Source organism: Oncorhynchus clarkii, chromosome 24 (genome assembly GCF_045791955.1).
Source record: "Oncorhynchus clarkii lewisi isolate Uvic-CL-2024 chromosome 24, UVic_Ocla_1.0, whole genome shotgun sequence".
Lineage (NCBI taxonomy): Eukaryota > Metazoa > Chordata > Actinopteri > Salmoniformes > Salmonidae > Oncorhynchus > Oncorhynchus clarkii.
In genome coordinates, this window is record NC_092170.1 from 16,517,402 (window position 1) to 16,661,580 (window position 144,179).

General features: G+C 43.1%; 1 pseudogene; it reads left to right on the plus strand.

The window, feature by feature from the left end:
• Positions 1-34,195: 34,195 nt before the first annotated feature.
• On the plus strand, positions 34,196-93,152 carry LOC139382206 (Fanconi anemia group J protein homolog; annotated as a pseudogene).
• The last annotated feature ends 51,027 nt before the right edge of the window (positions 93,153-144,179 follow it).

Consider the following 144,179-nt stretch of genomic DNA (forward strand, 5'->3'; position numbering starts at 1 on the left):
CCAAAACATAAAGTAAAATCTACAATGGAATGGTTCAAAAATAAAGATATCCAGGTGTTAGAATGGCCAAGTCAAAGTCCAGACCTGAATCCAATCGAGAATCTGTGGAAAGAACTGAAAACTGCTGTTCACAAATGCTCTCCATCTAACCTCACTGAGCTCGAGCTGTTTTGCAAGGAGGAATGGGAAAAAATTTCAGTCTCTCGATGTGCAAAACTGATAGAGACATACCCCAAGCGACTTACAGCTGTAATCGCAGCAAAAGGTGGCGCTACAAAGTATTAACTTAAGGGGGCTGAATAATTTTGCACACCCAAATTTTCAGTTTTTGATTTGTTAAAAAAGTTTGAAATATCCAATAAATGTCGTTCCACTTCATGATTGTGTCCCACTTGTTGTTGATTCTTCACAAAAAAATACAGTTTTATATCTTTATGTTTGAAGCCTGAAATGTGGCAAAAGGTCGCAAAGTTCAAGGGGGCCGAATACTTTCGCAAGGCACTGTATATCACATTTACGTAAGTATTCAGACCCTTTACTCAATACTTTTTTGAAGCACCTTTGGCAGTGATTACAGTCTTCTTGGGTATGATGCAACAAGCTTGGCACACCTGTATTTGGGGAGTTTCTCTCATTCTTCTCTACAGATCCTCTCAAGCTCTGTCAGGTTGGATGGGGAATGTTGCTGCACAGCTATTCTCAGGTCTCTCCAGAGATGTTCGATCGGGTTCAAGTCTGGGCTCTGGCTGGGCCACTCAAAGACATTCAAAGACTTCTTGGCTGTCTCCTTAGGGTCGTTGTCCTGTTGGGAGGTGAACCTTCGCCCCAGTCTGAGGTCCTGAGTGCTCTGGAGCCGGTTTTCTTCAAGGATCTCTCTGTACTTTGTGCCGCTCATCTTTCCCTCGATCCTGACTAGTCTCCAAATCCCTGCCGCTGAAAAACATCCCCACAGCATGATGCTACCAACACCATGCTTCACCATAGGGAAGGTGCCAGGTTTCCCCTTGGCATTCAGCCTAAAGAGTTCAATCTTGGTGTCATCAGACCAGAGAATCTTGTTTCTCATGGTCTGCGAGTCCTTTAGATGCCTTCTGGCAAATGCCTTTTACTGAGGAATGGCTTCCTTCTGGCCACTCTACTATAAAGGCCTGATTGGTGGAGTGCTGCAGAGATGGTTGTCCTTCTGGAAGGTTCTCCCATCTCCCCAGAGGAACTCTGGAGCTCTGTCAGAGTGACCATCGGGTCTTGGTCACCTCCCTGACCAAGGCCCTTCTCCCCCGATTGCTTAGTTTGGCCGGCGGCCAGCTCTAGGAATAGTCTTTGTGGTTCCAAACTGTGTTCTTGGGGACCTTCAATTCTGCAGAAATGTTTTGGTACCCTTCCCCAGAGCTGTGCCTCGACACAATCCTATCTCGGAGCTCTACAGAAAATATCTGCTCTGACAATTTTTTTGCTCTGACATGCACTGTCAAATGTGAGACCTTATATAGACAGGTGTGTGCATTTCCAAATCATGTCCAATCAATTGAATTTACCACAGGAGGATTCCAATCAAGTTGTAGAAATATCTCAAGGATGATCAATGGAAACAGGATGCACCTGAGCTCAATTTCGAGTCTCATAGCAAAGGGTCTGAATGGTTATGTAAATAAGGTATTTCTGTTTTTATTTTTAATACATCTGCAAAAAAAAATAAAAAACCTGCTTTCACTTTGTCATTATGGGGTATTGTGTGTAGATTGGTGAGGGACATTTTTTTAAATACATTTTTAGGATAAGGCTAAATGTGGAAAAAGGGAAGTGGTCTGAATACTTCCCGAATGCACTGTATTTCTCCTCTAGGTAACGGTCTCTCCATATCCCTTCAAAATGATTTCAGAACTTCAGACCCCTATCAACCCCCAATGGTAGTTCTCTTTCAAATGTAGTCTTCATTTGGCATTTGGTATTTCCCACTTCGTATACCAAAAACCTAGCAGCTTGCATACATACAAGTTATAGATATCTGACTTCCCATGAACAAAATGCAGCAGATAAGGCTTTCAAGACTTGTAGTAGTAGCAACTAAAATTGTTGAAACTCTCTAATGCGAGATTCACCTGTCGAAAGGTTGACTAGAACTGAATAGACAATGTCCTACCTCTAGGATGCAGGTCCCAGCGGCCGTGTTCTCCTTGATCGATACGTTGTAGAAGTTGGTACCGAACACAGGTTCATTGTCGTTAATATCCTGCAGCACCACATGGACCAGAGCTGTGGAGGACAGGGAAGGCCTCCCTCTGTCTGTAGCCACCACTGTCACATTCGGCCTGGGCTGAGACTCGTAATCCAGCTGGGAGAGTGTGGTGATGATCCCTGTTACTGGGTCTATGGTGAACCACTGGGCCTGGTTCTCATCCTGGCCGGCCTTGCCATCCTGGAGGAGGCTGTATGTGATGTCTCCATTGGGCCCCTGGTCTTTGTCTCTAGCCGTGACCTGCAACACGAAGCTCCCTGGGAACACCACCTCAGGTATGACCTGTCTGTACTGCTGCTGATCAAACAGAGGAGGGTTGTCATTGACGTCAGTGACTTGTATCGTAAAGGAGGACTCAGCCCTGAGAGGAGGGGTGCCTGCGTCTGTAGCCATCACCCTGAGTTCGTATGTGTCCCTCTCCTCTCGGTCTAGGATCTGGTCCACACACATCAGGTAGATGATGTTGTCCTTGGTGGTCAGGGCAAACTTCCCGTCCCCTCCTTCCAAGGAGACGTTGACATTGGCGTATTCTCCGTAGTCTGGGTCGGTGACGGAGATGCGGGCGACATACTGGCCAGGCTGGGCACCCTCGGAGATCTGTGGGGAGCCGTCTTCGCTGAGGAAGATGATGGTCATGGTGGGCTGGTTGTCATTGTAGTCCCGTACGTGGATTGTGACGAAGGCATTGGTAACCTCGGGCTGCGTGGCGTTATCCCTTGCCTGGACCACAAGCTCGTGGACCCTCCGCATCTCAAAGTCCAGAGGCTTGTTGAGCGTGATGACACCCGTACGAGAGTCAATGACGAAGTAGCTCTCCGGGTCGCTCTGCCTGCGGTTGATCTCGTACAGAACCAGACCGTTGTCTCCCTGGTCGACGTCAGAGGCAAAGACTTGGAGGATGTTGCTACCCGGCTGCAGATTCTCTGAGATAATGGCGTGGTAGCGACTCTGGTTGAAGACTGGAGCATTGTCGTTGATATCCTGAACCGTCACATCTAGCACCATCTGACCAGTCCTCTTAGGGGAGCCTCCATCGAACGCCTCCAAGGATAGCGTATAAGACGGTCTGGTCTCGCTGTCCAGAAGACTGTTGACCACCAGGTCCAGATAGAGAACCTGGTTGGATCCTCTCCGGGTCTCCAGGAGGAAAGCCTGGCCGGGGTTCCCATCTTTGATGAGGTATCCCTGGGTAGTCAGTTGGCCTTTGTCCCCGTCCACCGCCGGCTCTAGGGGGAACCTGGTTCCCACCGCTGTCATCTCCGGGATTTTGAACGTCGCTCTCCTCCGGGGGAATGTAGGAGCATGATCATTGATGTCATTCACTGTGATGGTCACTTCAACGGTCACACCTGTCATAGTCACTGCAATGAAGTTGTATCGGTCCCTCAGCTCATGGTCCAACACCTTGGCTGTCTTGATGATGCCCGTGCTTTCATCTATGTCCAGGTCACTCCCCACTCCGGTGCCCTCGTGATCTGAAATGAAGTAAAGATTTGCGGTGACACCAGGCGGTAACCCAGCGCTGATGTCTCCTACGATGGTCCCGGCTGGCTGTTCCTCGTCCAGCTGGAGCTCCAGGTTCCCCAGGACGGTGGAGGAGTGGACGGTGATCAGCTCCAGGACGATGTAGGCCAGCAGCAGGACCCCTCGGCTCCACCGGCCCTCATCCTGCAGCGACCTCGACACAGACCGCCCCAAACCCTTGGCCTCGGTCTTCATTCTGAAGGCTTCTTCCTAAACCTGAGAGGGACACAGAGAGGTGGGATAAATGTTAGTGTAGTGTACTGATCGTTACTTCCTGACAATGTGTGCGTCCCATTTGGCATTATATTCCCTACACAGTCCACTTCTTTTGACCAGAGTCAAGGTGCCAGAGTCAAGGTGCCATTTGGGAGTTAGCCCAAGAAAACCTCTCGGCTGTTTGTCTTGTTTGTCAGGTCATGTAATCAGGAAACATTCCTGGCTCCTCTTATGACCTGAAACAGCAACAAAAGCGGAATGCTTTTTATTGGCATAACAAAGAGAGGGGACAGGCTTTTTCAGTCCATTTGGTGAGCTGTGTAAAAATGAAGGAAAATGCTTTAAGGTCCGTTTTTCCATGTGCTTCACAGACAGGGGTCCCAACCAGTGCATATAATAGATCCCTTGCACCACGTCATTTCCATCCCCTCCCTCCAGTCACCTAATAAGTTCCTTTGGCATAACAGAGAACCCTCTTTTTACTAGATAACAGTCCAGACCACAGACAAGACCACCTGGGTTGAAATCTTGTTTGTGTTTGCTCTAGCCTGCCTTGAATGGCAGGTGGGCATGGTTAGCAGTTCTGGTACAATTATATTTTCTGTAAGACAGGCAAGCTCAATCAAGTGAAGATAAAGTATTTGAAATGATTTTGAATAGTATTTGAACCCAGATCTCCCGCAGGCGTACGTCAGAACCACAAATGGTCTCAACATTCAGTTCTAATCAGAGAGCTACTGTCTGTGTGTGTGTGTGTGTGTGTGTGTGTGTGTGTGTGTGTGTGTGTGTGTGTGTGTGTGTGTGTGTGTGTGTGTGTGCGGGCGTGTGTGTGTGTGTGTGTGTGTGTATGTGTGTGTGTGTGTGTGTGTGTGTGTGTGTGTGTGTGTGTGTGTGTGTGTGTGTGTGTGTGTGTGTGTGTGTGTGTGTGTGTGTGCGTGTGTGCGTGCGTGTGTGTGTGTGCGTGCCTGCGTGTGTATATGTATTTAGACAGTTTTCTAAAGCACATGCACATCTAGGACCAGGGTATGTGTTTGCATGTATGAAACCAGGTCAAGAGGAAGGGAGATTTACGAGACTGCTGACGAGTACTCACAGACAGACTGAGTGTGAGCTCTTATAGAGGGACCGTGTTTGAAAAGCTCTTTACAGTATTGAGGTCTCCCTGAGCCCATATTTCTATTGGGATGTTAACTTGAGGAATGTCCTTCCTGGTCAATGTGTGGAGAGTAAACCAGAGCCCAGAAAAGTAAAGCTGTGTTATAGCATCAGAGAGAAAAACACTCTACTTTATCCACTTGTTTTGAGAGGCGTAAAACTCCTGCCATTTCCCCTGTGATATATGCCCTTAAAATGGTCCATGAAACTTCTGAAATGTCGGTCAGCTGCCTTTCATAAATTACACCTTTGGCAAATCAGGTAATTATGTCAGAAGTGAAAGTGTCTTCTTGGCTCCTGTAACCTATATTTCATTACTCACAAGTGATTCTGAGTCCATAAATTTGGTGGATATTGAGAGCACATTTCTGCTTTTGCCTTAGTCTCTGTGATGGGTCTAACCTTTTACAAGACTCCATGGTGGCTCTGTATGGAATAAAAACAAATAACACTTTCAAGAAATATTGTTCAATAAAGTGCATGGAAGGTAAAAAGGGGCCAAATCTCTGATTCTGAGCTGAGCATTTCTTGACATAAAAGGTGGAAAAGTGGAAGTTAGAAATTGTGGAAAATCGTCAGATACATTCTAATGTATACATAACAGAGCTCTGTCTAAGGGCCACAATTACCTTTTGATAGTACAGTAAACTGTTCAGGGGGACATCCTTAACAATATGTCCTGACTCTCTCTGTAGTTCTCCGATTATTTAAGGCATAACAGCCAAGAGAGCACTACATTTGAACAACCACAAAGTGTAACTGAGAATGAGGATGATATGGATTGACACACAAAACGATGATTTCTAAAACACTGAAGAAGAGATACTATGAAATGGAGCAATTACACACTCGGTGTCCCAAATGGCACCCTATTCCCTACCTAGTGCACTACTTTCGACCAGAGCCCTATGGGCCCATATACAGAATAGGGTGCTAATTGGGATGACAAAACTGTTTCGCATTATAGATAACCCAGTTTTGGCAGGGTATCTCCCAACTGTTGATGACTTGTAATTTGTTGTAAGACCCTATGAAGCATTGTGGGATGTCTGAATGAGCTGACTGTCACCGTCTGCTGAATAGTCCAAAACCACTAAATGTGTCTCTGGCAAACAAGTAATTATTGTCTGTCTCTCATAACAAGAGGAGACCCGTTTTTTTTATTTCCAGTTGTCAGTGGTTCTGTTAAACTCAATCCTATTCATAACTCATTTATTTTGTCCTGTGAAAAAAAATCAACTTTAATATTCTCCTAGAAAACTCTGACCATGAAAACAGAAGTTTTATTGCATGTTGAGGAATTCTGTTTTTTACTAGAGGAGAATATTACTAGAGGCCTACCAGACTCCCCCTAGTGGCAGTACTGCACCATTCAGGGAAATATCCTCGCTTCAGACTGTACAGTACTACATGTGTGTGTCTGTGAGTGACTAGGAGTATGTGATCATGTATTTTAGAATGTGGATTTGTGCATGCTTGTATTGTGTGTGTGTGTGTGTGCATGTGTGTGGGATTCATGCATGTGTGTATGCGTGTCTTTGCACACATGTACGTGTGAGTAGCCTATGTGTGTGTCGCCGGCCACAGGGTGGTGTGTGTGTGTGTGTGTGTGTGTGTGTGTGTGTGTGTGTGTGTGTGTGTGTGTGTGTGTGTGTGTGTGTGTGTGTGTGTGTGCAGCATAGTGAGCGAGGGTACAGAGCAGAGCGGAAGAGAGGAGAATAGGAGGAGCGCAGAGCGAAGGAGGAGAGAGGAGGAGAGGAGAGAGGAGAGATGAGAACAGGAGGAGCAGAGAGCGAAGGAGGAGAGCAGTAGGGCTCCTTGCAGTCTGCCCTCTCCTACTCTCATCTCCTCTCACCACTCTCCTCTCTCCTCTCCTCCTCTCTCCTCCTCTCATCTCCTCTTCTCTCATCTCCCCTCTCCTCCTCTCTTCTCTCTCTTCTCTCCTTTCTCCTCCTCTCATCTCCTCCTCTCTCCTCCTCTCATCTCTCCTCCTCTCTTCTCCTCTCTCCTCCTCTCTCCTCTCTTCTCTCCTCCTCTCATCTCCTCCTCTCATCTCCTCCTCTCATCTCTCCTCTCTTTTCCTCTCTCCTCTCTCCTCCTCTCATCTCCTCTCTCCTCCTCTCATCTCCTCTCTCCTCTCTCCTCCTCTCTCCTCCTCTCTCCTCCTCTCATCTCCTCTCTCCTCTCTCCTCTCTCCTCTCTCCTCTCTTTTCTCTCCTCTCTCCTCTCTCTTCTCCCCTCTCTCCTCTTTCTTCTCCTCTCATCTCCTCTCATCTCCTCTCTCCTCTCCTGGCTTGGCTCTAATCATGGGTGCTGGAAGCCTGCCTCCACCAGATGGGATTCCAAGGCTAATTTCAGTCAGTCATGATTGTGAGCCGTCATTCAATGACACAGTACAAACTGTGGAAGACCATGGAATTGGAGTGAAATAAAAACAGAACTCATTCTAGTTCTGTGGTGAAAACCGACAGTCAGGGCATTCTTAAGTGACAACTTTTATGTGTAGACAGCAGAATTATGTTGTAGCCTGCTGTTAATTTCACTCTTTCTGTGGTTAAAATATTGAATTTGACATGCTGAACCCTTTTCTTTACATATCTTTATCTATGCATGGCTTGTAAATTAATCTAGTTGAGTGCCTTCTAAGACAGTGAAGCAGTTTACAACAAGGATCCGTTCACTGTATCTGGTGCCTATGATCCATCCCAAATGGCACCCTATTCCCTACATAGTGCACTATGTTTGACCAGAGACCTAATCTCAATGGTTTATACTGTAGTTGGCCAGGATTTTAAAAGCTTTCACTACTAATTATCCACTAATGGCAGAGTCTGTGGTAGCTCCATATATTAGGTACAATTTAAGTCCACAGAGGTTTCCATTGAGCTGCCAACATGGAAGTACTTTCGAGCAATAATGATTTACTTTATAGCCATGCTGAGGCAGGACTTCTAGGTGTTTTTTCAAAGGAACAAAGGATGACTTTTCAAGGAGGCAGGAATCTTTGTTCGAATGCCACAGCAGAAATAATGCAGGCACTGGTCTTGGTCTGGTCGTGTGTGTGTGTGTGTGTGTGTGTGTGTGTGTGTGTGTGTGTGTGTGTGTGTTGCAGCTGGAGGACCACTCTGCTGCAGCCTAATAGATCTAGCAGGCCCAGCCACCAGCCTGGGTCCGACAGCTCTACTATAGCTCTGTATGATGCCAGATTAAGCCCAACATAAAGTCACAAACGACACACTAACTCAGCATAGTACTATGGCTTTATAGCTCAAACAAAGTTCCTTATTCTTGTACTAAATGCTCTATTACATATAACACGTATGGTTTCCCCCACTGGCTGACTCGCTGACTGGCTGACTGGCTGACTGACTGACTGGCAGGGATTGGGGGGTTTGGGTTCTACTAGCTGCTGGACAAACAGAGAGCTACCTAGCTGATCAAAGATGTTTCTCCCTCCCTGTAGTCTGGAGAGCAGAGGGAGAAAGCATAAGGGGGATGACGTAGCTGTGCTGCTGCCAGGGGCTTTGGAACATGCCAAAGGGGAATCCTGAATACAGGCCAGTTAAGTGCCAGCTGGGAGCCGTAGGGAAGAGAACAAATACAGGCCTGAGCCTTGGGAAACGAGAAGTCTGTCTGGCAACACAGGACTTCAGAGTACAGTAATAAAGATGTTGATGGTCTAATACAGAGGTTGGCAAGCAAAGCGCACAGAGACAGAATTAAAAGTGTCCCCGTTTCATCTTTATCACTAAGGTTATGTCCCAAGTAGCACCCTATTCCCAATATAGTGCACAGGCCCTGGTCAGTAGTAGTGCACTATGTAGGAAACAAGGTACCGTTTGTTTCCATTTGGGACACAGCCTAAGACAAATACATTATAAAGTACGTCCATTCAAACACACCAATTTAACAAAACATTGACTCAATACTCATATCATGTCTAATAGCATTAGTGTGTGTGCGAACTTTGCCCTAAAACCCGACTAATGCTGATACTTTACTGTGTTTAAGTTTGTTTAAAGTTCTACATGGTCAGGCTTATTTGAACCCCGGTCCCTTTAAATCTCCTACACTGAGCCAAGTGTGTCAACAGGTCCTGGCTGCATATTAGCACCATATTCCCTATACGGTGCCCTACCTTAGACCATACCAGTGGCGACCCATCTTTCAGGGCAGGTGGGGCAACTGGGCAGGTGAGTCCCAACTGTTTTGAGACCAACATGTTTAGCTAAAAACAAGTAAGGCAGCTCCAAAATGAAGGTGTTTCAGCCTAGCTCAGTGCTTTCTGTGGTGGTGGAGCAGCAGAGCGTAGGTGTTGGTAATGTTCTCTAGCTACTCCGTGATTGGCTCAGTGTTCTGTCACTCATGGGACACTACGTCACCGCAGTAGAGCACAGGGTAGAGCTCGAAAATTCATACCCCCTGGGTGCTGCCATAGAGTTACATTAGATGTGCCCATCCAAGAAGGCTCAAGGTCATTGGTCACAGATAAAATGACGTCAAATCACATTATATCTTCCTGTAGCTTGATTGGACTGATCATGTCAGAAGGCATAGTGATGAAGGCACAGTGATGAGGACATAGTGATGAAGACACAGTGATGAAGACACAGTGATGAAGACACAGTGATGAAGGCACTGTGATGAAGGCACAGTGATGAAGGCACAGTGATGAAGGTACAGTGATGAAGGCACAGTGATGAAGGCACAGTGATGAAGGCACAGTGATGAAGGTACAGTGATGAAGGCACAGTGATGAAGGCACAGGGATGAAGGTACAGTGATGAAGGCACAGTGATGAAGGCACAGTGATGAAGGTACAGTGATGAAGGCACAGTGATGAAGACACAGGGATGAAGGCACAGTGATGAAGGCACAGTGATGAAGGTAAAGTGATGAAGACACAGTGATGAAGGCACAGTGATGAAGACACAGTGATGAAGGCACGGTGATGAAGGTACAGTGATGAAGGCACAGTGATGAAGACACAGTGATGAAGGTAAAGTGATGAAGACACAGTGATGAAGGCACAGTGAAGGCACAGTGATGAAGGCACAGTGATGAAGACACAGTGATGAAGGCACAGTGATGAAGGTAAAGTGATGAAGACACAGTGATGAAGGCACAGTGATGAAGACACAGTGATGAAGGCACGGTGATGAAGGTACAGTGATGAAGGCACAGTGATGAAGACACAGTGATGAAGGTAAAGTGATGAAGACACAGTGATGAAGGCACACTGAAGGCACAGTGATGAAGGCACAGTGATGAAGACACAGTGATGAAGGCACAGTGATGAAGACACAGGGATGAAGGCACAGTGATGAAGGTAAAGTGATGAAGACACAGTGATGAAGGCACAGTGATGAAGGCACAGTGATGAAGGCACAGTGATGAAGACAGTGATGAAGGCAGAGTGACGCCGAAACATTAGCTCGCTCATTAAATTACTAATTGCCTCTTATTCACTCATCGTTCGCTTATGCCATAGTTTGTACATCTCAATTGTCAGTAGAAACCACATTTGTTTAAGCAAATCAGCCATATTAGCTATGTTTTTTTTAATGAGTAAATTAGGCTGAATGAACTGTTTCACTGCTAGCCAGGTGTAGCAGTGGTAAGGTGTTGGGACTGTGTCACACCCTGATCTGTTTCACCTGTCCTTGTTAATGTCTCCACCCCCTCCAGGTATCGTTTGTTTTCCCCAGTGTATTTATCCCTGTGTTTCCTGTCTCTCTGTGCCAGTTCATCTTGTATGTTCAAGCCTACCAGTGGGTTTTCCTGCTTTGCCCTTTTCTCCTTTTTCTAGTCCTCCCGGTTTTGACCCTTGCCTGTTCTGGACTCTGTACCCGCCTGCCTGACCATTCTGTCTGCCCTGACCTCGAACCTGTCTGCCACTCTGTACCTCCTGGACTCTGATCTGGTTTTGACCTTTTTGCCTGTCCATGACCATTCTCTTGACTATTCCCTTTGGATGTATTACAATTGAGTTGTACAAACTATGGCATAAGGGAATGATGAGCGAAGTGGCGATTTTAGCATGTAAATCTTGGTGGGACAAAAACGTTTAAAAGTGGGATGCATGCCAGCAAGCCACTACACAACAATACATTAATTGCACGGTGACAAACAGTTTCCACAAACCGTTAGGGCCTACATAAAGCTGTCCCAACAGCAAGTATCATGACACTAGGCGAGACCCAGATACAGACACAGGACCCTAACGGTTTGTGGAAACTGTTTGTCACCGTGCAATTAATGTATTGTTGTGTAGTGGCTTGCTGGCATGCATCCCACTTTTAAACGTTTTTGTCCCACCAAGATTTACATGCTAAAATCGCCACTGCGCTCATCGTTCCCTTATGCCATAGTTTGTACAACTCAATTGTCAGTAGAAACCACATTTATTTAAGCAAGTCAGTCATATCAGCTATGTTTTTATAAAAGGCAGTAAATGAGTCTGAATGAACTGTTTCTCTGCCAGACAAGGCTTCCCTGATAACCAGATGTAGCAGTGGTAAGTATTCACATGGTGCTGAAAAGAAAGCTCTGCTGTTAGAACAGCTTTATGTAGGCCCTAACAGTTTGTGGACACCATTTGTCACTGTTATAGTGCAATTCATGTATTGTGTGTTTTGTAGTGGCTTTTCTGGCATGCATTAAAAAAAATTGAGTTTGCTCCACTAAGATTTAAATGCAAAAATTGCCACTGGACCAAACATATTCCCAAAATAGTGCATAGGGTTCTGGTCAAATGTAGTGTACTGTATAAGGAATAGGGTGCCAACACACACTGTTTCTCTCCCTAACAGAGCTTAACTTTTATGGTTATTGGTTTGCCATTGTCTCTGGGTCTTAGTAGGCATATACAGTACCAGTCAAAAGTTTGGACACCTACTCATTCAAGGGTTTTTCTTTATTTGTACTATTTTCTACATTGTAGACTAATAGTGAAGACGTCAACACTATGAAATAACATATGTAATCATGTCGTAGCCAAAAAAGTGTTAAACGAATCAAAATATATTTTATATTTATTGCATGAGGAATGCTTTTCCAACATATGCTGAGCACTTGTTGGCTGCTTTTCCTTCATTCTGCGGTCCAATTCATCCCAAACCATCTCAATTGGGTTGAAGTCAGGTGATTGCGGAGGCCAGGTCATCTGATGCAGCACTCCATCACTCTTCTTCTTGGTCAAATAGACCTTACATGGCCTGGAGAAGTGTTGGGTCAATGTCCTGTTGAAAAAAATATTATAATTCCACTAAGCGCAAACCAGATGGGATGGCATATCGCTGAAGAATGCTGTGGTAGCCATGCTGGTTAAGTGTGCCTTGAATTCTAAATAAATCACCAACTGTGTCACCAGCAAAGCACCCTGACGCCATCACACCTCCTCAATGCTTCATGGTGGGAACCACACATGCGGAGATCATACGTTCACCTACTCTGCGTCTCACAAATGTGTGCCTGAGAGCTATCGCCACTTGGGAACGTTTCCCTCCATTTCTCCCCACACAAATGGCCTGATTTTTTAGTAGCCTACAAACATTTCCTAACCTGATATTCCTTCAAACATTATGCTTTGTATTATATAAAAACACAATAGCCAGAATCTGTTTACCATTTAATTTATTTAGAAATGTTTAGTGTTTGTATTTCTTTTGTTTGGTACAGCCAACTTCTCTAAGTCTACTCACCATGGTTGCTGAACTGTTTTCCTAAAGCATGTTCACAGCTTTAGGTTGAGCCCTGATAAAGGTTGCAGCACTCTCGTTAGTTGGTTTCTCCGGTTTCGGTGTGTTTTCATAGTTTATTGTAAACGCTAGTGTTTATGCATAGTATGTCATTGTTTCTAGTAACTTTCTAATTGCTGTCCATTATTATGTAAAACGAGTTTCATACTATTGCCTTTCAAGTGTGTTAATCGCTGTTATTGAGAATTTTTCTGTTTAGGTGATGCATGGATTTAAATGCCAAGTTAGGGCAGGTCCTTTTAGGATGCTGTCTCCTCATTTAGGGAAGCATGGTCAAAGTTTAGCATGGTCAGCGTCATTGAGGGCTTCAACCATGCTTCTGTCATTTTAAAGTAGTCAAAGTAGTCAACTGGGTGGGGATTCCTATTGGTTGTTGCTTCAATGGCGCTGCCGATAATGGAACAGATAGAAAGATGAGTCCTCTTTTTTTATAAAGGTGAGCCCTCTGCTTTTTAGATATAACTAGCTACCACCCCCCCCCCCCCCCCCCCAATAAAAAATAAAACAATTGGGGCGACCCCCTGGAGATCGCCCCCATAGAATTAGGAATTAGAATACTAGAATGGACTTTAACCTTATGGTGGGATAAAGGTCAGCCATTTTGGTCCGGGAGATGGTCATCCATGGTTTGCCAGTGCAGCGATAAGATATTGTGTAAAATAATGAATTTGAAGAATTTATCTGCACTGTATGTTAGTTAGCAAGCTAGCCAGAGGAATGATTCCATAAATTGTGTTATTATCTGATAATATGCCAACATAACATTTAAACAATGTAGTCAATCCACAGCCTAACACTGTCTGAAATCAGTAGTAGATTATAGGATTTAGAAAAGTTGTAAATGTGACAAGTAGGCTACTGATATTGCATCATGTAATAGCACTTTCATCTTTCCAAGAAAACAAACATTTATACATTTATGGTCTGTTTACATATATCTTAAAGGCTATTTATACAGAACAGTATAAACTGTATCTATGATTATATGGGGCGGCAAGTAGCTTAGTGGTTAGAGCGCAGGGCCAGTAACCGAAAGGTTGCTAGATTGAATCCCCGAGCTGACAAGGTACAAATCTGTTATTCTGCCCCTGAACAGGGCAGGCAACCCACTGTTCCTTGGCTATCCTTGTAATTAAGATTTTGTTCTTAACTGACTTGCCTAATAAGACAATATTTTAGGTTTACAATGATTCTATTACACAATTTCTGATATATCACATGCCTTAGTTTTATTTTCCTGCATAAATACAATCTGGATTATGCTTTTAGTGCCATTCATACCAAGTAAACTGGTCTGGATTTCTCTCTAGAATAGCATGAGATTAGCTTTAAAACTGCATGTTTCTCTCTGCCCCATGGCAATGTGTGTAGAATAGCATGAGATTAGCTTTAAAACTACATATGTTTCTCTCTGCCCCATGGCAATGTGTGTAGAATAGCATGAGATTAGTTTTAAAACTGCATGTTTCTCTCTGCCCCATGGCAATGTGTGTAGAATAGCATGAGATTAGCTTTAAAACTGCATGTTTCTCTCTGCCCCATGGCAATATGTGTAGAATTGCAGGAGATTTGCTTTAAAACAGCAACATTTTCTCTCAGCCTCATGGCAAAAATGTGCATAACAACATGAGATTAGTTATAAAATTGCACATTTGCACGATAAAAAAATGTGTAGAATTGTAGGAAGTTAGCTGTTTCCCCCAATGCTGCGTCATTGCATGGGGACCCGAGAAACTGCGGTACGCCACTGCTAGGTAACATGCTGTTACTATAGCTCTGCCACATTATGCTCAGATATGTGAGTTCATTGGCATTTGCCCTGTGGTTGAGGCACTTTAGCCTTTGTCCTCAAGTTAAGATAATATTACTATTTTGGACAATTAAGTTTATTGTATTATTTTTCATAATTTTTCATGAACTACGTATTTTGTATCTTGACTCAGTCTTCAACATTACCTGTTAAATAATGACCACCTCTTTTTGATCTTGATTTAGTCTTCAACATTACCTGTTAAATAATGACCACCTCTTTTTGATCTTGATTCAGTCTTCAACATTACCTGTTAAATAATGACCACCTCTTTTTGATCTTGATTCAGTCTTCAACATTACCTGTTAAATAATGACCACCTCTTTTTGATCTTGATTCAGTCTTCAACATTACCTGTTAAATAATGACCACCTCTTTTTGCAGCTGATCCTTTGACTTTGTCTCAACTGTTGCTGTCTAACCTCACAGATAAGCGACACTTACAGACCACGCGCACACATGCACGCACGCACACACACACACACTGTAACGGTTTTGACTTGAGGTTATTATTTATAGGGGTGCCAGGTAGGATGTGTAAGCACCCTATTGGAAGGAGAAGCACTGAGACGGTTCAGAATAATTCAGGGCCGTCACAACACACACACACACACACACACACACACACACACACACACACACACACACACACACACACACACACACACACACACACACACACACACACACACACACACACACAGCACATGTGGCCCCTAATTATAGAAAATGGCCCAGTTCAAGGCTAAAGAAAATATGGACACGGCTACTTTGTAAACTGCCGCAATATCTGCTCTGGGCGGCACTGTGAATGGAAAACATGCCTCATTGTTCAAATCAAAGCAGGTTTTTTAAATAACCTTTAAGTGTTATTAACCTGTTGGCACCAATTGATTTCACATCGCCAAAAGTTATTGCAAAATGAGTCTTTACTGTGTCGCGGCCCTTCAGTGAGAGGGGGGTCACATCCTGGTTGCATCCCAAATAGCACCCCATTCTCTACATATAGCACTACTTCTGACAGGCCCTGGTCAAAAGTAGTGCACTAAATAGGGAATAGGGTGACATTTGAGACTCAGCCTGAAACACATAATCTGTCTAAACAAACGCTGCTGCCTTCCTCTATTAGCCTGAGCCACCACGTCACAGAAGGGTGCCAGAGTTCTGACATTTCCCAAGTTTAGAGCTAAACAATCTGAAATAAAGGCCACTGTCAAACATAGTGAACATTATAGGCAGCGCTGCCCACAGATGAAACAATCCCAGATGGCCGATCCACTACCAGCCTGTTTCATCTCCTGAACCACGGCAGTGTCCCAAATGACAACCTATTCCCTATATAGTGCACTACTTCAGACCAGAGCCCTATGGGGAACCTTGTGTGCCCTAGTCAAAAGTAGTGCACTAAATAGGGAACAGGGTGCTATTTCAAATCACATTTTTAAATAGTGACACGAGGAATAAATACACAGTGAATAACAAATAAAAATAACAAGTAAAAATAATAATACAGGGAGAACCAGTACCAAGTTGATGTTCCATCTTTTCTATATTCCAGCAAATATTTTGTTAGTCCCCACAAGGTCAAATGCTATTTCTAGGGCATTTAGGGTTAAGGTTAGAGTTAGTGTTAAGGTTAGAATTACGTTAAGGGTTAGGGTTAGGAGCTAAGGTTAGTTTTAGGGTTAGGGTTAAATCAAATAAAATCAAATGTTATTTGACACATCGAATACTACAGTGAAATGCTTACTTACAAGCCCTTAACCAACAATGCAGTTCTAAGAAAATACCTTAAAAAAGTAAGAGATAAGAATAACAAATAATTAAAGAGCAGCAGTAAATAACAATAGCTGGGCTATATACAGGTGGTACCGGTACAGAGTCAATGTGTCAATGTGCAGGGGCACCGGTCTCGAGGTCATTGAGGTAATTATGTAGGTAGAGTTATTCAAGTGGCTATGCATAGCATAACAGAGAGTAGCAGAGAGAACAGACTATGACTAGGGTGTGGCTGGAGTCTTTAACAATTTTTAGGGCCTTCCTCTGACACCGCCTGATATAGAGGTCCTGGATGGCAGGAAGCTTGGCCCCGGTGATGTACTCGCACTATGCTCTGTAGTGTCTTGCGGTCGGAGGCCGAGCAGTTGCCATACAAGGCAGTGATGCAACCCGTCAGGATGCTCTCGATGGTGCAGCTGTAAAACCTTTTGAGGATCTGAGGATCCATGCCAAATCTTTTCAGTAGGGTTAGGGTTAAGGTTAGGTTTTTGGGTTAAGGTTAGAGTTAAGGTTAGGGTAAGAGTACGAGTTAGGGTTAGGTGTTAGGGAAAATAGGATTTTCAATTGGATTGAATTGTGTGTCCCCATAAGGTTAGTTGTACAAGACTGTGTGTGTGTGTGTGTGTGTGTGTGTGTGTGTGTGTGTGTGTGTGTGTGTGTGTGTGTGTGTGTGTGTGTGTGTGTGTGTGTGTGTGTGTGTGTGTGTGTGTGTGTGTGTGTGTGTGTGTGTGTGTGTTGGGGTGTCAGTGTAAGTACATGTGAACAGCCAACATCTTGGGAGATGTCCAATTCTTCCAAGTGGAAAAATATGCTATTATTACTCATCAAGCCTCTCAATGCTGCAATCACAGGCATATCTCTGTAAATATAATATAATAGTTTTGTGAATAATTCATAGAAGAGAAGAAGATAGTCAAATATTGAGCAGAAGTAAATCAGTGCTTGGGAATAAGATGATCAATGAGACTCATATAAGAACTTTATTTAATCTTGTAAATCTTAATCTTATTTTACTTTATTTAATCTTGGAAAAACTCTAAACGCATTTTAAGATGTTTGATAGGAGATATTTTGTTAAACAAAAGTAAAGCTAGACAAAGCACAAGTCCAACGATATTCCCCCGATTATTCCTGTATCTCTTCAAAACATTTTGTTCCAACTATGTACAGATCTGTTTCTGAACGCTGCTTAATCAGAAAGTCTACGGTCAGAGTAGTTCTGACACATAGGCTGTGTTCCAAATGGCACTCTATTCCCTACATGGCTCTGGTCAAAGTAGTGCACCAAATGCAATAGGGTGCCATTTGGGATGCAAACACAAACTAATCACAGCTAGTCATCAGCCTGGACTGTATGATCACAAATCCTCAAAATGAGCTTCAAATTCCATGTCAAGATTCCAGCTAATTCCAATGAAACGTCTGAGCCTTGAAGAGCCGAGTGTTTGGCTGGGAGGGGGTTGGGACGCTGGGGCACTAGGGAGGGGAGCACAGGGCACGTTGGGCGCCAGAGTCTCTCCACAAACGAAACCACAGAGTGAATTGTTAATCCGGACTGTCTGGATATTAACATGACAAGCATGAAGTAAAACTACACAAACACTCTGAATACTGTATATGGAGGCCCGGCTGAAACAGAGCTGTCTGGAGCCACATTCGGAGGTGCCATATGTCTGTGTACGGAGGTAATGGGGACCAGAGAGTCAGGGATGTGTTACAAATAGGGTTGCAAAGGATCGGAAACTTTCTGGAAATTTCCGGAAATTGTCCAGAAATTTTCCATGGGAAGTGAATTTGGGGAATTTTGCTTAAATTCATCAAAAAAGTTAGCTTATAACAGTGAACCTTTTTTGTTGGATACACATAAGGCAATTCTAGGTCTTGTGGCATATTTTGGTTTAACTATCCCCAATTCAATGGAATTGCAACCCTCTGCATGCACAGCGCATTCTTCCATCACATGTACAGCTGATTCTCAAGATCTTGCACACTAATGAGATGCTATTGAGTCCACACTACTATACTGTCTGAGCCAAGGACTACATGCTTTCTGGTAAGTTTTGATTACAATACTGGGTTGGGTGAATATATTTTATATGACATACATTATTTTGAGTTAACTCGTAAATAGTAGCCTATAGCAAAGTGTGTTTAAATCATTTCTAACTTGTTAACAATTTCTGATGGTTAGTTTTTGCTACTATGTGGGTTTTAGCTTGCTTGAGCCTACTAACTGAGGAGTGTTAATTCACCTGTTTCCATACAGTTTAATTTTAAAACATAATTAACTACAGTACATCATCTCCAGCCCTCAACCAGTATTCTACAAGAGCACAGACACAAGGGACAACAGACACACCAGTCTCTACATTGCAGATGAGCTGAAGGCATTCATCAATGACCTTGGACCACAGAAGGTATTTGCACTGGTGATAGACTGCTTGGTCTAAAGTGGAGGAGTCCTACCCTCACATCACACCCATTGGCTGTGCTGCTCATGCATTTAATCTGCTCCTCAAGGACATTATGGCACTTGAAATAATGGATACACTCTACAAGAGAGCCAAGGAAATAGTTAGGTATGTGAAGGGTCATCAAGTTAGAGCAGCAATCTACCTCACCAAGCAAAGTGAGAAGAATAAGAGCACCACATTGAAGCTGCCCAGCGACACCCATTGAGGTGGTGTTGTCATCATGTTTGACAGTCTCCTGGAGGGGAAGGAGTCTCTCCAAGAAATGGCAATATCACGGTCTGCCAATATGGACAGCCCCATCAAGAGGATCCTCCTGGATTATGTATTTTGGGAGAGAGTGATAAGCAGCCTGAAACTCCTGAAACCTATAGCCATTGCAAGGTTTGAGGGAGACAATGCTATCATGTCTGATGTTCAGACTCGGCTTGCAGATGTAAGAGAAGAAATCCGTACTGCCCTGCTCACTTCACTGTTGCTCCATGCAGAGGAAACTGCAGTTCTGAAATACATCAAAAAGTGTGAAGACTTCTGTCTGAAGGCCATACACGCCGTAGCGTGCATGATGGACCCCAAGTATGCTGGCAAGAGCATCCTGTCTGGTGCAGAGATCAACAAGGCCTATGGTGCCATCACCACCATGTTTCGCCACCTTGGCCTGGATGAGGGCAAGGTTCTTGGCAGTCTGGCAAAGTACACTTCCAAGCAAGGGCTTTGGGATAGAGATGCAATATGGCAGTCGTGCCAACATATCTCATCAGCCACCTGGTGGAAGGGACTTTGTGGATCTGAGGCTCTTTCCCCTGTTGCCTCCATCATCCTCCAAATCACGACATCAGCCGCCTCAGAGCGCAACTGGTCCTTGTTTGGGAACACACACACCAAAGCATGCAATAGGCTGACCAATACAAGGGTTGAAAAATTGGTGGCCATGCGGGGAAATTTGAGGCTTTTTGAGCCTGACAACGAACCATCCTCAACTAGGTTGGAAAGTGACAGTGAAGATGAGGCCTCAGAGTCTGACGTTCAAGAGGTGGACATTGAGGAGGTCCAGGGAGAAGACATGGAAGCCTGAGAGGAAGACAACCAAAGCTTTTAGTTTCTGGACTATCATTTTACAGATTTATGTTCGAAACATTTTGGGAGATGCGATGGATCATTGGGGATAATTCAATATTCCCTTTCTTTTGTTGTTCAGTGAAATCATCCCATGTGAAGAGTCAACTCATTTAATTAAAATTCATAACAATTTTTTATTATTATTTCTATTGGAAGGATTTAATCCTTTGCAATTATGTCTACTTGTGATAAGGTAAAATGTTTATGTTTCTGTGTCTCCATATGATATGGTAAATAAATCCAATGCAAAAAACATCTACATTTAAATAGTATTAATATTAATTTGCATATATTTCTGTTAATTCCCATATATTCCCGTTAATTCCCATATATTCCCATTAATTCCCATGGAATGTTTCCACCTCTGAATATTCCCCAAGATGTGCAACCCTAGTTCCAAATGGCACCCTATTCCTCAAAGCCCTATGGGCCTTGGTCAAAAGTTGTACACTATAAAGCCCTATGGGCCTTGATCAAAAGTAGAGCACTATAAAGCCCTATGGGTCTTGGTTAAAAGTAGTGCACTATAAAGCCCTATGAGCCTTGGTCAAAAGTAGTGCACTATAAAGCCCTATGGGCCTTGGTTAAAAGTAGTGCAATAGTATGAAGCGAATAGGGGTCCATTTGGGCGGCAGATAAAGTGCTTCCACAGTGGCAGGTCAAGGGGCCAGGGAAAGCCATCCCCATCATAGAGCTCTGACTTGCGTGCCGTGTGTTCCCTGGCTATCCATGCACTCCCTCCCCTGGCCATAACAAACACACAGAGCATTGGAAAAACACAGGGCTTCTCCTTTCATGGTGAGGCCATCACACGCACTCACTCACACACACACACACATACGTCCAAGAAAAGCAAGATCATCTCTTTCCTACATGAACGGAGACAGAATCAGACGGACCTGCCTACGGTATTTGATGGTCTGGGTGTTTGTGTAAGACTTTGTGCGAGCGAACAGGAAAAACATGCACTTCTCCCAGCAGGCCTTTGAACATGATCCTGTCTGATTTGATATTGCTATGGGCGTGGGAGTGTTGGAGCGGTTGCATCATTTGAAACACATGGGCACAGTGATGAGAAAGAGGAGCTGGAGGCTGGCTCCTGACCACATACAGTAACAGCTGAGAGAGGAGGTCAACTTCTATGGTTTTGTTTTCAGATGAATGACTCACATGTCATCCCTACTGTACCATTAGTAGCATGACCAACAATTCCATGTATTCATATTCCATTCCAGCATTTCCACAACAAGCCTACTTTAAACGTTATATAAATTGACTGCCTATGTATCACTTCAACTGCAACTAGCTATTACAACAGTTATCTGTTGTGTCAACATAAAGGTCTGTTATTATCCCTAGTCAACACAATAACAAGATGAACTCATCTCTTGATCAAATATAAACTGTGCAGTTCTGAAGTTATCTGTTGTGCCATCTTAGATAGGTCTGTTATTCACTTTCTAGCATCTCAGTTTCAGATTAAATATGTATGTGCGGGATATGCATGGTATACAATAAACCATCTGTCATGCCGTGTGTGTAGATGGCAGGGAAGTCAGGTGCAGGAGAATCAAACCTAGTATAATGGAGTAATTAAATAACGTGAAACAAAAACTCCAAAACCAAAGTACATAATAAAATAAACGTGGGTACAAGAACCCGTCGCACACCAATCCATAAAACACGAACATAACAACAAACAATCTCTGACAAGGACATGAGGGGAAACAGAGGTTTAAATATTCAACATAATAATGAATGGGATTGGAACCAGGTGTGTATGAAGACAAGACAAAACCAATGGAAATGAAACATGGATCAATGATGGCTAGAAGACCGTTGATCGCCAAGCACCGCCCGTACAAGGAGAGGCATCGACTTCAGCAGAAGTCGTGACACCGTCCAACGAAACAACAAAATGCTTACTTGCAGGTTCTTTATCAACAACGCAACAACATTAAGAAATAATAAAAGATAACAATATGAACATAAAGTAAATGGCTCAGTAGAAAATAATACATATCTTAGCATAAGTAAAATACAGGAAGGAACAATTTACTGTCCAGTATGTGCATGTGTATTGGGGAAGGGGGGGTCAGGTGTATAAATTGAGCATTATAATAAGAGTCAGGTAGCAGCAGTTGTGATGTGTGTGTAGGCTGAATGTATGTGTGTGTGTGTGTGTGTTTGTGTGTGTGTGTGTGTGTGTGTGTGTGTGTGTGTGTGTGTGTGTGTGTGTGTGTGTGTGTGTGTGTGTGTGTGTGTGTGTGTGTGTGTGTGTGTGTGTGTGTGTGTGTGTGTGTGTGTGTGTGTGTGTGTGAGTGAGTGAGTGAGTGAGTGAGTGAGTGAGTGAGTGAGTGAGTGAGTGAGTGAGTGAGTGAGTGCATGTGTACTAAGGTGTGGAGGATCAGAGCAGCTGGTCAGTCCAGTTCATGTGTTCAGCAGTCTGATGGCTTGAAGATAGAAACTGTCAATGAGCCTGTTGGTATCAGACTTCATGCTCCGATACGAACGGTAAGGGAGATAACAGCTCATGGCTGGGGTGTGTGGGGTCCTTGATGATGTTGCGGGCCTTCCTCAGGCACCCTTTCAAGTAGATGTCCTGGATGGGTGGGAGCACAGTTCAAGTTATGTACTGGGCCATCTTCACCACCCGCTGGAGGGCCTTGCGGTCATGGAAAGAGCAATTCCCATACCAGGACGTGATGCAACCGGTCAGGACGCTCTTGATGGTGCAGCGGTAGTATTTAGAGAGGACCCGGGGACGGCATTCCGAATTTCCTCAGACGCCTTAGGAAGTAGAGCTGCTGTTGCGCCCTCTTGACAAGAGTGGTGGTGTTGTGGTCCATGTCAAGTCTTCAGTGATGTGGAAGCAGAGGAAGTTAAAACTTGTGACTCTCTCTACTGCAGTTCCTTTGATGTGGATCGATGTGGATTTTGTTTGCTGACGTTGAGGGCGAGGTAGATGTTTAAAAGATGAACTCGTCACTAACCATTCACAGTTTCTACTAACAGATGTTTGAAGTCATACTATTATAACAGACACATGTTAAGCAGATCATGACTTGTGGAATCATTGCCTAATCTAAAACCTCAGTCTGAGTGTCTGAAACACTGACGATGAGGGGCCTATAAACACCTAGCTGTAGGTACTGTAGGTAGCTAGAGTTTCCTTAAACCACTAGCGTGAGTGTGTTTGTGTGTGTACTGTACCAGTCCAGAGGCACGAAGGCTCCACTGAGCAGATGCTTCACGACTCTCTGTCTTGGGGGAAACATACTCTGATACACCAGGGGCCAGTAAAACTATGACAAACCATACCAGGAGCCCAAACTAGGTCTATGTCCCAAATGGCACCCTATTCCCTATTTAGTGCACTAATTTTGACCAGTGCCTTTTGGGACAAACTCTAGGGCATGCCTGGCCAGCTTTAGAGGAAAATGTTCTGGCTGTGTTGTTACAACAATCCTGTCAAAAACAACCAGGAAATCCATAAATGATTGGCTTTGCTGTGTCAGACCAAGACTAGAGACTGCCAAGTAGATATGACCATCAAAGGCTGGCCTGTACACTTTCAAAGTACAATGTAGCTGTATACTTCTGTTATTACTATAGTTAGCTTCCATACGATGTTAATATATACTTCTGTTACGGCTGTAAAAAAACAACAACCAGGAAATCCATTGGAACGTCTTGGCTCTACTGTGCTGTTGTGTTCATTCCCCTCCATACAGTAAGTTATAAACCCTTTATCCTCATCATCACCCCAGGCACAAAGGCACACTGCAAATAAAGTCAAATAATTACTTCATCATGGAGCTTCTGGGACTTGACTGATGACATAATCCTTGGATTGTCATGAAAGCCACAGCCGAGGTCTCAGGCTGCGGTTTCATCCAACAATTCTGCATCATTTCCTTCACTGTTTTCTTTGTAAACTATATACAGTTTTTCTCCTCAGTCCAGCCACTCTACATTGAATGGCTTTAGCACAACTTTTTCCTTGGCTTTAGTCTCCTGTGATTGGAACGCATCAGATTTAACCAATGGCTGCTTGCAAACTCATATTCAGGAAATGAATGGGCCAATCATCAAAGCACTCAGACGATGCACCTAGAACTCAGGCCTCCCAAAGATACAGCCTATAGGCTTTAGCTCAGTGAGCTAGCATAGTCTTTTGGCATGCACTATCTTTCTATAAGAGAACACCAAATTATACAATGAGCTCTATCTATCTATCTATCTATCTATCTATCTATCTATCTATCTATCTATCTCTCTATCTATCTATCTATCTATCTATCTATCTATCTCTCTCTCTCTCTCTCTCTCTCTCTCTCTCTCGCTCTCTCTCTCTCTCTCTCTCTCTCTCTCTCTCTCTCTCTCTCTCTCTCTCTCTCTCTCTCTCTCTCTCTCTCTCTCTCTATCTATCTATCTATCTATCTATCGCTTTGAGCTTCACTGATATGAGACATACTTGGCATTCCTCTCCAGTGGGAGCTAATGACTGTCATTGTTACCTCAACTATTATTATCGATGAGGACCAGGAATGTGCCTTGGCCCTCCCCTCATAACTGACAACATGCTGCAGGGTTCTCTGACACAACACTGGCACCCAGGAGGGAAAACACCAACATTATATATTAACTGATGAATGGGTGGAGAGAGAGGGAAGAAGAGAGGAGAGAGCGAGAACAGAAGGGAAGAACGTCAGCGTACTGGTCTGCCAGACAGTGCTCCAAGACAATCCAGAAGGAGGATGACTTTGGAGCACCATGGGAACCAGCATACTAACAGATAGTGGCAGAGTCCAGAAGGGCACCTTATTCCCTATATCTAGTGCATTACTTTTGACCAGAGACCAATGGTCGGAGAATATTGGCTATAAGCCTACGAGAGGAGACCTATGGGCTCTGGTCAAAAGTAATGCACTATATAAGGAATAGGGTGCCATTTCGAGTGCAAACAACCTGTTTAGGGATATGGAACCCAATTGAGTTGAAATGAATGAATTAGACATTAGTGAAAGGATTGCGAGGAACACAGTGATTCACATCAAACCCCAATGAACAGAGAGAGCCCTGTTGACACTGTAATGAATATGACCTACTACAACCTTCTGACTGTCAGTATGTAGTAATCTACAGGACCAACAGTGAATTGTGACACAATGGCACAGCATTACACCCCAGCCAACAATAGAATTCAATGGATAAACCAATTTGAGAGGAATGTTTTGTAGAGAAAGGGGGAAGAAAAAATACCCAATGGCACCCTATTCCCTACATAGTGCACTAGCCTACTTTTGACCAGAACCCTATAAAGTGCACTATATAGGGAATAGGGTGCCATTTGGGAAGCACCCCAAGTACAGTGGAGAGACATCCTAGTGAATTATTTGACTGGTGGACAGAGTATTATTAAGCTAATTGGTTGAGATTGGTGTTGTGTTGTTTGTCTTTGACTGCATGGTGACGTTGCCAATGAAAATGTGCTCTAAGTTTAGACCATGACGGGTAGCCTACCACAGATTTGAATTCTAATCTAAAACATAATATTATTTCTCAATCATTTCAGAAAACCACAAATAATCGCTTTAAAGGTTTGATGTGTTTTGTTATAATCATATTATTGTTGTGTGGTTGTGTGGTTGTATGACTCTGACTGCCTTTAGAATGTCTTAAATTATATTAACTGGCAAAGCAAGGAGAGCTAGACCTCAGAAATGTATATGTGTCATTCTTTGTTACATAATTAGTGTTTGCTTGGAAGGTTTTTCTAAAAGTTCAAACGGTTTAAATAGTATAGCCTAGAGTTTAGGATCTCAGCTAGAGCTATTGATCCTACAGTCTGTGTTCTCTTTTCTTGCATACAGTGCAATATAACGTAGGGCCTATTGTTAAATGGCCTGTTGTTAAATAGCCTAAATATCCATATTTTTTCTCTCCATTTTACATCCAATGCTTAAAGCTCCCCCCTTCAGGAGAGTTGGCAGCAGTAGCCTAGTGTTATGCCGTCTGTAAGAAGTGATTGCCCCCACAGAGGGAAACAAAAGTTAGAGTTAGAACAGCAATGAGCAGAGAGGAGAGCATTCAGTCAGGGACAGATGGTTTGGGTTATAATGAGAATCGGTTTTCAGGCAGCCGTTCCACGGTCCTGCCTGCCTGTCGATAGAAGTTTCACTAGTCGGGATAATCATTAGACGATACATAATGTGTCAAGACCTAAACATCGCTGACAGCTGTCCCATCCATGGGTCCTGCTGACTTCTCAAATATACATCTATTTAAGCTTTTTTTTTAAACAGCACTGTTTGACAATAAATGTGATGACTGTATAACTAATCAGGGTCAAATACCCCAAATAAAGATGCAAAAACAAAAACCTGGAGTAAATGATAGAAAACTTATAACATATTGTAAACACTTAAAAAACGTTAACTTTTGCACTTTGGACCCGAAATAATAAAAACAATGTGTATGGGAAAAGAAGAGGAAAGAAGACAAACGAAGAGATTCATCTTTAAAAGCATCCAAGCTTTAAAATTGTCTCGTTAACTTAATGATTGACTGTGTGTGATGAGGTACATGATAATGTGCTAGCCTATTCTGCACATGACAACAACGCAACGATTTGCGCTCAAGTTTTAGCCTAATAAAACGTCCATGTAACTAGTGCAATGTATAACAACGTATAAACGTATCGCAACAATGTATCGCAACAATGTATAATCATTACCCCGTAGTCTTCAGCTAGCGAGGTGAGACAGACATTTGACAGTAGTAGAACACTGCAACGAGGACTTACATTCATCTGCTCCTTCTCTGCCACTGAGCGCACGCACGTCCGTTATCAAATATCCCAACAATAACGGTCGCTTCTTTAAACAAATCCCTTGTGGAGTGAAAAAGGCAGAGTAAAAATCTAAACTAAAGTAAAAAAACTCCTAAATTAAATCCATTTCCAAAAGACAAAGCGGTATCCTTTCTAAACGATCCTTTAGGATGGTGAATGCGTTTTCACTCCAGCAACCTCTTGTGATTTATTCTGTACCCTATTCCTTGTCAGGTGGCGAGGAATAGGCAATTCAAAATAACTTTTTCCGCGACCGTTTCCTTAGTATGGTTAAAATGTTGTAGTCAGGACGTTATCAACTTCTCGGCATCGGGACAGCATCCACACTAACAATTACTGCAGCGTCTTTTTGCAGAGCTGCTGCTGCCTCCCCTTGCGCGGAGTGAAACCCGAAACCTCTCTATGGCTATGGACAGCCCTCCTTCAGATTGTGCTAATTTATTAAACACGTGCAGAAGTGCAAGGTTATGTTGCTTGACAGCGCCGTGGTAGAGAGAAATGCCTCTGAGAGAGCAGAGGAGAGGAGAGGTGGACATTTCTGAACTCTGGTGCCACCAAGCTATGTAAAAGGGAAGTGCAAACCAATCTTCAGAATGTCTTTCAGTTCTAAATATCTCATACTCGATGAGCTGATTGGACTACTCTGAACCATCTGTATTCGGTAAATTACCTTTCATTTGCATGGTGAAGTAGGCTAAATGAAATGCTTCAGAATCACAATTATGTAATTGATTGGCAACATATTTTTTCTTATCATAACCATCGACAAATATCACACAAAATCACCGAAAAGGGGCCGTAATGTTAACTGTTAATTTTTTATTGTTTATTGTTTATTTCACTTTTGTATATTATCTACCTCACATGCTTTGGCAATGTTAACACATGTTTCCCATGCCAATAAAGCCCCTTGAATTGAATTTAAATTAATTGGAGCATGCCAAAATTCAGCTCCAGTTGACCTCCATGACAAGTTTGACATTGTTATGAGAACAGAAGGGTTTTCCCCTCTCAGACAATAAAAGGTGTGAAGGACATCACATGTAGAACGCCCAGACAGACACAGCCCTGTTAGAAAAAGAGAGCAAGACTACTGGGTTGTGTCCCAAATGGCAACCTATTCTCCATATATTGGACTATGTTTGACCAAAGTCCTATTGGTCCTGGTCTAAAGTAGTGCACTACAAAGGGAATAGGGTGCTATTTGGGACGTAGCCCTGCTCTCATGTTTTGTCACCGAGCCCTGTTCTTCTCTCCATCTGGCGACTGCTTGGTTGAGAGGAGCATGTTACAGCTCCGGTCGTTCATGCATCCAAAATGGAACCCTATTCCCTATATACTGCACTACGTTTGACCAGGGCCTGTAGGGCTCTGGTCAACAGTAATGCACTATACAGAGAATAGGGTGCCATTTGGGACGCAGAATATATGTTATTGCTCTATGTTCCTGATTCAGTTTTCTCTCTGGAAGAGCCATTCTTTTATCCTCTACAGAGCCGGAGCCATGGCCTTGGATACCTTCCTGGTGCTATCAATCAGTAGAAACTCAACTTAAACCTATGTCGTTCTACATTCACAACCTGACAATCATAAGAGTATGGGCGAGTTCATTTTTCATTCACTTCCCTTACTGTGACAGCTGCTTGACATGTCTTGGCTGTTCAAATCCAGGTCTGAATAGTCACATAATATGAATCTGTTTTTATCTGTGTCCCAACTCCTCTAGCTGCCAATACTGTGAACATAGTCTTCAGTTATTTCCTACTATGGAGACACATCCATATATTCCCATTCATTTATGTGGCTCTATACATTCAAATGAAATGTTTTCTCACTATCTGGCCATCAGAAAACAGAAACTGAAGACCAATTTGCGCTTGGCCACATGTCAAGAACAACTAAAAGGCTTAAATAACTATTACAGCTGTCTTCCTGGTATGTCTGCAGATGGTAACTGTGTTTTGGCATGAGAGAGATCAAGAGGATATGTCTCAATGTGTTTACTAGATTGAGATACTATATGCTTTGGGGTATTAAAATAGAAAAGTTATCCTGAAAAACACACTGCTCAGTTTATTTATATGAATGGCATTTGGAAGAGAGACAGAGCTGGCAACGACACACAAGCGCTCGCTCGCTTTCTCTCTCTCTCTCTCTCTCTCTCTCTCTCTCTCTCTCTCTCTCTCTCTCTCTCTCACACACACACACACACACACACACACACACACACACACACACACACACACACACACACACACACACAGCAGTATAGTACATTGTCATGGGATGTTGGATCATAAAGAAAATTATTGGTTTTGGATGCGTCTTCTGCTAGACAGGACATGCAGGAGTGTTTCCTCCTTCCGACTGGTTTTCTTGTAAATATATTTCAGTACATTTTTGTTAATACTCAAGTGGGAAAATAATAAACATTTCAGAATGAATCTGGCACAGATCATCTCTCACATTGAACTCTGTAATAACACAATAACATCCTTCTACATTTATCCTCATCAACGAAACGTTATATCACTCTTCACAGTCATTTACAGTGCCTTGCGAAAGTATTCGGCCCCCTTGAACTTTGCGACCTTTTGCCACATTTCAGGCTTCAAACATAAAGATATAAAACTGTATTTTTTTTGTGAAGAATCAACAACAAGTGGGACACAATCATGAAGTGGAACGACATTTATTGGATATTTCAAACTTTTTTAACAAATCAAAAACTGAAAAATTGGGCGTGCAAAATTATTCAGCCCCCTTAAGTTAATACTTTGTAGCGCCACCTTTTGCTGCGATTACAGCTGTAAGTCGCTTGGGGTATGTCTCTATCAGTTTTGCACATCGAGAGACTGACATTTTTTCCCATTCCTCCTTGCAAAACAGCTCGAGCTCAGTGAGGTTGGATGGAGAGCATTTGTGAACAGCAGTTTTCAGTTCTTTCCACAGATTCTCGTTTAGATTCAGGTCTGGACTTTGACTTGGCCATTCTAACACCTGGATATGTTTATTTTTGAACCATTCCATTGTAGATTTTGCTTTATGTTTTGGATCAATGTCTTGTTGGAAGACAAATCTCTGTCCCAGTCTCAGGTCTTTTGCAGACTCCATCAGGTTTTCTTCCAGAATGGTCCTGTATTTGGCTCCATCCATCTTCCCATCAATTTTAACCATCTTCCCTGTCCCTGCTGAAGAAAAGCAGGCCCAAACCATGATGCTGCCACCACCATGTTTGACAGTGGGGATGGTGTGTTCAGCTGTGTTGCTTTTACGCCAAACATAACGTTTTGCATTGTTGCCAAAAAGTTCAATTTTGGTTTCATCTGACCAGAGCACCTTCTTCCACATGTTTGGTGTGTCTCCCAGGTGGCTTGTGGCAAACTTTAAACGACACTTTTTATGGATATCTTTAAGAAATGGCTTTCTTCTTGCCACTCTTCCATAAAGGCCAGATTTGTGCAATATACGACTGATTGTTGTCCTATGGACAGAGTCTCCCACCTCAGCTGTAGATCTCTGCAGTTCATTCAGAGTGATCATGGGCCTCTTGGCTGCATCTCTGATCAGTCTTCTCCTTGTATGAGCTGAAAGTTTAGAGGGACGGCCAGGTCTTGGTAGATTTGCAGTGGTCTGATACTCCTTCCATTTCAATATTATCGCTTGCACAGTGCTCCTTGGGATGTTTAAAGCTTGGGAAATATTTTGTATCCAAATCCGGCTTTAAACTTCTTCACAACAGTATCTCGGACCTGCCTGGTGTGTTCCTTGTTCTTCATGATGCTCTCTGAGCTTTTAACGGACCTCTGAGACTATCACAGTGCAGGTGCATTTATACGGAGACTTGATTACACACAGGTGGATTGTATTTATCATCATTAGTCATTTAGGTCAACATTGGATCATTCAGAGATCCTCACTGAACTTCTGGAGAGAGTTTGCTGCACTGAAAGTAAAGGGGCTGAATAATTTTGCACGCCCAATTTTTCAGTTTTTGATTTGTTAAAAAAGTTTGAAATATCCAATAAATGTCGTTCCACTTCATGATTGTGTCCCACTTGTTGTTGATTCTTCACAAAAAAATACAGTTTTATATCTTTATGTTTGAAGCCTGAAATGTGGCAAAAGGTTGCAAAGTTCAAGGGGGCCGAATACTTTCGCAAGGCACTGTACCTCCCTGTTCTAATAGACAAACCAATGGACTGGCTTTCAACCCAGATCCTCTGCATGCCTCAAGACTGTTAGCCCACTGAGCTAGGAAGTAGCTCTGGGAGGTTAACAAACACAAGTCTCCAGGTCTCAGGCAATGTTACTCATCATGCGAACGTAGTTTTTCAAACCACCTCTGTTACAAAATCATCGACACATTATCACATTTGCACCAGTTTACAACGTAACATCTACTTCCTTTGCATAATCTTCTTCTTTAGATAAATGGGGCGAGGGTCCTTCCTAGCTAGCTAGAGATAGGGCCATCGCTGTGAAGTCACATCATTGCGTTTGGACCTTAAACACACATACATCACTGCATATTTGTTCTATTACATTACCAGGATAATAAGCCCAGTATCCAGCCAAGTTATTTTATGTGCTTCTCCTCTCTAGTCTCTACCAACAACCTGTCAGAGCCTTGTGCTGATGGGACCTTTATTCAAAACAGACTCCTCAACCTGGAACCACTCATAACTGGGCTGCATGTTGTACCGCGTACTAAATGGCACCGTATTCCCTACATTGTGCACTACTTCTGACCAGAGTCCTATGGAGCTGCCGCCATGGGCCCTGGTCAAAAGTTGTGCACTATATAGGGAATAGAGTACCATTTTGGACACAGGCTTAAAAGACTAGCCTCCTCCTCACAGGATACCATTAGGGAGGACCATTGCATGCCTCAGTTAGAACTGGAGGTAACTAAGCTTGTGTAAAAGAGCAACAGCAGCAACAGATAAATCTCCGGTTGGATTTGTTGTTAGTTTGTAAGATGACAGCGATCTGATTGGAGACATCTATCAGGACATAGAGGAGAACAGATGTTTACAATGTAGCTGAATACTGGAGGGAAATAATGCAAACAAATAGGCTCAGCTCTCTGTCTGTCTGTCCTTTATCTCTGTCTGACTCTTCTTTTTTTTTCTTTTTTTTAACTAGGCAAGTCAGTTAAGAACAAATTCTTACTTACAATGAAGGCCTTCCCCGGACAACGCTGGGCCAATTGTAGACTGCCCTATGGGACTCCCAATCATGGCCAGGTGTGATGCAGCCTGGATTCAAACCAGGTACTGCAGTGATGCCTCTTGCACTGAGATGTCTGTCTGTCTGTCTGTCTGTCTGTCTGTCTGTCTGTCTGTCTGTCTGTCTGTCTTTCTAACTTCTCTCTTTCTAACTTCTCTCTCTTGCTCTCTCTCTCTGCCTCTCTCATCTCTCCTCATTTCTCTCTCTTTCCTTTCTATTTTTTTCTCTCTCCATCTACCTCCCTCTCTCTACCCCCTCTTTCTCTCTCTCCATCTCCCTCCCTCTCTCTAACCCCTCTTTCTCTCTCTCCATCTCCCTCCCTCTCTCTACCCCCTCTTTCTCTCTACTCTCTACTGTCCTGTCAAATAATTCAATAGCGTGTGTTTTCCCAGTGACACTGTAAATACCTTGAGACATGACTAATTCCAAAACAAATATCCTCAACAGCATTTATTCAAAGGTACTGACAACCTTCCATACAGTACACCTGCTACAATGACCATATTTTCATTACATTAGGGGAAATATAGAATATATTTATTGTACTAACATGCTCCCCAGGTTGCAATAGTGAATCTTTTGGCTCTGCCTCTATAAAACTATACTGCGTCCCAAATGGTGCCATATTAGTGCACTATGGGTAGGTAAAAAGTGCCACTTGGGACGCATACTATCATGTATAAACATAGGACAGTCAGTACTGTTGCAGTTGCATCCTCATCTCTTTGCTGCTGATGGGTTCTCCATCTTTCATAACAACTCATATTTTAAATGATGCCCCTGTCACACGGCACCTCCTATAAGATAAATATTCAGTTCCATTTTCATACACAGCGGCGGCTCCTTAGTGGTCGACGGTTGCTGGGACACCGGAGTGGAAGCCTCATGTTGATCAGGCAGTAATGTATTGGAGCAGTGGGCTGTGTGAAGCATCACTGAGGATCACACACACATGCACATGCACATGCACATGCACACACACACACACACACACACACACACACACACACACACACACACACACACACACACACACACACACACACACACACACACACACACACACACACACACACACACACACACACATGCACTGTGGAAGGAAGATCAAGGTGCTATAATGTAATAGAGTAGAGATCTGCTTTTCAACTTTGTAGTGCGTTGTCGTCCACATCACGGGGCTGTGGTCGGGGTAATGACGGTGTACTGGAAGTACCAGAGGGAAATAATAAACACGGCTAGCCTAACCAGCCTCATCAGGAGACAAAACTAAGACTGCAGTCTGAAACCAACAAACCTGGTGGCACTGAAACTTATTTTGGTAAACGGCTGAGGGATGCAGAAATGCAGGCAATGTAACCCCTCTCAAGTTTCTAGACAGAGCTATGGATGCTAGGACTGACAGTCATCATATCAAAATGATTGTCTTAAGCATGTTTTAAAGCTGTACAGTGTTTGTTTACAATTGCAAAATAAGCTTTTATTTTGAGCTCTGATTAGGTAAAACAGTTGAACGAAGCTCATGAGGCATGTATAGTTTAGCTGATATTCTTCAACAATCAACCTCTACATATCATTCATTTTGTCACGCCATGACCTTAGTTATCTTTGTTTTCTTTATTATTTTGGTCAGGTCAGGGTGTGATGAGGGTGGTATGTGTGTTTTTGTCTTGTCTAGGTTTTTTTGTATATCTATGGGGTTTTGATATGTCTAGGTATATGTAGGTCTATGGTGGCCTGAATTGGTTCCCAATCAGAGACAGCTGTTTATCATTGTCTCTGATTGGGGATCCTATTTAGGTTGATATTTTACATTTAGGTTTTTGTGGGTTATTGTCTATGTGTAGTTGCATGTCAGCACTCGGTTTATCATAGCTCCACATTTGTGTTGTTGTTTTGTTTGTTTAAGTGTTCTTCGTTTATTAAAGAAGAATGTATTCATATCACGCTGCGCTTTGGTCTCCTCATTACGACGACCGTAACAGAATAACCCACCAAACCAGGAACAAGCAGCGTGAAAAGGAGGAACAAAGCTCAATGGGGAAATGGACCTGGGAGGAGATATTAGATGGAGCAGGACCCTGGACACAGCCGGGAGAGTATTGCCATCCTAAGGAGGAGTTAGAGGCAGCGAAAGCAGAACGGCGATACTACGAGGAGAAATACAGGAGAATAGAGGAACAGCGACGATATGAAGGTACACGGCTAGCACGGAAGCCCGAGAGTACAGTACCCAGTCCCGAGCGTCCGGCGACAGTACCCAGTCCCGAGCGTCCAGGCGACAGTACCCAGTCCCGAGCGTCCGGCGACAGTACCCAGTCCCGAGCGTCCGGCGACAGTACCCAGTCCCGAGCGTCCGGCGACAGTACCCAGTCCCGAGCGTCCGGCGACAGTAGTTTAGGTTTGGGGCCGGGAGTCCGCACCTTTGGGGGGGGTACATTTAAAAGTAAAAAAAAATGGATGTACTAATTGCAAACTGTAGCTTTAATAAGTGTATGACAGGTTGCTTGGTAGAGAGAGTCATAAAAGTGCGGAAATAGCATGGAGCAGACCAGCCCTGATTTCAGACTGGGCAGTAAAACGAGATGGGGGCTACTTTCCAAATGGTATCGTATTCCCTTTATAGTGAAAAGGGGGCCATTTGGGAGGCAACTGGAGTCTGTCTTGTGTACATATCACTGTCCTCATAACAAACCCACAAACAGAGTGTTGCTTTGAGTCATCTCATATTTATATTTGAGAGGGGTATGAGCAGATAATAGAACAAAGATTGTTGTGATCATCATCACATATTGGAAACCTGCGCTTGGCAGAACTATACAGAGACATGCAGCCTTTCTCTGTCAACTGGGTTTACTGTGAAACAGAGCAGGCACTGTTGGAGCAGTGTATCTAGCAATGCCTGTGTCCCAAATGGCACCTTATGCCCTATTTGGTGCACTACTCTTGACCAGGGCCCAAAGTAGTGTGTTATATAGGTATTAGGATGCCAGTTGGGACACAACCAGTGCTCACAGTACACAATGGAATATATTAAATTGTGTTCAGTAGGAAAAAAATCTAAATACAAACATTTTATGAAAATGAACCGGCTAACAAATACTGACTGTATTAGAGCAAACCGTGCGTGAAAAGACCCAATTATAATGTATTTTTAAATCTGTTTGTTGTTGGGTTGTTTGACATTATATCCTGCTATATATAAACAATTCTGTGTTTTGGGGTAGTACCAAACATGACTATAAAACAGGTCTAGCAAACAGCAGTTTTCAGCACATTCCAGATTTAGAAACATGTTCAGTGCCTGCGTCCCACAATGCACCCTATTCCCTATGTAGTGCACTACTTTTGACCAAAGCCAAGGAATCAACGGTAGTGTGCAAAATAGGGAATAGGGTGTCATTTGGGACGTTTGGATTCGGGTCTACATGAACATAACACATGGCACTCTCTGGTTCTCCATCAAAACTACAACCAGAGAAGGTTGTTGACTATCTCTGTTATAACCCCCATACACCTGGCTGTACACAAACGGACATATATTTACACAATCCACAAACAATCCACAAACATGACTCCATGTTTCCTGTGGTTAACTATAGCAAGTTCATTGGTCCATAGAGTTGGTGGGTCAGCCAGTCTCTCCATGTTGGGGATTTGTTTCTCATTGTTTCTCAGGTTCATTAAACTGGCCTATAAACACTATGGCTGCACATGCACACACACTAGTCAGAACACACTCATAAACCCACCGCTTTCAGTGGCTGTGGTCCCAAATGGGACTGCATTCTGTATATATGTAGTGCACTACTTTTGGCCAGGACTCATAGGGTGCCACTTGGAACACAGACACTGAAAGCTGTGGGTTTATGAGTGTGTTCTGATTAGCCTCCCTTCTCATCTCCTCCAGTCCAGTGACTAGCTACAGCACTATATTACGGTAAGAAGTTGAGAAGTCCCAGTCCAGGTTTCGAGATTTAGTTCCTGATCCCACTGATGTTGAGGGCCCCCGTCCTCTCTATTGGGGTACCGTGGTGTGTGTGTGGGATTTTGTTTGACGAAACATGAAGCAGAAGCAGGGGGTGGACGGTTGGTTCCCCCTAGAATACTGTTGGTTATGAGGTAACCTGAGCCTGGGTCTGTTATTGTTCTCTTAATAGCTGTGAGAACCATGTGTGTTCTGTGTCTCAAATAACACTATATTCAGTAGGTAAAAGTAGTGTACTAGGGTGACATTTGGGACGTACATTCAGACGTATTGGTGTGGCAGGTTGTGTGGATAAATACTTTCATCTCTATGTTGTGGTGTGAAATATAAACACGTCACACACACGGCGGGGCTATAGGATAGAAATCAGATCTTTAATAGAGGAAAATGAAGCACGGCACGTTTGTGATGTAAACTTCCAGAGCAGGTACATTTGGCATGATCAGTGGACTTATGTGTGTGATGTGTGTGTGTGTGTGTGTGTGTGTGTGTGTGTGTGTGTGTGTGTGTGTGTGTGTGTGTGTGTGTGTGTGTGTGTGTGTGTGTGTGTGTGTGTGTGTGTGTGTGTGTGTGTGTGTGTGTGTGTGTGTGTGTGTGTGTGTGTGTGTCTGTATGTGTGTGTGTTTGCATGTGGTTGCGTGTGTGTGTGGGTGCATGCCTGTGTGCCTGCATGTGTGTGTGCATGTGTGCCTGCTTGCTTGCTTTGCGTATGTGTGTGTAGGGTTTGAGAGTGGGGTAATAGGGGAAAGGAGGGCACAGACAGAAACAGGATTTCTTTAGAGACGACTACACCAATTGGTTTTGTTTGGCTATTTTTGAGAAGTCTGATCTCTTACTAACAGTGGCCTCAAGTCTATTCTTCTTCTTCTTCTTCTCCTTTAGAGCTAGAGGCCCTCCTCCTACCCTGAAGAGTGGTTAACCTCAGAGGATAAAAAGACAAGCAGTCCATCATCATATGAGTCATAGGTTAAGTCCAAAATAGTACCTTATCAAAAGTATATATCTATATATACTATATAGGGAACAGGGTTCAGGGTGCCATTTGGGACACATCCATAATGTTTGTCTGAGTCTGCCCTGGGCAAACTAAATATGTCTCTTCAGCCCACTGTAGCAGAGGAGGACATGAAATGATGTCTGTCTCTCCTTTCTGTCTGTCTGTCTGTCTGTCTGTCTGTCTGTCTGTCTGTCTGTCTGTCTGTCTGTCTGTCTGTCTGTCTGTCTGTCTGTCTGTCTGTCTGTCTGTCTGTCTCTTCTTTCTACCGTGGTTCACAGCGACACACCCTCTTTGGGGCCACAGCTCTGTGATGTCAGCAATCCAACTAACTTCATTGCTTGTATTATCTGCTATTATGGGATGGAGAAAAAAGGGAGATTATTGGTTCCTCGCAGTGAGCCAAGTCACGGTTGACTTACAGTTAGGGTGATATGGTGATCACACACACACACACACACACACACACACACACACACACACACACACACACACACACACACACACAAAGAGTATAGACTGCAGTATCAAAATGCATGCATCAAACACCCTCTCCCTGTTTATACAAGACATAAAGTGCTATATAAATAAACACTGTGTCAGCTGCTGTGTTCTGCCCTTTATTCTGCTTCCCTCCAGACATACAGTGTTCCCCATTTCCCCTCGCAAAGTTTGATCTTTATCCTACTCCCTCATTTACCTGTTAATGATAGTGTGTGCAATGTGTTGAATTCCTTCTCTGGATCTATCAGTGACACCTACCACCATACAATGTAATGTATTGGCTATGTACTACTGGACCATGCTATTATTCTCAGAAACTATTAGAAGTTAACTTACAATGACAAAAAACAAGCTCTATCTCCTGTCCTTGTTTTGTACCTCTGTCTATGTCTCTTCCCCAGGTAGTGTCCTGGTGGCGTCTGCGACCCTGGGCTGCTACCATCCGTATCCACGGGAGACTGCAGGTGGCTGAAGGCCAGGAAATTGCCTTGGGTCTTTGTGCCAACCCCCTCCTCCCCATCCCCCAAACACACACCCTCCTCCAGTCTTCCAAAATGGCACCGCATTCCCTATATAGTGCACATCATTTTGACCAATGCCTATATTCCTAATAGTGCACTACTTTTGACAAGAGCCCTTTGGGTACTACTTAAATGTAGTAGACTATTTAGGGAATAGGGTGCCATTTGGGATAAAGCCTTCATCTGTAGTGAGCACATCCATCTGTCTGCAGAGGTCTGATTCTTCACACTCAGTCAGCACCCTCCCTTTGGCAGCAGCAGCACGGACTGGCAGAGCCGCTACACTATCCATCCGTACAGTACGAACCTCGCCAAGGATGAGGATATCTAACTACTGTATCAGTGGGAACTGGGAAACAATTTCTCTCGTCCAGGGAAGCGGCTATAATGTGATGCACCTAGAGGCAGACAGACTGGCTGTGGGGGGTTTTAGATGCAGAAAACAGACAGTCATTCAGGCCACCAGGATCAATTCCAAACAGGCTCCTCCAACTTGTCCAGTCAAATCATACTCTTAGTAAAATGATAACCTGGTCCCAGATCTGTTTGTGCTCTTACCAACTCCATTGCTGTCATTGTCAATCCATGTTTGGCATAACAATGAGTGACAGGGAGTTTCATGATTAAAAATAAACAGATTTGCCTTCAGGCTAGTCAAATTATGCTTTTAGTCAAAGGATTTAAGCTTTGGTGGTAATTTATCAACCATTAATCAAATATCCATATATTCTGACACTAACGTTCCAGGGACTTTGTTCTGAGTCTGAGTACGATTCTGATGCAGATCTCTTTAATTCTCCTCCTGGAATGTATTCTGTTGTCTAGCAGTCTAGCAGTAGAATGAAGCCCCCTTTCACGGACGGGCTCAGGAATTCCCTAGCAAAACAATTCAATTGTTCAAGTAAATATTTCTTTGCCAGGGACCAAAACAGAGAGAACAGAGAGAAAACGATGGCGCTAATCTCATTACTTTGAAAAGTTGTCGCTTCACAGAGTCTGGAAAGTTCTGAGTTCTCAGTCCTTCAGCAATCACAAAGTCATGACAACAGGAGTTGGCATGGTAATGGTAATGAACACCCATTATTTGGCCTATGATGTCATTCTGCGTCCCAAATTGCACCCTATTCCCTACATAGTGCACTATGTAGGGAATAGGAAACTTCAGATGCACCTTTGTTTGGACCCATGCTTTAATCTTTAGAGACAGACAGACAGACAGACAGACAGACAGACAGACAGACAGACAGACAGACAGACAGACAGACAGACAGACAGACAGACAGACCTACATAACCTACAGTCATTCAGACAAGGGGATCTCCAGACAGTATTGCGCTCACTACCAACCCACATTCAGGCCTCACAAGTGGTGCTCAGCTAGTGTTTGTGATATATGTTCATATGCATTGTGCTGAGGAAAGAAGAGGATAACGCTATGCACTCAGGATCATCTGCTGGACTAGGGCCCAGAGTTTTTCCTGCCCAGGATATTCGTAGTCAGGGAAAACACTGGGCCCTAAGCATTAGTGATGTGCAGTTCACAAATGATTTGTTCTTTTTGACTGACTCTTTTGACTGACTCGAGAGTCATGATTTGTTGATTTGTTCTTTCGAGTGACTCATTCGTCGTTAATTTGACCTGCTGACTCATTCATTTTGGTAGTTTGTTTGATACACGCTCCTCCGGCTCAGTGGCTTCAGAGACGTGCTCCGACCAACAGCTGTCTATCATGTGTGTGCAGGAAAATGTATCATGCAGAGCAGATCTGAACACATGTTGAGAACTGATAATTGATTGCATGGTGCAATAATTAATGCAATGAATTATTAATGAATGTTATGATGGACACAGCTTTGTAGAACCAAAACATACAAGCTTACACTTGATTTGGATAGTCCATCTGTAGATACTCTACAGACTAGCTACAGACTATCAATAACATTGCAACTATCTACTAACCCTAACCCTAACCCTAGCCCTAACCCTTACACTAACCTTAACCCTTATCCAAACTCTAGACTTAACCCTAACTTACCCTAACCCTGGCTCTAAACCTAAACGTTAACCTTATTCTAAACATTAGCCTAACTGCAAGCAGTTGCTTATCAACAGATTTGTTTGTTGATAGTATGACTGTCATTAGAGCATCTACAGATTGACTATCTAAAGTGTGACCACATTCACTGCCTCTGCTCATCAAACTTGAGAATTAACCATTTGGGGATGCTACACTTTGCAAACCACTATTGTGCTTATCACCCTCACGGCAGTCTAGCTAGTCTAGAATTCCACAAAGCCTGGTCTCTGCTCCAGTCCGTTGGTGGAGTTCATCAGAAACTTCCTTCAACATGGAGTGGAGTTTAGTCAGCCAACGGCAGTCAAACGACACATTAGGCCAAGAGTCGTTCACAATCTAGTTCGGTTTGCAGCCACAACTAGACCTCGTTTCTAATGTATCAAGAAATAATCTTATATCCATGCCTAGCAATCAGCAAATGTATATTGTTTAAAGCTCACTTTTACAAGTCTCAGTCACAAATGAAAGCTCTAATAAGCCCCCTGGTGAACTACGTGAACAAGAGGCTTGTAGAATCATGACTCTTTCCAGTTTTCGGTTAATCGTTAGCCGGTAGGGGATCCTGCGTGCTCTGGGCATTACTGACTCAAATGAACAAAATTAGTCTAAATATTTGTTCTTTGGACTGAACAAGTCAAAAAGATCAGAGTCAGTAAATAGAGCTGAACTTCCCGTCACTACTAACCATAACACCCCAGAATAGTGCTAATTATTTGACTATATAGTTGAATGCATCAATGTGCCTCATACTACACAGTCCAGAGGTTATATGTAGTCTAGTGGCAATCAGGATACAGATGTAGAATCGTAATTTCATCACTCTTTTGTTGCTGAGAATTTTCCTGCAAAGCAGGAAATGCAAACTTATAGTGCATTTGAGTTTTTAAAAGGCTTTTAAAGTATGTCATTTCTTGATTTGCCCTAACAACATGTTTTATCAACCCCTACAAACATTTCCATTATTTATAATCCACACAACAATTCACATTTCCTGTTGCTGCAGGATTATTTTCCTGCTGTAGCAAACTGGCTCAAATTAAGATCCTACATCTGTAGGGCATTAGAGATTAGAGATTGCCCTGAACTGATCTCACCCTATAGGACCTTGTCACTCTGAGTGTTTTAGGAGAGGCCTGGTTTGATTCCATACTTTGCAAACAATGGGAAGAAGTCAGATGTAAATAAGGTTGTGGTTAACCTCATGACTTGGCCCATATGATTGTGCAGAACAACAACTATATTTCATATGGTAAATGCCATATGGGATGGTACATCTTTAGCCCAGTGAGCAAGTTTAAATGTATTTTTTTAAACAGATTGATCATTATTTGGCTAGTAATGGGAGCTGCAAGTAAAGAAATGGTCCGATGTGTTAGAAATGCCCATGTAGATTTCTGCGTCCCTGGCCGGAAGGGGGAGAAGACACACATATCAGGACTCTAGAGTGGTTGTTTTCCTAACCTCACCAACCAACACATTGTTTTTCAGGTCATGTGACACACACGGGGTGCATCCCAAATGGCACCCTATTCCCTATATAGTGTACCTCTTTGACCAGGGCCCACGAGGTGCACAATATAGTGCACTTTTTAGGCAATAGGGTGCCATTTAGGAGACACGCATGGTCATGGCCGCACATTAACATAATGAGAAACAGAGGAGGTGAAAGGAGTGAATGGTCAGAAATGATAAATAGCTCTTTACTGAGCAGCTGGGGACAACGGCCCTGCTTCAGACCTGCATGGGTTCAGGTGGGTTCAAATACTATTTGCATTCTTTCAGCTACTTTTAGCCCTGCTTTAGCCTGCATGGGGTACCAAGTGGGCAGAGTTTGCACTTCTCCATTGACTATGACTATTGTATTGGTTCCATTATGCCAGGCAAGCTCAATTAACCCAGCTCATTTTTGAACCAATGTCTGTGTGGTTGACTGATTTAATCCCAGAGTCAAATACCAAGGAGAAATTACACTTGCATTTAATTCCAGTTCATTCAAAAAAACAACAACGATGTGTTCAATGTTCCTGAGCTACAATGTAGGCCTGCAATGTGTAAGCAGTATAGACAGTAAATCAGCCATCCTTCATATATGTGTTGGGAGGATTGATGCCCGGTCCCCACCATTCTGCCTTTGAAAACACAAGGGGCAAACTTCTCTCCCTAAATCCTTTAGAAGCTTCATTCTCTGTGGTGTGAGTGTGTGTGAAACCACATGCACACACACGCATGCATGGTCACACACCCTACGTACCAGTACCCATTTCCTCCCTCTGCTGTGGTCCAATCCTGGAGCATAGACAGATGGTGTCCCTCCCACTCAACAGGATCAAAACAAACCACTCCAAAGGCTTCTGGGAATGAAGAGCTCTGTCCGTGGTTAGTTCATCTAAATGTGTCATCAAATACATGAAAAACCCGTTTCTTTCTATGTTTGTTCCTTTACTGATGTTCTCCAACAGGGATATGAATGTGCACACTAGCGAACACACATACCCCACATGAAAAAATGTTCTACTATAATATGGTATATATTTATATACTATAGCATTCAATGTAGTGTTTTTGTGAACATGACCGTAGTATACAGAAGTATTTACTATAGTGTTTTTGTTCCTCCTTGAGGAAACCTACTGGACAAATACTAAAAGAGCAAATTTTCTATAACCAGTACACTCTTAGAAAAAAAGTTGCTATCTAGAACCAAAGGTTATCCTATCAGGACAGCCAAAGAACCCTTTCAGAGCCCTTTTTGGTAGGACTGGAGTCTGACTGGATAGTCCAGAATTTCTGCTCGTTTCTATAACCTGTAGGGAACACAGCATATGGTCTATTTTGGCATGTAGGTTTCTCACTCATGGGTGGCACAAATTGAGATACGGGGAGGAGAATGGGTGGGGTATATGCAAATTAATACTATGGTATTAATATAGTTTAAAAACAGTAGTGTTTTTGCGGACGTTACAATAGTATTTACTATAGTATTCTAGAGTATACCACATCATTTTATAGTAAGTACTAAACATGATCAAGGGATACATACTACAATGTGTAGTACAGTATCTGCAGTATACTTCAAAATTATATAGTAAGTACTAAACATGATCAAGGGATACATACTACAATGTGTAGTACAGTATCTGCAGTATACTTAAAAATTATATAGTAAGTTCTAAACATGATCGAGGTATACTACCGTGTGGAGTATATTATGTTTAGTATTATATAGTAAGTACTATAGTATTCTATAGTAAACTGTGGGACTGAAAGTCTAAGTCTCTGAATCCAGCAGGGTAGGGTGAAGGAAGCTACAGATGGTAAAGTTGTCTGGAGGTGATGTAGAGATTGCAGAGAGACTGGAGGCCTTATACAGACTAGTTGGCAGGTAAAGGTAATCTTCTCCATAATTATCTTAGTCTCTTTCTGTCCTCTCTCTCCTGCTCTCTTTCTCCCGCTCTCTGTCTCTCCAGGTGACAGCACCTCATGAGCAATTGACACCACAAATATAAATAACAATGTCCCCATTTCCACAACAATAAGCAGTAATCAATTTTCCTTGCTTTAAACATGGCAAAGAAATCAGTCCTTAAAGCTGTCGTTGGGTAATATAGTTGTAATTGCTCCTGTCCCTGATGGAGCCTAACCAAAATACTGCTCATGTTACCTTGGAAAATAAATCGCCCCACTAGCCTCTGGTTTGATCCCAACTGAGGGCAAGGACAAAGAATGTGTCCCAAATGGCACCCTATTCACTATGTAGTGCACTACTTTTGACCAGGACCCATAGCTTGGTCTAAGGTAGTGCACTATATAGGCAATAGGGTGCCATTTACCACACACTGTAGCCAAAGACAACATCCAGGAAAATGAAAATGTTGTCTGAGTTCTATTAAAGTGCTTCCTCTGTGGCACATAGCTACATGACCTGAATGGACGACATTTATATTCTATAAATCCTATGAAAATAAATGATTCTTATTGGGGCCTCAATGTCTCTCTTGTTTAATGTTAGTGGGCCATAGTCTTCCGCTGCACGACGTAGCCTCTCTGTGGCCTTACAGCTGCATGGCCTCAATGCATCAGACCTCTACTGCCAGACATTTTCATGCTGCTGAATAGTTCAAATCTGTGCAAAAACTTCCGTAAAACTCAAAGTAAACTGGCAGTGTGATTTAATTCAACACTTTTCTTCACCAAGTGTGCGATTGTTTAACTAGTTTTGTAAACTGAACAATTCATAGACCTATTATTGCACATTTCCAAAGAAAAGTTTCAAATGAAATCTCGCTGCCAGATTATAGTATGGTTTACAGTACTTTTGCACAGATGTGTGCTCTTTTGCACTACAAAAATGTGATTCTATATACTGTGTGACTCTCAGGAATATACTATGTGACCAGGGCCTGCCATGAGTTGTACAATGCAACAGAACAGAACATCCGAGCAGCTCTGTTGTCTATATTTTTATTTATCCTTCAAATCAACATCTGCATCCCAAATGGCACCCTATTCCCTACTACTTTTGACCAAAGCCCTATGAGCCCTTCCTGACCTTCGATATTTCATATTGTGAAAAGTCATGCTTTTGACATTACATGCAACATTGTACTGAGTAAGAAAATCCCATTCTTCGAACGAGTTTAGGAACCGAACACGACAACTGTAAAGTGTTGGTAAAGCAGGGAGTAGCCAGGAAGAGAGGTACTAGGGTGGAGTAGGAGGTATAGTAAAGTTCTGTCCCAAATGGCAGCCTATCCCCTTCTGTATATAGTGCATTACTTTTGAGTAGAGCCTTGGTCAAAGGTAGTGCAAAAGTAATGCACCACATATAGTGTCATTTGGGATGTAGCTATCTCTAATAAAGAGAGACTGGGCCAGGGGAAGGCCTAACGTCAGCATGTCATGTTTCAGTATTAGTCATACCCAGATGGTGTATATAGACACACAGATCTGTTATGATACAGTCAAGGCCACATGAACAAACACTGAAATCAGGCCAGGTCTGTGTCCCTAAAGCCACCCTGTTCCCTATGTACTATAGTGCATATAGCCTATAGGGCTGGTCAAAAGTAGTGCACTAAATAGGCAATAGGGTGCAATTTGGGATGTAGCCTAGGACTAAAAATACATTGATGGGTTTATAAATCAGGAAATTACAGATAAATATATAATTATTTGAATGGTCATGAAGATTAATGGCTTTGTAACCGTGGAAACAGTAAATCAGGACATCACTCCTTGGTGCTTTGATGGGTAGACCTTTTCTCCGCCCATCCTGCCCAGTCAGGCGGTCGACAGAGTTTGGATGAGAGTCCTCATCCTTCGGGTAGGGAGTCATCTTACGGTGTGACTCACCATTCTGGAAATATAGAGAAGAGTTCCAGCCAATTCATTAACAGAGTGGTGAGAGAGGAGAGAAGCTGGAGATTGGGAACAACCGAGTGCTTCTGCATGTCAACAAGGTCACAGAGGACTTATCAATGACCATCATTCTGGAGATGGAGACTACAGTATGCAGAAATACCTTTGAAATAGTGGTGATAGTTGGAAGGTGGCCTGTTATTTATTTTGACTTAATCTGCACTTTAGGCACACACAAAAAAAGCCACGGTAGAGCTTTGCAAGACTGGAGTTGAAGCACGCTTATAAAAGTTAGAGAAGTTAATATATGACAATTCTTGAAGACAGCAATCTCCGTCTTTGAGAGCAGACTAACATTCACACCAGAGGGTTCATCGTCATAACAATAAAAACAAATAAAAGTTTATTTGACATTCCATAACATTTCTCTTCCTTACTCTACGTTAACGTTAGATAAATACATACACTCAAAAGTTTGGAAATGTCCTTGATTATGAAAAAAGAAAAAAGAAAAGCACATTTTTTGTCCATTAAAAAAAATTAAGTTGATCAGAAATACAGTGTAGAAATTGTTAATGTTGTAAATTACTATTGTAGCTGGAAACTGCTGATTTTTTATGGAATATCTACATAGGCGTACATAGGCCCATTATCAGCAACCATCACTCCTGTATTCCAATGGCACGTTGTCTTAGCTAATCCAAGTTTATCATTTTAAAAGGATCATTAGAAAACCCTTTTGCAATTATGTTATCACAGCTGAAACTGTTGATCTGAATAAAGAAGCAATAAAACTGGCCTTCTTTAGACTAGTTGAGTATCTGGAGCATCAGCATTTGCAGGTTTGATTACAGGTTCAAACTTTCCTCTGAAACTCGTCAGTGTATTCTTGTTCTGTGAAATTAAGGCTCTTCCATGCGAGAAATTGCCAAGAAACTGAAGATCTCGTACAGCGCTGTGTACTACTCCCTTCACAGAACAGTGCAACGTGGCTCTAACCAGAATAGAAAGAGGAGTGGGAGGCCCCGGTGCACAACTGAGCAAGAGGACAAGAGCATTAGAGTGTCTAGTTTGAGAAACACCAGTCTCAACGTCAACAGTGAAGAGGCAACTCCGGGATGCTGGCCTTCTAGGCAGAGTTCCTCTGTCCAGTGTCTGTGTTCCTTTGCCCATCTTAATCTTTTCTTTCTATTGGCCAGTCTGAGACATGGCTTTTTCTTTGCAACTCTACCTAGAAGGCCAGCATCCCGGAGTCACCTCTTCACTGTTGACGTTGAGACTGGTGTTTGCGGGTACTATTTAATGAAGCTGCCAGTCCAGGTCTTGTCTTATATAAGGGAGAGGCTGAGTCACAGTGCTTCTCTCAACAATAGACCTCGTCATCATAAACCACCATTCTCCCAGGGCTGGACCCACCTTAAAACCTAAACAAACAAACAAACAAACAGACAGACAGACAGACAGAGACCCCAACCTTTTCTTCTCCCCTCCCAGGTGTGTATCTCAGGTTCACTCTAACTCTATATGGCTGTTTGATATGTCTAGTTCCACAGCTGAGAGTCTCCTGGTAGGAGGAGGTATAGGATTAAATTGGCTTTGGATTTCCTGTCGGGGGAAGTGTACATTATAGCCCTCCCCTCTGGACTTCTCTTATTTACTCCAAACTGAGGCTCCACGTCCAACTTCCCTCCCATTCTCTCTGTTCCTGTGTCAACTGGTTGACTCTGAAGCCTTTTCTCAGCATACTCCACTCTAATCTGATTATTGGAGGTATTCCCAGTACATCATGGGAAAAGGCTGTGTTGAAGCCCAGCAAGCCTCCACGACTCCAGGCCTCAGAGCGACAGAGGGAGAGAGAGTTTCATGGAGAAGAGGAAGGGAAGAGGATCTGTCTTTTTCCGTTCCTTCCTCTCTCTCTCTCTCTCTCTCTCTCTCTCTCTCTCTCTCTCTCTCTCTCTCTCTCTCTCTCTCTCTATGTCTGGTGCTGTGGAGCATCAAACTCTGTGTCTGTGACTGGGAAACCCCACACTGACCACAGACTAACAGCAGATGTACAGGAGAGGAGAGCAGGGTTACAGTAACAAACTACAGGTGGAAAGATTAGAAACATAGCTAGCATGGCTCTAGCAAAGAGATCATCTCTAAGAAACTAGCTTCTCAAGGAGACCATCTCGAAGAAACTAGCTTCTCGAGGAGACCATCTCGAAGAAGCCAGCCACAAATTCCTGCATTTTACTTTGCATCTTATCTGAACCGTCAAGAAACAAACAGGCCAGACATGTAGTGAAGTTCCTCGTTAGTGTGGTAACCTCGTTTCTTCCTGATGGTAAGAGCCTGGGCCAGCGGGCCGTAACCGAGCCTGGAAGGCATTGTTGTTTCACGCATGAGGAACCATCAGTCGTATTGCCTCATTACAGACTGGTAGTGGAGTGCTCGGCCATCTCCTCCCTCCTCTTCACTCTCTCCTTCCTCCTATCCTCCTCCCCCTCTCTCCTCTCCCCTCAGCCCTCTCCTCTCATTTTACAATGACATTTTAGTAATTTAGCAGACACTCTTATCCACAGCGACTTACAATTATTTGTCTTAATATAGCTCAGTGAGACAACAACATATCACAATCGTAGCAAGTACATTTTCCCTCAATAAAATAGTTATCAGCAAAGTTAGTGGTAGCAGGAAAAGACAAGTGCAATTTCTCCTCTCCCCGAGGGGCTGGGAGTGTTAGCCTCCAGACTACAGAGGAAGCAGGAGTGGCTGGGCCATGCAAAGCCTTTTCCGGACCATAAACGACAGGTTTATTTTTAATGTTTTGCCCCAATGTGCCTCGCTTCCTAAAATACCTTTCATGCTAAACAAAACGCTGGGTGTGCAGGGCCTGCCAGAGCCCTTTCTCTCTGCCTGTCTGCCTTTTGGAGGACTGGCTGGCTGGCTGGTTGGTTGGTTGGTTGGTCAGGCAGGCAGGCAGCAGGTCTTGGTTTCTGGGCATTGGTGGAGAGAGACAGGGGTAGTCACCTGGGCCCAAATACCCAGCCACAAGTGGCCTATGCATCATGTCATCATGTTGTCAATGGGTGGAACTCTGTTTGTGTGTGTCAGTGAGTGTGTGACTAGGTGTGAGCGTGCTTGTGTTTGTGTGTGTGCGTGTCTTTGCTTGTATTTGTGTGTCATTGCAGTGGAATGGCGAAGCGTCGCGCAGGGGAATGAATGGAAGAGAGAAGTATTATTTAATGTGTGGGTCTTTTCCATGCCACAATATGCTACAATACTCAGCTCTGATGTAGGACTTGAATAATATTTCACAGTTGAAATAGAGCAAAGCAACATGTTGCTAAATACATTACCACTGCCGTATATTTCAAGTTAAGGTTTTTGCGGCGCTTGCAAAGACAATGCAAAGTTGGCTCTTAATAAATATCGCCTTCACGTGACTTAAAATCCTTGTATGTTTTACTGTATGTTATTCAGACTGGATATTCAGACACTTTTAGGTGCCTCTGTGATGATGAGGGTGTAGAATTGGTATTTCAACTTTATTTTATTCATTTGACATTTGTTAAGAATAACCTTATATTTACAACTTATTTCCAATATGTTTTATCTCTTATTTTACAACCCCAGTAGCTCCAGTGAGGAATGAGGCTGGTTCTGGGCCTTTGTCTGAGTTTGGTTTTAGGTATGGGTTTGTGGCGGGTGCTGGTGGAATGGGTCTGGGTTTGGGCTTGACTCTGTCTGGATTTGAGTTTGGGGCCTGGTCCTGCAGGTCTGGGCCTGGGTCTGGGTGTGACTGCTGGGTGATTTCCAGAAAGTTCCTTCTCACAGCTGAAGTCTCTCTACCCTGCCTGTTTTCACCCCGCTGCACCACAGGCCTCTTTATGAGGTTAATCCACTTCCGCTGAGCTCTACACCCTCAGAGCCTGTCACGATAACACTGCCGCCAACGCAGCCGAGCCAGCACATCAAACACGACTCCACGCCTAACAAACAGACACATCTGGCCTAATCAGAAACATGATGGGAGTGGATGGGGTGCAGCTGTCTGCCGCTACAATCAATGCCCACACCGCTTCAACCGACCGGCCTACAATTCTGGGCCACATGTGGAGAGAAAGAGGGGAAAGAGAGAGAGGCTAGAGAGAGAGAGGGAGAGAGAGGAAGAGGACCATCTCACGTAAGGTGCAGATGTTTCCCTTCCTTCTTATTCCTGCCTCAGAATCACCACCACAAGGAAAATTGTGCTGCTGTGTGACTATGAAGTGGTGCTAGAAAATTGTGGATGTTGGTGCTCCACCCAGATCTGATTCAGTACTGGAGGACAAACAGGACAAACCGCTGGGCTGAGGGTTGCCACCATGCAGGATGGAGGGGTGGAGGAAGGGAGGGAGGGATGCCTGTCACCACGCAGCAAGCTGAGTGAAAGCAGGGAATTTGAGAAAAACATGTTTCCCCTTCTAGACAAAGTAGTGAGTGTGCACCACTAACCACCCCCTCCACTCTAAGCTCTGCTGATAATACCATTTATATAGTAGCCATCTGACACTATTCTGTATGTGACATTTAATATGACGGTCTTGTCTCTTCTTCTTATTGGTGTCCTTGAGTATTGGTTTCTTAGCAGCGATTCGACCATGAAGGCCTGATTCATGCAGTATCTTCTGAACAGTTCATGTCTAGATGTGTCTGTTACTTGAACTCCGTGAAGCATTTATTTGGGCTGCATTCTGAGGTGCAGTTAACTGAATTCTCTGCAGCAGAGGTAACTCTGGATCTCCCTTTCCTGTGGCGGTCCTCATGAGAGCCAGTTTCATCATAGTACTTGATGGTTTTTGCGACTGCACTTGAAGAAACTTTCAATGTTCTTGAAATGCTCCGTATTGACTGACCTTCATATCTTAAAGTAATGATGGACTGTCGTTTCTCCTTGCTTATTTGAGCCATTTTTGCCATAATATGGACTTGGTCTTTTTTACCAAATAGACCTACCTTATCACAACACAATTGATTGGCTCAAACGCAAAAGAAATTCCACAAATGAACTTTTAACAAGGCCCACATGTTTATTGAAATGCAATCCAGGTGACTACCTCATGAAGCTGGTTGAGAGAATGTAGAATGTAGAAAATGTAGAAAATAGTAAAATATAGAAAAACCCTTGAATGAGTAGGTGTGTCCAAAGTTTTGACTGGCACTGTATATACTTGTTATATATTTGACCCTTTTCTCGAAGTTGAAATTCCACAAGTTGGTGTTTGGTGTTTTCTGTATGTAATTTCTAGTATGGCTGTTGTGTTATATGCTGCTAAAGCTTCTTTACCAGAAGTCCTCTGTCTTATTCTGGTCTCATAGTGTAATTACAGTGTTGGACTCCCGAGGCATTTCCCTTACTAAACTGACCAGGATTTTTATTCATTCAAAACAGGCTGTTCTTTAAGTGCCTGCTAGTCACATAGAATCCTAAAGCTAACTGACACAAACGACTTAACTGACTACCTCTCCTGTTAATTTGACATGTCGAACAACAGTGATGTTTCTTAGTATGCATCTTTATTGTATCACTAGCCTGGTCCCAGATCTGTTTGTTTGCTTTCTAACTGCATTACTCATTCTCAAGCCATACATCTGAGGCATGACAATGAGTGACAAGGAGTTGGCATGATAGCACAAACAATGTTGATAGTAAAATAGTATGTTTGAATCAACGTCATTGTTTCAACGTTGTGCTATGAACCTAATATTAATATTGTAATATTGAATATTGAAATAAAGCGACAGTCCAATGATTCCTGCCTGAACATTGACTCCTACTGGTATATGAGGGGTAATGCACTTCAGAAAAAATAAGTCTACCATCCAGATTTTTTTTGTTTTTTTGTTTTTATTTCACCTTTATTTAACCAGGAAGGCTAGCTGCGACCTGGCCAAGATAAAGCAAAGCAGTTCGACACATACAACAGCACAGAGTTACACATTGAATAAACAAGCATACAGTCAATAATACAGTAGAAAAAGTATATATACAGTGTGTGCAAATGAGGTAGGATAAGGAAGGTATAAGGCAATAATTAGGCCATGGTGGCGAAGCAATTACAATATATCAATTAAACACTGGAATGGTAGATGTGCAGAAGATGAATGTGCAAGTAGAGATACTGGGGTGCAAAAGAGCAAGATAAATAAATAAATACAGTATGGGGATGAGGTAGTTGGATGGGCTATTTACAGATGGGCTATGTACAGATGCAGTGATCTGTGAGCTGCTCTGACAGCTGGTGCTTAAAGCGAAGGGGATATGAGTCTCCAGCTTCAGTGATTTTTGCAGTTCGTTCCAGTCATTGGCAGCAGAGAACTGGAAGGAAAGGCGGCCAAAGGAAGAATGGGCTTTGGGGGTGACCAGTGAGATATACCTGCTGGAGTGTGTGCTACGGGAGGAAGCTGCTATGGTGACCAGTGAGCTGAGATAAGGCGGGGCTTTACCTAGCAGAGACTTGTAGATGACCTGGAGCCAGTGGATTTGGCGACGAATATGAAGCGAGGGCCAGCCAACGAGAGCGTACAGGTCGCAGTGGTGGGTAGTATACGGGGCTTTGGTGACAAAACGGATGGCACTGTAATATACTGCATCCAATTTGTTAAGTAGAGTGTTGGAAGCTATTTTAAAAATGACATCGCCTAGGTCGAGGATCGGTAGGATGGTCAGTTTTACGAGGGCATGTTTGGCAGCATGAGTGAAGGATGCTTTGTTGCGAAATAGGAAGCCGATTCTAGATTTAATTTTGGATTGGAGATGCTTAATGTGAGTCTGGAAGGAGAGTTTACAATCTAACCAGACACCTATGCATGTGTCTAAGTCAGAACCGTTCAGAGTAGTGATGCTGGATGGGCGGGCAGGTGCGGGCAGCAATCGGTTGAAGAGCATGCATTTAGTTTTACTTGCATTTAAGAACAGTTGGAGGCCATAGAAGGAGAGTTGTAATGGCATTGAAGCTTGTCTGGAGGTTAGTTAACACAGTGTCCAAAGAAGGGCAAGAGGTATACAGAATGGTGTCGTCTGAGAGTCACCAGCAGCAAGAGCGAAATCATTGATGTATACAGAGAAGAGAGTCGGTCCGAGAATTGAACCCTGTGGCACCCACATAGAGACTGCCAGAGGTCCGGAAAACAGGCCCTCGATTTGACACACTGAACTCTATCAGAGAAATAGTTGGTGAACCAGGCGAGGCAATCATTTGAGAAACCAAGGCTGTTGAGTCTGCCGTTAAGAATGTGGTGATTCACAGAGTCGAAAGCCTCGGCCAGGTCGATGAATACGGCTGCACGGTAATGTCTCATATCGATGGCGGTTATGATATCGTTTAGGACCTTGAGCGTGGCTGAGGTGCACCCATGACCAGCTCTGAAACCAGATTGCATTGCAGAGAGTGGGTTTTGAAATGGTCGGTGATCTGTTTGTTAACTTGGCTTTCGAAGACCTCAGAAAGGCAGGGTAGGATAGATATAGGTCTGTAGCAGTTTGGGTCTAGAGTGTCTCCCCCTTTGAAGAGGGGGATGACCGTGGCAGCTTTCCAATCTTTGGGAATCTCAGACGGACGAAAGAGAGGTTGAACAGGCTAGTAATAGAGGTTGCAACAATTTCGTCAGATAATTTTAGAGAGGGTCCAGATTGTCTAGCCCGGCTGATTTGTAGGGGTCCAGATTTTGCAGCTCTTTCAGAACATCAGCTATCTGGATTTGGGTGAAGGAGAAATGCGAGAGGCTTGGGCGAGTTGCTGTGGGGGGTGCAGGGCTATTGACCGGGGTAGGGGAAGCCAGTTGGAAAGCATGGCCAGCCATAGAAAAATGCTTATTGAAATTCATAATTATAGTGGATTTATTGGTGGTGACAGTGTTTCCTAGCCTCAGTGCAGTGGGCAGCTGGGAGGAGGTGCTCTTATTCTCCATGGACTTTACAGTGTCCCAGAACTTTTTTGAGTTTGTGCTACAGGATGCAAATGTCTGCTTGAAAAAGCTAGCCTTAGCTTTCTTAACTGCATGTGTATATTGGTTCCTAACTTCCCTGAAAAGTTGCATATCACAGGGGCTATTCGATGCTAATGCAGAACACCACAGATGTCTACGTACCATGCTTAGCTTTGGAAACAAGCTGTGCTTAATTCCACTGCGCTATTATGTCAACACATTTAGATAATAAGCAGCTTCCATACTCATTTGAATAGACTAACTAAATAGCATTGAATAGTTGAAAGTAACTAACTTTTCTTACACAAGCTGAATGTGAAAGTAAATTCGCAGTGAGGTTGGGTTATGTATGCTACATTGACATCTGATTTGCACAATGGACACAATCATTTCCATAGCTACAGGTAACTGCCAAAATAAAGGAAACACTTGAGTAAATGAGGGATACAAAGTATATTGAAAGCAGGTTCAGCCAAACAAATCAAAACAAATATTTTTTGTCACATACGCCGAAAACAACAGGTGTCGACCTTACAGTGAAATGCTTACCTAACCAACAATGCAGTTTATAGAAAGATGAGTGTTAAGTAATAATAGATAAGTAAAACTTAAAATACAAATAAAAATAACAAGTAATTAAAGAGCAGCAGTAAAATAACAGTAGCAAGACTATATACAGGGGGTACTGGTACAGAGTCAATGTGCGGGGGCACAGGTTAGTCGAGGTAATTGAGGATATTATGCACATGTAGGTAGAGGTAAAGTGACTATGCATAGATAATAAACAGAGAGTAGCAGCAGCGTAAAAGAGGGGGTGGGGGGGGGGGGGGGTAGCCATTTGATTAGCTGTTTGGGAGTCTTATGGCTTGGGGGTAGAAGCTGTTAAGAAGCCCTTTGGACCTAGACTTGGCGCTCCGGTAGCAGAGAGAACAATCTATGACTAGGGCGGCTGGAGTTTTTGACAATTTTTAGGGCCTTCCTCTGACACCGCCTGGTAGGTCCTGGATGGCAAAAAGTGTGGCCCCAGTGATGTACTGAGCCGTACGCACTACCCTCTGTAGTGCCTTGCGGTCGGAGGCCGTGCAGTTGCCATACCAGGTAGTGATGCTCTCGATGGTGCAGCTGTAGAACTTTTTGAAGATCTGAGGACCCATGTCAAATCTTTTCAGTCTCCTGAGGGGGAATAGGCTTTGTGTGTTTGGACCATGATAGTTTGTTGGTGACGTGGACACCAAAGAAATTGAAGCTCTCAACCTGCTCCACTACAGCCCAATCAATGAGAATGGGGGCGTGTTCGGTCCTCCTTTTCCTGTAGTCCACAATCATCTCTTTTGTCTTGATCATGTTGAGGGAGAGGTTGTTATCCTGGCACCACACAGCCAGGTCTCTGACCTCCTCCCTATAGACTGTAGGCTCAGGAACCATACAGGTGTGATTCCTGAGTTAATTAAGCATTAACATACCAAGTGTGATTAGGGTTATGTATAAAAATGCTGGGCAGGCCATTATTTTGGCTACCATGGCTATTCCCCTGTGTTACAACCCCCATATGATTACAATGCCCCCATCCATAGGGCATGAGTGGTCATTGCATGGTTTAATGAGCATGAAAACGATGTAACCGATATGCCATGGGTGTCTCAGTCACCAGATCTCAACCCAAATTGAACACTTACGGGAAATTCTGGAGCGGCGTCTTATGCAGCATTTTCCACCACCGTCAACAAAACACCAAATGATGGAATTTCTCGTTGAAGAATGTTGTCGCATCCCTCCAATAGAGTTCCAGACACTTGTAGAATCTATGACAAGATGCATTGAAGCTGTTCTGAAGCTTTATGTTGGTGTTTCCTTTATTTTGGCAGTTACCTGTAGACACACTATAATTTGTCCATGGTTGATTGGATCTTTTGAAGTTAAGAAAAAGTTGGCAATAGCCCTATAAATAGGATGCCAAATTCTTGATGTGAACAATAAACTTTTACCTTTTGATATTGTGTTTTATATATGTAATTCATAATATACAGTATATATACTATCCAAGAAGAATATACATCTCCTTTAAATGGTGATATTTGGTTGTGTTCACAATTCAATATCCAGTATGTCTACAAATTAATGGTTGATATGGTAGTATGTTCACATCTCCATCTCAACCAAAAATGTATGTTAAAGAATAGCACTAAATCAAATCAAACTTTAAATGCACTTCGAATAAAGTTAGATTTGATTTAGTCCTATTTTTCAACTTTGATTTTTACTTTAGATGGAGACTTGAATCCAACATATTACTAACTTGTAGATTAAATTGGAAATCATATACAAAACAACAAAAAACAAAAAATATACAAAAGGTAGACATGTGTTTTAAATATCATGAATTTGGCATCCTATTTGTAGGGCTAATGATAACTACTTCTAAACTTCCAAAGATCCAATCAACCATGAATGAATGATAGTATCCTAGCTACATGTTGAAATGACTGTGTCCTTTGTTGGGCAAATTAGATGTCAGTGTTGCCTACATAAACCCAAACTCACTCCGAATGTATTTTCATAGACAATTGCATAAGAAAAGTTAAAGAAATTACTTTCAACTAGTCAATGTTATTTAGCTTGTCTACAGTGCCTTGCGAAAGTATTCGGCCCCCTTGAACTTTGCGACCTTTTGCCACATTTCAGGCTTCAAACATAAAGATATAAAACTGTATTTTTTTGTGAAGAATCAACAACAAGTGGGACACAATCATGAAGTGGAACGACATTTATTGGATATTTCAAACTTTTTTAACAAATCAAAAACTGAAAAATTGGGCGTGCAAAATTATTCAGCCCCCTTAAGTTAATACTTTGTAGCGCCACCTTTTGCTGTGATTACAGCTGTAAGTCGCTTGGGGTATGTCTCTATCAGTTTTGCACATCGAGAGACTGAACATTTTTCCCATTCCTCCTTGCAAAACAGCTCGAGCTCAGTGAGGTTGGATGGAGAGCATTTGTGAACAGCAGTTTTCAGTTCTTTCCACAGATTCTTGATTGGATTCAGGTCTGGACTTTGACTTGGCCATTCTAACACCTGGATATGTTTATTTTTGAACCATTCCATTGTAGATTTTGCTTTATGTTTTGGATCATTGTCTTGTTGGAAGACAAATCTCCGTCCCAGTCTCAGGTCTTTTGCAGACTCCATCAGGTTTTCTTCCAGAATGGTCCTGTATTTGGCTCCATCCATCTTCCCATCAATTTTAACCATCTTCCCTGTCCCCGCTGAAGAAAAGCAGGCCCAAACCATGATGCTGCCACCACCATGTTTGACAGTGGGGATGATGTGTTCAGGGTGATGAGCTGTGTTGCTTTTACGCCAAACATAACGTTTTGCATTGTTGCCAAAAAGTTCAATTTTGGTTTCATCTGACCAGAGCACCTTCTTCCACATGTTTGGTGTGTCTCCCAGGTGGCTTGTGGCAAACTTTAAACGACACTTTTTATGGATATCTTTAAGAAATGGCTTTCTTCTTGCCACTCTTCCATAAAGGCCAGATTTGTGCAATATACGACTGATTGTTGTCCTATGGACAGAGTCTCCCACCTCAGCTGTAGATCTCTGCAGTTCATCCAGAGTGATCATGGGCCTCTTGGCTGCATCTCTGATCAGTCTTCTCCTTGTATGAGCTGAAAGTTTAGAGGGACGGCCAGGTCTTGGTAGATTTGCAGTGGTCTGATACTCCTTCCATTTCAATATTATTGCTTGCACAGTGCTCCTTGGGATGTTTAAAGCTTGGGAAATCTTTTTGTATCCAAATCCGGCTTTAAACTTCTTCACAACAGTATCTCGGACCTGCCTGGTGTGTTCCTTGTTCTTCATGATGCTCTCTGCGCTTTTAACGGACCTCTGAGACTATCACAGTGCAGGTGCATTTATACGGAGACTTGATTACACACAGGTGGATTGTATTTATCATCATTAGTCATTTAGGTCAATGGATCATTCAGAGATCCTCACTGAACTTCTGGAGAGAGTTTGCTGCACTGAAAATAAAGGGTCTGAATAATTTTGCACGCCCAATTTTTCAGTTTTTGATTTGTTAAAAAAGTTTGAAATATCCAATAAATGTCGTTCCACTTCATGATTGTGTCCCACTTGTTGTTGATTCTTCACAAAAAAATACAGTTTTATATCTTTATGTTTGAAGCCTGAAATGTGGCAAACGGTCGCAAAGTTCAAGGGGGCCGAATACTTTCGCAAGGCACTGTACCTGCCAAATATGTTTTATGTTACTATGTGGAATTTTCAATGCAATTTCAATGTATACATAGTTCTGATGATTATTTTGAAATTAGATTGTTATTCAGGTTAATTCAATTTATTTAAGTTGAAGTTTTACCCTAATTTAAATTTACAACGCTGGTTGAAATAAGATTTTTAAAAAACAGTACTGGTTGATGACTTTTTTCAAATCCAAAGTATTTTCTACTTTGATTCCAAAAACAACATTGAATCAACCAGTATGTGCCCAGTGGGAGGATACTGTATTAAAGATCTCAAACCATAATTTCTCCATTATCTACTCCCCTGTGGATCAGATCACCATTTAATTGCATTACTCTGAGTGGGAAGTCTGTTGAGACTAATGTGATGGTGATGAATGTCTGGTGCAGGAAATAGGTTTGAATGTTCCTCCTTCAAAACCTGCATGTTCTAGCTGACTCAGCTGGCTTCTGTCAACCAATATTTAACAGTGTCTATTTTGCACTTTCATCAAACCCTTCCACTGAAGGATACAATTAAGTACCGCTGTTCCTTGTTAGGGCAGGATACACTAACATTTTGATCTAAAGAGAGACTCTTGTATTTAGAGGTCAACGTGGCTATTTAAATTTATGGCCAAGCACAAACATCATCACGTACAATTTATCTTTAGGTTCAGTCAGGTTCTGTTCCATTGCTGCTGGGTCCAGAGCTCAGGAGAGTAGAGGGGGAGGAAAGGAGAGGAGGAGGAAAGGAGGAGATGAGAGGCGTGGAGCCTAAAAACAAACAATAGATAGCTTAACTGAGCAGGAGGAGAAGAGAGGAGAGGAGAGGAGAAAAGAGAAGAGGAGGCATATGGGAGGATGCATAGCGAGTTATGAAGGGCCTGACATTTTAATGCAGTGAATATGAGAGAGAGAGAGAGAGAGAGAGAGAGAGAGGGAGAGAGGGAGGGAGGTAGAGAGGGAGAGGGAGCCTTCCGCTCCCCCAGCCTCCCTGTGGTGACTAGAAAAACACTTTGGTGGATATTACACCCTGTTATTCTTTCTCTCTGTTGTCTGTCTCTCTCTCTCTCTCTCTCTGTCTGTTTCTCTCTCTCTCACTCTTTCTCTGTGCACCATTAAAAAAACATCTCGAAGCCAGGTTCACTGAATGGTACATCGGAAGCAAAGTACCCTTACTGTGACCTCTCCCTCCCTCCATCCCTTCCTCCAAAGGAAATACATGCCTTTATTATTTAGATCAAAAAGCCATGTTCTGTTTTACCCTGCTGCTAAAGCAGGGGTGGGTGAAGAGTTGTAAACAACTCTTACTGTCGTGGGGTTCTGATGACAGCAGTAGTTAGACAATTATGGCATTTGTTTTCAGTCTTACATGTAGATGTTGGCTTTGTCCCAAATGGCACCCTATTCCCTATGTGGTGTATCCTGAATCCAGGAAGCTTTACAATAACATCTAATAGATTTACTGTCCCCTGAGAAGGAAATCATTTTAAACACAAAGGAACCACTTATCACCGAGACATGTGGACAGCACTGTGTCTTCTGTGTGTGTGTGCGAGCAGGAAGGGAGATGGCACATTAATGAATAGAGCTTTTCGAAGGGGATCCACTCAACAGAGGTGATTTAAATCTACATTCTGCGATTCGATTAACAGCATTCGCAACTTGCGAGGGATGGCAATGACAGTTCATAATCAAAATGATAGTTTCAACTATGTTTTGAAGCTGTAGAGTGTTTGTTTACAAACAATAAACAATAAAATACATCAAACAAGCTTGTATACCTTGAGAATCAATGGCTATACGTCATGAATATATATTGTCCAAAATTGGATTTATAAACCCCGGACTGTAGTTATAACAAGACCTCCTGACATTGATGTATCACCCTGAGCCTCTGTGGGGAGAGCACAATGTTTTCATTGTGAAGCTAGCTATGCTAAAAAAGTTTGGGGTCACTTAGAAATGTCCTTGTTTATGAAAGAAAAGCACTTTTTTTGTACATTAAAATGACATCAAATTGATCAGAAATACAGTGTAGACATTGTTAATGTTGTAAATGACTATTGTAGCTGAATTTTTTATGGAATATCTACATAGGCGTACATAGGCGTAACATAATTGCAAAAGGGTTTTCTAATGATCAATTAGCCTTTTAAAATTATAAACTTGGATTAGCTAAAACAATATGCCATTGGAACACAGGAGTGATGGTTGCTGATAATGGGCCTCTGTATGCCTGTGTAGATATTCCTTTAAAAATCAGCCGTTTCCAGCTACAATAGTCATTTACAACATTAACAATGTCTACACTGTATTTCTGATCAATGTGATGTTATTTTAATGGACAAAAAAAATATTTTCTTTAGAAAACAAGGACATTTCTAAGTGACCCCAAACTTTTGAACGGTAGTGTATGTCTACTGCTGGCAGCCAGGTTTTAGTGAGAAGAGGTGAGACTGGCCAACTACAGAGCAATCACCGTCTTTTCTCTTTACAGCACAGCCTAGCCTACTGCACTTATAGCTGATGACAGCATTTATGAGAATTCACTGTAGCTGCACCAAGACACAACCTATTAGTGCAACGTTTGTGCAGGGCCTGTTCAAAAACTGCAACCCAAGGATGTGTCCCAAATGGCATCCTATTCCCATATAGCTCTGGTCAGAAGGAGTGCACTATACAGGGATAAGGGATTTAGAATGCATCCCAACTCCTCAGTAAGACAGTGTGGTTGTCCAAGCCAGGAAATACCACCAATGCCCATGCTTCTAATACACAACCCATTGTGCACAGACGTCAATTCAACATCTACTCCACGTTGGTTCCACGTAATTTTGAAATGACGTGGAAACAATGTTGATTCAACCTGTGTGTGCCTAGTGTGCCTAGTGGGATCCCTGTTTCACTTCGTGATGAGATTAGAAAAAGCACAGAGAGAGAGAGAGAGCGAGAGAGAGAGGGAAAGAGAGAGAGAGAGAGAGAGAGAGAGAGAGAGAGAGGGAAAGAGAGAGAGAGAGAGAGAGACCCTGGCCCCAGCAGCCCTCCTGGACCAGAGCTGTGATGAAGAGGTCAATGGGCCCTGGTTAAAAGTAGTGCACTAAATAAGGGTGCTGTTTGTGCCGCAGGCCATTTCCTCTGCTGACTTGTGTTCTGGAACAGGAGGCAGATTGCAGGTGTGACAGAAAGCTGAGGGGGGATCGTTTGGAAATTAAATAAAGACGGGTGGGGGTATGGCACCACACTAAAACATACAGTGCTAAGAGGCTGTAAGGGTTCACTATTCTCTGCACCAGAGCTGCCGTCTGTCTTCTACTGTATAAAATCAAATCAATGTGGACCATACTGCTGCAGTCTGACTGTCCACATTAGCAGTTCTATACAAACCATGCTCTCTCCTCTCTGACTACCTGCCTCTGGACCTCTGGACTCTGTCACACTCACAGAAAGCCCATCACACCTACTTAAACACTGAGCACAGAGCCAGACAATGACATTACATTTACTTACTTTATTCATCCTTTATTTTATTTTTCTTTCTCAAGATGGAAGGAGTTGGTGTTGGTTAGTGTGATGGAATAAGGAGTTGTGGTTGGTTGAGGCCTGTGTGATGGAATACGGAGTTGGGGTGTGTTTGTGGCTGTAGTGTGCTGTGTTTTTTTACAACTTGTGTTTTACAGCTGCTGTTAAACAGCATTTGGTCCACGGTTCCTGCAGTCGGAGTTATTAGATAAGAAGCCTAATATAAATCAGAGTGGAGGGGTCTGGCAGGTTGGGGGAAGCAGGGGAGATGGAGAGCCGTGGCGCTGGGCGACAATACTAATTATTTCAGTGCGTCGGGGTTGCCGGGACGTTGCTGGGGGGTTGCCGGGAGGATAAGATGATATCTGCTGTCCAGCCTCTGGTTCTGTCGCCTAACCTCGAGTTTCCTATGTTTCCCCTCTCTCCTCTTCTTCCATGTTCACTATGTTTCTCTGTCTTCTATCCTCCTCCACATTCCCTGTTCAACTATTCCTTTTTATTATCCTTCTCTGTTTCTCCCTCTCCTCTCTTCTGCACCTCTAACTTCAGTCTGTTTCTTCCTTCTCCTCTTTCACTCAAACTTCCCCCTCTCACAGACATCCCAGAAAGAGGAACAACCCTTGCTGGACAAACCATATACTAACACTATGCGTGTGTACTCACAATATTGTATATTGCAACCACCAAGCTGAGTGAGGTCACGATGTCCTGTCAGTGGTGTTTATTATAGACAACACTGACATCCGCTGGCCATTGGCTTGAATTTGAACTGATATTATAAAGGATTATAAATGGAGTGTAACTACAAAACAGCTGACTTTATCCACATCTGTATTTTCTGTTTTTCAAATCAGCACACTTCAGAATGCAAATAGAGAAATGGTAGGTTGAATGTCCATTTCGTTGGCAAGCCTGGTGTCTGCAGTAGTAGCAATTTGCTTGAAAGAATAACTGAGCCGAGCAAACTGGTCTTAGATTGTTGTTTTTTAGACTGCTGCTTCAAATATAATGTCAAACCACAGATATGTTCAATTGACCTCAGCAGCAAAACATAATGCTTCAAAAGACAAGGGATGCTTCCCTAATGGCACCCTTTTACTAATATAGTGCATTACTTTAGGGTGTCATTGTAGTGTACTTTATGGGGAATAAGGTGCCATTTGCAACACACATAGGAGCTTCCAAAATGTATTGTGTGTGGTTTTGTGGCTTTGTATCCTGTCTCTAGAAATAAGGACTTCTGGTACTAATCTCTATTTTAGGCACTAAAGGAAAAATATGGGCCACGGTTATGAACAAATATGGTTTTGTGGTGAGTCAGCTATCTATCTCAGAAACGTGAAAGTGGGTGATATATGCAATACAGGCCGTATACTGTACCCTTGCAATACAAAACATTACACATAAATAAATAAAAATAACAATTTAGAAATTAAAGAAATATCAGAACGAGCAGTGTCAGTGTCTGGACTATAAATATACAGCATGAATATAATGGTGTGTATCGACAGGATCTGTTTCTGTTGTTGATTTTTTACATTTATTTAACTAGGCAAGTCAGTTAAGAACAAATTATTATTTACAATGACGGCCTACGCTGGCCAAACCCGTACGATGCGGGGGCCAGTTGTGCGCCGCCCTATGGGACTCACAATCACCGCCTGATGTGATGCAGCCTGGACAGTGTATGAATGTGAAAGGTTTGTACACAGCAGTAGTTGTATGAGGTCCTTGGTGATCTGCTTGGCCTTTCTGTGACATTGGGTGCTGTAGATGTCCTGGAGGGTAGGCAGTATGCCCCCGGTGATGCATTGGGCGTGTTAGAAACAATTTACATACATTTGTTGACACCCCCTTATTATCGGATTGGAGGAAAAAATAAATTCATTATATAAATTAATAAAATGAATGAAAGTGTGAATAATGATTTATCTATACGTGTGCATTCATTCACACAATTATATGTACATTTATTTATTCATAATTATGGCAGGTTTGGTCCTCCGTGGAAAAAAAAACAGCGTTTAGCATGATAATGCATATGGTAATAAGAACCCTTTTGTAATGTACACAACTATTCATTGGTTGTGCATATTTTGCTAGCACATGGGAGACCCCCAGCAAATGCTCTGTGGTGATTGGCTACTATCATTTTGCGTGAAAATGTTATCCCATTTGATTGGTTTGTGGGACTTCTCTTCCACGGCGGGAACTTCTAGCTCGTTAGTCAGGTATGTTTACAGTCAGCTAACGAGCCGTGTACGTCTTCTCCTTTTTAGCTAGAAACGTAACCCCATTCAAGCATGAAGTGTATTGAAATTTTAAATAGCTCGTTCGTTTATGCTTGCTAAAAGGTGTGTTAGTTGGAGAATATACAAGCTAGCTACATAGTTTGCTAGTAGCAAGGATAACGTTATCTGGTACTGACTTGGCAACTCAAACAGATACAAGTGAAATGGGCTAGTTAGCTAAGTTACTAAGCTAGCTAAAGAAGCAAACAGTCTCTTTCCAGTTGCAAACGTCACATTTTAGCGCTTCATGTTAGTTTTGATGTCTTTAGCTCTACTCAGAGGGTGGGTATCATTTGTGGAGCGTTCCAACAGGAATCTGTTCCAAAAACTGCGTAAAGTACAAGTTTGCCAACTAACAACGCATACAAAGTAGCATGATCAATTCAACTAGTTGACGAATAGACATCAACTCACCACGTAGCTTATTCTTAATGTTTGACCATAGGCCACCAGAGTGAGGACAGACATTTTCCGGAATAAACGTGGTGAGTGAAAAACGTAATTAAATAGCCCACTCCCTACCTGGTATCTGCCGCTATACAATTTTGTATGCGTTGTTTGTTGACATCCTTGTTATTTACGAAGTTTTTGGAACAGATTCCTGTTGGAACGTTCCACAAATTATACCCACCCGTACTTAGAGCCACATGTGAGGGGGATGTGACCAATCGATGTGAATTACATTGTCATTTGCAGCAACATTTCTTTCCAGTGTGTATACCATTTGGTCAAGGCAGTCTCACCCTGTGGAGTACACCATTGCAGAGGTGAAGATGCAGTTCCCTTGGACTAGAACAAAGATGTCCACCCCGTCAGGATCCTCTGAGAAATGGATTGAGAAAAACAACTATCTGTACTGTAGATGCACTTAACTGCAGTTTAAGTCACACTCCCAATCCTCTAGCTCAGCTCAGGTTTGATATTTTTCAATTCAATACAAATGCTGATACTTGTCTGTGTCTATTCAGTGCCCCCTCCACCAGAGGAGTACAAGCCCAAGTCTCTAGCCTCTCGTCTGTCTGACAGGTTCCAGACCTCCCTCACCTCCGAGAAGGATGATGACTTCCAGCCTGATAGGAAGTGCATCCACACCCCAACCATGGAACAGAAGTTCGGTAGCCTTATAGAATTCAATAGAATGTCATGTATTTTTATGGGTAGCCATATTAACAATGCTTTCACAGACGAACCAATAAGTCTAACCATTCTGATTTGTCCCTGTTTCAAGTTGCATAGCCTTGTTCCAGCAGATTATCAGCTCTTTACTGCCTTGACTGTCTAAAGTATTTGACATCTAAGGAACTGCATAAACAAGATATTATGATCTTATAATCTACGCAGGCCTTTGACACCCTTATTATTTTATAAAAATGTTCTATTCATTTTTTATAGGACAATGTACAAAATTCACTCAATAACAAAACCCTTACTCTCTGTTCCCCTTGGGGTTGTAAGAGGAGGTGCTTGGAGCAGTGAGTGGTGTTTATAGATGATGAGCCAGAAGGAGAGAGACCAGTGCCTGGAGCACAGACATGGAAAGTGGAGCTGAATACCCAGGCACAGACTATAAACCTACCCCCTGAGACACACTGCTGTGTGAGTACATCTATCTAAACTAAGGATATGTTGCCACTTGCTGGGAAGTGCTGATCTTGGATCAGCTAAATTGATGAACCTTCCCCCCCCCCTGAGGCTCACTACTGTGTGAGAATTTCTAGTCTAAACTTAGGATATGTTTCTTTTTAGTGCTGATCTAGGATCAGCTCAACTGATGGTAGGGCGGGGAAATATTTTGTGTACAGTATACCGGTACGGATACTCATACCGGTAGGGAATTTTAGTCTACAAAGATATTTTATACAGTGCTAAATTTAATGAAACGTTCTAGAAATTGGACTACTTTCAAATGCAGTTGTATCCTTGTTCTGACATTTCTTTAATTTTGTTTAGTATTTTTTATTATTTTTATTATTGTGTACTCTTTGACATTTTGCTGCATTGTTAGGAGCTAGTAACATAAGCATTTTTCTGCACCCGCTACAACATCTGCTAAACTTTGATTTGATTTAGTTTGGTTGAGCATAAAACCATCAGAATGTAGAAAGCCCATTCAAATCACTTATAATTAATTTTCTGCCATCCTAGGGTCATGCACTACTCATAAAACATATTTAGAACTTGTATTATTCAGAAACAAAATACAGTCAAATACTGTTGTACAGTCAAACATTTGAAAAATATTCTGATATGATATTTTGGCAATATCGGCCAGCCCTGACCGATGGCCCTGCCCTCTGAGGCACAGTACTGTGTGAGTACATCTATTCTAAACTAAGGATATGTTGCTTTTTAATGCTGATCTAGGAACAGCTCAACTGACTACCACCTTAACGCCAACCATTAGAATCCATGAAGATAAATATTTGTGTTGTACAGCCACCCAAATACTACTTTGTCCACTTGGTGGCAGCATAGCCCACTTAATCTGTGGCTCTGTTCCATCACATACCTTTGGCATTGTTCTCATATTTCTTGTGTGCCAAGTGAATGTGTCATGCGATATAGGTTGTGTTTAGGCTGCATACGGCAGGAAGAGGAGTGGGAAAAAGGAATAGTTAGGAGGAGAAAGTCCCCTCCCGCTGTTCGTCTTGGGTTTCCCCGTCTGATACCTGACCGGCTGCACTCTGCTGTGAGCTGCTGACTGACGTCCTGAATGGGGCTCTTTGAATGGACAGAGCTCCACTTTTTAATTAAGAGGGTTTGCCTCGCTGCTGATCTGTGAAAGCCAGGCATAAATATTGAATGGGGGTCACCCGCTGGTTACTGAGCCCCGGGACCTAGAGGGATAAACCGCTGCTTTATGAGGAGGGAGGGCTGGGTGGCCATTCGGGGCAGAGCAATGTGCATCCCAAATGGTGCCCTATTTCCAACATAGTCCACTACTTTTGACTACAGCCCTATGGGCCCTGTTCAAAAAATAATGTATTATATAGGGAATAGGGTGCCATTTGGGGGATATACCAGAGGAGAGGGTTGATGCCTAGTTTGTGTCATGCTCCTAAGGTATTTGATCAGGATGGCACTGCAGTCATCTACTTGCGACTCAGCCAGCCCACCCCCTGTGTGTGTGCGCACATTTTCATGTGTATTCGGAACCTTGAAGGCTGAGGACTGAGGAGCGAATTGGCATCCAGCGAGCCAGCCTGTCCCCGTCAATCCCCACCACCATCACCTGGCCCACCCGGAGTGTAAGACTCCTCAAGTGTCAGCTGTGCAATGCTGAAACTCAAGGCACACAGGGCTGGAATCAGCTAGGTCTACCTGGCCAAGAGTATACTGAGTGACTGAGAACCACACTACCACCACATCCAGGGCATGGTTCTGACTGTCACTATGCCCAGACAATAAGGATGAGACTAGTACTGTTTGGAACACACCGGGTGATCTCTTTAAAGAGGGGTTTTCTTATGAACACTATAGGCAGAAGCAACGTAATAGGGTACAATTTAGGAGGCAGCTCCTGTGGGTTAAGGGTATAAAGAGCCCTGAGCTGACATGATGAATAAACAGAGGGGCACCTAGTAGGATCAAGTTACAGAAGGGCCACATCGTTGGAACAGACCAGTTATACTGCTCAGCTCTGCGGATCCGCTCCTCGCCTGTGCAACAGAGCCCGATCACCTTAACTGCTGCTGCCACGTTTAAATAGGCCCCTCCACATATCCCTCCTACTGCGAAATCATGGCAAATAATTACTTATTCATAGACAGGTGGGAGGATGGATGGCGGGGGGGCACTGCTGAATAGAGGCCCTTGTCAAGAGGCAGGAGCAGGAAACCTCTGACAAGAGTATCCCTTTACGTGCCCGTCCCCGTCTGAGATGCAGACCGACACGGTTTGGGGCTCTGCTGGGCTCATAGGAGCGAGCAGACACCCCCCTGGAATGGAATGTAGATAACTAACCTGATGGTGTTGGCTGCCCTCTGCAACAGACACATACCGGCTCATTCAACACTGGACAATTCCACCCAGTGCCGCTGAGAGCGAGGAAATCGGTCTACCACCCAGAGTGAATACCTGTTCAATCAAGGGAAAAGTGGCTGAGCTCGTTTCGGGCCCCGTAACACACATTGTAATATTTAATGGCAAACACTTTTGGAAAAAGAGCGGAAAGGAGGGTAACCTGAAACGCCTGGTCCTTCTAGTCTCCACTGAAGCACCACAGGCTCAGCTTGCTTGAGTTGTAACCCACACCCTGAGCGTTCCTTTATATGGTGAGGCATATCAACCGGTTGGTGCCAGATTGTAAAAGATGGAAGAGATGAAGAGAAGAATTTCTGAGAATTTAAGACTTGTGCAGTCAATAAGCTCAAGGTTTAGATTCAGGGTTACTTCAGCAGTGTCATAAGAGAACATTTGACTTCCTCTGATGGAAACAGCTGAAGGACACTGTGGTTAGCTTAGAACTTTGCGGTGAACAGTACTATTTGAGGTTGGCTTGTTTAGTCTTCATGGTTTGATACCCCTTTCACTAACACCAATGCCAATTATTTGCGTTAGTGAAAGGGATGGAAAGTGTCCTACTTTAAAGAACTCAGCACCTGACTGGTATTGGTTTCAGCAGCGCTGCTGGCTATGCTTCACCTGTGTGTCAAGAGGAGGTGACGCCACACATCCCCTGTGGTTACTAACAGCCAATTAAAAAGCAGCTACACTTTCACATCCCCAACAATGGTAACCTATCAGCTTTCAGCAGTCAGGTAATGTAATCTAACCATGACTGACAGGCAGTATTGTGTGCATATACACATTCTTGCTATACTTTATTATATGTTCACTAATGGAGCATATAAAGTTCACCAGTTGTCTGGTATTGGTGATTTTTGTTTGGTCTCAATATTTTTATAGTGAGCAATGTAAAATAAAAAAATGTTTTTCACAATTTTCTGAAGAGAACACTCTTGATATCTTGTTATTTTATCTTCCTTCTCCCTCCATCTTTCCCCCCCATGTGTCCACCAGTCGTCCGTGGTGTCCTGCTCTCTCTGTCTTGTGCCTCGTCCAAAGGCGGCCGGAAAGTAGCCGAGGGAAAGTCTTCTAAGGAGAAGGCCAAAGAGAGCAAGAAGAAACAAGTTCCCAAGATAATCTTCGGCACTCGCTCCCACAAACAGATCACTCAGATGGGCCACGAGATGAATCGTACGCTCTCTGCTCTTCCACCCCCATCACCATCGTCTCTAGTAGGGACCACACCTGTGTCCACCCAGAGGTGGTGCCTCTCTTCAACTGGGTTTCAGCATTAAGTATTTTTTTACACACGTGTATATTTTACTATGTCAGTATGTATTTGTTGTCAATGTTTCGGCGTCAAACTGATGGCAGTTGTGAAAAAAGTTAATAGTTTGAAGAGTTGCAGAGTTAATAGAAAAATAATGCCATTGTTGATTAAATACTTTTTTTCATTAATTAGACTATTTTCTCTTGAAACATATCTACTAGAAACTCACGGACAATATAGACACAGATATAAAAAAATGAATTCTATATATGAATAATTTAAGTGATTCAAAATTACGATAGGTTGCCATAGTTTTATCTTATTTTTGGTAAGCTACCGGTAGCTGTAGAATCCTATACACACAAACCTGGGATTTGAACTGATGACTGTCCTGTTGCTGGCCCGTTCCCTAACTTCTAGTATCACCAATTTAAGGATCTTGTTGTGTAGAGCCGAGGTCAAGGCCTGCTCCACCCCAGGGCTTAGATCAGCTCAGCTCCTAGCTAGGCTACATTAGTGTTGCCCTCTTACCTCTCATTGGAGGTCGTTGACTATTACTGGGCCTGAATTTAATTATTTTGAACTGAGATTCACCCCAATCCAGCTGTGAAAACCATGACCTCTTCAGACATGGAAACACACACACCTCCGATCATGAGTTTGAGTGGTGTTTCTAATCCCAGTGACAGACACTTAAAGGGAGTGAATTTTAGCTGCCTCTGAGCTCTAGAAAGAAAGGCTTCGTAACCCAACCCCACAGTTAAAGGACAGGCAGACAGCCCCCATCACTGTCGCCCCAGGTGACAATTACACCCCATAATATCCCCAATTGGTCAGTCTCTCTAGCACGATGACGTGTCACGAGGCTTCAGACAGGTTTTGTGTCGGATGGGAGACTTTATAGCCAGTGTTACTGTTACAGTCCTAACTCCTGTTCTCCTCAAGGTGAGGGGGCTAGTGTAATGAGCACACACATACAAACACACATGGGTCAGCCTGATCGTATAATAAGCCCCTATTTCGCTGTCACCAGAGGTGTCTATCTGTCCTGTCCACCTCAGCCTACAGTCGCCACGGTGACAGTGTTACATCCTGATCTGTTACAGAGAATAGATGTCCCCGCAATAACCCCAGAGGATAGAATGGCCACAGCTCCATCACACTCATTCTTCCATCAGCCCTGTTTATCCCTCCACTCTCCAGTCCTCTAGGCCCTGTCTATAGCCAGTCTCTTGTTACATACACCTGGCTCTGACTGAGCTTCGTTGGGTAAAGACTCCCCTGTTGTGTTTTCTCTTTTTGTGGAGTCATGAAGTCAAATCACACCCCTAAGCTGCCATTGAGCCAATATAAGAATTACTTGAGTGGACGCTAATCCTTTAACCTTCGCCACACGCGTGCTCGCGCACACACACTGAACCGTTTGAAACAAAACCGTTTTAAGTGCAAAAGTTTATCCATGATGTGTTGCAGAAAGTGAGCACCCATCCACCCCTTTGATAGCTGCCTTTCTTTCCATGCCTTTGGCGGTAACGGAGTATAGTCGTCACGTGTGTGTGTCACCGGGGAGCCGGCTGGTTGTGACATGGTGGTAGATGAGGCGCCTCTGATGACCGGGTAATGAGCCTTAGTACATGAGACTGAATTACCCCGAGCTATTGGTAATGCCAGAAGAGTTGTTGTTGGTACTGGGCTATATTGAGTGTGTGTTTGTACATGTCCTATGTGTATAAACCATGATGAAGGTATTGATCAGTGTTGGTTCTGAGAGGTCCTCAAGGTCACAAGTAAGCTGAACTTAATTTGTTTTCATGTGTGTATTGTCAAGGATGAAAACAACTCTTCCTCCTCTCTCTCTTACGTACCACACACAGGGAGTGTCGGGCTTGACCAGGTAGTGGTCAAGGAATATGTGCAGGGCGTGTTGTACCGCTTCAAAAATGGCGTGCACAAGATGCAGGACCAGAACACTGCACTGGGTCCATGGTCTCCATCATTTGGCTGGGGGGAGGCTGAGGACCTGCTCCTACTATGCTGCCAGGGACCTCATGCCTGTATCCTATTCTGTCCCCACAACTATCTACTGGACCCCATCATCGGGGAGAGCTTGGGTCAGGTGGGAAGGGCAGGCATGGTGAGGGGAGCAGAGAGAAGGATAAGGAGGAGTGAGAGATGGGTGTAGTCTTCTATCCCTAAAACGACCTAATGGACCCCATTATCAGGGAGAGCATGAGTCTGGCAGAACAAGGGATGCAGGGAATTGTTGTTGGAGTTAGAGAAGGAGTGAGTGATGAGGATGTAGGCCTGAAGAAAAGGTGGTTTCACACATTAAAGAATAGATGTGTCCTTTTACTTTTATCTGAACATATTCCTTGACAACTACCTGGTCAAACCCACTGCATGTCTACTAGGGTGCAGTGGGAGGGGAGGCTATCTCCTTCCCTCTCCTCCCCTGCAGATTCACATCAACCTGAAGGGTCAGATTGGGGTTCTGGATGAGGCCCACAACATAGAGGACTGTGCCAGCTACACCCTGAACAAACCCCAGCTGCTGTCTGCCAGGGAGAAGCTGGATAACATCAGGTGCTCCAACCACGAACCGCTGCTGGCCTTCTGCTGTTCCCTGCTCAAGTAAATAGACCCTAAATTCCTGGAGTGAGTTAGACCTTAACCCATCTAGGTAGACCCTAACCCCTCTGGGCCTTCTGCTGCAACCTGCTCAAGTAAGAGCTCCCTCATCATCACCTCCCCGACTGAAACTACAGTAGTGTTTCTCAACCTATCTATTCCTGGTACATTCTTTCTAGGCCAGCACAAGCACAACTGGTCTACTAATCAACCCATCTTGGTTAACAATTAAATGTAATCAATACTTGTAAAGAATGTCTTCACTAGCCTTGCTTTCCTCAATATCAAACAGTAGTTCTAAGATGGCCACTCTCACGCTCTCTCTGTCTGTTTGTCTGTTCCTCCTGTGGTGTAGTTGGATGCAGGAGAGCTGCAGTGTTCTGGCTGAGAGGGAGTATGAGATGTCCTGTCAGGTGTGGAATGGCAAGGAGGTTTCTTCCATACCAAGGTCATCACCACTGACACCTTTGCGATGCTGCAGGTCAGATAATGTTGTTGACCACCTAGGTCTTCTCTCACCTCTGTCTCTGTCTCAGTCCCTGTCTTTTGATCTCTCACATTCACCCCCTTTTTTTGTTGCAAGACTTGTGTGTTTAGAAGGGAGGCCTACAGCATCTCTCTTTTCTCTCCACATTTCTCCTTCCCTCCCTCATCTCTCCCCCTGTATAGAAGCACCTAGCAGCGGTGTTGGAGAAAGAGGGGTTGGGCTGGTGAATGGGAGAGAGGACACATTGGAGGTCCCCACCATCAGCTCAGTCAGCTCCTCTGTCCTCAAGAGTCTCTTCATTGTGCTAGACTTCCTCTACAGGGAGAAGAGCAGGTCAGAACCAGTCTGTGAACCAGTCTGTGAACCAGTCTTTAACAATCAGTCAGTATTTGTATTGTCCTAATTGGGAAATGTGCATTGTAGTCAGGGTGGAAAACAAGATCAACATAACGACATACTACAAAATACATTATACTAACACTTTCGATCACTGACGAAGACTTCTGTCCTGGTCATGTTCCCGTGGTCAGGTTTTCAGAGGACCACTGCGTGGTGCTGCAGCAGTCCTACACCTGGACCACTGCTCCAGACGTGCCAGATGCTCAGGGCTTCTTCGCCAGGCCTAACCGCTGACGCCACAGTGCCAAGACCCTTGTACACACACTCAGCTTCTGGTGCCTCAGCTCAGCCATGGTGAGTAGCAGGGGAGGATGTACTGGAGTGTAAATGCTGTGTATACAACTTTTATACTAGGGGACAAAAGTACATGTTACTCATAGCGTATTATTACATTACGTGGAGCGCTGCCTGTCCTAAGGGGTGTGGTGGTGTGTGTGTGGTGGCAGGCGTTCTCAGACATCTCGGACAGTGTTCACAGCATCGTGCTGACCTCAGGCACATAGGTCTCCTATGGGATCCTTCTCCTCAGAGCTGGGGGTCAAGTTCTCTATCCAGCTGGAGGCTGGCAGCCATGTCATCAGCAAGTCACAGATCAGAAGAAACCTCCTACCTTAATTTCAGCCTCACCACTGATGTTATGTTTCATGATTTTTTTCATAGTATCCAGAAACAATCTGATGGTTAACGATGCTCAGAAAGGAATTGGACTATGTAGTCAAGCATAGTGCGCTTTGAAAAAGTTCAATAGATTTTCTTTTGCCGTTGCAAAACATTTGCTTCAGAGTGCCATAGTGAATACGACCATTTCTCCTTTAAATAATCTTCAGTTCCTACCATTTACCACCAGGATGGGCTAGAGACCACATATTGAGGTTGAGTGTTTTAATGTACCCATGATATCCTTGCTGTGTGTAAGCAAGTTTGGCGCAACTGGTATGAGGTTGAGATAAGTAGAGAGTAAAGACGTTTTGTTTGATTTCAACAGAATGCCAAAGGAAGAAGTCCTAAGAGTCCAGCTGTAATATACACTACCTTTCAAAAGTTTGGGATCACTTAGAAATGTCCTTGTTTTTGTCCATTTAAATATCAAATTGATCAGAAATACAGTGTCGACATTGTTAATGTTGTAAATAACTGTTGTAGCTGGAAACGGCAGATAATTTTTTTATTTATTTATTTTTTTTCTTGCTCAATTGTGCCTCCCACTCCTCTTTATTTTCTGATTAGCGGCCGTTTGTGCTGTTCTGTGAAGGGAGTAGTACACCGCTTTGTACGATATCTTCAGTTTCTTGGCAATTTCTTGCATGGAATAGCCTTCATTTCTCAGTACAAGAATAGACTGACGAGTTTCAGAAGAAAGTTCATGTTTCTAGCCATTTTGAGCCTTTAATCAAACCCACAAATGCTGACACTCCAGATACTCAACTAGTCTAAAGAAGGCCAGTTTCATTACTTCTTTAATAAGCACAACAGTTTTTAGCTGTGCTAACATAATTTCAAAAGGGTTTTATAATGATCAATTAGCCTTTTAGAATGATAAACTTGGTTTAGCTAACACAAAGTGCCATTGGAACACAGGAGTGATGGTTGCTGATAATGGGCCTATGCAGATATTCAATTTAAAAAATCTGCTGTTTCCAGCTACAAAGGTCATTTACAACATTAACAATGTCTACACTGTATTTCTGATCAATTTGATGAAAAATGTGATTTTCTTTCAAAAACAAGGACATTTCTAAATGACCCCAAACTTTTGAACGGTAGTGTACAGTGCCTTGCGAAAGTATTCGGCCCCCTTGAACTTTGCGACCTTTTGCCACATTTCAGGCTTCAAACATAAAGATATAAAACTGTATTTTTTGTGAAGAAACAACAAGTGGGACACAATCATGAAGTGGAACGACATTTATTGGATATTTCAAACTTTTTTAACAAATCAAAAACTGAAAAATTGGGCGTGCAAAATTATTCAGCCCCCTTAAGTTAATACTTTGTAGCGCCACCTTTTGCTGCGATTACAGCTGTAAGTCGCTTGGGGTATGTCTCTATCAGTTTTGCACATCGAGAGACTGACATTTTTTCCCATTCCTCCTTGCAAAACAGCTCGAGCTCAGTGAGGTTGGATGGAGAGCGTTTGTGAACAGCAGTTTTCAGTTCTTTCCACAGATTCTCGATTGGATTCAGGTCTGGACTTTGACTTGGCCATTCTAACACCTGGATATGTTTATTTTTGAACCATTCCATTGTAGATTTTGCTTTATGTTTTGGATCATTGTCTTGTTGGAAGACAAATCTCCGTCCCAGTCTCAGGTCTTTTGCAGACTCCATCAGGTTTTCTTCCAGAATGGTCCTGTATTTGGCTCCATCCATCTTCCCATCAATTTTAACCATCTTCCCTGTCCCTGCTGAAGAAAAGCAGGCCCAAACCATGATGCTGCCACCACCATGTTTGACAGTGGGGATGGTGTGTTCAGGGTGATGAGCTGTGTTGCTTTTACGCCAAACATAACGTCTTGCATTGTTGCCAAAAAGTTTGATTTTGGTTTCATCTGACCAGAGCACCTTCTTCCACATGTTTGGTGTGTCTCCCAGGTGGCTTGTGGCAAACTTTAAACAACACTTTTTATGGATATCTTTAAGAAATGGCTTTCTTCTTGCCACTCTTCCATAAAGGCCAGATTTGTGCAATATACGACTGATTGTTGTCCTATGGACAGAGTCTCCCACCTCAGCTGTAGATCTCTGCAGTTCATCCAGAGTGATCATGGGCCTCTTGGCTGCATCTCTGATCAGTCTTCTCCTTGTATGAGCTGAAAGTTTAGAGGGACGGCCAGGTCTTGGTAGATTTGTAGTGGTCTGATACTCCTTCCATTTCAATATTATCGCTTGCACAGTGCTCCTTGGGATGTTTAAAGCTTGGGAAATCTTTTTGTATCCAAATCCGGCTTTAAACTTCTTCACAACAGTATCTCGGACCTGCCTGGTGTGTTCCTTGTTCTTCATGATGCTCTCTGCGCTTTTAACGGACCTCTGAGACTATCACAGTGCAGGTGCATTTATACGGAGACTTGATTACACACAGGTGGATTGTATTTATCATCATTAGTCATTTAGGTCAACATTGGATCATTCAGAGATCCTCACTGAACTTCTGGAGAGAGTTTGCTGCACTGAAAGTAAAGGGTCTGAATAATTTTGCACGCCCAATTTTTCAGTTTTTGATTTGTTAAAAAAGTTTGAAATATCCAATAAATGTCGTTCCACTTCATGATTGTGTCCCACTTGTTGTTGATTCTTCACAAAAAAATACAGTTTTATATCTTTATGTTTGAAGCCTGAAATGTGGCAAAAGGTCGCAAAGTTCAAGGGGGCCGAATACTTTCGCAAGGCACTGTATGTCTATGTAGACCTAATAGGTGTCTCTTAAATAGCTGTAGGCTGACAAATACCTTACATAAAACCCGGTATTCTCTTTCAGTTAACCAGACACTTCTAAGGGCCCGTTGATAAATACTTTGTCCTCCTTTGTTTGTTATGCTTCCCTCCATGAATAATAGATTTCCATTCAGGCTCTGTGTCTCTGTCACATCACCACCACCAGTCCACTTAGGGACCAGCTGGCTCTCTCATGTCACTGTGGCTGTGTGTTAGTGCTTGCACGTGCACAGATACGTGAGTGTTACATGTGAAGGTTTGTCTGTGTCTTTGCATAGTGCTGCATACCTTTTTTGTGTGTCTTCTTGTGTGCCTGTTTAGTGTCTTACAATGCACACATTCTTTATGCTTATTTACCATAGGCCTATGTTTTGTATTTGACCCTTTGATGTTGTCAAAGCTCAAGGTTTTCCCTCTAGTTGACTATCCAGTTGAGACTACATCAGTGCTATCAGAATATGAATGATTAAAGTCTCCTATTAGGATCCAGTTTTGTCTCTTTCCCCCCAGCCATGACGCCAGGCAGGCAGAGACAGCCACAGAGCAACTCTAGGTGGGTATTATTGATGACTAGTGTAGGAGCTCTATGCCCTCTGTGCATTAATATTTAATGTGCAGACAGACGTCTCTTAAAGATGATGAAGAGATGAGGGGTATTAATTGTAGAGTCTGTTGAGGCCCTCTGGAGCCGGTGAGCCGTGTGTGTGAGTGAGACAGAGGATGGGTCGTCTCCAGGTGCCCCTGTCCAGTATGTCTGGATGATGCCTATCTGAGAGGCAGCGGTATGAAGGACACAGAGGCCACAGTCACACAGTACTAAGATCACACAGCAAGGCCACAGAGGCGTCCTTCTTTCCTTCCGGCTCTGTCAGTCGCCCTCTGACAGACACACGCACACACACTTCTGGCAGACACAGTGAGGGTGCATACGCACACTGAACATACAGTACAACTCAAGAACACACAGTTAAAGGTACTCTCTCACGCATGCACGCACACAGGCGTGTGTGTGTGTGTGTGTGTGTGTGGCCATGCACACACAGTACTTGCAGACATTACACACTCAGACATCTCCCAGAGCCCTCCTGGAGCTGTGGTTTTGTAGCACTTGAGCCTCAACAGCCCCCCAGTTAATGCCCATTAAAACCACGGTACCCCTCTGCCCGCGCCTCGCAGTCTGGCTGCACCGCAAGAGGAAAGGGACAAAACTCAGCGCTGGGGGTTGGAGAGGAGAGGTGGGCTTATTAAAAAGTGTTTTCCAGAGGTGAAAAGATCAAAAGGAAACGCAAGATGCTTTTAAAGCAGACTGAGATAAGGGCCATTAGGGGTGATGTCACCTAGCTGTATGTGTGAAAAGGCATCCACGCTGGCGCCTGGAGGAGGCTGGGGGCTGAGGAGGAGGCTGGGGGCTGAGGAGGAGGCTGGGGGCTGAGGAGGAGGCTGGACACACACGTTTGCCCTGCTGTCTTCCAGCCACGCTCCAACATTATTACTCGGTGTAAGGTGTGCTGTCATCTCTACAGGCTGTGTCTCTCCTCTATCTCTGGGTTTATGGGTCACCTTGCTCAGACGGGGATTTATCCATCTTTACTGTTCCAGCTGAGATGTTTTATATGGCCTTTTACAGTGGAAACCTGAGGTGCACTGCTGCTGCTGTTGTAGGCTAAATGTTTGCTAAGCTACAGCTTTGAGGAGGCAAAGCTTTAAAGGGGAATTCCACTCAAACAATATTTTGGTGGGGGGTTTTCATTATTGATACAATCCCAAAATGTTTTAAATGTCAGCAGTCAAGTTTTCAAGATATTGGACTTTCAAGAAGCAAAGTGTCACCGACCACATCATGATGACCCTTGTCTGTGCTCACTAACAGCTAACCCTTCTGGAGAGAAAGACTACAAGTAGAAACCAAGAAGATCTTCTTCCATGCTTAACTTTGACAGCCCAAGCTTCACTCTCGAGATGTGGACACCAGGGGAGGGGTTGGGAAGGCAGGTGGTCACTTGGTTGACACCGCCCTTGGCGTGATGATTGCAGTCATATTTAAACGGAATCATTTAAGGCTGCAACACATTTCCCGCTCTCACCCACAAAGCAGCGTAGGAGCAGGCAGGCCTGCATGTTTCATTAATGCTACAGTTGCCCAAGACCCCTTCCATAATTTAACGGGCGCTACCAGAACAGTGACGTGTCGCAACACAGCCCACCGACACCAGGGATGGGGGGCAGACAGAGGGAGTGGAGAGGAAAGAGGTGAAATATGGAGATTGTGGGTCCATGGAGGGAGGGAGGGAAGACGTGCACAAGAGAGAGGTGTAGAGTTCAGTGCCTAAGAGTGGCATTCGTCCCTCCAGAAGTTGTTTGTTGCCAGAACCTGAGCGTTGCACACACGCACGCACACACACACACACACCATACCCAGAAATCACCATGAATTATTCACTGTTAGTTGTGCCTGTTGGTTACTCTGAGACTGGCTAAATGCTGTAGTCCTCCTCATGTCATGTTGCCTGGACCCTTATTGTGTGCCTTGTAGAATGAGTGGCCATGCTAGCACTGGCCTGCTGCCGATCCAGTGGTTGTGGACTACACATTGCCACTAGGGGCGGGGGTTTGAGTCACACGTTTCCCACCTTCAGTTTGTTTCCTCTTCATCTATTTCCTTCATATTTGTTTAAATGAAGTACACAACCGGTAAATTCAGAAGGAGACATTTTACTTTAAAATGTCTGTGTGTGGTGGTTTTCCCCTCTGTGGGTCGTTCCTGTTGTGTTTGCACCTGGGCGCCAGCCGAGTGTGCAGATTGACATTTACAGTAGCGCTTCAGCAGACCCTGTGGATACGCCACCTACCCGTCAGATAAAATTAGTCATGAAGTTACACACACACTCACACCATGGTACACAACGGCATCCTTCCAGTCATACTCTGTGTACTACGTGTGGACTCGGCCACATAAACTCTACACAGGTCCTCACTTTGGTGTGCACCGATTGCTTGTGCATAGTTCTTGCAAAATGATATTAGCTGTCATTAGTTTGGTCAGATCAGTTAGAGGTCAAGGTGAGCTGTCTGGCAGAGGAGACTAGCCTTGATGAGTAGCTAGGTGACTGTCATGTGTCTGCCTGCCTCTCCATAGAGTAGTGTAGCACCGTCTCCTAGACCTAGCCAGCCCTCCTTGTCTCGTCTCCCTGCCAGGCCCCAAGTGTCCAGTCTGGAGCGTGAAGTCAGAAGCACTGCTGGTCGGCTACTGCGTAGCAACCTAGCGGCGCCAAAAGCCCTGGTCTGCCCTAGAAACCCTATGTATGATCACCAGACCGGCCAAAATGTGTTTTTTTTATTGCGGTCGTTTTAGGCTTTAAAATTAGTTTATTATGATCAAGTTCGAACCCCACTGTGAATTCTTTCAAGTTGAATTACATTTAATTAAAATTGCACTAGGCAGAAATCGCTCCTCCCATTGCCTGACTGCTGAAATTGGAATAGTTTGCCTAATTTCAGTTTGTGACAAAACTAGCAAGTATAGTGTAGAGAATCATTCTACCGTCTAAACCGATGTGAATTATGTTTTCAACAACTCAAAATATAGTATGTTTGAACCTGGTGTACAAAACGTAAAGTAAAAGATACAAAACTTAAAAACAGGAAGCTTAGAAATAACGCAGATAGAACAAATCTGTCGCTTCTTAGACTTGCTTTCAATGAGAGTGACGGATTTATAACTCACATTTCTATGTGAGTTGTCAGAATGCCCCAAAAGCTTAAATTAAATAGTGACTACTAGATTTGTTGTCACACAGGACCACGTGCTGACACAGGCAGGCTACGAGGAGGCTCCCGGTTGACTCTCAGGCAGAATGAAAACAACCTCATCGACTATAATTCTTTGCTAGTTGTGGCCACTTTCACCATGATCCTTAACAATTGTTTGTTGCCATTCAACCCACTGAGGTATAAGATTCAGCAATATGGCACATTTCAAATAGTTCATGAACAATCGGGAGCTTGCATAGGAATACTTGGATGACGTCAGCACTATCACCATCTACTGATTTTAATATTTATGCTCCCTGCCTATTGTCTGCCCTGCCTCGCCTCGTCGCCTTTGAACCCAGCTCTACTCAGTCAAGATTAAGGAAAATGTGCTCGTAATTAAATGGCAGCATCAGTTGGAGCAACGAGACAGAAGGTTCATCCTAAATGGCACCCTATTCCCTTTTAAAGTACACTACTTTAATGGTCAAAAGCACTGCACTATGTATGGAGTAGTGTGCTATTTGGAATGCAGTCAGAGTGATGTTTACTCTTAGTGTCTGAGAGATAAAAGCATTAGGGACCATTACCCTGGGCCCTGCTGCAAGCCAAGGGGCTCCTGCTGGAGTGGCATTGACTGGATTGTATTTCGCCCCCCGCTTTTATAAGGGCTTTACAAATTACAACTCGGGGAATATAAACGACAAGCTCTGCACAAAGACTGTTTGTGCTGCTCAAGTGCATGTGTCTCTTCCTGTGTCTCAAATGGCACCCTACTTCCTTTATAGTCCACTACTTTTGACCATGTCCCATAGGGGGGGGCCTAAAGAGCTCTGGTCAAAAGTAGTGCACTATATAGGGAATAGGGTGCTATTTGTGACTTACACTCTGTGTTTTAAGAGCCCTGGCTGGCGTTTTATTATCGGGTTACTCTTCCCTTGTTATCAGGTTACTCGCTGTTCCCTAGCAGAAGTTTTACGTCGGCTGCATAAAGGACAATCTCAACAATCCAAGATGCTGACTACAGTGACCCAGTCCATCAATTAGATCAGTGAGAGACTGAGCTTCCTCTTCCCTTCCTCCTTGAATCGGCCTCTCCTCTGGTCTTCCTCAAGTGCAGTGTGGCAGATAATGGCTGTTTTGTTTCCCATCCTAAAGTATATAACATGAATAATTCACCCATTGTCAGTCAGGATTGGATCGGAAAGCAATTGTTGGGACAACCAGTTTTGTGGAGGAGTTGTGGTGGTGGTTGACGAATGAAGCGGAAGGCCCTTGTCAATGTAACGCTTTGGCCTTTGTGAAAATGTTGTGTTTTATTGATGCAAATGTTCCTGTTTCCCGGCCCTCCCGGTTGTTTTGTGGCACTGAGTGAGGCGACCTGATTAAATACGCCTCTGCTTCATTTCACAATCACAGGCAGGCTGTAGCTAGTCAGTCATCTTGGTGTGCCAGGAACTAGAGGAACCATCCATCCATCCACACGTCGTAATGTTTCATTTCCCTATCTGTCCCTGTGTTGTAGTAACCAACTAACTGCAAACAGTGTTTTAATACCACTACTTCTTTGTCCCAGCTCTGATGTGAGAAGTTGTTCTGCTGACTACAAGAATAACTTCTACTTGACCCTTCAAACACATTTCCAAACCAATGAAGATGCTCTTTGATTGTGAAGCCATGCAAATAATACGCTACGGTGGAGACATGGCTAGATCTCTGCTAGGAGCTGACGAGGAGAGGGCTTTTAGATCAATGTTCCTCCCTGGAGAGACTGTGACTTTTTGCACTAACAGCAACAGCAGCAACAGTGATTTTATTATGGATGGAGGAAGAGTGGGGGGGGTTTAAACGCATCAACTTTGTGGAGGAAGGCGAGGGGGAAACTGAGCCACAGGAGGGAGAACGACAGGCTGGGGGGCAGAGGAGCTTCCAGTGCCATCATGATGTGAACTTTGTTTCAGACTTTAAGACACACACACACCTGCAGTGTCTGGATGCCAAGCTGTTAGGACAGTGTACTGGACTGTTTAGCCCTGAAAGGATTGTGCCCCCTCTAACTTCCTGGAAACCTGTTTCTCTGTATGTCTTGTGAGGGGAGAGGTTGCTGCTTTTGGCTGGCAGACAAACCTCAGTATTTATGCTGCTATGTGAAAGGTTTTCTCAGGGGGCTCTAATGTGGACCACATTTCTTGGTGTAATATGGCCATAGTTTTTCTCCTGTTTACTGTAGTCTCAACTCCTGCTCTGTTGCTTCATTAGGCCATTAAGACCCATGTGAAGAATAGCTTCCATCCCATAGTGGTGCCAAGCCTGATTCATGTTAGGCCCAATTGATAGTTATTTATTTATTGGAAGGCTATGTGGTGTATTCTTCAGGAATCTGCTGATAGCTGAGTTTTGAAAAGTATGCGATGTCTACCAGCCAATGTTAAGAAAAAGATTAATTGAAAAAGATATGAACAAATCACACGGTTTATTATTTTTATTGATGCATCCATGAAGCCCTGCTCCGTTTGCTGGTGTTCTGTTTTCTTAGATGCTTGACAAGCTGTGTGACTGCATTAACCAACACAGGGCTGGGGGAGAAGCTGGGGGACAGGAAGACGGTGATCACAGAGCCTAGAGGAGGAGAGAACTATGATGCCATCAGAATCAGTGGAGAGTTTGCATGGGACAGAGGTGAGACTGGGCTGTCTCACTCTCTCTTCTTCACTCTCTGTGTCTATCTTTGTCAGTCTGTCTGTATCTCTCTTGTGCAAGGGATTGAGCACCAATTGGTTTGGTGTTGGGTACCCTTTTAAATGTGGAAGAATTATAGTCATATCTGTTTAGGACAGATGACTGGGTTGATGTTGGGGTTGTTTCTGCCCCCCCCCCAAATGGAGCTCTGCTGATGGCTGTGTGTAGAGGGAAGGTGAGTGAAGGACTGGACTTCACAGACGACAACGCCAGAACATTGGTCAACGTCGGCATCCCCTTCCCCAACATCAAGGACCTGCAGGTAAGAACCAGAAACAAGTTCTTGGTGGTGAGCCCATCAGGTCTGTTTCACAGCAGAGGACCCAGAGAGAAAGACCCCTGTTTACCGTTGTGTCCAGTCAGTCACATACAGGTAGGTGTAAGCGCTTCACAGAATCTGCTGGCTACCAATGTGTTTTCCTACAGACCTCCACACTGAAAAAGTTCTGAACACACATACACACACTGGGACACACACACACACACTGGGACACACACACATACACACACTGGGACACACACACATACACACACTGGGACATACGGACACACACACACACACAGGGACACACACACACACTGGGACACACACACACACACTGGGACACACACACACACACTGGGACACACACACTGGGACACACACACACACACACACACACACTGGGACACATACACACACACTGGGACACACACACACACTGGGACACACACACTGGGACACACACACACACTGGGACACACACACACACACACTGGGACACATACACACACTGGGACACACACACACATACAAAGTGCATCCTCCATCCTCTTCTTTTTCTGGTGCTCTGTAATATAATTTGCCAGCAGCATACCACCCTGCCTACCACTGCTGGCTTGCTTCTGATGCTAAGCAGGGTTGGTCCTGGTCAGTCCCTGGATGGGAGACCAGATGCTGCTGGAAGTGGTGTTGGGGGGCCAGTAGGAGGCACTCTTTCCTCTAGTCTAAAAAAATATCCCAATGCCCCAGGGCAGTGATTGGGGACACTGCCCTGTCTAGGGTGCCGTCTTTCGGATGGGACGTTAAACAGGTGTCCTGACTCTCTGAGGTCATTATAGATCCCATGGCACTTATCGTAAGAGTAGGGGTGTTAACCCCGGTGTCCTGGCTAAATTCCCAATCTGGCCCTCAAACCATCACGGTCACCTAATAATCCCCAGTTTACAATTGGCTCATTCATCCCCCTCCTCTCCCCTGTAACTATTCCCCAGGTCGTTGCTGCAAATGAGAATGTGTTCTCAGTCAATTTACCTGGTAAAATAACGGATGAATAAAAAATCATCCCAAAGTGATTGTTCTGTCTGTCCTGAGCAGATAGTTTCTACCTTTGTCTTCCTCTCACCCTCCCTCCATCCATCCCTCCTCCCTCCGTCTTCCCTCCATTCTTCCTTACCTTTTTGTCATGGCCCAGTGTTGCCTAATAAATCTGACTGTGATGCCAGCTTTCTGTGTACACAGTCTGAATGAAAGCACTGCAAACACTTGGAAAGTTTCCTTACAAGCCAGAATGTTGAATAATGTAACGTTTGAACTTGCTCTACCGGTTGTCTGTGCGGTTGGTCCTTCGGGTCGAAAAAATATCCATAGGAATGTATTATTAAACCGACTTTTCAAACACTGGTACTGCCGTGGAGATTTCTATCACCTTGTACACAAAACCATGTAAACCCCTGTAAGACTGGTTAGTATGCATGCATCGCGTGCGGGTACTGACTTTATTGTGAGAGTGCCTTAGGTGATGATGAGCAAATCTTGATAGCCACATACAGAGGCAGGAGGGTTAATAACACCTTTCTGTGCATTTTTTGTCTCATATTTACACCCGAATAAGGACGAAATCAGAAGACGATAGGTAGAGTATGTTCAAATTAAGGTCAGGGTCGCGAGGCCCAGCATCAGCATTTAGCCTTATCGTGTAGCCCGATCGCATGCTCCCTTTTTGCAGGCTACATTTTGAGTAGCCTTGGAGGGATGGGAGATGAGTAGGCTAGATGTGGCCAAAGGAAAGAGGGGGCGGGGGGAGAGAGAGAGAGAGAGCGTGAGCTATGGGCTTCTGGGGGATACTCATGCTGAGAAACAGGTTCACCCAACAGCACAGCAGATATTTTCTGAAAAGTTCTCTTTCCTCTCATCTATGGTGTAAATGGCAGTCCGCATGTCAGCTCTCTTGCTCTCTCCTTTTTATTTTTTTCTTCTCCTGGTGTGTCAGCTGCCGGTCCTGGCCCCAGAGGAGCCCTGAGGGGGTGGTAAAGTCTGCTAGCTGACCCCCATTACCAGAAGAGGGAACAGGACATGACACTAATGACTGTCAGGTCCAGGTCATTGTGACTGTTTGTCCCCACGGCCCCTCTGACAGCTACGCTAAAACAACCAAGCAGGCGCCGGGCAGGCAGGAAGCCACAGGTACACAGCAACACAACGCTGCCTCGGCTATGACGGGGATCTTAGAGGGGTCAGATACACACTCACATGCACGCATGTTCATATCACACATGTAGTGCACACTTTCTCTCACAACTACACTTATACTACACTCAAATGGTCTCGCTCACTTGCCCACAGCCACAAAAGTACATATATTCTTACTCTCCCAGCTGTTTAACATTTATGCCTTTATGGAAGCACATATAGACATTCCCTTCTCAGTACACGTTAACTTGGACTCACTGACCCTGTCCCACATTTCAAACATGCACCCCCTATAGCTTATGTAGAGCCCTCATGTATTGTGGACGCCTACCTTCATGCCTAGACTGCTTTTCCCAGACCCAACTCTCAGCAAAACTTTAAGGTTTTAACCAAAGCACAGAGCAGCCCTGCGTTTACTAGCCTGTTATCGTGCCTGAGATCAAAGGTGAACTGTAAACAGTCCTCCACACCGACAGCTCTGCTAAGCTACTATTACATTTTAAAGTGCATCCCAAATGTTACCCTATTCCCTATTTAGTGCACTACTTTTGACCAGAGCCCTGCACTATATAAGGAATAGGGTGCCATTTGGGACGCACACAATGTTACATTATACACATGTAGAGTTGTTTTTTCCACAACAGGCATGTCTTACAATACACAGTCGTGTGTGAGGGAGAGAAACAATCCTCTGGTTCAACAGGCAATGAAAGGCCACTGATACGGCATCTCTGTTTTCTTAATGAGGAGTACAGCAGACATTTTAAGACACAAACATAGTTTTATAGAGACCTCGTGTCTCTGCTTTGATACTTTATGGAGGAGGAGGACCAGACAGTTTAGGGGGTGGGGGGTGTAAGAATGTGTGTGTGTGCTGGTTGTGTTCACGTCTTACACTCACACTGAGGACGAGGCACCCAGCTGTCAGCTCTGCCACATTAGGCAGATGGAGCGCTCCACAATCTCACTGACAGGCACAAGATGGTGGACTGCCAGGGGGGCACACGCAAACCGGTCCGCTCAGCTGCAAACCATGCTTGCTGGTCAAATGTATGTTTTTAAGCATGAACAGGTAGCGGTGGGAGGACTGGGCCAAAGCGAATGAGCGACTAGCGATCTCCTGACATTTTAACTAATCTCTTCTATCTGGCAGTTTCTTTCACATTTAGAAGGAGATTCGCTAGAAGCTAGAATTGGCTTTTTCACATATGCATCCTGTCATGTCAGATATGGTTTTCACTTGGGGTGGGACGCTGAAATGGACTCCCATTGGATTTCGATGACATTGGCTGCTCGGGGATACTGGCCATTTTCGTTCGTGGTCTCAGAAGCAGATGCATCAAGCCCTCTGGTGTTTAACAGACAGGAGGAGACATCTCATCTCACCATACAGCCATTAAACCTGCGCCTCGTGAGCCCCCATGACATGAGTGGTATACATCTGGCCCGGAAGAAAATGGAGTGGCTTCTGCAGGTCCATTTTGACATGGTCTAGTGAGGCGTTTCTTTCTTTATTTTTTAAATGAATCTAATTCCTGTTCTTTATTTGGCTCAGACCAAATATGGACGGACTCATCCAGACCATGATGACGTCCAGTAATGACACACCTCTCTGCCAGAACAGAAAGCAGAGAGGGGAACAGTGTGTACATGCCCGTGTCGTTAGGGGACATGGTGCTCTGGGCTGTGAACACACGGCACCTGCCTGTCAGTTCCTGTTGTTCGCTGGCATGTCCCATATGTCCCCCCCGTCAGACGCCACATGAACTTTTCACTTGTCAATCCCAAAAGGTTAGCGCTGAAAATCCAGGAGAGATTAATTGATGGATGGATGCAAATTGATGGAGATGGATGCTTTCGTGGTCTTTTTGTGGCATGGCTTGTTGCTCGTCTTGTGTTGACTGGACCACCTTTTCTGCCCCCCACCTCTTGTCTCACCATCTCTTTGCCTTTTGCTCTATCCTCCCATCTTTCACAGCAGATCTGTTTTCCAGATCAACTTCATCACTTGTGTTGCCTAGATCCCCTCCGACCTCCTGTCTCTGCTCTTCTTCATCTCCTCTGTATGCCCCCTTTATTCCCCCTTTCACAGCAGATCTGTCTGAGGGGGAATTCTGGGCAGGCAATAAACCTCTTCAGGCTCTTTTTTATTTTTTTGTTACAGGGGGTTAGCGTCTCCCCCTGAGATTCCGATCTGCCCCTCACCTTCCCACTCCACAGCCCACATGAATCACATTAGTTCTCAATGGATGTGCCCTGCCTGATGCCTGAAAGGTGCTGGATGGCAGGTCCGAGCACAGGTGATGGCCCACAGCTATGGCTAGCCTGTCAGCCACTGGAGCACATTTGGTGGTTTTGGGGTGTCTGACAAGTAGCGATTTGTCCTTCTCACTTCATGTCAAAGATAATGCTCTGGGCTACACAAGATTCAGTCAAATGTTATGATTTTGTGTAGATTGCTGAGGATTTTTTTTATTTAATCCATATAATTTTAAAGCTGTAACGTAACAAAATGTGGATAAACTCAAGGGGTCTGAATACTTTCCGAAGGCACTTTTCCCACATTTTGTTACGTTACAGCTTTTTTTTAAATTGATTAAATTACAAAAAATCGTCAGCAATCTACACATAACACCCCATGATGACCACCATGCTTCTCCATTCCGTCTGGCCACTCTACCATGAAGACCTGATTGGTGGAGTGCTGCAGAGATGGTTGTCCTTCTGGAAGTTTCTCCCATCTCCACAGAGGAACTCTGGAGTTCAGTCAGAGTGACCATCAGGTTTTTGGTCACCTCCCTGACCAAGGCCCTTCTCCCCCAATTGCTCAGTTTGGCCGGGCGGCCAGCTCTAGGAAGAGTCTTGGTGGTTCCAAACTTCTTCCATTTAAGAATGATGGAGGCCACTGTGTCCTTGGGGACCTTCAATGCTACAGAAATGTTTTGGTACTCTTCCCCAGATCTGTGCCTCTACACAATCCGGTCTCGGAGCTCTACAGACAATTCCTTCGACCCCATGGCTTGGTTTTTGCTCTATATATAGACAGGTGGACTCCAAGTTGTAGAAACATCAAGGATGATCAATGGAAACCGGATGCACCTGAGCTCAATTGAGTCTCATAGTAAAGGGTCTGAATACTTATGTAAATAAGGTATCTGTTTTTAATAAATTATCCAAAATGTCTAAAAACCTGTTTTTCGATTTGTCATTATGCGGTATTGTGTGTAGATTGATGAGTAAAAAAATATATAAATTAATTTTAGAATAAGGCTGTAATGTAACAAATGGTGTAAAACGTCAAGGGGTCTGAATACGTTTAGAATCCACTGTAAATCTATTCAACACACTGTCGTTCTTAGAATTTCGATTTTACAAAGAGAGTTTGTGTTGTAAGACATTTTAGGAAGACATGCCATTTGGCTGTAACGTAACAAAATGTGGGAAAAGTCAAGGGGTCTGAATACTTTCCAAAGGCACTGTATATGTGATCATATCCAAATGTAAGCTAGGTTTGAAATGATGTTTTAGTCAAATATTATATATGTGTGTTTTTTTCCGGTCAATTTGAAGTCTACAAATTATTTGGAATAATGTTTCGGCCCCTGACCATCCTCCAGAAAAAAAATTGGCCCGTTGAATCTGAATTTGAATCTGATTCCTGACCTGAAGACAATTTCAATGGGGGAACCTGACATTTTGACCTTGCAAGGGCACGCACCATTTTTGACCAGGGTGCTAAAAGTAGAGAATACAGTGCAAGGAGGGAGATGAAGATAGGCTAAGTGAGGACATTTAATGTTGACAATGTTTGCTAAAGTTAAAACCAGTTTGCTTATTTGTTACATTGTGGTTAAAATTATGAATGTAAATCATACTCCTAATGAATTAATCAGATGCATTTCGTGAGCTTGTCATTTTTCCAACGCACCTATAACGTTCGAAATTCATCAAAACTGTCAAGTACAATCATATTGAGGCTATAATAAAGTTCAGATGAATGATTTGATTATAATGACATGTGTGAAAACTTTTGTTTACCCTATCACCGTCTTGAACTGACCCACATTTTCCTGCATTCTAGAACACTTCGTGGACTAGTATTTATTGTCTGTTTAATTAGAATGTAGGTGAAACCTATTAAATCTATTTTTAAATGTTGACCTTTTAAAGCTAACGGGAAAGGTCTGTAAGAAATGTGCCTTACGTGTAGACAGTGAACTACATAACTGGAATACAAACCGAGCTGAAACAGATGGCCAAAAGTCTGGGGTGTATCGATCGACTAAATATCGATTAAATGTTTTGCTGGTCTTAGCGTGTTGCCGGTATTCACACTAGCGATTAGTATTTTGTATCTATGCGCTCTCTTACGAAACTTTCGGTACGGTGTTGAACTACATTTTCTTTAAATCAATTAGTCATCATGTTAGAGAAGAATTGTGCGCATAGCGGGAAATATTTTTATACATTGTTCACGTTCAATTGAATTTACCACAGGTGGACTGCAATCAAGTTGAAGAAACATCTCAAGGATGATCAGTGGAAACAGGATGCACCTGAGCTCAATGTAGAGTCTCATAGCAAAGGGTCTGAACCTGTTTCAGCTTTGTCGCTATGGGGTATTGTGTGTGTGTATATTGATGAGGAAAACATGTAATTTTAAAATAAGGCTGTAACATAATAAAAGTACATTATTTATACATGTTCATTTTTACAAGCAGACAGATAACAGCAAACAATACAACAATAACACCCCCACCCTCTGGAAGAAGACAGGAAAAACAAAAACAGTGCCTTGACTGAGTGGGAAATAATCGGCACCATTTTTTAAAATTGAAATTGGACACAAAAGTCATAAATAAGTATGCTACTATGGATCAGGGTGGATTGCAGACTCTGTGTCATGTTGCCCATCACATGATAGATGAAACAGAAAGGGTTGCCATATCTTATCGAATGTGATGGATCTGCCAGAGATATGCTAAATCCTTGCCATATGAAACAGACTAGTGACTTCAGATAACCAGATTTATAAACGGGACAAATGTTTTCTACTATTAATCTTTCAATGTCTTTGTAAGCATACCAGTCTGTCTCCCGTTGTCTGTTCTGCTCTGTTTCAGCTTTCATTTGGTCTGGTGGCAGTATGGCAGTGTCCTGATAACCTGTCCTGTGACGTGTCTCCATCTAACATTCCTGCTGTGTTTTCAGGTGGAGCTGAAGATGAAGTATAATGACCAGCACTGTAAAGCCAGGGGTCTGCTGTCAGGCTCCCGCTGGTATGAGATCCAGGCCTACAGAGCCCTCAACCAAGCCCTGGTCAGGTACGGGTCTCTTTGTGTTCTTGTTTGTTTCTCTGTCCTCGACTCATCCTATCACAGGAGGCTTCTTCCTAGCTCACAAATCAGGCTCATGATCAGTAAGCATAAAATGTTTGATCATTTTGAAAACCAGGAGGTTACTACCTGAACTTGAAGATGTTTTTACTACCACAGGTGTATTAGACACAAGAATGACTGGGGAGCCCTCATTCTGGTAGACGACCGGATTGGGAACAACCCCAACAAATACATTTCAGGTACTGAAATTAATGATCGCAGGTTGCAGCCACTCGAGCTTGAATTACTCAAACAAACCCTCTGTCTCCGTTGCCTGACACAATGTGTAGTTTCTTATCTTGGGCACTTGGTGGTGATGCTTGTCCACAAGATAGAGGTGTGTTGTGGTTTTAAGGATTGATAAATTAAGTGTTGATAAATTAAGTGTTATTAGAAAAGTAGGAATAATTTTGTTTTTATATTTTATTTTCCACTAACAAGATTGGTCTCTGTTTACACCAGGTCTGTACAAGTGGGTGCATAACCTTTTCAGGCACCACAACGCCTTCATCTGTGCTATGCAGTCGCTGATGACCTTCTCCAGGTGCCAACAGGGGGCAGGAGAGACCCATGGAGCAGGGAGCCAGATGTTAAACAGCACCACCATCCTGTTCAGCCAGTCAATCTCTAGTGACTGTGGAAGATCTGTCCCACTGTCGGCCCAGTCCTAGCCCCAGCTCAGACAGCCTTCTCTGGGCCACGATGCACCACACTACCATACTACCACCTCTCAGGTCCCAGAGCCCCACACCCAGCTACAGGGGGTCAGGTCCTGGGTTCCCCCTATGGTCTCTGTCCCACCTGCTCTGTGGCCTCTGTCCACCATCAGCCATGGAAACACAGATGAGATGTATAGAGATGTATTACATTAGATAAATAAGTTATGTCAGGGAAGTTGGTAGATTATCAGAGGTTTGATTGGTGCATAAAAACATACGAAAGCTTCATCCAGAGCTCTTTACGTTAACTCCTTGTATAAGTGGTTCCTAATGAGTCCATTGCATCAGTCAGTCTTCCACAAAGGTCTCCCACTACCTCGACTGCATGACCTCACTGCAGACCAACATCTGGTGTGTTCCTCTCTCTTGTTATTCATGATGGGATGGTATTATATGAACAGTCCTGTCCCAGTAAAGTGGATGGGAACAGGGGAACAATGTGTGAGGCTTTTTGGATCTACTTCTCTGATAAATAAATGTAATGGAACAAGGATGTTAGGGGTGTAGAGGAGCAATGCCCATGCCGTTTCCTCCTGCAAGGGTTTCATTTGACCAATGTTCAGGATTCTTAGCTTCGGTTTTAGTCAAATCATTTTACATTTCTTCCTCTTTAGGAATCTTAAGACATGTTGATGTACAAAATGCTGTGTATATATGTTTTAGGTCCGTTTTGCTTCTGATCCTACCCTCCGCTGTTTGTTACAGCAGAACCTCTTATAGGTGTCAAGCTAAGTGAGTGTAAATGCAGCGAGATATCAGGCTTCATATGGTACCTTGGACCTCACTGGGGATGGATCCATAGAAAAACATGGGGTCTGAACCTAACGGAATGATAGTACTATGAGGTCACTGGGTTTATAAATTAAGTGGATACACTCCGTTCTAGAGCTCTAGTCTATTGTCTGTCTCGTTACTTGGGTCGCTGTAAGGCTGAGCTGTTTGGTCAATTGCGTTTTGAGGGGTGGGTGGGGGTGTCAGGAGCTGGATCAGGTGGGGGGAGTTTGTATGTGCACCAATCTGTCTCATTACTACGAGACCTTATACATGGCTGAGTGATGCTGGGTTGGTCTGAGGCAAGCAGCTTGATGAGCAGATGTTAGACTGTTGCTTTAAATAAATCACATTGCCCATTGTTTGTGTTATATTGAGCGTGAGACGGTGGTGGTGATTTCTTCTCCACTGCACTGTTCTGGATAAGAGTCAGAAAGACATCCTTTGCCCACACCCCTAAACCACTAAACATGTGCAGTGTACTGCACACTAACCTAGCTGTTACGGGCCCAGCATATAGGATCCTTGAGGCCAATGTTGGCATCGTCAATGTACTTTCCTCGTTATTTTCTCACCTTTACTGTCAACACTTGATGACTGCTCCAATCAGCTCATCTGAATGTCTAAATATATTATAAGTCTTCATACAACTGTGTTGTCTTTCCTTTCTATGGTTTCCCATAACGTGTGTATTCTCTGTGGGCACGTGACCAGAAGCAGACACAGCAACACCCCTCCACTCATCTGAAGAGTGATCCCAAGGCCCCTCCCCCACTGTCTCCACCACCCACGGCCCCTGCACCACCTCCACCCCTGTGAGCTCCACCCACTTCAAGACCCCCCCATATTCCGGGACCCAGGCCGGCGTTGTGGTCCTCTGGTCGTCCCGCCGCGGCCTGACTCTGTGGAGAAGGAGAACCAGGAGAATGTAAGTCTGGATCCCCTGCCCAGAAAGGAAGGCCCGTAAGGGGACGGATGGACCGGCAGCTACCCCTCCCAGCCAGGACCAGAGCCCAGACGATCCCACCCTGCTAGAGGAAGACCAGAGCATCTTCACACCTGAGATGTTTGATGATGAAGAGGATGTGGACCGAGCCTCTCCCCAGGACATTGCATTGGACGATGAAAGGGGAGGGAACTGTGCTTGCGGCCAGCCTTGCTCTATCTACCGGAACAGCCCGGGCTGTGTCTGAGGACCTGTTTGGCCCAGAGCAGGGGCACAGGAACGGTCATTACCACTGATACCCAGAGGGGCGGCGCTCTTGCTCCCTCAGCTAGTAGAGACTGTGTCAGTGTGAGATGGGAACAGGACAGGCAGCGAAAGTGGTGACAAGGCCCAACAGCAAGAGACCCAGAGACAGGAGGACCAAGGTCAGGGAGAAGGACAGGAGGTGAACCAGACCCAGGCGCAGGGTCAGACCCAGGGGGGACCCAGGGCCAGAACAGGCAGACAGGCAGCAGGACACGCAGGCTGTCCAGGTCCAGACAGAAAGCATCCTAAACTAACCAGCTAATTCTCTGTTGTCCCTCAGGTTATATCCATAGATGACTAGACACCAGTTTATAACTGTAGATGACTAGGCACAAGGGCCTGTATTCAGAGGCTCACTAGTAGTGCAGATCTAGAATCAGTGCTTCTTTTTAAATCATTATTAAAATGATATGGACAGGGGAGACATGATCCTAGATCAGCATTCAAACTGAAACTCTTTATAAACACGGGCCCAGGTTCCAGGTTATAACCATAGACTATAGACAATTAGACAGACACCAAGACGCTCAGTAAAGCCAGTTCTCAGATCATCATGTCTCATTATCTAGCGTGACAGCGGTGCTGGGTCATCTCGTCTGACCGACATTATCTGTTTAAACAGTCTGGAGCTAACGAACGTTGCACAAATTGCAATGTTAACGTGCAGTCTTATATTTTTGTCTTATATTTACACATCATTAAAATGCAAGAAGAAATGCGTCTTTATTTTCCTGTAAACGCGATGGAAGCATTGTCCCGTTATGTGTTTTAATGAGATGTGTTATTTGGAGTGAGGAGAGGAGTGGGGGGTGAGGCAGCATGTCTGACTTCACACAGATAGAACTCTTCCGTTTTTACCCCAAAATTACTGTACAATCCTATGATAAAGTAATTGTCTGATGTAAACTAGAGGGGGGAGGTGTGGTGTGGGATGTGTATCGTGTGTTTAATGACTTGGGGAAACACACAAAGGCCTTTCCAGCAACACAAGAAACCTCAGAAACCCCATCATCCATTTTGAGAACAGCTCCAGGGTGACTATATATCAGTAAATATAAATAATTGTGATATGGAAAATTGATGAATAAAATAATGTTTGCTGGTTTTGGTTTGTGTTGATGTGGAAGAGTGCAGATGGGTAGATTGAACTGTCAATAAAGCACCTTGTATTGGCAAGGTGTACAGTGCTTTGTTTCCCCCCTGATCTATCTACACACAATACCCAATAATGACAAAGCAAAAACTGTTTTTTAGAAATGTTTGCAAAAGTATTACAAAATAAAAATGGAAATATCACATTTCCATAAGTATTCAGATCATTTACTCAGTAGTTTGTTGAAGCACCTTTAGCAGTGATTACAGCATCGAGTCTTTTTGGGTATGACGGAACAAGCTTGGTACACCTGTGTTTGGGGAGTTTCTCCGTTTCTTCTCTGCAGATCCTCTCAAGCTCTGTCAGGTTGGATGGGGAGAGTCACTGCACAGCTATTTTCAGGTCTCTCCAGAGATGTTTGATTGGGTTCAAGTCCGGGCTCACCCTATGGGACTCCCTATCACAGCCGGTTGTGATACAGCCCGGGATCAAACCCAAGTCTGTAGTGCGATTACCTGTTTTTATGTTTATATTTTATTAGTTCTACCTGTCTGTCTTTGCTATGGTGGCGGTTATTTTCTTAATTTCTGGCTTGCAGCCCTCTTTGCCAAAGCTAGGTAGTATTGTGTTTGATGTGATATTATGGCTTCCATTAAACCTTGGTAAATATGTATTTATTGCCTCACATATACGCCTGTAATCTATGTTTACGAACAGTTAAAGCAAATGGCATATATTGTCACATACATGCTAACCGTTCCTCTTAATGGGGAAAATGTTTTAACGATGTTGTGAAGAGTAAAAGGTAATTTACAGTGTTAGGAGGATTAGTTGTGATCATGGTTTTAAGGGCCTTGTTTGGATTATTGGGGTTTACCGAAAATGAGCAATCATGCCATTGGTTAAAGAAGCTAAACTTTTGATGGAGGGAGGCGGGAACAGTGATGTCTGGCAAATTAAGCCCCATTAGCTTGACAGGATGTTGTCTCGTTAGAACACAAACCTCCCTAACGATCCCTAACCTGTGATTGGTTGACAGAGGAGCCCAAAGTGGTCGACCGAACCATTAAATTAAAGCTCTCCTCTCTGCTCATCAGCCTCACTGTACGACAGTGCCTTAGCATCATTAGTTAATGTAATTGCATGGCTGAACGTGACTGGGCACCTCGTTAACATCAGTATCAACAAGCGTGCCATGGGAGAGGGTAAGCAGATGTCCTAAAAGCATCCTAATAGGCGGTTATTCTGTTGTTCTGTAGCACTGTACGGTTATTGGAGTATTTACTGTGGCTTCCCTAAGTCCCTTTAATATCTCGCCATTGATTAGCCTAAGTTGGGCTTTATATATTCTTACGAGTTTGAACAAATTAAATCAATGAGTGTGTTTATTCATGCAGTAGGCTAATTGGAATTGCATTTGTTTTGGTCCCAGGTTGATGATAATTGGAAAGTAAGTTTGTTTCCATTGTTTCAGCTTGTTTGAGATTTTTCCACTAAGCAGTATAGGGCGACTGGCATATTGACATAATTTGCTTTAATTGGCAGGTTAAGGTGCTGTGGCAAGACCCAGCCATGGAAAGGGAGAGTTCTTTCCTAGACCCAAGCTAAGAACCAGGCCCAGACCCAAGTCAGGTGCAGTCAGAGGGGCAGAGGCAGGACCAAGGCAGGGGTGCCCTTAGCACCCACCTCCAGTGTCCCAGACCAAAGACCAGGGCCTATAGGTCCATGGCAGGACAGCCAGAGTCAGATCTGCTAGTGTGGCTGGTTCAGGTCCAAGGCTGAGGAGACTGAGGGAGAGCAAGCCATCACAGGATGGAAGGACCAGGCCTCTACCAAGCCTTGGACTAGTATTAGGGCCAAAGCCCTAAATGTGAGGGCAGAGTGTGTCCCTCAGGAAGTCCTGGAGGTGAACCTGAGACTGAGCGTAGCCCCACTGGTCTAACAAAGGAAGGGCCTGGTAGTCAGAAAGGTTACAGACATCCCGAGTGGCACAGCGGTCTAAGGCACTGCAGGAGTCACTACAGACCCGGCTTCGATCCCGGGCTGTGTTGCAGCCGGCTGCGACCGAGAGACGGCGCACAATCGGGTTAGGGAAGGGTTTGGCCTGCCGGGATGTCCTTCTCCCGTCGCGCTCTAGCGACTCCTGCGGGTGGCCTGGCGCATGCCTGCTGACATGGTTGCCAGTTGTAGTGTTTCCTCCAACACATTGGTACGGCTGGCCTCCGGGTTAAGCGAGCACTATGTCAAGAAGCAGTGCGGCTTGGCAGGGTCGTGTTTTGGAGGACGTGTGGCTCTCGACCTTCGCCTCTCTCGCATCCGTACGGGAGTTACAGCGATGGGACGAGACTGTAACTACCAATTGGGGAGAAAAAGTAATAGCCCGTACGTGTCACAGAGTAATTTTGTCAGGGTGTCCTGTTTTTGTCAGTGAATTTATCAGTGCTCATTTGGAAATGAAAACAAAACCATCCATCCGTTGCTTGCTCCCTCTAGGCATAGGAGCTGTAAGCAGGATAGAGGGGCCAACGGGGCCTCTCGGAGGAGAAAGGCGAGTTAGAGGCCACTGCATAGACCATGGTTGGAGCCTAGATATCTGAGGTAGTGATGCACATTGTTTGTGTGTAACAGGTGATACGATGCACATCATGCCAACTCAAGTCTTGACTTCCACATGACTAATTACCAGAGACCCTGTTCCAGAGGACTGGACCGTGTACCTTAGGTGAGCTGCAGAGCACTCTGTGATCTGGAGAAGATAGCCAGGCTTAAATGCACCAGAGGGTGGGGGACCACAGGCCCAGCCCAGTGTCCATCTCCCACCCAGGCCCCCCATGTACCCCCTACCCTACTGATGGTCCGGGGAATCGTGGCCATACAGGCCCCCCGAAGCAGTCTTCAGCCTTACAGGGACAACAACACTACAGGTAGACAACACTACATCTGACTTTATCTTTCATCTTTACATTGTTGCCTAACCTACAGGAATTAGTTCATTTGTGATTTCACTGTAGGGGTTTGGAATAATACAGCCACATTTGAAGAACCTGCTATTACAAACTTTCCTTGTTCAGGCTTGTTTTAGTACCTCTTTGGGGATGCCGAAAAAGAGAGGGAAGCTGTCTTAGGAGCTAAACACTGCAGTCAGCAAGATGTTTCCATAGTCACAAAACCCCTGCTTCATTGATGCCATAAGTCTATGCTGGGGAGCTCCTCTTTCTTTGAAGTGGGGGTGAGCAAAACCAACCTGTCTGAACGATGTCCCAACTCTGAAAGGCTCGAACCTGGATCCATCCAAATCACTGACTCGGTAGATTAGTCAGGACAAAAGAAGCCATGGTGCCTGCTAGAATCCCCTAGTCACTTTTCCCTTTGACAGTGTTGCTATCCAAGCCAAAGAATAAGAATGAATCATTCTATTTCTCTGATCCAAGCACCTTTCATCCATACATACAGTACACACTTCCTCAACAGCATTCTATAGTTCCAATGGAAATGTATTTACAGTCCCTTCAATGTAATGATCCATTTAAACTATCTGTCATTAGAAAACAGCAATCAGTGTCACCAGCCAAAGAGCGTTTGTACAAATTCACTTTCCCCCGGGATTATGATGTATGCCTTCCTGTGCTGAGGAGTGGGTTAATGAGTGGCTAGCTGCTCAGAGGCCTTTGATGCTTTCTCCTTGCAGGCTTTTCTGTGGGTGAAATGGAGCATTTAGTTGTTTTTTACTTTACTTTACTTTCTCTAACACACACACACATACCGCCTACAGTGCTATCTGGGACCCAGTGGCGTGCTCTGTGACGAGGCTACTACAGTGTAGAGGCTGTGCCTTCCAGAACCCCTCTTCCTCGTCTGCTGCTGTGGTGGAAGCTGAGATCCAGCACCCACGGGACCCCACCCTGGACCAGGTAAGCCTCAACCTTACAGGGAGGGACACAGCACCTTGTACTAGGTCTGGTTGGCCTCTAGCTGGTGCTCCCCATATACACACATACAAACAATTGTTGATTCCTTGAAAGCAGTTTATGCACAAGGAGAGACTAAAATCCACTATTTGGGTTTGCTTGGGGCAATTACATGGTAACAGAATGATGCTGAGAATTTTTCACTTTAAAATGTATGTCAAACAAAAACCAATGATGGCAAAGTTAATAAAATCATACAATTATATACACAAGGAGTACTTTTAACAATTTCCACAGAACATTCTACAAAAACACATTTTCTTGAACAGTGCAGATGCCAAGTGTGTTTGTGCCATTATTCTGTTCCCAAAGTTTGCACCAACCATTAATATCAGCATTTTCTAACCAAAAACCAATTGAAGTCAATGTGCCCCAAATGTTTGCATCATAATCAGGACAGTAACGTAAAGCTGACCATAACAGGTCTAATCGGTTCTAGGAATGAGAGGTATAACATATGTAATGACATATCTTTTGTTCTGCACTTAGAAAATAACAATGTACTATCTTCATATGTTACTGTGGGTTTGAAGTGTGACAGATGGGGGTGGCATTGTAACCAATATCTGTCCCTCTCTTTAGTGTTCAGAAATATGCTGTAAATATGTAACTTTATGATAAAATGACCGTTATGGTACCGGTTTGTTTATAAATCAATATGTGGACACCATAGATGGAAATGTCTTGCATTGAGGGATTGCCCTGATTCTCATGGACACAGGCGTATGTCTCTACTGGGATGTCCATCAACTCCTGGCTGAATCTTACGGCACTTGTTAACGCATCAGGAGAGTGTGGTTTTATCGCAGTTGATTTATAGCCAGTAATTTAAAATTATTGGTATACTGAACAAAAATATGTATGCAACATTCAACAATTGATTTTTGATTTTACTGAGTAACAGTTCATATAAGGAAATCAGTCAATTGAAGTACATTTATTAGGTCCTAATCTATGGATTTCACATGACTGAGCAGGGGTGCAGCCATGGGTGGGCCTGTGAGGGCATAGGCCCACCCACTTGGGAGCCAGGCCCACCAACTGGGGTGCCAGGCCCAGTCAATCAGGAGTATTTTTTTACCACAAAAGGCCTTTATTTAATATATTTAACTAGGCAAGTCGGATAAGAACAAATTCTTATTTACAATGATGGCCTACCGGAGAACAGTGGATTAACTGCCTTGTTCAGGGGCAGAACGACAGAATTTTACCTTGTCAGCTCGGGGATACGATCCAGCCGCTTTATTACAGACAGAAATACTCTTCAGTTTGTCCCCAGCACAAGGTGCACCTGTATCATTCTGTTTAATAAGCTTCTTGATATGCCACATCTGTCAGATGGGTGGATCATATTGACAAAGAAGAAATGTTCACTAACAGGGATGTAAGCAATTTGCGAACAACATTTTTGAGAAATACGCTTTTTTTGCTTGTGGAAAAATTCTAGGATCTGTTATTTCACCTCATGAAACATGGGACCAACACTTTACATGTATTTATATTTTTGTTCAGTATAGATTTTAAACAAACACTTTGTCATAGATGGACAAGATTTAATGAGATGAATGGTGAATTTCTAACAAGTTCAGGAAGCCAAGCTAGAGCTCTGAGAAGTTCACAGCAATGAGATGGATGTTTTGATCAAGAGAACTTTAGAAAATATGCATTTTTCTCAACTCTAAATATACAAATCTTTTCTACAGTTATAAGGAAGGTGAAATCTTAGTCAGTCATTTTATAAATGGATTATACTATATTTAGAAAACATATAACTGATTTCAAGCCTTATTCATGTAGTTTTGTTAGGAAATGCATCATATAAAATAAGTAATATTTTCACATTATTTTCATGTACTTGAGCTTGTCCTCAAAAGTAACATATTTTACCAGAAAGGTGATATTTTAACCTTTCTTAGATTATGCAGCATTACTATTTATTGTTTATGACCCTGTCATGATAAATAATTAATTTGGGGGATTACATGCAGTTACATTTAAGAGGTTTAATAACAGGCCATATGTTTGATGTACTCACACTCCAGTACATGTGCTAGACAAAGGGCTACTGTACTGTTTTTGTTGTTTTTTTTTAGGGCAGTCCGTTTCCATTGGTGTTTGTCACTTGTGCCTCTGTGTACACATCCCAAATGGCACCCTTTTCCCTATATAGTGCACTGCTTTAGACCAGGGCCCATTAGGTGTATATAGGGCGCAATTTGGGACTCTGTCTCCTGCCAAGCGTCCATATGCTATGCTACGCTATGCATGGGGTAGAGTGGCGAGACATTTGGTCGAATAAATCAATACCAACAACACAACAGTGGCAGGATAATTATTTAATTATATCTCCCATAATCTGTCTGATATTGATGACGGACTGAAAACTTCTTCCAAGTTGTCACGCTTCTCCCTGTGACTGAGTTAACAAGCCTTTATTGACCCGTCGGTAGATGCGGCTGCTGCCAGGTCTTAATCGATTGCGATGGCTTAATCACTCCTAAACTGCTTTTTTAATGGTTCAATTGAGAGAAGAGAGATTAGAGATGCCCCTCTGCAAAAGCTTGGAGGTGAAGGCTAGCACATTTGTCATTAACAATACTGTTTTTAGAACAGGATTTTAATGACTTGTTTCGGTGTAAACTGAGAGGTTATAGCTTATATTATTTCTGGTTTATTACCTGTTATGCTAATTATATAGGCTAGAGCACATGTGTCAAACTCAAGGCCCGCTAGCCAATTCAATCCATCCCACGGGTGGTTAGGAAAAATAAAATAAATAACAATAATCCATTTAAAAAAAAATAAATTTAAATCACATTGAAATTACTAAAACAAAATCAAAACTGTGTAGAAATGATAGACCTACATTTATAGTCTCTTCACTCTGTCCATCTAGATACTCAGGGAGCATCAAATTCCAAAAGCGATGGATAGAGGACTATGATTTGCACATTTTGACACAAAGGAAATAATCCATACTAAGTATGGCCCTCCTGACCTTGGTGAAGAGTGAATGCAGCCTGTGGGGAAAATGAGTTTGACACCCCTGGGCTAGAGGTAAGACCAGGCTGTACTCTCCAGCTTTCCTCTTTCTGATCGAAAGGCTTGGCCTTGATTGACTGGTCAACTCAGGTCAGAACAAATTCGCTGCAGTGTCTCGGAAAGTTCTGTCCTGAATTGACCAAACAATAACTCTGATTATAACTGGGATGGTTGGCTAGTTGTAGAAAATTAGAAATGAAAGTTTTGATTTTCTCATATGTGAATAATGTATAAACATTTCCTGCTATGCCCACAATTCTTCTCTAACATGATTACTAATTGATTTAAAGAAAATGTAGTTAAACACCGTACCAAAAGTTTCGTAAGAGAGCGCATAGATACACAAAATACTAATCGCTAGTGTGAATACCGGCAAAACGCTATGACCAGCAAAACGTTTTTTTTGTGTATGTTACATCGATATTTAGTCGCTCGATACATCCCTGTCGATCGATACACATGTTTTTCAGCTCGGTTTGTTGTTCAGTGTGTCTACACGTAAAGCACATTTCTTACAGGCTGACTAAACCGCTCGCGTCGTGTTGCAAAATACATTTTGTAATCTATATTATTAAATTATTGCACCCACACTGCTCGTGCGCGCCAATGAGCGTCTGCGTTGCCAAGGGCTAAAATAGAAGTCAGTTCTATTTCTGACGCAGATCACACTGCAAGTCCAGCCTCTCCCATTTCCTTATTGGTTTATAGAAGCAGGTACACACGTGCCATCGCCTCATTGGTTATATGGTGACTGAAAGACTGAAGGTCGGTGACTGAAAGATGACTGAAAGATGAAAAGATGAAAGTCAGTGGCGGTAATGCACCTAATTTATGAAAGTTGCCTATCGCAATATGAAGTCAAGAGAAGAAAAAGCCTAGAAGGAGGAGAGATGACTAGAAACGATTCGGGTTGACCGTTTGTGTGGATTAATTGTCGGAGTAGAGGACCTTGTGCATTTCAGGTAAAATAACTCCATGTTTATATCCCAGGACAAATTAGCTAGCAACAGCAAGCTAACTAAATAGGACAAATTAGCTAGCAAGTGCAAGCTAGCTAGCTAAATTGCCATAAAGGTTTAATGCTCTTCGACCTGTCGCCAAATGAATGTAATTGGTTCAGAGTTTGTTTTGATATTTTAACCTGCGTGTCGTGATCACGTTTGGTGTGGGGGGACAACATGTATGCACGATGGTACACACACACAGCTGGTTTGGGTTCCGTGTTACAGGCCTTTCCAGTTAGCTTTAAAAGGCCATAATTTTTTAATATTTTAATCTGCTTTTTAATAGATTTCACCTACATTCTAATTAAACAGACAATAAATACTAGTCCACGAAGTGTTCTAGAATGCAGGAAAATGTGGGTCAGTTCAAGACGGTGAAATGTTTTCTTTACCCCATGTCCTTATAATCCAATCATTCATCTGAACTTTATTATAGCCTCAATATGCTTATACTTGACAGTTTTGATGAATTTCGAACGTTATAGGTGCGTTGGAAAAATGACAAGCTCACGAAATGCATCTGATTAATTCATTAGGAGTATGATTTACATTCATAATTTTAACCACAATGTAACAAATAAGCAAACTGGTTTTAACTTTAGCAAACATTGTCAACATTAAATGTCCTCACTTAGCCTATCTTCATCTCCCTCCTTGCACTGTATTTTCTACTTTTAGCACCCTGGTCAAAAATGGTGCGTGCCCTTGCAAGGTCAAAATGTCAGGACTCCGGTTCCCCCATTGAAATTGTCTTTAGGTCAGGAATCCGATTTTAACCGCGGGCCCCAAAAAATTCTGGAGCAGATGGTCAGGGGCCGAAACATAATTCCAAATTATTTGTGGACTGCAAATTGACCGCAAGAAACCACACATATTGTGTTATTTACATAAGTATTCAGACCCTTTGCTATGAGACTCAAAATTGAGCTTGTGTATCCTGTTTCCATTAATCATCCTTGATCAGTTATACATTATAATACATAGACAACAGATTTCACAACATTAAGTGTGTGCCCTCAGGCCCCTACTCTACTACCACATATCTATTGGACACAATCCATGTGTACGTGTGTATAGTGTTTGTATGTGTGTGTCTATGCCTATGTTTGTTGCTTCACAGTCCCAACTGTTCCATAAGGTGTATTTTTTTATCTGTTTAAAATCACATTTTACTGCTTGCATGTGTTACTTGATGTGAAATAGAGTTCCATGTAGTCATATCTCTGTTGTACTGTGCATCTCCCATAGTCTGTTCTGGACTTGGGGATTGTGAAGAGACCTCTTATGGAATGTCTTGTGGGGTATGCATGGGTGTCCGAGCTGTGTGCCAGTAGTTCAAACAGACAGCTCGGTGCATTCAACATGTAAGTCATGTAAGCCTCTCATAAATAAAAGTAGTGATGAAGTCAATCTCTCCTCCACTTTGAGCCAGGAGAGATTGACATGCATGGTATTAATGTTAGCTCTCTGTGTACATCAAAGGGCCAGCCGTGCTGCCCTGTTCTGAGGGCCAGCCGTGCTGCCCTGTTCTGAGGGCCAGCCGTGCTGCCCTGTTCTGAGGGCCAGCCGTGCTGCCCTGTTCTGAGCCAATTGCAATTTTCCTAAATCCCTCTGTGGCACCTGATCACACTACTGAACAGTAGTCCAGGTGCGACAAAACTAGAGCATGTAGAACCTGCCTTGTTGACAGTGTTAAGAAGGTAGAGTAGCGCTTTTTTATGGACAGACTTCTCCACAATTTAGCTACTGTTGTATCACTATGTTTTGACCGTGAAAGTTTATAATCCAGGGTTACTCCAAGCAGTTTAGTCTCCTCAACTTGCTCAATACCACATTATTCAATATAAGATTTAGTTGAGGTTTAGTGAATTATTTGTCCCAGATACAATGCTTTTAGTTTTTGAAATATTTAGGACTAACTTATTCCTTACCACCCATTCTCAAACTAACTGCAGCTCTTTGTTAAGTGTTGCAGTGGTTTCACTCGCTGTAGTAGCTGAAGTGTATAGTATTGAATCATCCTCTTAGATGCACACTGAAAAGCCAGTGGCATGTCGTTAGTAAAGATTGAAAAAAGTAATGGGCCTAGACAGCTGCCCTGGGCCCTCATTTCTCAATGTTGCGAACGAACAAATGATGGTAAACCATGCATGCGATCATTTCTAAGCAAAGTGTGGGATTTATCCATTTGTACTTATACTTGAGAATGTGTCTAAACTTAAGCACACCTCGGACCATGCGTATGCACAGCACCTTGTGGTATAAAAGTCAAACTGCTAATGACCATCCACCAAATGGAGAAAGGATTGACATACTGGATCAAATCATAAACCATGAAGTAAAAATATCATACATTAATAGTTTATTCATTTATTTTATAAACACTTAAGCTACTAATAGTTTTCTCAGGATGCTATCGAATTCATAAACATGAAACCATTTAAGCTTAATTGAATAATAAAGTCAATTAGAAAGAGAGTGGAATGTAAGGTTGGAGGCAATTTAGTTAAACCAGTTAAATAATATAGAAGGCTACACTGAGGCATTGTGACTTGTCCAAAATGACAAATCTTTCATTGCTGGAGGACCTGGCACAAGCTGCATTACGCAGGGAGAGTGTTTTCAATGAGCTTGCAGATGTTTTTGCTGAGAGCGACGCTTGGCTTATTAGTAGATTTTGTTTTCCAAGGCATATTTTATTGTCTCTGCATCCAACTCTCTCCAGTATTAGAAAGGGAGAGAAATCGCACCAATACCATCCCAGTGCAAACCCAAGTCCTCTCCACCCTGGGATTTTTGGCCACTGGAACATTCCAACGGGAGATTGCGGATCGATCTGGCATTTCACAACCAACCATAAGCCGAATATTGCCTGCAGTCCTTCATGGCATTATTAATTGACCCCACAATACATACAGTTTCTGTACACTGCTGTGCAACAGGACAGAGGGAAAAGGGATTTCCATACCATAGCTGGATTTCACAATGTCATTGCAGCAGTTGACTGCACCCACATCGCAATGAAAGCATAGTCGTGAACGAATTCAACTTCGTCAACAGAAAAGGTTTCCATTCTGTCAATGTGCAGGTCATCTGTGATTCACATTTGGCTTGTTGAATGTAGTGGCCAGGTGGGACACATGATTGATTCATTGTGCAGAACAGTTCAGTTGGCCTTAACCTCCAGGAAGGAGCTGTTGAGGATGGATGGCTTGATTTGCCATGTTAGACCTGTACTGGGAAACAACATCTGAATGTTGTGTTCATAACTGCATGAGACCGGGGCTACCCGTTTTGAACATGGCTGATGACTCCCCTCACAAACCCCTCAAACCAACAAGAGTCAAGGTACCACCAAGCCCACGCACAAGAACAACAGTGGAGCGCACCATAGGCCTGCTGAAAGGGCGTTGGCTGTGCTTGTCTGGGACAGGAGGCACACTGCAATACCAGCCTAGCAAGGTTGCTTCTGAAATGACATTCTTTCAATTGCCATTATGTGAAAGTAATACAATGTGCAAATTCCTTTTTAGGTTTGCTACATTGTCAATGCTGGCAGTGTGCTTCAAAACATTGCAATCAAAAATGGCATTCCACTGAATGATCCACCCAGACCTGTACAACTGGGTACTGGACTTCCTGACGGGCCGCCCCCAGGTGGTGAGGGTAGGCAACAACATTTCCACCCCGCTGATCGTCAACACTGGGGCCCCACAAGGGTGCGTTCTGAGCCCTCTCCTGTACTCCCTGTTCACCCACGACTGCGTGGCCACGCACGCCTCCAACTCAATCATCAAGTTTGCGGACGACACAACAGTGGTAGGCTTGATTACCAACAACGACGAGACGGCCTACAGGGAGGAGGTGAGGGCCCTCGGAGTGTGGTGTCAGGAAAATAACCTCGCACTCAACGTCAACAAAACTAAGGAGATGATTGTGGACTTCAGGAAACAGCAGAGGGAACACCCCCCTATCCACATCGATGGAACAGTAGTGGAGAGGGTAGTACGTTTTATGTTCCTCGGCGTACACATCACAGACAAACTGAATTGGTCCACCCACACAGACAGCATTGTGAAGAAGTCGCAGCAGCGCCTCTTCAACCTCAGGAGGCTGAAGAAATTCGGCTTGTCACCAAAAGCACTCAAACTTCTACAGATGCACAATCGAGAGCATCCTGTTGGGCTGTATCACCGCCTGGTACGGCAACTGCTCCGCCCACAACCGTAAGGCTCTCCAGAGGGTAGTGAGGTCTGCACAACGCATCACAGGGGGCAAACTACCTGCCCTCCAGGACACCTACACCACCCGATGTCACAGGAAGGCCATAAAGATCATCAAGGACAACAACCACCCGAGCCACTGCCTGTTCACCCCGCTATCATCCAGAAGGCGAGGTCAGTACAGGTGCATCAAAGCTGGGACCGAGAGACTGAAAAACAGCTTCTATCTCAAGGCCATCAGACTGTTAAACAGCCACCACTAACATTGAGTGGCTGCTGCCAACACAGACTCAACTTCAGCCACTTTAATAATGGGAATTGATGGGAAATGATGTAAAATATATCACTAGCCACTTTAAACAATGCTACCTAATATAATGTTTACATACCCTACATTATTCATCTCATATGTGTATATACTGTACTCTATATCATCTACTGCATCTTTATGTAATACATGTATCACTAGCCACTTTAACTATGCCACTTTGTTTACATACTCATCTCATATGTATATACTGCACTCAATACCATCTACTGTATCTTGCCTATGCCGCTCTGTACCATCACTCATTCATATATATATTTATGTACATATTATTTATCCCCTTACACTTGTGTCTATAAGGTAGTAGTTTTGGAATTGTTAGCTAGATTACTTGTTGGTTATTACTGCATTGTCGGAACTAGAAGCACAAGCATTTCGCTACACTCGCATTAACATCTGCTAACCATGTGTATGTGACAAATAAAATTTGATTTGAGACCTGATGAGCCCATGCCTGACAGGGAGTGTTTCCCACTACCCATAGCCCTGGCACTGAGGACAAGAGTCAATACAATATCATACAACGGTTTTCGGTATCTGTTCTTCCAAATATTGTAATCAAGTCGACAAAACACATTTACATTGCACCAGAATTTGTCTCATGTTTGACACAGTCAACAAGTTCTTTCAATGATTGATTTCTCAGGCCGTTACATACATCCTCCAGCTGCTGATTGAGTCCAAGAATTGATGTGTTGATCTCTACTTGTTGTTTCAGGACTGCGTTAGTCAAAACATGCGGTGCAGCTGAAGCACCTACCAGAAGCTCCCCTTCTGGTAGGCCTGGGAATGAGGGGTCAGGCAATTTATTGTTATTTATTGTTTTTTAGCTTTTATTTAACTATGCAAGTCAGTCTCTCCTTCAGGGTCTCGGAGAGGGTCCTCAGTATCACCATCAGTTGGTGTGTCTGGTAGTCCTTCAGGGTCTGGGAGAGGGTCCTCAGTATCACCATCAGTTGGTGTGTCTGGTATTCCTTCAGGGTCTGGGAGAGGGTCCTCAGTATCACCATCACAAATGATGCCAGACACTGAGGTCTCTCCAATTATGCTGCCAATGCGCAGGTCCATAGCAGACAGTGAAGAGTCACTCTGCCCTCCTACGGTTGCACTTATATCCCTTTTGTGGATCATGTTTTTGTTGTTGAATATGATTTTAAATCAAACCATTTTATTTTTAATTTCATTAACTGTTCTTCACTCAAGTGAGGCAGATTTTACCACAGCTCTAACTTGCTCCCAAGCATTGCTGAGGGCTCAAACATATGGCTTGTTTTGCTTCCACTTCGGTGATCAAAAGTTATATTTCTGTGTCCGAAAAGTTTTTTTTTTTCTTCTTTGATTTCTCCATGTTGGCTGACAGAAATTTGTGACATTTCTTGCAGCTTCAAAGGGAAGGTTTGTGAGCATAAATAGTCATTTAGGGAGGTTATTTATGTAAATGAGACTGTACGTGCACTAGCACAGTGTTTTAGAATGTCTGATTTGTCAAGGCAAAATACTTACAGGTGTGTGTTAGTCAAGCGTACGAGCAATTGATAAATACCAACTTTTTTGTACTTGCGAACATTCTACATTTTCTTTGAGTTCCTTTAGAAGCTTTTCTATGCAACATTGATAAATGAGGGCCCCGGGGAAATCCTGATTCTACCTGGATTTTGTTGGAGAGGCTTCCATTAAAGAACACCCACCCTTAGACATGTAACTCTTTATCCACAATATAGCAGGGGGTGTAAATCCATAACGCGTACAATTTTACAGCAACAGACTATGATTGATAATGTCAAAGCCGCACTGAAGTCTAACAAAACAGCCCTCACAATCTTTTTATCATCAATTTCGCTCAGCTAGTCATCAATCATTTGTGTAAGTGCTGTGCTTGTTGAATGTCCTTCCCTATAAGCGTGCTGATTGTCTGACAATTTGTTTACTGTAAAATAGCATTGTATCTGGTCAAACACACATTTTTCCAGATGTTTACAAAGGGTTGGTAACTAGATTTAGTTTTTTAAATTGAACTGTTATTTAACTAGACAAGTCAAATTCTTATTTACAATGACGGCATACCCCGGACTACACTGGGCCAATTTTGCGCTGCCCTATGGGACTCCCAATCATGGCCGGATGTGATGCAGCCTGGATTCGAACCAGGGTGACACCTCTTGCACTGAGCTACAGTGCCTTAGATCGCTGCGCCACTCGGAAGCCCCACAAGCTGATTGGTTGGCTATTTGAGCTAGTAAAGGGGTCTTTACTATCCTTAGGTAGGATAATAACTTTTACTTCCCTCCAGGCCTGAGTGAACACACTTTCTAGGAGGCTTAAATTAAAGATGTGGCAATATCGTACGCTATTATCTTAATTAATTAAGTAATTTTCGTTAAGTTGTCATACCCCGGTGACTTGTCATTGATAGACAATTTTTTTCAGTTCTTCCACACTTCATGGAATTCTAAATTAAAATGCTTGTCTTTCAGAATTTGGTCAGATATACTTGGATGTACAGTGTCAGCATTTGTTGCTGGCATGTCAAACCTAAGAAAAAAATCATTAAAGAAGTTGGCAATATCAGTGGGTTTTGTGATGAATGAGCCACCTGATTGAATGATGGAGCGAAAGGAGCCTTTTTGCCCAAAATGTCATTGAAGGTGCTACAAAGCTTTTTACTATCATTCTTTGTTTTATGGTGTTTCTTTTGATTAATTTTAGTCACATGATTTCTCAATTTGCAGTACGTTTGCCAATCGCTTGTACAGCCAGACCTATTTAGCATTTTTTTGCCTCATCCCTCTAGTCATTTTATTCATGGGTCCATGCTTATTAGTAACTAGGTTAAGCAATTTCATAGATGTGTCAAGTGCAGCATCTGGTTGTTCTTCATTACACACCGCGGACCAACAAAGATTCTTTACATCCACAACATAGGAATCACTACAAAACTTATTCTATGACCTCTTATACACTATTAGGCCCAGCCTTTGGAACTTTGGTTTTCCTTGATATGGCTACTATATTGTGATCACTACATCCGATGGATCTGGATACTGCTTTTAAACACATTTCTGCAGCATTAGTAAAGATGTGATCAATACATGTTGATGAGTTAATTCCTGTGCTCTTGAGTGATGAGCCTGATGAAAGCCAGTCAATATTTAAATGACCCAGATAATATACCTATCTTGATATCACATTATCAAGCGTTTCACACATTATCCAGGTACTGACTGTTAGCACTTGGTGGTCTATAGCATCTTCCCACCAGAATGGGCTTTAGGTGAGGCAGATGAACCTGTAGCCATATTACTTCAACGGTGTTTACCATGAGATCCTCTCTAAGCTTTACATGAATGTGGTTCTGAATATAAACAGCCACACCTCCACCTTTGGCATTTGTCTTTTCTGTAGATCTTATAACCAAGTATTGCTACCACTATCATCAAAGGTATTATCTAAGTGCTTTTCAGAGACTATCATAATATGAATGTCATCTGTTACTAGCAAATTATTGATTTAATGAACCTTATTTCTTAAGATGCATATGTGACCAACTGCTTCGATTTGGTCTTGTGTAGCAAAATTTGAAATTGTGTTTTTTACATTGGATAAAAGTAGAGACTCAGAGCTATAAAATTGTATATCGTACACTGCAGTTGAGGAACAATGAGAAAGTATTTCTGCTTTGTATGTTAATAAACATGTAACCCCCACTTTTGAGAGAATGGCCCTTGAATGTTTTGGTACACCTACTGGAGAGCTCTTGTCTACACCCTTGCAGCATCATTCACACCCTCTTAAGCCTTAGTCCCACACATCCCTTTAAGGATTCAAATGTGAGGCGTTGTGGTAAACACGTGCTATAGCAAATAAAATCTAAGTTTATTTGTCATATGAGCAGGATACAGAAGGTGTAAATAGTACTTGCATAGTGGCAATATCAAAGACCGAAAGTGTCCAGATAAAAATATTTTGGAGTTTGTCAAAAGGCACCTAAAGGACTCTCAGACCATGAGAAACAAGATTCCCTTGCCTGATGAAACCAAGATTGAAGTCTTTGGCCTGAAAGCCAAGAGTCACGTCTGGAGGAAACCTGGCACCACCCCTACAGTGAAGCATGGTGGTGGCAGCATCATGCTGTGGGGATGTTTTTCAGCGGCAGGGACTGGGAGACTAGTCAGGAGCGAGAGAAAGATGAACGGAGCAAAGTACAGAGATCCTTGATGAAAACCTGCTCCAGAGCACTCAGGACCTTAGACTAGGGAGAAGGTTCACCTTCCAACAGGACAATGACCCTAAGCACACAACCAAGGCGATGCAGGAGTGGCTTTGGGACAAGTCTATATGAATGTCCTTGAGTGGCCCAGCCAGAGCCCGGTCTTGAACCCGATCAAACATCTCTTGAGAGACCTGAAAATAGCTGTGCAGCAACGCTCCCCATCCAACCTGACAGAGCTTGAGAGGTTCTGCAGAGAAGAATGGGAGAAACACCTCCTACAGGTGTGCCAAACTTGTAGTGTCATACCCAAGAAGACTCAAGGCTGTAATCGCTGCCAAAGGTACTTCAACAAAGTACTAAGTAAAGGGTCTGAATACTTATGTAAATGTAATATTTCAGTTTTTTATTTGTAATACATTTGCAGACCTTTCTAAAAACCTGTCTTTGCTTTGTCATTATTGGGTATTGTGTGTAGATTGAGAAATATATATATTTTTTAATCCATTTTAGAATAAGGCTGTAATGTAACAAAATTAGGAAAAAGTCAAGGGGTCTGAATACTTTCCCGAATGCACTGTATTTAGGGAAAGTCAAGGACGGGGGACATGGCTGAAAATGGCAGAGTAATAAAATCTTCTATTCATATGACCTCAACACACTCCACCCAGCATGTTCATGTTTGCTTGGCATCGGCAACCTCTTGTCATTTTGACATGTTAATCAGTTTTACCAAGTTAAATAGGAGTTACTCCATATGGCGACTGAGTGCGTGTATGTGTTTTATTCCTGTCATTGGTGTGATGATTGGCATCTGTTGCGTTGGTGTGAAGATGAAAACAATGACACCTCCCAGTAGCTGCCCCACGCCAAATCAGAACTGGTGTAGCTGCTGTGTGACACACACATTAAATAATGACTCATTACTTCGCAGTAATTAACAGGGCTCGAACACGCCAAGTGTGTTTTCTTAATGTGCTTTGTTACAGCAGAGATGAGAGACTGGCAGCTTGCCACTGGTGGTGATTCAGTTGCAACGACCAGGTAGGATCATTTCTCAGTCCTAATAAAAGACCCAGGTCCTAAACGCCACTCTATTTGCTGTCAGGGCAAACCCAATAGGCTTTATTTATATATAATTTTCACTCTTGGATGTTAAATCACCAGGAAATCTCAAAGTGATTTTAATTAAGGAAATCTGTCCCCAAGTATTCCCACTGATAACTAGAATGGCATATAAACTCAACAAAAAAAGAAGCATCCACTCACTGTCAACTGTGTTTATTTTCAGCAAATGTAACATATGTTCATACAAATATTTACACAAGATTCAACCACTGAGACATAAACTGAACAAGTTCCACAGACATGTGACAAACAGGAATGGAATAATGTGTCCCTGAACAAAGGGGGGGGGTCAAAATCAAAAGCAACAGTCAGTATCTGGTGTGGCCAGCTGCATTAAGTACTGCAGTGCATCTCCTCCTCATGGACTGCACCAGATTTGCCAGTTCTTGCTGTGAGATGATACCCCACTCTTCCACCAAGGCACCTGCAAGTTCCCGGACATTTCTGGGGGGAATGTCCCTAGCCCTCACCCTCCGATCCAACAGGTCCCAGGCGTGCTAAATGGGATTGAGATCCGGGCTCTTCGCTGGCCATGGCAGAACACTGACATTCCTGTCTTGCAGGAAATCACGCACAGAACGAACAGTATGACTGGAGGCATTGTCATGCTGGGGGGTCATGTCAGGATGAGCCTGCAGGTAGAGTACCACATGAGGGAGGAGGATGTCTTCCCTGTAACGCACAGCGTTGAGATTGCCTGCAATGACAACAAGCTCAGTCCGATGATGCTGTGACACACTGCCCCAGACCATGACGGACTCTCCACCTCCAAATCGATCCCACTCCAAAGGACAGGCCTCGGTGTAACGCTCATTCCTTCGACGATAAACACGAATCCGACCATCACCCCTGGTGAGACAAAACCGCGACTTGTCAGTGAAGAGCACTTTTTGCCAGTCCTGTCTGGTCCAGCGACTGTGGGTTTGTGCCCATAGGCGACCTTGTTGCCGGTGATGTCTGGTTGAGGACCTGCCTTACAACAGGCCTACAAGCCCTCAGTCCAGCCGCTCTCAGCCTATTGCGGACAGTCTGAGCACTGATGGAGGGATTGTGCGTTCCTGGTGTAACTTGGGCAGTTGTTGTTGCCATCCTGTACCTGTCCCGCAGGTGTGATGTTCGGATGTACCGATCCTGTGTAGGTGTTTTTATACACAATACAGACATAGCAATTTATTGCGGCATGTCTAAGGCACATTCACGCAGATGAGCAGGGACCCTGGGCATCTTTCTTTTGGTGTTTTTCAGAGTCAGTAGAAAGTCCTCTTAGTGTCCTAAGTTTTCAAAACTGTGACCTTAATTGCCTACCGTCTGTAATCTGTTAGGGTCTTAACGACCGTTCCACAGGTGCATGTTCATTAATTGATTATGGTTTATTGAACAAGCATGGGAAACGGTGTTTAAACCCTATCCAATGAGGATCTGAAGTTATTTGGATTTTTTAAAACAAATTATCTTTGTAAGACAGTGTCCTGAAAAATTTCTTTTTTTTTGCTGAGTTTAAATAAAATATTATTTTTTTTACCCCCTTTTTCTCTCCAATTTCATGGTGTCCAATTATTAGTAGTTACTGTCTTGTCTCATCGCTACAACTCCCATACGGGCTCGGGAGAGACGAAGGTCGAAAGCCATGCGTCCAACCAAGCCGTACTGCTTCTTAACACAGCGCATCCAACCCGGAAGCCAGCAGCACCAATGTGTCAGAGGAAACACTGCACTGCGCCCGGCCCGCCACAGGAGTCGCTGTGCGCGATGAGACAAGGATATCCTTACCGGCCAAACCCTCCCTAACCCGGACGACGCTAGGCCAATATTTAACATTTTAGCGGCCTTTTAAGCATTCTAAGTACAGTTAAATAGTTAACACACACACATGGATGCAGCGGTCTAAGGCACTGCATCTCAGTGCTAGAATATTATGGTTTTGCGCCGTTATTGACTTGATAAATACAGACTCTGTATGATTTGGAAATGTTGGAACTTGGCCACGATGACAGTTTCTAAAAGAAAGCACAATGGTAAATTTGATCTCATTTCTGTGTAGAGGTGTAGGGAGAATGTTTTGATATTGAACGGTGACTTTTTCAAACTAAACATGCGTATGCCAAACACTGGTCATGCATTCTGCAATTAAATGCTACAGCCCACACGTCTATGCAAAAACAAACTATTGCTCAATGTTACATTTTTCGATATATGATTGTTTTTCTGTCTCCTGCTTTGGTACAGGCTCTGAGATTTAATATGCTGATGTCACGCTCCTATCGCACAGCAGTACTGTAACCTACCTATTGTCAAATATTTTTAATAGGATACTGGTCTATTTACTTTCAATCAGGCTTGAATGAATAAATGGTCATATTTGTTGTATAGTAGCGGGAATAAAACAATGTTAGAAAAGGAGAGACTTATCCTGCAGTATGATTATGATTTATATAATGAAATAAACATATTAGCTTAGGCCTACAAGCCCAGTGATGGGATCTCCTTGCCAACAGCAAATGCATATATTTTTAGATGTAAGTTGTATTTTTTATTACCATTTCATTTCTTCCATGCGTGTCAACAAAGACCTACATTTCCCCAAAATAACAGTATTTACTTGCAATTCAATTCTTCAACCACTAGAAGTTGTGCGTACTCATGGTTTGAGGTGTTTGTGGAAATACGCCCAAATTCCCATCAAGTTCAAATTTGATCAATCCCAACCTTTGGAGGAAAACTGGAGCACACAAGGTTGACTTTTTTTGTGCGTACGCACCTTTGATAAATGAGGCCCCGGGTGTGGAATAATCTGTGATTAAAGGTGGCTAATCCATGTAATCTGTCTGTTATAGCTACTTGACATGGCGTGGCCTGCATCCAGGTTTTTACAGCCAGAAAACAGAAAAAAAAAGCTTATCGGCTGTAGAAAATAAGATTGGGGATTTAGACTGGTAATCTTCTATCAATGGTCTTGTGACCAAAGACAAAAGATAAGATGGGATAAAGAATATGGTTGGTTGGATTCAATGCTCCATTTTGTATTTGTTTGCTTGGTAAAAAACAACAGTATTGTAGAACTAACCACAGACAGTTTTTTTCGTGTCAGAGAAAATTCAGAGCTTTCCTGTTTTATTGACATTAAATAGAGAATATTGTAGAATAAATAGAATATCTAATAAAATAACAGACAAAATAGTTAAGTAGTTTATTGGATAATTGTGGACCTTGTCTGTGTGAATGCCCCTGGATAACCCTACCATACAGGAGTGATGTGGCTGAGGATGGATTAATGCCCGTTCATATTGCTCTCCTGCTGTCTCAGGAAACAAACTATGCATCAAGTTTTTTTAGATTAAGGATCCTCCTTAGCTGAAAAATGGTAGTCGCAATCACACTTATCTTATTAGTGAGCTTACGGAGTAAACACCCTAAGAGGAGCCCAAACAGAGGATGTCTATACCAAGATCAGGCTACTTATGAAATGGCATAGGCAGATTAGGTGTCTAATTCCATGGAATCTCTAATATAAATCTTGGGATTATTAGGGTTTATTGGCCCATGGGCTTCAAACCTATGACCCAAGCCAAGATCTGGCGGCTCTGGCAGCTGTGCATGCAGACAGATTGCAAAAGGCCCTTAACAACTTAGAGATGATGATGATCCACCCCCACAGACCCAGCTATCCAGATCAGCCACTTATTATAAATTACACCATTTTCATTGGCAGACCAGGACAATGTGAAACACCAGACATGTTTTGAGAATTTTCCCAATTAGTTAGGGAAAGCAAATGTATGAGTTTTTTCCACACTAAGGACCAGCAGTTACAATTCAAAGTTAGCCTATTTTTGTATCAAACTAATTTTCTAAATTAAAAGTAGACTCAACATTTTCTCTAGCAGCAGAAAACAGAATTTAGTTGCAGATTTGACGATTGATTGAAGATTATCAGTCTAATTCCAGTCTAAATCTTTTTCAGCCAATAAGCGTTTTTATTCTGTTCTATGGTGAGTAAAAACCTGGATCCACGCCATGTCAATATGTCAGTATAACAGAAAGATTACAGACAGCCAGTATAACAGACAGATTAGACAGTGTATCAGCTACCTATAATTAGACATATTTGACAACGTGAAACAACTATGTTTTCACAATAAATTCCAGATCTTCTTTTAATCCAAATTTGAAGCCAAAAACCCTCCAATAACACCTTTGTCGAAATGCAATCGTTTAAGTCTGACACTGTCACACCCTGACCATAGTTTGCTTTGTATGTTTCTATGTTTTGTTTGGTCAGGGTGTGATCTGAGTGAGCATTCTATGTTGTGTCTAGTTTGTCTGTTTCTGTGTTTGGCCTGATATGGTTCTCAATCAGAGGCAGGTGTTAGTCATTGTCTCTGATTGGGAACCATATTTAGGTAGCCTGTTTGGTGTTGGGGTTTGTGGGTGATTGTTCCTGTCTTTGTTACACCAGATAGGGCTGTTTTCGGTTTTTCACGGTTTCTTGTTTTTTTTTTTTGTATATTGTTCTATTTTCATCTTTATTAAAGATCTATCACAATAACCACGCTGCGTTTTGGTCCGCCTCTCCTTCAACAGAAGAATCCCGTGACAGACACAGCAATTCTAGATATCAGCAGCCTGCTTTTCTCGACCGTTCATTGTTACCCAGATAGAGGTCCCTGAGACAGAAGTCTGCTGAATAACTCTACTCTTGGCTGGTAATTGATTGGTCTTTATTATGAGCTGAACAGTGAACTCCCCTACCATTCAATCAGTACTATTAATTGGCTCATTGGAGAGAATGGAGAATTAATTTACTCTACCCTTAATCTTAATAAATCAATACGATTGACCTGTTGAAGTGGCTTGGTTGGTTCTGGGTACACTTTCTCACTCTTCTGTAGACGAGGTACATACTGTGTCTTTTTGGAATGACAGCATCAAAAAGGCAAATTCATTACGATTCATTCATATAATTGTGTGGATAAAATTTCAGCTATATATGATGCATACAGTGCCTGAAGAAAGTATTCACAACCATTAACTTTTTCCACATTGTGTTACAGCCTGAATTTAAAATTAATAAAATAGAGATATTGTGTCACTGGCCTACACATAATACCCCATAGTGTCAAAGAGAAATTTTATTACAAATTAATTAAAAATGAAATGCTGAAATGTCATGAGTGAATAAGTATTCAATCCCTTTATGGCAAGCCTAAATAAGTTCAGGAGTAAAAATGTGCTTAACAAGTCACAATAATTTTCATGGACTCACTCTGTGTGCAATAATAGTGTTTAACATGATTTTTGAATGACTACATCATCTCTGTACCCCACACATATCATATGTAAAGTCCCTCAGTTGAGCAGTGAATTTCAAACACAGATTCAACCACAAAGACCAGGGAGGGTTTCCAATGCCTCAAAAAGAAGGGCACCTATTGGTAGATAACATTTTTATTTCTTTAAGCAAACATTGAATATCCATTTGAGCATGGTGAAGTTACTCATTACACTTTGGATGGTGTATAAATACATCCAGTCACTACAAAGATGGTCATCCTTCCTAACTCAGTTGCCGGAGAGGAAGAAAACAGCTCAGGGATTTCACTATGAGGCCAATGGTGACTTTAAAACAGTTACAGAGTTTAAAGGCTGTGATAGGAGAAAACCGAGGATGGATCAACAACATTGTAGTTACTCCACAATACTAACCTAATTGAAAGAGGGAAAGAAGGAAACCTGTACAGAATAAATATGCATCCTGTTTACAATTAACTTTTTGTCCTGAATACAAAGACTTATCTTTGGGGCAAAGTACTGAGTTACCACTCTTCATATTTTCAAGGATAGTGGAGGCTGTGTCTAACGGTTTTCTTGTGGTGAAGGAGAGGCGGACCAAAATGCAGCGTGGTGGTTATTCATGTTCTTTAATAAAGGAACTATACATGAATAAACTAACAAAACAATAAATGTGCGAAAACCTAAACAGTCCTATCTGGTGCAAACACAGAGACAGGAACAATCACCCACAAACACACAGTGAAACCCAGGCTACCTAAGTATGATTCTCAATCAGAGACAACTAATGACACCTGCCTCTGATTGAGAACCATACTAGGCCGAAACATAGAAATCCCCAAATCATAGAAAAACAAACATAGACTGCCCACCCAACTCACGCCCTGACCATACTAAATAAATACAAAACAAAGGAAATAAAGGTCAGAACGTGACAGTGTCATGTTATAGGTATGCTTGTAATCATTAAGGACTGGGTAGTTTTTCAGGATAAAAAATAAACAGAATGGAGCTAAGCACATGCAAAATCCTAGAGGAAAACCTGGTTGTCTCTTGTTACCAATTTCTGTGTTCATGCAAGTGGCTGACTACACAAATCCTCACTTATCAGTAGCTGCTATTTGACAGTATGCCCAGACCTTGTTTTGAGAACAAACTAAAGATGTCTCAGCTTAGAGATGAGAAGACTCGTGTTGGTCTGTCACACGTTATGAAATGTATTGGTCGGTCACATGAATTACACAAAAAGGCAATGATTCATTAATTACGCTAAATCATGCTAATATAATGTGTCTGTGTATAGCAGCCGTATGTAAGACAACGGCTGGGCCTGCCCAGGGAGAGCTCCTGAATGATGTGTACTATGGTGCATTGAGTTGGTTGTAACCTCTCCAGCGCGCTGACGACAAACAATTATTAATTTAAGATTGACTTTGTGTGTCCCTGTGTAAGAATTTCCACGACATCTTCTTTCCACCAGACACTGGGACATATATTCACCTTTCAGCAGGACAGTAATCTAAACACAAGGCCAAATCTGCACTGGAGTTGCTTACCAGGAAGACAGTGAATGTTGGCCAAGTTACAGTTTTGACTTAAATCTGCTTGAAAATCTATGGCAAGACTGGAAGATGGTTGTCTAGCAATGATCAACAACCAATTTGACAGAGCTTGATCAATTTTGAAAAGAGTAATCGGAAAATATTATACCATCCAGGTGTGGAAAGCTCTTGGAGACTTACCCAGAAACACTCAAAGCTGTAATCGCTGCCAAAGGTGATTCTACAAAGTATTAAATCAGTGGTGTGAATACTTACTGTAAGTAAATGATTTTCTCTCTGCATTGTTGAGAAGGGCATGCAGTTAAGCATTTCACTGTTAGTCCACACCTGTTGTTTACGAAGCATGTGACAAATTAAAAATGGATTTGATTCCTCAGTATCAGATCATTTAGAATGGAAAATGATTGTGTTCATGAAACAATTGTTAGTGTATCGAATTGAACAATCGCATTGCATCGATTTGTTTCACTAATCAAATCGAATCAAACTGAATCATTTCAAGCTAAAAGTATCCTTCCTGTATTGTATCGGAGCCCATGTATCTAGATGCTTATCGAATCGTGCTTTTAAGGGTGATGCACATCCCTAGTGGCTAGTATTACAGAGAAACAACAAAACATTTTGCTTTAATTTATTCATCAAGAAGGAACCAATAGGCTACATAACTTTATCAAATACATTTTCAAACAACCTCAATCCCATCACTGGCAGCTAAAATCAAATCAAACGCTGTGTGTCACTCTAAACTCTCTCCTCCTCCACTGACGATGCGGCACGCACCAGAGTATTTAGCGTCCTGCCTAGGCATCTATAGGGGGGTACACTTTGCCTGGTCCAGTTACTATGCCCCCTCCGCAAAATACCGCTGACAGATCTTTTTATGAAGAATAATGGTATAACGTGGGCTTAAAAATTAGGTTTAGTAGTTACTTTTAAAATGTTTATAACGAGGAAGATCTGAGAGGGCATGTGCCTTTTGGCCCCCTATGGGCATGATGCCACTGAGTATATGGATGTGTATGTGAGGGTGAATTTGATCTTGGTGAATAGAATCAGATTCAAACAAATAGCAGGAAGCTTTGAATACATGATGCCAGCTAGGCAGTAGGGTGTCAAATAAAAAAAAATCTCATAATTCTCAAAAAAAAAACAATGGTCCGAAACGCATGTCTCTATCATAATCTGTCATAATCTGTTCAAAGGTTACTGGAGTATTTACCCTTGTAGGATGACCAGAATTAGGGTGTCTAAATCCATGGAGGCCAGAGAAAGAAAGTGGTAAAAAATCTGTAAAATCGCATCAGCTTGGCTGGATTCTGTTCAAGAATTAAGGCTACCGGCTAACATTTCTGTTGAAATTGTCATCTCAAATCCGCAAGACATAAAACAATAGATGTAAAATGGATATATCGATTTTGAGACATGACATGTACGTATTTTCATATTTTAGTATACAATGTTCATATTAATTTGAAATGTCTGTTATTTATCTAAGATTTCTCAAAAATACAAGTGTATCTTTGTGAAATGTCAATGGAGCACTGAGAGTATACCAAGCTTTTTATTTTCAAAGCCTTTTACATTCAGCTCGTGTCATGCAAATTTTTCTTTTTATGACCCTTGTAAAGAACTTTGAAGACGACAACAACCACAAATCCTAAAATAAAATCCTAAAATATTGTTAGGAGAAACCTACACCGCTATGACAACAGAGAACGGTGCTTATTATCGGATGTATTAAGTTATGAAATCTGACTTTTTTGCTATAATGTTTATGATATGTTGGAGAAAGACCCCACTGAACAATTTAGAACAAGAATAATCATATTTGTCTTGGTAAAAGGTATTTCACCAGCAAAGTGTGCTTTCAGTTTACATTCAGTTTATTATGCTTTATGAATTTGCTCTTTAATGAGGAATTCATACTATGAACCTCATTATTTAATCTCTGTCATTTTCTAGAATCTAGATTACATAAATTATGTAATTATTATTAGCTGTTAATAAACAGTATTTGTGTAATCGATTAGTTGACTCTCTGGGAGAAAGGCTGCATTAACTTAACACCCATTAACTTGATTGAGTGCTTGAATTGATAGAACTCATTCTAGATTAGAACTTTATCTCATTCGCAATAAGACAGCTAGGCCTATATTCTACTTAGGCTATGCTCGACCAAAGCACCAAAATGCCTCTCCTCTCTCTTCTTCATTATTTCTTCTTAGCTGGATATTTCCCATTATCCAAAATTATGGGTTCTCGTATACCAGTCTCTCTAAACCCATTTCTCCAAAACATTTGCTTTTGATTAGAAAACGAAGGGTTTTGGGTTTGATTTGAGGTTTGGTTTTTGGGCGTAAGACCCTATGTACTTCGATTTCATTCAGGGATAGAGTATGTTACCACTGTTGCTAGGATGCATTGAAATATAAGTACCCAGAAAGCTCTCTGCTAGTCCCCCTATAAGCCTGGGCTCTGACTCCTGTGTTTTAGGAGGGAGGGAGAACAGTGAAGGCATTTTGATGGCAAACACACACACATCCTTCTCTGCTCCCTGTAAGGTGGTAAATTACCAGGTGCCAAAAGGTCTGGCTTGGTGGTGAAGATGGCAGGAGTCCCAGCAGATATCACAGGTGAATTTACGTCTCTGCTTCAGAGGATCTCAGACCTGAGCCTGTCTGTAAATCAGAACCATTAGAGTATTATTGCGTCCCAAATGGCGCCCTACTCCCGGATATAGTGCACTACTTCTATGTACCTGTCTGTCTGGGAGAAGGGTGGAGTTGGCGTGATTTGCTGACAACTCAATGCCCTTGGACCATCGAAAAAGTGACCTTCCAGATCACTTTATTTCCTTTCTAATGTATTGCTGGTTATACCTGTAGAATAATTCTGAAGGAGGCCGTAGGTAGCTGTGCTGTGAGATCTCTGCTAATATGAACTGGTATGAGTTCACTTGTGCAAAAAATATAAACGCAACATGCAAAATGTTGCTCCCATGTTTCATGAGGTGATATAAAAGATCCCAGAAATGTTTCATATGCACAAATTCCTCTCCCTTCTCTTCTATAGAACCCAATTGAGAATTCAAGGCTTAATTTAAACATACACAGACTCTGATGTTGGTGGTCCAGGCTAATGTAAATATTAGAAGTGGTGAAGCGCATTGTGTCAAAACACGGTCAAGCTTCAAGAGGGACGCTAATGAATGGAGTCAGCATGTGAAGTACCCACAGAGGAATTTTTTTTTTTAAACTTCTTTTTTTTTTTACAACCAAGTCTCTATTTTTGATGTTGGCGTCCAGACACCTTTTTTGTGATTTCACATGTTTTTGAGAAACTTACACCAAATAGCAAATCACTTTGCATCCTTGTTGTGTAGTATGGGAGCCCCTCAATTAACATGAACAAAGGCTCCAAAATCACACAAATAAGTACATTTAGAAACGGCAAAGCTCTCTGTATCGTGATGCAGGTCTTCAAATGTTGTACACTGTTTAAACACACGTCACTTCCTCTAAAACGAATGAGAGCTAGGTTTTGTTGTTTTGAAAAGTTTGTTGTTTTGAAAGTATATTGGTACTGTTTAGGGATCCTGCCGACGCTGAGGAGGAGCTATTTGAATAGCAGCAGCCTAACTGTCTATCAAGCTAGCATGGTTTTCTGTAAGGCTTGAACGCAGCCCTCAACACGATTAGCCATTGTTGCTTAGACCGTAGATTGGCCCGGGTTTGTGGCTGTCTAGATCCCTGCTATTTGTTGTTTTCAATCTTTCCTGTGACCTGCCGTCTGGAATTGTGAGGAGTAACAGTGTAACCTACGTTGCTACCATGACGTTGCTACCATGACAAAGACCAAAGCCGGTGGGAGTACTGTTGAAGACAGTGGTGTCTCTCTATCACACGTGAAGGATCTTTTAAATGAACAAACATTGTTTTACAAGCAGTTGTTACAACAACAAGAAAATAGCTTCAAAGTTTTTGTCCAAATACTGGTGGATTCAACTAATAAACGAATGGACGATCTGACAAGGCATGTCCAGGACCTGAAGAACAGTTTGCAGTTCTCCCAGGGTCAGCTCGATGAGTTGAAACAGGAGAACGGCAAGATGACAGCAATCTGTAAGTCATTGAGAGAGGACATCAATTATGTGTGTGAATCCATGATAACAATGATGGATAAATCAGACTCAAGGGATAATCAAGGCGGAACAATATGGTTGTGGACCGAATTGCAGATTCTCCACTTGAGACCTGGACGGAGGACATAGTGAGGGAAACGATCCCTGAGAAATTGAAGATGGAGCACAGGAACAATTATTGTTATTGATCATTAATGACAAACCCCCTGGCATTGACCTTTTTTTAAATTATTATAAAAAAGGCAATACCAGAATAAAGTATGTAGTGATTCTGCCATTGACTTAGATGGCAGAATTAGATGGAAAGCTACTGAGGATGGTCATCTGAGCGCAGAGGAAAGTATTTGTCCTCAGGCCTTGAGGGAAGCCAAAGTAATTCCACTTTACTGGTTCTAACAGCAGAACTATAAGCTTGCAGCCAGCTCTTAGCAAACCTTTGGAAAAAAATGTGTTTGACCAAATACAATGCTATTTCTCTGTAAACAAATTAAGACTTTCAGCATGCTTATAGAGAAGGGAACTGAACATGTACTGCACTGACACAAATGAATGATGATTGGTTGAAATAAATTGAAAGTAAGAAGATTGGGAGCTGTACTGTTAGATTTCAGTGCAGCCTTTGATTTTATTGACAATAACTATGTGTTATGGCTTTTCAACCTCTGCCATATTGTGGATTCAGAGCTATCTATCAAATAGAACTCAAAGGGTTTTGTTTAATGGAAGCTTCTCTAATGTCAAGCATGTAAAGTGTGGTCTAGGCCCTCTACTGTTTTCTATTTGTACCAATGACCTGCCACTGGCATTAAACAAAGCATGTGTGTCCATGTATGCTGATGATTCAACCATATACACATTAGCAACCACAGCTAATGAATTCATTCACACCCGTAACAAAGAGTTGCAATCTGTTTTGGAATGGGTGGCCAGTAATAAACTGGTCCTGAACATCTCTAAAACTAAGAGCATTATATTTGGTACAAATCATTCCCTAAATTCTAGATTCAGCTGAATCTGGTAAGGAATGGTGTGGCTGTTGAACAAGTTGAGGAGACTAAATTACCTAGTGTTAGCTTAGATTGTATACTGTCATGGTCAAAACCATATAGATTCAATGGTTGTAAAGATGGGGAGAGGTCTAGCCGTTATAAAGAGATGTTCTGCTTTTTGACACCACACTCCACAAAGCAAGTTCTGCAGGCGCTAGTTTTGTCTTATCTTGATTATTGACCAGTTGTGTGGTCGAGTGCTGCAAAGAAAGACCTAGTTAAGCTGCAGATGGCCCAGAACAAAGCGACACATCTTGCTCTTCATTGTAATCAGAGGGCTGATATAAATACTATGCATGCCAGTCTCTCTTGGCTAAGAGTTGAGGAGAGACTGACTGCATCACTTCTTTTTATAAGAATCAATGTGTTAAATCCCAAATGGTTTGCATAGTCAACTTACACACAGTTCTGACACACACACTTACCCCACCAGACATGCCACCAGGGGTCTTTTCACAGTCCCCAAATCCAGAACAAATTCAAGAAACCGTACAGTATTATATAGAGCCATTATTGCATGGAACTCTGTTCCATCTTATATTGCTCAAATAAACAGCAAACCTGGTTACAAAAAACAGATGAAGCAACACCTCACTGTACAACGCCTCTCCTCTATTTGACCTATTTGATAGTTTGTGTATGTATTGATATGTAGGCTACGTGTGCCTTTAAAAACAATACACACAAAAAAAACATGTATGTCTGTCCTTGACCTGTTCTTGTCTATTAATGTTCGGTATTACTGTATGTCATGTTTCATGTTTTGTGTGGACCCCAGGAAGAGTAGATGCTGCTTTTGCAACAGCTAATGGGGATCCTAATAAAATACCTGAAATACCAACACACATGAAATTGTGTAAATCCTAACTTTAAATCGTGTAGCAGAATATCTATTTTCAAAAATACATTTTAGGTTTTACCTAATGCTAACTAGCTAATGTTTCCTAGCTAGCTAGATTGGACAGAGATGCTAGCAAACACTAGCTAGCTACTGAGCTAACTTCTGTGTCCAAAAGTGAAACAATTTGCATAGAGTATTTACCCTCTGTAAAATGTTATTTTATTGTGAATATTTCTTCCACGCACTCTTTTGCACACTTCTCATAGATACGTCCATCCTGATTCTTCAGGACGCATTGTCCCGTGATGTCAGTGTCAACACAAAATTCTCGTCACGTTCCAGGTCGTCTTTATTTCAAGCGTGTTTCAGAGATGGGCAGATCTCACAAAGTCAGGGGAATTTCTCAGAAACCAGCGAACCACACCAATAATATGGCTCAAGAGCTTCAGATGAGGCCTTCATTCCTGGAATAAATAAGTGTACCAATGCATCATCATTGTTTCAAACGTGGGGCGAGACACATCATGGGAGTTGACCATTGGTCTGAAAACCAACCATTTCTGTTCCTGGAACAGAGCAATGACGCATCGCACACAAAAGTGAGAAAATATCTAATGTTTAACTGTGAAACCATTGAAAATAAGGTTGCATGATGATACATAAGGGTTCAATATTATGCACATTTCTAAGTGCATTTATAAATGGTTGATAGCTGGAGGTAAATAGTGGCACACTATTTGACAAGCACTGACTGGCTATCTCACAATTTTGACCAATTTGTTAACCCATTTATTAATGGTTTATAATGCATTTACAAATGATTCAATAACCATTAATAACGTCATTATAAACCCTTTACTGGGGCCTCCCGGTGACGCAGTGGTCTAAGGCTGTGACACCAGAGACTCTGGGTTCGAGCCCAGGCTGTGAGAGAGCCTGGAGACACAATTGGCCCAGCGTCGTCCAGGTTAGGGAGGGTTTGGCCAGTAGGGATATCCTTGTCTCATCGCACACTAGCGACTCCTGTGGCGGGCCGGGCACAGAGCATGCTGACCAGGTCGCTAGGTGCACGGTGTTTACTCCGACACATTGGTGTGGCTGGCTTCCAGGTTGGATGCGCGCTGTGTTAAGAAGCAGTGTGGTTGGGTTGTGTTTCGGAGGATGCATGACTCTCGACCTTTGTCTCTCCCGAGCCCGTACGGGAGTTGTAGCGATGAGACAAGACAGTAACTACTAACAATTGGATACTACGAAATTGGGGAGAAAAAATGTAAAATAAAAAATAAACCCTTTACAAATGGAGCCTTATTGTACAGCTGTATGCTGTATTTAAGACTGGAAGCTCAGAGAATCAAACAGCTACACGCATACAGTCAAGAAGCACCCTGGCAGGTAGACACACCTTGGTCATGGGAAGGGCAGTTCTTCACCCATGACTGTTTGAACAAGTTGATTCCCCCTTTGCATTGCTCTGCTCTCTACAGTCAACAGCTTTCCCTTTTCATCATTGTTGTGTCCCAAATGGCACTATATTCCCTACTTAGTGCACTACTTTTGACCAGAACCATATTGGTCCTGGTCAAAAGTAGTGCCCTATCTAGGAAATAGGGTGCAATTTGGGATGCATCCTACAGGAATGGCTTCTTCACACTGAGCCCAACTTCAAAGAGGGCTACCAAGCAGGAGTATGATTGATGATAGTTATTTGGCTTTTATCTAAAGCTGATGGTTAACACACACATTTCAGTATGTGTGTGTGTGTGTGTGGGTAGAGGGAACAAGTACACAGGCCTACATGTGAGACATGGCCTGGGCCTGCAGTTGGTAGCTGTTGAGAAACCTGAACTCAGTGGAGGTGTGGAGAGATGGGTGTTAGCCTGAAATAACTGATGAGGGCTACTTTACCCAGACCTTGTCAGTCTGTCTGTCACTGTCTGTCAGCAGCATGTGCTGGGTCTCACACTCTGGGCCCACATTCCTCTCTCGCCCACTGAGCGCCTAAATTTGACCATTTACAGTTGACACAGAATTCGATCAGTTCATATCACAACCCTGTAATGACGTTGACTGGTTGGGTGTGAATTTAGCAGTTAGTACAGGAATGGGAAAAATACGGCCTCCAGGCTGAATTCAAATCTGTGGGAGGTTTGAGTATAAATCCGTGGGAGGTTTGAGTATAAAAATGTAATAAAACATTTTGAGGGGTAGGAGGGAGAATTTTTACTTGGGGTAAACAACACTCCAGGCCACTCTTGAACATCTAAAACGACATATAAAGTATGTTGACATTATATTGGACCTACAGTGCATTCGGAGAGTATTCAGACCCCTTGACTTTATACAAATTTTGTTACTTTAGACGTATTCTAAAATTAATTAATTAATTGTTTTCCTCATCAAACTACACACAATACCCCATAATAACAAAAGTGAAAACAGGTTTTCAGAAATGTTTGCAATGTATTAAAAATAAAAAACAGAAGTACCTTACTTACGGAAGTATTCAGACCCTTTGTTATGAGACTCGAAATTGAGCTCAGATCGTGTTTCCATTGATCATCCTTGATGTTTCTACAGCTTGATTGGAGTCCCACCTGTGGTAAATTCAATTGATTGGACATGATTTGGAAAGGCACACACCTGTGGTCTGAGGTCTGTGGTCACACCTGTGGTCACACACCTGTGGTCTAAGGTCCCACAGTTGACATTGTATGTCAGGTCTAAAACCAAGCCATGAAGAGACAGGATTGTGTTGAGGCACAGATATGGGAAAGAGTACCAAAAAAAATCTTCAGAATTGAAGGTCCCCAAGAACACAGTGGCCTCCATCATTCTTAAATGGACGAAGTTGGGAACCAGCAAGACTCTTCCTAGAGCTGGCTGCCCGGCCAAACTGAGCAATCGGGGGAAAAAAGCCTTGGTCAGGGAGGTGACCAAGAACCTAATGATCACTCTTTTAACTAATTTAAAGACAAGTCAAGCTGTTGCGTAGAATCAGAGACAGAGCTCCAGAGTTCCTCTGTGGAGATGGGAGAACTTTCCAGAAGGGCAACCATCTCTGCAGCACTCCACCAATCAGGCCTTTATGGTAGAGTGACCAGATGAAAGCCACTCCTCAGTAATAGGCACATTACAGCCCACTTGGAGTTTGCCAAAAGTCACCTAAAGGATTCTCAGACCATGAGAAACATGATTATCTGGTCTGATGAAACCGAGATTGAACTCTTTTGACCTGAATTCCAAGTGTCACGTCTGTTAGAAACCTGGCACCATCCCTACGGTGAAGCACGGTGGTGGCAGCATCATGCTGTGGGGATGTTTTTCAGCGTCAAGGACTGGGAGACTACTCAGGACTGAAGGAAAGATGAACGGAGCAGAGTACAGAGAGATCCATGATGAAAACCTGCTCCAGAGCTCTCAGGACCTCAAACTGGAGCGATGGTTCACCTTCCACCAGGACAACAACCCTAATCACAAAGCGTCGGTGACAAGTCTCTGAATGTCCTTGAGTGAGCCAGCCAGAGCCCGGACATGAACCCGATCAATCATCTCTGGAGAAACCTGAAAATAGCTGTGCAGCAATGCTCCCCATCCAACCTGACAGAGCTTGAGAGGATCTGCAGAGAAGAATGGGAGAAACTCCCCAAATACAGGTGTGCTAAGCTAGTAGCGTCATACCCAAGAAGACTTGAGGCTGTAATCGCTGCAAAAGGTGCTTCAACAAAGTACTGAGTAAAGGGTACCTTTTTGCTTTGTCATTATGGGGTATTATGTGTAGATTGAGGGATTTCAAAAAATCAATTTTAGAATAAGGCTGTAATGTAATAAGATGTGGGAAAAGTAAAGGTGTCTGAATACTTCCGAATGAACAGTATATATTTTCAAATAACTGCCCTTTTTTTTGGCCTGAAAATGGCTTTTTACAAACAAATCAGTCTGAAAAGAATCTGTGCGTCCCACCTCTGAATTTTGATATCCCGATGTGGCCCTCAAGTGAAAATGATTTCCCACCCCTGTCCTAGTACAATAAGACTGAATACTTTTGCTTGCCCTTTTCTAATGGGGTGTTATATGTTACAGATGAAAGTGAACATAGTCTTTATTCATCTCGATCAATGATAGTAGAGGGGATGAAAGGTACGTTATTTACCTGGTGGAAAGAGGGTAATGCTCCCATTTGCCATGTCAGAGATTTTGAAAGAGCTTGGGGTCTTAGTTAGGTGTGTATGTATTTGTCCTTGGTGTTAGGTGTGTATGTGTGTTCTGGTGGGAGGTGTGGGGGATGACATTGCAGGTGTCATCCTTAAAGAGAGCCGGGCCCGGTGGCATCAGTCCAATCAGACTCCCACACGCATCTATCGGTGTGGTGTATACCCCTCACTAAGCCTTCCGTGTCAACAGACAATGGCCATGGGCGTCCCCAAAATACACAACCAATATACCAATATGTCCTCACAATACACAGCCGAATTCTCACAATGCATAGCCCCCGGGGCAACCGGGAGAACACCTCTAAAGCAAACAGGGCCACCCGCTTCTCAACAAAAGCAGCAAAGTGCTTTGCGAGCTCCCCTCCTATCCCTCCACTCCTTGTCTTGTCCCTCACCGGGGGAACAGACACAAAGGTTTCTGGGAGCTCGTTAACAGGTGTCACATGAAGGTGAACCGCTGATGCATTGTGTCCCATGACGTTCCTTGTCTCGCTCCGAATTGGCCTTAGCAGAACCCTTTGTGGTGGGATTGGGCTCGGGCGGCTGGGTGATTGTCCCAGTCTGAGAATTAGAGAAACAGCTGTGTTTGATTTTGTTGTGGCCAGCACCATGAAAGAGGCAGCCTCAGGAAGTGTGTGTGTCTGCCTTTTGTAGGGAGTGTGTTTGAAAGGGCCTCGGGTAGGATTCTTATTGTGTGTGTGAAAAGTGACACCACTCTGCACTAGGGCTGGGAATGCTAGGGACCTCACGATACGATATTGTCAGGCTTCTTTGGTGCCGATAAGATATGTATTACGATTCGATACTGTAATTTTATTGTGATTCGTTGTTCCAAATATATTGCTCACCATATGTCTGCTGCAAAGGGACAAAGAGAGAGCCATGTTTTGAACAGTCATGAAAATCAAATATAACAAATGTGCTCCCTATTTAAAAATAAGATGGCGAACAAGATATGAAGGAAAACTATGGCAAAAATAATATAATAGGAAATTGTCAAAACAATATGATATGTCGTCAACAATAATATCTTTATATGGAACTATCTATTTGCTTTCCCCATCACTACTCTGCTCCATCCTTCCATGTGGCATTGGGTTGAATGGGTGTGTAAGTGGGTCCCTGTTTAATGTGATGTGTTTATCTGATAAGAATAGTTTAGAACTGATGGTAACACCATTATCACACGCTAATGTGCCCCAAGGAAGAGTGCTTTGCAGTTTTTAATTCAAAGAAGACCCAGTCCCTTTCCAAAGAGCAGCATTGACTCCCAGTTTCAGCTGTACAGTGGCGATCTGTCATTCAGGGAAGGTGGGGCAGATTAGTTGGTAGTTACAATATTCAATGATTACATTTCTCTAAAACAGGCTATAGGCTACATCTGCACCACAAAGTCAGAAAGGTATGTTAAGTTATTGGGGGGAAATAGACCAAATTATTAGTGTGAGGCACATGGGCTACTAACAGCTTAACACACAACATACACTTAGTATTAATTTCTTAGCTACAGTATACATATCTCCCTGGCATATTGCATAATTTATGCAGCAGCATAAAATACATTTTTGGACTCACCTTGTATTGTGCTCACTTGAACAGGAAGATGGTGGTCCTTGTGGGCAAATTTTGTCATCAAAGTCTGGCATTCTCTGGATTTATGGTGCTTTCAAGACATCTGGGAACCCGTAAAAAAAACAAAGTAGAATCATGATGTCAGTGATCTTCAGGTCGGAGCTCTAGAAGGACACCCGAGTTCCTGACTTGGAATTCCGAGTTGGAAGACCGTTCAAAACCTCTTTTCACTGTCGGAGCTAATTATTTTCCGAGTTCCCAGATGTCTTGAACTCACTGAAGTCTGAGATTTCCCAGTTCCGAGTTTCCAATTGTTTTGAACGCGGCAGAAGTCATGCTGCATTGTGTTCAACCTTTTCTGGCCCATGGTGCTGAATGTTTATCCCTTTAAGCTTGTAAAAGAGACCCTTAAACCCAGACTTGGACCACACACCCATTCCACTGTGCTTTCATTGTCTGCTTATATGCCCATGTTATTTATCCTACAGTTCTGACTTGGTGTACAGGGAGAATACTGTAAGAACGGCCCATGTTTTGAATTCTGTCGCTGTACATTTCAAAAGTGCTGAACAAATAGTTCTATTGACTACGTCTGTCCTAGTTCTCTCATTAATGTCTTAATCAAAATCATGGATTGCCTTTTATCTGCTAGTCATCCCCTTATGCCATAGTTTGTACATCTCAATTGTCAGCAGAAACCACATTTGTTTATGCAAGTCAACCATATCAGGTATGTTTTTATAAAAGGCAGTAAATGAGTCTGAATTAACTGTTTCTCTGCCAGACAAGGCTTCCCTGATAACCAGGTGTAGCAGTAAGGATTCACTCCATGGTGCTGAAAAGAAAGCTCTGCTGTTGGGACAGCTTTATGTAGGCCCTAACAGTTTGTGGGCACCGTTTGTCACCATCATAGTGTAATTACTGTACTGTTGTGTTGTGGCTTTGCTGGCATGCATCTAAAAAAAATGTTTTGGGAGTTTGCAACACCAAGATTTACATGCTAAAATCACTACTGCAGCTGTGTTCCTTTTAAATGTAAGGTCAGGCAGTAGGAAGCTCTCTCATCCATTTATATGCAGATGATACAGTGTAATACTCAGCTGGCCCCTCCCTGGAGTTTGTGTTAAACGCTCTACAACAAAGCTTTCTAAGTGTCCTACAAGCTTCCTCTACCCTCTACCTTTGTTTTGGAGGTGTTCAGTACAAGGTAATGTGGTTTGGTAAGAAGAATTCCCTTCTCCCCACCTGTGTGATTACTACCTCTGAGGGTTAAGAGCTTGAGGTTGTCACCTCATACAAGTATTTGGGAGTATGGCTAGACGGTACACTGTCCTTCTCTCAGCACATATCAAAGCTGCAGGCTAAGGTTAAATCTAGACTTGGTTTCCTCTATCGTAATCGCTCCTCTTTCAAGCCAGCTGCCAAACTAACTCTGATTAAGATGACCTTCCTACCCATGCTAAATTATGGATACATAATTTATAGATCGGCAGGTAAGGGTGCTCTCGAGCGGCTAGATGTTCTTTACCATTCAGCAATCAGATTTTCCGCCAATGCTTCTAATAGGACACATCAATGCACTTTATACTGCTCTGTAAACTTGTCATCTCTGTATACCCGTCGCAAGACCCTGGTTGATGCCTATTTATGAAACCCTCTTAGGCCTCACTCCCCCCTATTTGAGATACCTACTGCAGCCTTCATCCTACACATACAACACCCGTTCTGCCAGTCACATTCTGTTAAAGGTCACCAACGCAAACACATCCCTGGGTCGCTCCTCTTTTCAGTTCGCTGCAGCTAGCGAAAGGAATGAGCTACAAAAAACACTCCATCTCTTCATTCAAAGACTCAATCAAGGACACTCTTACTGACTGGTGTGGCTGCTACATGTGATGTATTGTTGTCTCTACCTTCTTGCCCTTTGTGCTGTTGTCTGTGCCCAATAATGTTTGTACCATGTTAGGTGTTGCTACCATGTTGTTGTCATGTTGTGTTGCTACCATACTGAGTTGTCATGTGTTTCTGCCATGCTATGTAGTTGTCTTAGGTCTCTCTTTATGCAGTATTGTGGTGTCTCTCGTCGTGATGTGTGTTTTGTCCTATATTTGTATTTTTAATCCCAGCCCCCTTCTCCGCAGGAGGCCGTCATTGTAAATAAGAAATTGTTCTTAACTGTCTTGCCTAGTTAAATAAAGGTTCAATAAAAATATAATAATAATAATGCGTTTTAAAGAATGCTACATGACCCGTAGCACTCACGTCTGTAGCCATGAAATGCTTTGAACGGCTGGTCATGGCTCACATCCACACCATTATCCCAGAAACCCTAGACTCACTCCAATTTGCATATGGCACCAACAGATCTACAGATGATGCAATCTCTATTGCACTCCACGCTGCCCTTTCACACCTGGAAAAAGGAACACCTATGTGAGAATGCTATTCATTGACTACAGCTCAGCGTTCAACACCATAGTGGCCTCAAAGCTCATCACTAAACTAAGGACCCTGGGACTAAACACCTCTCTCTGTAACTGGATCCTGGACTTCCTGACGAACCACCCCCAGGTGGTAAGGGTAGGTGACAGCATATCCACCACACTGCACTCCCTGTTCAATAATGACTGCACGGCCAGGCACGACTCCAACACCATCATTAAGTTTGCAGATGACACTAGTGGTTGGCCTGATCACCGATAACGATAAGACAGCCTCAGAGACCTGACCATGTGGTGCAACAACAACAACCTATCCCTCAACGTGATCAAGACAGAGGAGATGATTGTGGACTACAGGAAAAGGAGGACTGAGCACGCCCCCATTCTCATTGACAGGGCTATAGTGGAGCAGGTTGAGCGCTTCAAGTTCCTTGGCGTCCACATCACCAACAAATTAACATGGTCCAAGAACACCAAGGCGGTCGTGAAGAGGGCACGACGAAACCTATTCCCACTCAGGAGACTGAAAAAATTTGCCATGCGCCCTCAGATCCTCAAATGGTTTTACAGCTGCACCACCGAGAGCATCATGGCGGGTTGCAACACTGCCTGGTATGGCAACTGCTCGGTCTCCGACCACAAGGCACTATAGAGGGTAGTGCATATGGCCCAGCTTCCTGCCATCCAGGACCTCTGTACCAGGCGGTGTCAGAGGAAAGCCTTAAAAATTGTCAAAGACTCCAGCCACCCTAGTCATAGACTGATCTCCCTGCTACCCCACGGCAAGCGGTACCGCCAAGTCTAGGTCCAAGAGGCTTCTAAACAGCTTCTACCCCCAAGCCATAAGACTCCTGAACAGCTAATCAAATGGCTACCCAGAATATTTGCAAGCCCCCCCCCCCCCCCCCCCCCCCCCCCGGTGCTGCTACTCTGTTATTATCTTATTATCTATGCATAGTCATTAATAGCTCTACCTACATGTACATATTACCTCAATTACCTCGGCACCGGTGCCCCCACACATTGACTCTGAAACGGTACCCCCTGTATATAGCTATTTACTGCTGCTTTTTAATTATTTGTTATTCTTGTCTCTTACTTTTTTTGTATTTTCTTTAAACTGCAGCGTTGTTGGTTAAGGGCTTGTAAATTAAGCATTTCACTTTAAGGTTTACAACACCTGTTGCATTCTGCGCATGTGACAAATGCAATTTATTTTGATGTTTCCTTTTGGCCAGCAGAGGGCAGTCTGCTCCATGTTAATGGCGCTTGCTGCTTGTCATAGCTAAATCTGGATTACAATGTGTTGTAACCCTCCCACTTCTTTCTCTACCCAATGTGTTTAAAGATCTCAAGACTACTGTAAAATTCTGGAATTCACTTTAAGCCATAAACAAATAGACAAGTTTCAAAATACAAGACACAACTAAAGGTCCAGCAGGATTTAGTAGTAACGGTTTTTAAGGACCCATTATTTCATAGCCAGTATTGTATGGATTGTATACAGTTTTGTTTACAGAGGAACAATCTTGTACCAATATTTTTTTGATTACCACAAAAATGTATTCTTATGTGTAATAATATACACCACCGTTCAAAAGTTTGGGGTCACTTAGAGCAAGAGGACAAGAGGACAAGAGGACAAGAGGACAAGAGGACAAGCACATTAGTGTCTAGTTTGAGAAACAGACGCCTCACAAGTCCTCAACTGGCAGCTTCATTAAATAGTATCCGTAAAACGTCAGTCTCAACGTCAACAGTGAAGGCAACTCCATGATGCTGGCCTTTATTGTTTCTTCATTCAGATCAACAGTTTCAGCTGTGCTAACTTAATTGCAAAAGGGTTTTCTAATGATCAATTAGACTTTTAAAATGATAAACTTGGATTAGCTAACACAACGTGCCATTGGAACACAGGAATGATGGTTGCTGATAATGTGCCAATGTAGATATTCCATTAAAAATCTGCCGTTTCCAGCTACAATAGTCATTTACAACATTAACAATGTCTACACTGTATTTCTGATCAATTTGATTATTTTTTTAAAGTGTTTTTCTTTCCAAAAACAAAGACTAAGGGACCCCAAACTTTTGAACGGTATTGTATATTTGCCACACAGTGTTTCATTGTCACTGCCACATTTCAGTGGCTATTTCTCAGCCCCCACTCTCAGCTGTCTCCCTCTCTCATGACCTGTGTCAGGGTCCATGCTGTCATGGTCTTTCCTCCATTAATTCTCTCTTTCCATCACTCTCTTCCCTCTGGTCTCTCATGGCCGGCTTGGCTGCCCCAGCATCTCACCTCCTGGAGTAGAGGATGAGAACATCACTCATCAGGTCACAGTCAGAGCCAGTAGAGAAGGAGGGAATAAAATAAAACATGAGGAAAACATGAGGAAAGAATCTCTTCCTTCTCACTATTATTGTTTAACACCCTCCCTTTTTCTTCTCAACACTCACTTTCACGTCTGTTTCTCTGCCTGTCTGGCTTTTGACGCAAATGCGTGAGAATAAGACCTCAGTTCTCTTTGCGTTAATAGCTTCTCTTTCCACTAAATTTGTCCTCAGCACACATATTAGATTAAGCTGTGCCTTCTTGATGCAGGAAGTGTCAGAATGGGTTTGACGCAAGGCAAGCGGACCCTCCTGAAAACAAACTGAACTTGATATGGATGGCACTCATGGAATCTCCAACTATATTTAGGTGGAAGTTAATCCACAATCAAGTGTTTTTACCTCTAGGCTTAAGTGACCATTGTACAACAGGAAATATCCAAGATTGTGCCTTGAAGGTCCCGCATCCAAAGAGGGGACCATGTTGTCGACAGACAGGAATTCCTAGTGTTCCCATATCTTGGAAGAGGAGCAGGACAGGGGGGTAAGTCAGGGGGATGCCCCAGATTGGCAGCTCAGACTTGGGGCCTCTTACACACCCTCCCTGCCCCCTCAGTGTCAATGTTTGCCTTAGCGCTGTAAAACTGGAAAGGCGAAGGAAGAGACGAAGGCTGGCCACAAGAAAATAAAACATGTTGGTAACTGCTGTGGAGTTGATCCATGTGCTCCAGAGGAATTACACATCAGGTGCTGGGCCGTGGCAGAAGGGAGGGGTAGAAGAGGGGGAGGGGTAGAAGAGGGGGAGGGGTAGAAGTGGAGAGCTCACAGAAGCTAAAGCCTGGGGATAATGAGTTTGCAAACATAATTATTGACAGAAACACAAAGGCAGGTTTAGGAGGAGTCTCTCTGCCCAGATGTGTGTGAATGGAACAAGCGTTTGCAAACATACACAGACACACACACACATGCACAAACAGGGAGCTATAACACGGTGTTAACCCCCTCCTGTGTACTCAGTTCTACATCAATTCACCATCCTCTTTACACACCGTGTACACACACACACACTCACTGGTCAACTGGAATGCCCTTTCTTTTCTATCAGTTCTTTATGGCCAAGAGATTTACACATCACCTACACTCCTCATTAGGTGGCCCACCTCCACCCAGAGTGGTAGACTGCTTCCTTCATTAGTATGCATGTAGATTGCATAATCCCTGTATTTTATCTTGGCATTCAGCCGTGACCCAGTTTTAGGGCGCCAGACCCCATGCCCCCTGTTGTGACCTTAACAATTATGTCTCCAATTTGTGTCTGTGTGTGTGTGTGCACCCTTTACAAGACCCTGATTACTGAGCAGTAGTCTAATTGCCCACCTCCACTATGCACCAGACAGTATAGGACGCTCCTGCCTCACATTCTTGGCCTCATCTTCTTATGCCCACCAGAGGCCTGTCTCCAATTCAGCCACAATAAATTGACTGCATCTTACAGTCAACAATGGCTGTTGACTTAATTGTTTGCCTGGGTTTTAACTTTAATATGCCCTCCTCTCTTCACAACAATAAAGAGACCTCTTTCAGAAGCTGATGTGGTCTCTAGCACCCTACGCAAATATGTCTAAATTGAGGACCTACTCTAAGCTCTGTACAGGGGCTCAACAAGACAAACCAGAGGACTGGGTTCTGCTATTCTTCTCTTTATTCAATGTTATGTTTTACCACCTTGTTCCCCCTATTCCCTCCAATCTGAATGGGGATGTTGTCCCCCTGAGGTGGTTGAACAGAGTGTTGAAACAGCCTGTTAAGCTGGCCAGGGATCTGGGGGTGCTGTACGTACACACAGCCAGAGAGGAAGGGCTGTTGGGAGTCGTAAGGGACCACACACACCGATATGAATGTTGATCTCCCATTCATTTGTCGTTCGTCTGCTGTTCGTTCGACACTGGTGAACGTCTGACTGCTGACATTTTTGCACAATTCTACAAGTAGAATCGGATTGTGAATTACTGCCGGCGCTCTGTTCAGAAGTACTCTCAGCCGGCAAACGCTACTGGTGTGTTCGTGCCTAAACAAAGGCCCTGAAACAACAGTATTTTCCCTGGGGATAAAGTAGCATCAACACAGGCCAGCGAGAAGACAACATCCGCCTCTCGATGTCTTCTATGATAGGTATTGCAACAAAAAAAGATAGATACCCTCACACTGTCCAAAGCATGGAATGATCTATGAGAGGCAGCCTGGCAACATTTACCATTATGGCACCTACTTTAGCCTGTCAGGAAAAACATGTATTGAGGGATTGAAGCCAGACTAGTCTGATTTGCTCAGGGTGACATCGGGGAGACGAGCAGCATTTAGAGTTTATTTAGAAAAGTGCTGCGTGGTGACATCGGTAGCTCTCGTCCCCCCCTAAGTGGTGTTTGTTGGGCTTTGATTTCCATCATCTGGCCCTCTGCCCTGTTTGTTTAGGTGACAAAAGGAATCGCTAATGATCCTGAGTCATGCTAGGGCTGGGTCATATTCTGTAGGCAAAGGCTCTTTGTGTGTGTGCATGTGCGTGTGCGTGTGCGTGTGAATGTTGTTTGGTCTCACTCTCTCCCACAGTAGTACAGTACTTACCTTTGCAGTTTTGTTCCCCACTGCCTCACAGGTCAGTGATGACTCTTCATTCACTGTCCCACCACTCTCTCCCCACCATGTGCTATCCTACTTACCTAGGACCCTGAACTTTGAGAATCAAAGTCAGAATAAGAATTTCGTAAACGCCCAACTATCGGTAGCATGCTGGGTGTCAACCCCTGAAGCATGCAGGGAAAGCACAAGGATTCCCCCAAGATACACACTGTCACATGAACAAAGGATTATGCACTCTCTCACCCAGTGTTCATACACTCTCACACAAACACTGGAGACAAACAGAGGCAGATGATGGGAAGAACCTGCAGAGCAAACAAGGGAGTGTAGCACAGAGGCCTTAAAGCCTCTACAAACACCAGTCACTGTGGGTGAAGTGTCATGGAGAGCTTCGACGAACATTCCTTAAGTAAGGTTGTGAGTGGTGTGTGTGTGTGTGTGTGTGTAGTATTTGCGCTGTCAGCCTGCTCGACAGCTGTCTCAGCTCTTAACTAACTCCATTCCAGGTTCCTCTTTTAACAGCCACTTGGCCTTATATAACAAATGGAAAAATAAGAATTGGAAATGTGAGGCTGGTTGCTTTAGGCTTTATGGAAACCCATTTATAATCGGCAGGCTTTTATATTCAGTGATTATGACATTGACAGTCCCAATGAATTCTGTCCACCCTACCACTATTTGTCAATCTATATTTGTTTTTCACTTCGGTAACATGGGCCTGATTGCATTAAACACTTTGCCAACTTGTTATATTGATATTGGTGTGAGGATTGACTCTTCATACAGAATTACTGTGGTGTAACGGAATCGTGTAAGTAGTTTAGTTTCCCGTCAGGTGTATTTGTCTCTAGTCAATACAAAGCTACTAAACAAGTTTAGACTGAGGAGATCCTCTGTGAAAAAGACTTAACGATTCTAGTGTTTTCCTAATCAACTTCAGCATTTGTTGAGTACGAGCATATGGAAGTTGATGTTGTTTCTCTACATGGTACGATTGCAGGTGTCTGGATGTCCTCGGAAACAAAACCACTGTTTGTGTTCCAAATAGCACCCTCTCCCTTAGTGCGTTCTTTTCACCCCATTGGGCTCCGGTCAAAAGTAGGGCCGGGACGATACCAGTATCGCAATATTTTTTCCATCGCAAAAATGTAAACACAAAGCTCTTTAATACCTAATAAAGCCTGCTGTATGTAAAACAATATGTGCTATAGCTTAGAAAATAAGTAAATGTGACTCTGATGACAACATAATTATGTTTGTTTTCAACATTAGCGCTGTTTTCCTAAAGAAGTTCCTTGCCACGGCCCTAGTCAAAAGTAGTGCACTATGTAGGGAATATAGTGCCATTTGGGATGAAGACACTATCCTTTGTTCTCAACTACAGAACTATCTGATATGAGACGACACAATGTTTTTGGTTTCACCTCAAAGTGCACCACCTGTACACCTGTTAGTTACACCAGTTACCTTCCTAGTCTCTGATCCACTCTATCGGATCTATTGGACAGTAAGCTGACATTGATAGAAAGGCCAATACCATTAGGATTCGTTGTCCAATCAGTTATATGGCATTTTTTTTAACATAATCATTTTTGTAATTGACTTAAGACCTAATAAAAGGGCACAATCAGATTAAACATGCAATATTTTAATTACATTGCCTTCAGAAAGTATTCACCCCCCTTTTCCCACATTTTGTGGTGTTACATGGTGCGATTAAAAATAATCTACACAAAATACTCTGCCATAGACAAAAAAAATATACAGTACCAGTCAAAAGTTTGGACACACCTACTCATTCCAGAGTTTTTCTTTATTTATACTATTTTCTACATTGTGAACAAATCCAAATATATTTTATATTTGCGATTCTTCAAAGTAGCCACCCTTTGCCTTGATGACAGCTTTGCTCACTCTTGGCATTCTGTCAACCAGCTTGATGAGGTAGTCACCTGGAATGCATTTAAATTAACAGGTGTGCCTTGATAAATAGTGGAATTTATTTCCTTAATGCATTTGAGCCAATCAGTTGTGTTGGGACAAGGTGGGGATGGTATACAGAAGATATCTCTATCTATTTGGTTTAAGACCAAGTCCATATTATGGCAAGAGCAGCTCAAATAAGCAAAGAGAAACAACAGTCCATCATTACTTTAAGACATGAAGGTCAGTCAATCTGGAAAATTTCAAGAACTTTTAAAGTTTCTTCAAGTGCTGTCGCAAAAACCATCAAGCCCTATGATGAAACTGACACTCATGAGGACCGCCACAGGAAAGACCCAGAGTTACCTCTGCTGCAGAGGTTATGTTCATTAGAGTTACCAGCCTCAGAAATTGCAGCCCAAATAAATGAATACATTTTTTTTTTTAAACTCTCTGCCATATATTCAATGTATACCATTAACTTTGGCTTCAATAAATCAAATCAAATGTTATTTTATTTGTCACATAAACATGGTTAGCAGATGTTAATGCGAGTGTAGCGAAATGCTTGTGCTTCTAGTTCGACAATGCAGTAATAACCAACAAGTAATCTAGCTAACAATTCCAAAACTACTACCTTATAGACACAAGTGTAAGGGGATAAAGAATATGTACATAAAGATTTATGAATGAGTGATGGTACAGAGCGGCATAGGCAAGATACAGTAGATGGTATTGAGTGCAGTATATACATATGAGATGAGTATGTAAACAAAGTGGCATAGTTAAAGTGGCTAGTGATACATGTTTTACGTAAAGATGCAGTAGATGATATAGAGTACAGTATATACGTATACATATGAGATGAATATTGTAGGGTATGTAAACATTATATTAGGTAGCATTGTTTAAAGTGGCTAGTGATATATTTTATTGTATTTCCCATCAATTCCCATTATTAAAGTGGCTGGAGTTGAGTCAGTGTGTTGGCAGCAGCCACTCAATGTTAGTGGTGGCTGTTTAACAGTCTGATGGCCTTGAGATAGAAGCTGTTTTTCAGTCTCTCAGTCCCAGCTTTGAGGCACCTGTACTGACCTCACCTTCTGGATGTTAGCGGGGTGAACAGGCAGTGGCTCGGGTGGTTGTTGTCCTTGATGATCTTTATGGCCTTCCTGTGACATCGGGTGGTGTAGGTATCCTGGAGGGCAGGTAGTTTGCCCCCGGTGATGCGTTGTGCAGACCTCACTACCCTCTGGAGAGCCTTACGGTTGTGGGCGGAGCAGTTGCCGTACCAGGCGGTGATACAGCCCGACATGATGCTCTCGATTGTGCATCTGTAGAGGTTTGAGTGCTTTTGGTGACAAGCCAAATTTCTTCAGCCTCCTGAGGTTGAAGAGGCGCTGCTGCGCCTTCTTCACGATGCTGTCTGTGTGGGTGGACCAATTCAGTTTGTCTGTGATGTGTACGCCGAGGAACTTAAAACTTACTACCCTCTTCACTACTGTTCCATCGATGTGGATAGGGGGGTGTTACCTCTGCTGTTTCCTGAAGTCCACAATCATCTCCTTAGTTTTGTTGACGTTGAGTGTGAGGTTATTTTCCTGACACCACACTCCGAGGGCCCTCACCTCCTCCCTGTAGGCCGTCTCGTCGTTGTTGGTAATCAAGCCTACCACTGTTGTGTCGTCCGCAAACTTGATGATTGAGTTGGAGGCGTGCGTGGCCACGCAGTCGTGGGTGAACAGGGAGTACAGGAGAGGGCTCAGAACGCACCCTTGTGGGGCCCCAGTGTTGAGGATCAGCGGGGTGGAGACGTTGTTGCCTACCCTCACCACCTGGGGGCGGCCCGTCAGGAAGTCCAGTACCCAGTTGCACAGGGCGGGGTCGAGACCCAGGGTCTCGAGCTTGATGACGAGCTTGGAGGGCACTATGGTGTTAAATGCCGAGATTTAGTCGATGAACAGCATTCTCACATAGGTATTCCTCTTGTCCAGATGGGTTAGGGCAGTGTGGTTGAGATTGCATCGTCTGTGGACCTATTTGGGCGGTTAGCAAATTGGAGTGGGTCTAGGGTGTCAGGTAGGGTGGAGGTGATATGGTCCTTGACTAGTCTCTCAAAGCACTTCATGATGACGGAAGTGAGTGCTACGTTTAGCTCAGTTACTTTAGCTTTCTTGGGAACAGGAACAATGGTGGCCCTCTTGAAGCATGTGGGAACAACAGACTGGGATAGGGATTGATTGAATATGTCCATAAACACACCAGCCAGCTGGTCTGCGCATGCTCTGAGGGCGCGGCTGGGGATGCCGTCTGGGCCTGGGCCTGCAGCCTTGCGAGGGTTGACACGTTTAAGAGGAGGCAGTTGTTCTCCCCTGGGATAAGCTATCTGCCATATATTCAATGTATACCATTAACTTCGGCTTCAATAAGAGGAGGCAGTTGTTCTCCCCTGGGATAAGCTATCTGCCATATATTCAATGTATACCATTAACTTCGGCTCCAATATCTCAGTGACATACTAAGGCCATTTGGTCTAAGCCGCGCCAGACAAGCATATAAACATGAGGGTTACTCTCGTCACTGATTTCTATTTTTGTGATTTAACCTTTATTTAACTAGGCAAGTCAGTTAAGAACAAATTATTATTTACAATGATGGCCTAGGAACAGTGGGTTAGCTTCCTTGTTCAGGGGCAGAACGACATATTTTTACCTTGTCAGCTCGGGGATTTGATCTAGCAACCTTTCGGTTACTGGCCCAACGCTCTAACCACTAGGAGTAGGGCCAGTGCTTCCCAGAGTTCAAGTAATAGACATATCTCAACATAAACTATTCAGGTGAGACTGCGTGATTCAGGTCTTCATGGTCGAATTGCTGCAAAGAAACCACAACTAAAGGATACCAATAATAAGAAGAGAATTGCCTGGGCCACGAAACACAAGTAATTTCCACCATTAGACCAGTGGAAATCTGTCCTTCGGTCAGATTAATCCAAATGTTTGATTTTTGGTTCCAAATGCCTTCATTGTGAGACGCAGAGTAGATGAACGGATGATCTCTGCATGTGTGGTTCCCACCGTGCAGCATGGAGGAGGTGGTGTGATGGTGATTTGCTGGTGACACTGTGATTTATTTAGAATTCAAGGCACACTTAACCAGCATGTGTCACGGCTTCTAGGAGTAGTAGGTGGAGAAGTCAGGCGCAGAGGTAGTTCAATTGTGATCTTTTAATCCAGAACAACAAGTAACGGTAACGCCAAACACTAAGGCGCATCACTTAAACCAGCCCAAAAGCAGGACCAAACAGTCCGGAGAAAATAGTCCACGAGAATACATACCACATGAACAGAAAAACAAGCCCGCACAAAAGCAGGCCGGCATACCTGGTTTTAATAGCCCAAATCAAAACCCAAACAAGAAACAGATGTAACAAATCAGACAAAACTAACTGAAGCAGAAAAGGGGATCGGTGGCAGCTAGAAGACCGGCGACGACGACCGGCGAGCGCCGCCCGAAACAGGAAGAGGAACCACCTTCGGCGGGATTCGTGACAGCATGGCTACGACAGCATTCTGCAGCGATACGCCATCCCATCTTGTTTGCGCTTAGTGGGACTGTCATTTGTTTTTCAACAGGACAATGACCTAACACACCTCCAGGCTTTGTAAGGGCTATTTGACCAAGAATGAGAGTGATGGAGTGCTGCATCAGATGACCTGGCCTCCACAATCACCCGACCTCAACCCAATTGAGATGGTTTGGGATGAGTTGGACCGCAGAGCGAAGGAAAAGCAGCCAACAAGTGCTCAGCAAATGTGGGAACTCCTTCAAGACTGTTGGAAAAGCATAACAGGTGAAGCTTGTTGAGAGAATGCCACGAGTGTGCAAAGCTGTCATCAAGGCAGAGGGTGGCTACTTTGAAAAATCTAAAATATATTTAGATTTGTTTAACACTTTTTTTGGTTAGTACATGACTCCATATATGTTATTTCATAGTGTTGATGTCTTCACTATTTTTCTACAATGTAGATAATAGTAAGAATAAAGAAAAACCAATGAATGAGTAGGTGTGTCCAAACCTTTGACTGGTACTGTATGTTGATTACATAAATATTCACAACCCTGAGTCAATACATGTTAGAATCACCTTTGGCAGCGATTACAGCTGTGAGTCTTTCTGGGTAAGTCTGTAAGAGCTTTGCACACCTAGATTGTACAATGTTTGTACATTATTCCTTTTAAAATTCTTCAAGCTTCAAGTCAAGTTGGTTTCTAGACAGCCA